Genomic DNA, 143,703 nt, shown 5'->3' on the forward strand with positions numbered 1-143,703 from the left:
AGATGACCTGGGGACCTGGCATTTGGAAGCAGACTTGAGTTGTGTCCCCATAGTCATCTCTCCTTGCCCCAGGCTGCCCAATCCCCAGGTCTGGAGCCTGCAGGGTCTGCTTCAGCTTGTCACTTAAATAAGTACAGAACACCAGCCTTGAGCCTCACAGTTTTATTTTCTCCTCATTCTCCATCCTTCCTTTCAGCACCATAAAGGAAAAAAACCACCTCTCTTTTCAAAATATTTTATCAGGTGTAAAGATTGTTTTTCTTCTAGGGAAGAATCGTCTGGATATATAGTTGATAATGTTTTTACCAAAACCTTAGGTGTCTTACCATATAAAACCCCTAATGTCCCATGAGGATACAATACAGAAAAAAATACAGAAATTAAAAAAGTTTTTTTCTTCTTTTTAAAACAGTATTTCTAAATCTCAGCAAGTTAATACAATAGTTAAAAAGCATCAAGGTTAATATTCATACCTAAAACTCAAGGTGGTTTTGGACAAATGAAAATGAATATTTCCTTCCTAAGCTGTTCCCACCTGCCTCATAGCTTCCCTTGAGATCTGGGTGACCCCTGTGCCCACCTCCTCCCTGGCCTTAGATGCCACAGAATCTGAGATCTTGGCAATGTTTTGTTTCTTTTTTTAAAAAATCGAAGTGGAAAAGCCTGGCTGTCACAAGCCCTGAGAGACCACAGGCACTCTGCCATGAAATGGCTGGCAGGTGGTCTGAGCTTCAGCACTGAGGGAGGTGTGAGGAGATCAGGGAGGCAGGATGTCCTTCCTCTGGATGTCAGGACCTAAGCAGACAGAGGCCACCTTGGGATGACAGAAAATGACTGAGGCACAGGGCGGTGTGACTTGCCTAAGGCCGCCCTGGGAGTTGGGAGGGAGAAAAGCATGTGGCCCTGACTCCACACTGCCCTCACCCTCAGGGACATAAACTGCTAGAGTCTGGTTTAGGGGTCTAGCCTTGGCTGGGCTGCTCTCCCTGTGTGCACAGCAGCTTAGGTCCTGGGGTTGGCCCTGCCCAGGCAAACCTTGCATGTGTATTTGGTTGCTCCCAAGAGTGGAGGACCTTCTACTCCATAAAGCCTCAGCAAGGCCCTGGGAGGTCAGGCCCTTGCAGGGTAGGGGCAGGGCAGAGAGCCCAGGCAGAACTGCCCTTGCATGAGCAGTTGCTTCCCGGCTCTGGGCTTGCAGGGATGGAACAGGAGGCCTGGGTAGGGGAAGTTCTTCCCAGACCAGGTGGTCAACCAGATCGAGTGTCACTGTGGATGGATGTCCCAGCGCCAAGCTGCCCAGGCTCTGCAGGAATCTTCCTCCCCAGCAGAGGGCCTGGCATCTGGCTGGCTGTTTGCCCCTTCTAGGCCTCTCTTGCTGCTCAGCGGGTGACAAGGCACAGCTTCAGTGCACCAGCACCAGGAAGTCCAGACAGCAGGGTCCTGGTGCTGCCCCCAGCCTTGCCAGGCAAAGCTGGCTACAAGATCAGGGAACTTCAAGACCAGTGGGAATTTTCAAAAACAGTCCCTCAGGTTGGAGCCTGGCACCTTGAAACAGAAGCCTTCCTGTGTGACTGGGGAACGGCCCCTGCTGTCTAAAGGCAGGTGGCAAGAGGCAGTGCTTCTGTGGGGCCTGAGCAGCTGCAGGCCTCCTCCCCAGGCCCAAGGCAGATGGGGGACAGTGGGTTGCTGGCCAGCTCTGCTGTACCAAGCCTGGGGTTGACCCTGGTTGCACAATGGCAGAGTGGCTTGTGTATGCCTGGATGCCAGCCAGTACAACTCCCTTTCCCCAAGCCAGCAGTGGCCTGACCACCCTAGCCTGCACACCAGTGAGGAACAGGTTGCTCTCCACACCTTGGCCTCCTGCCCCTCGATCCAGGGTGCCCCAGAGCCATGACATTGGCTGGGGGCACTGTAGTGGATGGGCCTGGGCCTGGGAGGTCAGAGCTGCAACCCCCCTGGGGGGCAGGCAGGCTTTTCCTGAGCTCAGCCGCATGTGGATAGGGAAAGTCCCCAGGGAAGGATTGGTCCCGAACCAGAGAGGTGTCTGGAGGGAAGCAAGGGGCTGCAGAAGAAAGAAGAGGACATGTTGGCTTTGATAGAAGAGAAGAAGCTACAAATCTGTCATTTTCAAAAGCAGGCCCCCACCCCTGTATGCTGTTGAGTCCCCTTTCTGTAAAAAAAAAAAAAAAAAAAAAAGTGATGCCCTCTTGGATTTCTACTTATGGCTCCATAACACAGATTGGAGACTCCTGGAGGAGGCACCTGGTGGCCGGAGCCAGCTGGACCCTGGTGTGTCTGGGCTGGGGAAGGGACCCTGTATTGGGAAGAGCAAAGTTCTACCTAGCAACGTGCAGACCCTTTAAAGTGAAGGGTGATTTTGTTTTTAACTTTTTATGTTTTCTTTTTAAAATGTAATCGCCCTTGAATGCAAGACCCTGGGAAAAGCCCTGGGCTGGCTAGTAAGGACACAGCCCTCATGTCCCTCAGCACAGTCGGCTGGTGGTGGAAGGCTGGTGGCCGTGCCCAGGAAGTGCTTCTTTGGCTGGTTCTGATTGTGTTTGGAGTTTGGCCTTGGGTGAGGCCTGAGCAGGGGGTCTGGGTGGCTACAGTGTGGCATGTGGCATGCGGGCAGCGTGCATGCGAGGGTGCAGGCATGCGAGACAACATGGGCAGCAGACAAAAGTAATGAACCCTGGACGAAGCTTGAGAAGAGATACAGAGAGTACATAACCCAGTCCTCCTACTAACCCTCGGCTCACAAACTAGGTTGTGCTGTAGATCTGTAGAAAATCATGTTTGGAAAGAATGGCACTGGTTAGGCAGCCAGGGGCTCCTGGGCTGGCCTAAGTCCTCTGTCCTTGGAGGGGCCCAGAGGCACAGAGCAGCGCTGCTTCCAGGCTCCCCAGGGACTGACAGGGGCTCCTTCCCTGTCCCCTACCCTCCTCCCCCCAGCACTGGGCACTCAATGGAGGGGACATGGCCCAGGGATGGGCTACGGCTCAAAGGGCTGACAGAGGCCCTGCTGCTCCAGATGCCGGCAAGTTAGCTGGTCTACGCCTCCTCCTCCCCTGCAGACACCATCAGCCGCATGGCCACCGGAAGGTGGTCCGTCAGGCCAGACAGTTGAGTGATAAAACTGAATTCTTCCACTTCCTGAGTTGGGGGGAGGGAGAGAGGAAGCATTCTGATTAGTCCCAAAGGACATCCTGCAAATGAGGGGCCTGGGGGCAGAAGATGGCAACCTCGGGGGTCCCCGAATGTGGCCTCCAGGCTGGGGTTGTGCAAATGGGGCCTAACGGTCTGAGGGAATCACAGCTCTCATTTTAAAAGAGCATGGACTGGGGGTGGGGTCCGAAGAGAGCCTCAGTGCTGTGGAGGGCTGCGGGGCCTGTCCCCAACTCACGGCCTTCCAGTCGGGGCACAGCCCCTCCTCGGCATGCAGCATGTAGTCGATGCGACGTCCATTGCCCTTTAGCAGGTCCTTCCGCCCTTTCTGACCAGACCCGGGACTCTTGCTAGTGGGGAAAGCCAGGTACTCCCTGCGGCCTTCCTCGCTCTCCAGGACCCTGTTGATGGACAGGAATCAAGGTGAGGTTCCCACACCTCCTCCTCCCCTGCAGACACCATCAGGAACTTGCAGGCCCTGTGTTCTCTTTCTAAAGTGAGAGAGGAGTAGGTCAGACCAAACTTCTGGCTCAAGTTCTGTCTTCTCTGTCGCTCCACAAAAGACACAGGCTGCAGGGAAGCCAAGACAGAGCCTGTTGAGTTTCTGGCTGAGTGGGGCCCTCTGGGATCTGTCACAGGCTGTCCTGTGCCCATCTCGAGCTGGCCAGTCCTTGCTGTCCCATCTGAACTCAGATGTTGATCTTGGAACTCTCCTGGCTGTAGTCAGGTTGGGCCCCTACTTGCTCTCCAGAAGGGTCTTCTGCTCCAAGTCAATACAGACCCTTTTGGGGAACGTGGTCTTTGCCACAAGCTTTAGGGACCTGTCTTTCCTGGAAGCCTCTGTTCCTCCCACTCCATGACTATTTCAGGTGGCAGGAAGCTGAGGGAGACAGGAGAGTACCAGGCCCCATCAGAAGACTCAACTTATATGGATCTGTCTCTAAGCAACAGTGCTATCCAGATTATGTCCCCAAACCAATGAGCCTCAATTTCCTCCTCTGTGAAGCAAGAATGGTTGCCGTGAATCCGAGATGCTTGGGGAAGCTCACTGCGTGCTTAAGGGAGGACAGGCAAGTGGGGTGGGACCCACTTGGTTCTGGGTCTTCTGATCCCTTCCTGGCATCTTTGCCCTAGAGAGCAGGGTGCCCGGCTCCTTCCTTGCAGCCTTTCCCCTGGAGCCTGAACATCCCTGGACAGGTGGCTTAGTATCACTCTGGGACTTCCTGTTGCAGAAGGCAGGCTCAGGCCAGGGGCCGGAGTAGGAGACACTGCTCAGGCTGCCAGATGGTTAATGCCTGGACACACTGAAAGGGTGCCTGGAAATGTTGGGCCAGCTAATGGGTTTCTACCAGGTTTTTATCAGCCTTAAGATAAATACGCTAATGACATTCAGAACATTGTTTCGGCTCAGAGATACAATCCATTACTGTCCTTTGCCTTTGATAATTAATTCCAGCATCAATGATCTGAGAGTTACTGATAGTCATTTTTTAATCATCATCTCATAAAAAGATAATTTTCTCAGCATAGGATGATGTTTCAAATTTAGTCTATAATCTAATTAATTGGCTCAAATTAGCTGCTAGGAGCCACCGCCATGGCTCTGTGCAGGCTCAGGCTGTGAATTATAAATCAGTTCTGCTGTTGGCCTCTCCGATGTCTCCATTATGGAAGCTTCACTGGGTTCAAAAACGAAGCTTGGCTGAGATGTGACTGTGTCTACTCGGGGGGTGACTGACTTGTGTTCTCTGCTCATGTTTTCATTTGCCTAATTCATGCTACAAACTGCTAGTTCCCTTCTTCAGACACCTTACCTAGCTGCTCTGCTATAGGGGTGGGCCTATGGCCAGGCCCTGGAAAGTGCTGGTTCCTTTTCCCATACCAGCAGGGTCCCAAGGCAGGCTGGGCCTGGGGCAGAATGAGTCCTTAAAACAGGAGGCCAGACTCTGGCTGCCGGTTTAGGAAACATCCCCTAGAGACCCCAGAGTCTTCACCCAGCTCTGAGCTTCTCAACAAGGCTAGTCCTGGAGTGTCAGGGCCTGAGGGCAGCAATAGGCTTCCAGCTTCTAGCTGAGACCCTGAGGCTGTCAACAGTAGGGGCAGATTCTCACAGAAGGAAACCCCTCACTGGCCTGAGCCAAGGCGGCTCTCCGGGCTCCTGCCAGCCTCATCTCCCTACCACCTAAGTCGGGACCTCAGGGTCTCATAGACCTGGGAGGTGGTTGGGATGGGGTCCCACCAGCAGCAGCGTGGATACTTACTTTTGCAGATTGTCAGGGGTGCACACATCCTCATCGTAGAGGCCATTTGTGTCCAGCAAGGTACCTGGAGACAATGTCAAGTGTAGTCACTGGTCAGTGCAGGCAGGGTTCAGTCAGGCCCAATGGGCTGGCCTCTGTGGGTTGCGGCAAACAGGGTGCGCCAGGACGGGGGCCTGTCCCCAGCAGGGGGGCCTTGTGGCAGGGTCCTAGTGATCGTTCCTTAGGAAACCTGGGACCCCAGCACCCAGCCAGCTCTGACCCCCAGCCCCGCTCACCAATGGCCCACGGCTTCTCTTCCCCAGGCCCCAGGCGGCAGGGGTCCTTGTAGCGTGTAAACAGGGAGTGCTGCTGCTCCAGCTTGTCATCTGTGCGGAGAGGAACAGGGAGGAAATGCTGTGGGGTTATCACCTGTTCTAGGGGGCCTGCTCTTCTTGGTTCCTGTCACTGATTCCTACCAGATGCTGCCAGGTCGCTGTCCTTTAGGTCACCTTTAGGCCACATTTTGTCACTGGTTTTCTGTGTCCTTGAGAACTACCCCATCCCCCACCCCATAACACTCACCTTAGACTTCAAGTTCCCTGTCTGAGGTCAGAGGTCATTGTCCCTCTTGGGCTCCAGGAGACAGTGACCTCAAGACCTTCCCAGATCCTCTTGTGGGGGGCTGGCTAATGCTGCCCCTGCCGGGACTCCTGGCCTCTTCACAGATCTGAGTGCCTGGCCCTGAGGGAGGAGTGGACTCCACAGGTTCAGAAAGGGAGGGACTTGCCTGGGGTTCCCATTTGTCCTGCCAACTCATAGAGCCAGAAAGGCCTTTCAGCGACCCCTGGGAGGGAAGACCACTGAGTGGGGTCTGGCTAGGTGGGATACACTCCCCCAAGAAGGCCTGTTGTTGTTGGGGATTGAACCCAGAGACACCACTGAGCTACATCTATAGAGCCCTTTTATTTTTTATTTTGAGACAAGTTCTCACTAAGTTGCTGAACTTGTTATCCTTCTGCCTTGCTGGGATTGCAGGCGTGAGCTTTTTGGTAGTGGGGATTGAACTCGGGGGCACTGAACCACATCCCCAACCATTTTTTTATACTTTATTTAGAGACAGGGTCTCACTGAGTTGTTTAGGACCTTGCTAAGTTGCTGAGGCTGGTTTTGAACTCATGATCCTCCTGTCTCAGCCTCCTTACAGGCATGTGCCACTGCACCCAGCTTGAAAGCCTCTTCTTTTGTGTGCTGGGTCTCCACTGTGGCTCAGGAAGATCTCAGGAGCACTCCAGTTTGGAGTTGGCTACAAGCATGTGACTAAGACAGGGGACCACAGGGACTGGGTGCTGGGGCAGGAGCTGCTGTACTGGGGATGACAGCCCCACTGCTCCACAAAGCACCCGTGGAAGATGGTCCCTTTCAGCAAGCTGGCGATTATGTGTTTTATGGTGGGACCCCACTCTCCCTGCTCAACCTGGAGCTCCCACTGTCATCAGGAGCTGGCTCCTTGGCCAAAAGAGATTTAAACAGCTATCATCTGCTGTCCCCAACTGAGGGCACCACCCTGTGCTCCCAGTGAGACCTTTGGGTTTCCTGCCTCACTGAGGACTAGGCTGGAGCTCAGACCGCATGTAATTACACCCATCCTCAATTTGCTTTGGGAGCTGTGGCTGGTACAGGGGTGACAATCAGTAAGGGTTCCAGGCCGAGGGAGGCTTAGAGCTGCTCAAATCTCTTGTTGGTCCTTATAAAATTAAAAAAATATATATCTACATATTTTTTTGGTTGTACTGGGGATTGAACCCAGGAGCACTCTACCACTGAACCACAGCCTGTTTTTAAATTTTTTTTATTTTGAGATAGTTCTAAGTTGCTGAAGGTCTTGCTAAGTTGCTGAGGCTGGCCTTGAACTTTCCGTCCTACCTCAGGATCCCAGGTTGCTGGGATTATAGGCATGTGCTACCATGGCTGGCAAAAATCAATTTTTTGTTTAAATCAATTATTTAGAATTTCACAGTTGATGAACTTGGAATCTTTTAGTTTAAAAGTTTAATGCATGATGCCCACTATTCAAATTCCAGCTCAACCACTTACTGGCTATGTGACCTTGAGCTAGTTATTTAACTTCTCTGAGTCCCGGCTTCCTTTTCTACACCAGGTGGAGAAATACAGCACCTTCCTCTTAGGGTTGTTAAGAACCTTAAATGAAATGGCAGTTAGAGCTGAGCCTGGTGGCTCATGCCTGTAATCCCAGTGACTCAGGAGGCTGAAGCAGGAGGATCCTAAATCCAAGGATCCTAAGTTCAAGGCCAGCCTCGGCAACTTACTAAGAAACTTAGTGAGATCCTAAGCAATTTAGAGAGATCCTGTTTCAAAATAAAAAATAAAAAGGACTGGGGATGTAGCTCAGTGGTAGAGTGCCCCTGGGCTTGATCCAACAGAGAAAAAGAGAGGGAGTGATGCGGGTGAGGGGGGAGGTGAGAAATAGAAATTAGAATCCCACCTGGTTCAAAGTAAGTGCTGAATGTGTGCTCTCATATTATTCACTAACTCTCCCTGAGTCCGAGTTTCAGAGGCCTTGAGCCTCCCTTGTCACAGGTTTGTTTTTAGGGCATTGCTTTTTCTCCTGCCAGCAGCCTCTGAGCTTTCGAGGTAGAGCGTGGGTTTCCTGTTCTAGGATTTCTTGGGGGCAGAGACATCATAGTCTTGCTAAATTTCCTGCCCACGCTCTCAGGAGGAGCAGGAAGTTCTCTGAGCTGCCTAACTCAAGTCTTTCTAGCTGTGACTGAAGCCCACACCCTGCGCTGCCCAGAGCAGCAGACCCAACTGGGGAGGGGGCCTCACCAGAGGAACAGTTGTCAAAGTTCAAATCTCCGCAGATGACGTCAAACGCCACCAGCTCCTCGGGGTTGGCTGCGCTGGACGAGGAGGTAGATTTTCGGAAATCAGCCAGCCAGTCCTGAAGCAGATCCAGCTGCTCACACCGGATGGCACTGTCCTCTGCAGGGCAGACAGACATCGGATGATGAAGCTTTTGCGGGGGGGGGGGGGGGGGGGGGCGGCCCAGCTAGGCCCCAGGCACCGATCCCACCCCCAGAAAACCATGGCCTGCAACCTACCTGGTGGGGCATGCAGGTGTGTGCAGGCGATGTACCCGACGATTCTTTGGTCCTGAGGTGTGCTTCCCACCTGCACCTGGGGGCCAGGGGAGGGGGGGGGCAAGGTGTCAGTGCACACCCACCAGTTATCATTGCTTAGGGTACAAAGGAACCCTCTAGGTCAAACCCTCTGGAGCCCTGTTTTGTGCCAGGCTCCTGGTACTCTGGGGTCCGGGTAAGGACATGACATGTCCTGCTTCTAGGAGCTTAAGGCCAGGTGTGGGAGAAAGATGCATAAAGAAAACATCCACCCATGGTGTCGCACTGCCCATGAGGATCTATGTAAGGCTTTATAGGGGCAAATACAGAATACACAGACAGGTTTCTCCCCAGTCCCTGCCATCTCCTGGTGGCCAGAGCACCCACCGACATGACCCTCAGTTCCTGTCCACTACATACATGTGGTGGCTCTGCCTCCCTCCCTCAGCCACATGCCAGACCTGATCCCATCTTTGTGCTTCTTCCCTCTGAACCTCAGGCCAGACACCCCTCCAGGCAGACCCAGCCTCAAAGCCTGCCCCACCCTCCACTCTGAGGGGCTATAGACCTTGCCACCCTCCCACAGTCCTCACTCTCTACCCCTGTGGCTGCGTGGCAAGATGCTTCATCTGCTTTATAGGCCATAGTTCCCTGAGGTCCCTCAGTCTTGGATGAGAGCTCTGGCCTGTGTGTCCATGGCTCTGAGTCAGTTCTGGCCTGTGTTCCTGGGCTCTGGGCCCAAGATCCTGGGCTGCTCCTTCCTGCACAGTGGCCTCTTCATGCCTTCACACTTCCACTCCACTTGGACCTCTGTCCTGGCCTCCTTGCTCACCTCCTTTATCAAGGACACAGCAAGTCTAAATGGGCTGGGGCAGAGGAGGCCATTCTGTCCACCCCTGCCCAATCTACACATGACCCTGGCAGGCTGTCTCCAAGTGTTGGCTTAATAAAACTGTACATCATAAAGATGACTCAAAATGGTCCCACCCCAGGTGGTAACCCTCAGCATAAGATGGGTCCCTGTGGTTGGGGCCAGCATGGGAGGGCCACAGAGAGATGCTTCCCGCCCCAAGTCTGAAGGCTCTTCAAGACCCTCTGAACATGCTACACCTGATGGAGGTCACTAGGGAAGAGTCCTTCACCCAGATATTCCCCAAGGACTGGTGTGGGTACCTGTCCCTGGAGGCCTCTTTTGATCCTCATCTTTCCAGCCACCTGCTCCAGGGGCCCAGTTGGCATCTGTCTCTCCTTTCACCGCTGAAGCTGGGTTGGTATCTTCTCTCCCATCTAGACTTTCTCATCAGCAAACCGCCCTACCTTTCTCCAGCTCCTCACCCATCTCCCAGCCTGATGCCCATCTTTCCTTCTCTGGCACCCATAGGATGAGTGTCTGGCTATTTGAAAATGGGCTCGACAGCTGTGTAAAACGTGGCTGTTTCTAAACTCATGTGCTCGCCCTTCACTTCTTGCCCATACACCAGATCCAAACCCCACAGCATCCCCTGCCCCGAGAATGACTCTGTGAAGTCACGTGTCTTCGATGCCTACTCTTGCAAAAGCACAGTGCGTTGTTAAACCACAGTGCTCCAACAGGGCACAGGATGGCACTGTCACCCCACATTCCTCGGGGAACACTCCATGAGCACTTAGCACTTCTCACCCCAGCTGCAAGGTTGACACTGAATGTCTGCTCTTCTTATAGATGGACACACTGAGGCCCAGAGAAATTAAGCCATGGGTCAGGAGGCTCAGATGGGAAGGTGGGTGTGGATAAGGCCTGGTGGCCCACACACTGCTCTTCACTGTTTTCTGAGCCTCTGGTACCTCTGCCCGCTTCTTTCCAGCCACCTATTGTTGGTCTTAATGTGCCAGCCTCTCCCTTGCTCAGCACTTAGTGACACTTGCCCTGTGCTGAGTCCTATGTAGGGACAGGGCATATGGGCAGAAAGGCATCTGACTCTGTCCTGTTGCCCTGAACCTGCCCAGAGGGAAGACACCAGCGCAACAGCAGGGCCACAACCGCCTGTCACACACCCTGCCTCTTCCTCTTAATCGGAGTGTGATCTTGCCAGGATCCACTTTATTATTTGCTGGGACTTATTGATTCCTGGCTTGTGTCCTCGGGAGCCACAGAGTCTTGTGTTTCTCTTGCAAAAACAAACAATCACACCGAGAGTCTGTGCCTTTTAGTTCTGGTGGGCAAAGACTGTCAACAGAAAAGGTGCCCAGAATTGGGCTCTGTCATACTGAGACAAGAGGAATTCCCATCCCTTCCTTCACAGGAAGCTGCATTTTCCTAAAAGATCTGAAGTTCCAGAGTAAACTGTGTGTGCAGGCCTGGAGGAGGGAAGTGACAGAGGAAGGGAACGTTGTCAGCACCCTTCCTGTGTCCCTACCCCTCTTTCCTAGCCCTTGCATGTGCCAGGCACAAGCTCCACTCTCTAGGGCAATGTGTGAGCCCTCAAGGCCACAATACAGCTGGGCACAGAGCTGAAGAGCACATGAAGGGAAGAGCCTGCTTGTGCCAGGCGTAGAGGCCCCTGGGGGAGTGGACAGAGCCCAGGCTTCGAGGAGAAACCCAGCGAAAAGGTGGACCTTCCCAAGGCAGTGGAACATGGCAAGGGGGGTCAGCTCTGGCAAGGGGGAGGAGGGGGCCCAGCTCCAGGAACTAGGCCAGACAGCTACAACCACACTGGGCCAACACAGGAATGGAGCCCGGGCCAAGGTGGTAGGGTTGGAGACATAGGGTGGTGCCAGGGATGTTGGAAAGCAAAATGAAGAGCCTAGAACAGACAGGGTGGGCCCAAGGAGTGGTCCAAATGGCTTTTGGATAGTGGAACTAGGAGAGGGCAGCTCGGGGCAGATGCTGAGTTTGGTTCAAGGATGAATGGGATGTGTCCTGGAGGCAGTCAGATGCGGGGCTGGGTCTCCAGAGGAACATCTGGGCTGAGACAAAGCTGAGGGTCATCAGCAAGGGCAGAAATGGAAGCCATGGAGTCACATTCCCTAGGGAAGGTACAGGTTTGGCTGCAGTTGTCCCGGCCTGCAACCTGGGCTGTCAGCAGCTGTGCAAAATGTGGCAGGCTCATGCTGCCAGATCTGCCATGGTGTCAAGAGAAGCTGCAACCTGGGTTTTATGTAAAATATCTTGATTTTTAAATATTTGTCAATTTTAAAAAAAAAGCTTTAATGACATGGACCAAATTAAACATATTTGTAGACCAGTTTGAGAGCCAGGAGGTAGAGAGAGACAAAAAGAACATTCAGCACAGAGCCATAAAGGAGGGGCTGTCCCAAGGAGACCATTGTTGACCTTGGTGGGAACAGTGGTCTGGGTACCAGACAAGGAGGGAAGTGAGGGGACATGTGGGTTGGCCTGCCAGAAGTTGGATGGTGGTGGAGAAGTGTCTCTGGCCTCAGAACCGTCAGTAATAGGGCAGAGTGTGAGGGCACACCCTCTTACTCCAAGTCTGACAATATATACCCTTCTTCCCCAGAAAGTCACTCTAGTTTCTGAGACAAAAATATACCAACAGAACAGAACACCAACGGACCATATGCCAGAATGGGAAGGCTGGATCTACTTGCCAGAGGAGTTTTCAGCATCTTTGACTGTGAATGAAGAGCCAGAGCCCCGACTCTGTCCTGGTGGAGCCGCACAAGAGACACTGAGCACCTGGAGGGGAGCCAGGGCTCTAAGGTGCCCGCCTGGCCCCATCAGACTCTGTGGAGACATCCGCCCTCACTCCTGCAGGTGACAGTTCACACACCAGCATTTTCCTGGATAGGCTGAGTGCGATGGTATTGAGATGGGAACTAAGAAGTAAGGGGACCCTACCTGCTCTGGGCCTCTGAGCCGTGCTCCTTCCTGCTGAGCGTTGATTTCTCACCTTAAAGGAGAGAACCAACACCCACAGCAGCTGCTGCCTCTGTTGGGGGCAAAAAGCCCTGTTCTACATCAGCTGGCCAAGTGATGCTTCAGAAAACTCTGGAAGCATCAAGAGTGACTTTTGGATAGAGAACAAAAAGTCAAAATTCTTTGCATCTCAGGCTCAGTGGAAGATAATGTTTAATGACCAAATTACCATGGTCTGAAAACTCCGATTGCATCCAAATTAGCAGAAATAATTATGATTCACTTTAATTAGTGACTATGGAAGCAAAGCCATGGGCTGGTGGGCAGAGAGCCTGGCCTGGCAGCTGCTGACAACCAGGAGGGAGGGCTATTCAAGCCAGTGAGGCTGGTGGTCTTGGTGAGCTGTACCCTTCATTTGCACTGGTCTCCGCCTCTTGTGAATGGAGCTGGGGCCTGTTTTCTCCTCTTCCTCCCCCATCGCTGCCATCATCACCATGGCCGTCATCACATGATCTACAGAGCGGCTCTGAATCCCTCCCAGGCCTCATCTGGATGGCTCACTCCCAGGCTGCCCCCATTTTACAGACAGGGAAATGGTGGCTCAGAGATCTGATGAATTGACTCAGATCACCCAGAGAGTTTTGCCTGGATTTTGTCCCTATGTTTGTATTTCTCTTGTCACTGCACTGGTGACAAGGTTCAGTCCTATGAAAGATCTTGTCTGCCTCCCATTCATCCCCCAGAAGAGATGGAGGGAGGATGCCCAGCTGCAGCCCACCTTCCCACGTGGCTCGGGCATGACTGGCATGTGGCCCTCAGGTTGGCCAAGGCCTCCTACCTTGAGAAACAGAGCTCCCTTAGAGGCCAGGGCATCGAAGCTGCGCCCGTTGGGGTAACAGTGATAGGCCACGTCCATGACTGGGTAGCGGCTGGCAAAGAGGAGGCCGCTGTTGAGACACTTGAAGCTGCAGCAGCCGCGGCAGCCGTAGACCCCGACGTCATACAGGATGTACTCAAAGTAGCCATGCAGCTGCTCTTTCAACTTGGCGGCTGCCCGCTTGTCAAACACCTCCTGCAGGCACAGGAAGTCCAGGTTGGCGGGGAAGAAGGCCGAGACCTCATGGTCAAAGGCCTCGTCTGGGTGCCGCCTCCTGCGGGCGGCTTTCTTCACCACCGAGGCCTTGTACAGGAGCTTGCTGTTGGCACCCGGCTCCCCGGCGCCACCGCCATCCGGCCCAGCTCGAGCCTTCACCAGGGACTCCCTGGAGGCCGAGGGGCTGCCCAGGCTCCCTGAATCCCCATCCCGCTGATTGTGGTTGGGCGTCTGGCCCCTTGGGCCTCCACCAGCCCCATTCCTGGCTTGGCTCCCAGTGGCAGGATCATCGCCTTCAGGTGGCCGGCCCCCCTCCTCGCCACCAATGCGCACAATGCAGGCGTCCTCAAGGTTGCCATCAGCTGGGTCCCCAGGGGCCGGGCCATTGGCAGCCTCGTCACCCGGGTGACGCCCGCCATCACCCTTGTATTCCACAGAGGCTGTCCTCTTAATGCTCCCAGGGACAGCCCGGGCCCCGCCATCGCCGCCCTGTGGTGACACAAGGCTGCTGAAGCTGGCCGCACTGATGGAGGTGTTGGTGGGGGAATCAATGTAGATTTTGATCTGGGGCCGGGCCGCCCCATTGCGGATTCTCTGCCCGATCTCTTTGGCCCGCGCTTGGGTGTTGAAAAGGTTGTTGAGCCTGGCCAGCGAGTCGGGGAGGAGGCAGAGGTTGGCGGTGGCGAAGCAGAAGCTTTTGCCAGCCCCTGTGCCCTTCCATTCACCAAGCAGGGCTGCCCCGCCAGCCGGGCTCTTGTCTTCCAGCCGTGAGTAGATGTAGGGCCGGCGGGCAGACTGCAGGGGAGACCAGAAGAGAAACCCGAGAAAGGCGAAGGGCAGAGCGGCCACCAGGAGGGCCAGGTAGACAGGCGTGAAGAGGGCGGTGCAGAGCAGCTGCAGGCAACACGGGTCGTCTGCCCGCTGGCGCTTCTCGTAGGTGGTGGGTATGAAGGAGGCCGCCAGCCGGTCCACCAGCCAGTAACATGGGAAGATGAGGGCCCAGGACACAGCGTGCAGGGCGGACAGACAGCTATTGGGAAAGGGGGTCGTGTACAAAACCATCGCAGCTCACTGGGCACCGCGGCCAGCCCAACTACATGGTGTCCGTGGCAGCTGTGGCACTTTCCTGGGCAGGGGTGGGCACGTTGGGGGCAGCTGGAGGAGGGGTCACCTCCTTGAGAGATTCGACTCTAGATGGCTAATGGCGAGTGCTGGCCAGCAGGTCATGGATCACCTCCGTGGGCCATGCTGGGTCATCGGAGCCTACGGAGAACCTGCAGAGACAGAAAGTGAGGAGGCTTTTATTGAACTTTAAGGAGCAGGACTGTTCTGGCGGGAGGACCAGGCTGGAGCCAGCAAGCTCCTAGGGGCATTTGGGGGTCAGGAGACCCAACTCACTCAGTTTGTCTACCTGTGTTTTGTCCTCCTGGAGTAAACAGCTTGGGCCTGACTGTCCCTAACTGTCTGGATCTTATGACCTAATTGCTTGAAAAATGGCCCCAGTTTTCAGATGGCACAGGTTTGTTGGTGCCAAGGGGATATGCTGGAGATCCTAGAGGATGCCTGGATGACACTGGCAGGAGCAGCATAAGTCCTTCTGAAGCTAGAGGCATTTTTAAACGGGTGGGAGGTGACCCTGGGTTAGAGAAGCTGCAAACATGACATGTCACTGAATTCAATTAGGTTAGGACACAGGGCAATGTGGCTGGCAGGGCCTGAGAGGACAGTGGCCCACCACAAACAACCCCACTCTGGCTGTGGCCCTGCCTGGGGACCCAGCCATAGGTCCTACTCCCTCTGGACCCCAGAAGGAACCCCTCAGCCCCCACCAGCACGGATCCTGGTATAGCCTATGCCTTATCAACTGCCAGAATGACAGTTACCCAGTTACAGGGACCCTACTGTCCCTGGGACTTCTGGAGAAGCTCCCTAGGATGTGTGGGTCTGGCCCAAGCTTTAGTTGTTCTCTTGCTGATTCTTCAAGATGCAACCCCAGAAAAGGCCTCAGCCACCTGAATATGTCCACCCTGGGTCCAGGTCCCAGACTGTACAGGAGCCACGGTGGGTCTCAGAGCAGGCCCAAGACTCCACCCAGGAGAGGTGACAGGTATGTTTGTGGTGCAGAGTCTGCATCAATAAAGACAGGAGTCCGCATGATTAAGAAGCCTCTGTGGGCCCAGGGTGTTCCTTCTGAGGGGAACTTGTGTGAGCGTGATCCAGATCAGCCAGGTGATAGTGCCTACTGTCCCCACCCAGCTTCTGCCCCAGTACTCTGGTGGGTCTGAGTCCACAGTTCACCCTCTCCTCCTCCTGAATCCTTGGTCACCCACGTCAGGGACCTGAGTATCATCTGGACTCCACCCTATCTCAGTTCCCATGTCCCATCTGTCCCTTCTGGAATCCCTGCATGGATCCAGGACTGTGTCACACTTCTCTGGCTTCATCAGCCTATACCCCCCACACAACGGCTGGAGGGACATCTCCTCAGCCATCTCCAGGCCTGCCCATCTCTATAACCCTGGTGCCCCTCTGGTCAAGCTTGCATCTCCCTCCCTCTGCCCTTTTCCTCAATTACCCTCTCAGCTTAGAAATCACCTTCCCTAAGTCATCTTGCCCAGGTGACTTAGGTACCGCCACTGGGGGCTCCTATTCCCTTCAAGAGTGGTTCAGTCTCTGCAGTTCTGTGTCACAAATGCTTTGGGACATGTCCACCTCCCCAGCAGACCAGAAGTTTCTGGAAAGAAGGGGCTGACAAGGGCCCAGGAGCCCCAGGCTGGCACAGGCAGGTGCTCCAGAGATGAGGTGAGTGAGTGGGGGTTGATTCTCGATGCTTCTGGCCAGAGGGGAGGCAGTCATTTTCCTGACAGCCCCATGGTATGAGGGGGTTGTCTATGTGGCATGTCAGTGGCCCAAGCATACCCACAAGGCCACCAACCCCAGGGCTGATGGTGCAGTGCAGATATCTAAAGATGAACCTAAGCTGGTGGCTCTGTCTGGTTCTGAAGAACACATTTCACAAGGGTTTTACATTCTTCAGGGGAAATCAGTGTGAAGGGAATGCTGGAAGTTCACAGTGCGGGTAAGTCCAGGCAGACCACAATGCAGAGCCAGCTCTGCACAGGGCCTCAGTAAAATCTGGGACCTGAGCTTGGGGTTCAGTGCTCAGAAGGGCTGGTGGGTGTCCAGAATCTTCCCACACCTGCCATCTGGCTTGGGAAACTCCAGTACGACTCATTCACTCTTTAATGTCCTAGTAATTCATGGCTGTGAGAGGGGTAGGCTCAGGCAATCAGCAGCCCTGGCCAGAGTGGGAACCGTGGAAGAAGACATGGAGCGGCCGATCTGGACCTCTGTCTCTGCTGCATCCATGGGGCCAGAAGCAGAACCTGTGGGTTCTATTCCTATGGGAGCAACAGCCGGTGGGATGGGATCTCCTAAGACTCTTCAGATACCAGTGATCCCTGCATCTGCCACCAAGATCCTAGGGGAGGGCCCAGGCCATACTCTTGGAGCCACCTAGGCATCACACCAAAGTCTAGGGGTACACCCACTCCCTAGTCACCTTCTGTTTTTCCTTTTCATTTCTTTCTTTTTTTTTTTTTTTTTGTACCAGAGATTGAACCCAGGGGCTCTTAACCACTGAGCGACATCCCCAGCCCTTTTTATTTTGAGACAAGCTTTCATTAACTTGCTCCAGGCCTCCCTAAGTTGCTGAGGCTGGCTTTGAACTTGCAATCCTCCTGCCTCAGCCTCCTGAGCCATTGAGATTATAGGCATGCACCGCTGTGCCCAGCTTTCTCTCCTTATTTCTGGCTTGAAGTCACCAGTCAACACCATCCTCACCTGAGCTCCTGGCTCACCTGGGCACTATCCTCCTGTCCCAGTGTGCCAAATCATATTCTCTCTCTCCCTTTGGTGGCCCCATTGTCTTGAGGAATAAAGTCCAATCTTCCAATCTCTGTCTGAGGCCCCCTGTGCCCCTGCACCCACCTGACCCTCCCTGCTGCCATCCCAGGTGCTTCACAGCTACCCGGAGGGCACCACAAAGGCCCCCTAACTGGCCTCCCTCCTGTGGTGCCCTGGACAGGAGGAGCCCACCTAGATGCTGCCTACCAGCCCTGCCCTGTGCAGGGCCCTGAATCTACACCCAGAAGCTGCTACTGCAGGAGAGGCAGAGGGGACTGCCACGGATGAGCTGGCTTCTAAAGCTCTGTGGTTAATTATTTCGTCTCGGGGAAATGAAAGGAGGGTAAACAAACAACACACATTAATTAGTCTGATCTATACTTTCCCCACGAAAGAGGCATGCTACAGTTAAACACGAGAGGCGCAACTTCTTAGAGAAAACTCGAGTCCTCAGAGGAGTGGCCATGGCAGGATGTGGCTTCCCCTGGCTGGTGCAGGACACAGGCAGGTCCTAACTGCATCCACGTGTCTCCTTTCTCTTGCCTGCTGCTTTGCAGCACTGGGCTGTGGTGGGTGGGCCAGGCCAAGGCTCTGTCTCTGGGTGAGGTGCTCCTTCCTTTCCTCCATGACCCAATTCTCTCTTCCTGGTCCTAGGGCTGGCAGTTTCACCCAGAGAAGTCACCATGGGCTCTAATGGTGCTGGAGACCCCTCGAAGTCCACATGTGCTGAGCTTCTGCAGTTCAACCTCTCAGACCCGATTGCTCTTTTAGGGTTCCTTTTGACAAATCCAACAGTCATCCCTGGATTTGTCCCCATTGCAAATCCTGGTGTGTGGCTTCTAGGGTTACCAGAAACCACACACCCTGTTCCACCACCATGGTCTCCAGAGCTAAGCTGGAGTCCTGGATACCTTCACATCCTAAAGGGATGCTGGCAGGCTCCATGGTTACTCTTGGGCCTGGGAGCAGGGTGTGGGCAGGACTCATGGACGTTGACTTCTCTGTTCTAGAAATGGAGACTAGATTCACTCCTCTCCCTGGGCTTTGCTGTTCAGTGCTCAGGAGTGACTGACCTGAATGAAATCCTAGCACTGGTCATGACATGGGGGCTGCAGCACCTACCTCTCAGGGCCACCATGAGTACTAGAAGAAGTCAATTGGTGCTGTGGTCAGCCCTGCTTCCTTCCCTTACCCCTCTCCTCCTGAGGATAGTCCTCATGTGCTCTGTTTTCTCCCTCTGCACTGTTCTGGGGACTAGCTTGAACCCAACCATGGGATTTTTATTTTTTTGGTGTTGGAGATTGAACCAGGAGCACTTAAATACTGAGCTACATCCCCGCCTTTTTTATTTTTTATTTTGAGACAGGGTCTCACTAAGTTGCTTAGGGCCTTGCTAAATTGCTGAGGCTGGCTTTGAACTTGTGATCCTCCTGTCTCAGCCTCTCAAATCTCTGGGATCACAGGAGTGTTCCGCCATGCCCAGTCCACCCATGGGACCTTTAGGACACTGACCCCAAATGCCTTCAGGCCTCAGAGATGCCATCTACATTGTGTGGGCCAAAGCCAAAGGCTTCACTAGCTTGCCTTCTCTCTGCAAGGAGGACTGGACTAGGCTGTGGAGCCAGGACAGGCTCCATGATTCACAGGTTGATCTAGGTATGATGGGAACTTTCCTAGGGATATTGGGAGCCCAGACAATCCTAAGTCCATCTGGGAGAGGAAGAAGGGACACAGCCTGTTTTTTTTTTTTTTTTTTTTTTTTCATTATTTCTGGGTTGGCATAGGGCACTGAGAGCAAGCAACTCCAAGATGTGGCTGCTCCTGCCAGTTAGTCTGTCAACACTGACACATCTGATTGTTAACCTATGACCTGAGGAGGGGCAGGCTGGCTCTTCAAAGGCCTGACCTAAGCCAAGACCCCTCACCCTAGACACCAGTGTGAGGACAAAGAGCCAGCTGATCTGCCCTCACCAGGGGAGGGCATCCTCAGGAATGGTCCTGCCTGAGCAGGCCATGGTGAGCAAGACTCCTGCTATTGGATATCAGATTACTCAGGACCCAGGACTGCCATCTCGCTCCTCAGATCCCTGAGAGGCAGACCTGGGAGGCATTCTGGTGACACAGGCCCTGTCTGCATAGCAGCTCTAAGGTTCCTGGGTAGAAGTTGAATTTAAACTTGAATTTCTTTTGCAATGGGAAAGTGAGCAAGCCATACCAGTTCTACTGGTCAAGGCAAGCCCTGGGGTCCCTCTGTGGAGGCTCATGCCATCTTTGAGGTATTCCTGAGTTCAGGAAACTTCTGGAAAGTTGATTTGAGGGCTAGGCTAGGACTTGTCCCTCCTTCACCTCCCTTTCCTTTGGCCCCCTGCCTGCTGGACCTCTCTTCCCAGCAGCAGGGCCATGAGTCCTCGAGCAAAGGGATCTCCTCTGAGTTCTCTTTGTGTCCATAGGCTCATGTCTAAACAGGGGCTGAGCCAAGCCCCAGGTTTTTGCAGGAAAGGCCCAGTGGCTGCTCCAATCCAATTACCTGAATGTGCCTGCATCCGCCAGCAGCACTGAGATGGAGCCAGCCCATTCTGCCTAGATGCCTGCCGTGGAGGAGTTGGCATGGCAACGTGAGCTCTGAGCTGCTGAAACTTGGAGTCAGCTTGTCACTCTGAGGACAGAAAGACTGAAGAGAGATGGATGCCTTTCCAAATGGGGAGGGGGGTGGACAAATCCAGACTAATCACTGAAAGCCAAACCCCAGACAGAATAGTCTGGTGTCCAGCATAAATACATGAGCTGCAGCAGTGACTCCCACAGACTCAGGTGCACCAGGTAAATGCCTATTCATTTTTCTAGATCAAAAGCCCCCACCACTCGGCTTATGCTTCCCTGCTTTTCTCTACTTCTCTGACTGTGGCAGACGTACTGCTCTGCTCCACTTTGGTGAGGGTTGGGGGTTAGTGAGCCAGGCCTGGCCAAACAGCACCACAGCCCTCTGACCCCAAGCTGGACAGTCACACAGCCAAGCAGGACCCTCTAAGATCTTCCTGGAATTCTAGCCAGACCCTCTGGAAAGAAGCTTGTATTTTCTCTGAGATGAAAGTACTAAGCTGAGAGCGGGAGGCTCTGGGGCCTTCCTTGAAAGTGAGTCCAATTCAGAGGAAAACAGACCTTTGGGCTAAGAGGAGAGAAGCCAAGTTCTGTTGACATATTTGAGCTCAAATCTCTCTGTGCCTGAAGCCATACAACCTGCAGACATTCTAATTAATGAGTCAGCAAATTTCCCTTTCTTTGCTTTCTTTTTTGTCACTTTGAGTTGGGTTTCTATCAGTTGCCACCAAAGGGATCTTGTTTCATATGTATTCTAAAATAATGCTTTTCAGCCCCTCCCCTGTGTACCTCCTGTCTCCTCTGGGCTGCCCATGGAGCCACCCTCCTGAGCCCTGAGGCCCTGCAGGACCTGTGTCCCTCATAGCATCAGGTATGCATGGTCAGGTCTTCCTGCTGGATATTGGGCAATATCCACATGTGTTAAGCATGGATATAACATCTCAGGCTAGGTGGAGACAAGCTCATGCAAGGAGGTGGAACAAAGACTTAGACTCTTTGCTTTTGCTTACAAATGTCGTAGGGTAGCTAAAAACAGGATCAAAGACTTGGCATCTCTGCCTCCATTTGCATCCTTCTCTTTCACTTTGAATCACCTTGGATTCCAGGAACAAGGTCTGATCATCATTGAAGCCACCCCCTCGTCAACAGCAACTTTCTTATGGGGGACAAGACCCCACCTAACCAATCCTGACATAAAGATGGACAGATAAAACCTGATCAAGATTCCCCTGCTTGGCCACTGGGGAAAACCCCCAGATTTGCAAACCCCAACCTTTGCCCTCATTCCCCTTCCCATAAAACCTCAAAGTCATTGTTAGTCCCTTGAAGACAGGACTAAGGATGTGGATCTTCTTGTCTTCCCAGTGTAGCTACACAGATTAAAGTTCCTTTCATGCTTTTCATCATTTCCTTTTTTGTTTAGTTTCTGGGGCAAGCAGCTGGACCCTATTTGTTGGATCCCCAGAGTCAGGCTTCTGGCCTAGAACTCTGGTAACAGAGGCAGACACTCGGTGCAGGGGAATACCTGTCTTGTCTCTATCATGATTGCTATTACTGCTACCTCGGGGGATTCCCTTGCTGCAAAGGCACTCAGGAGGGCTGGAGGTGTTGCTCAGTGGCTTAGCATTCACAAAGTCCTGGGCTCAACCCTCAGAACAGACCACACACACCAAAAAGAAAAAAAACCCCAAACCAACCAAACCAAACCACAAAATCTTTGTGATATAGCTAGAGGCTTCAAAGTTTTCTCATATGTCTGTTCAGTCTAATAAAGAAGCACTCTCCTCTCCCAGGTGAAGGCCAAGACAGTGTGGGAGGCGTCAGGGCCTGTCTCCTGGCAGGACCTGATCAGAGTGTTGTGGGCTGCCTGTGTGAGCCCAAGTTACAGGCCTCTGCAGAAGCCAGATGTAGGCAAAGGGGCCATAAAATTTTCAAAACGAAACTTTCCACAGGAGCTATTAATGCATCATGTGGTTTCTGAGAATAGGAACAGGCTGAGAGCAGCTCTGGGATGCTCCTTCCACCAGTCAACCTCTTCATTTTCATGTAAGAACTCAGAGAGCCCAGATGAGGCTGATCATGCATGATTGTAAAGCAAATATCAAGCCGGGTTGGTGGAGCATGAGCAACGGTACCCAAGCCAATCTGATGTTTAAAACAGCAGGACCCCAGGGCCAGGCCCTCCTGCTGCAGTGGCACAGACATTGCCCTGAACACAGGAGCTCCATCAGAGTGTGTATTGAAGATCGGCCTGCCCTACTCTCTTCTGTCTACCACCTCAGATTCATCTATTGGTGACCACAAAGGACACCACTAAGGAGAACGTTGGGGGGCAGCTGACACCTAAATCTATGCTCAAGTCAGCCCAAGCCACACCTTCCTTTATTCTCATGGACCTTTCTGTTGCAGATCTGTCTGCTGGAAAGCACAGGGCTCCTGCGAGTCCTGTGTCCTCATAGAGATTGAGCCAGGACAGTAGAGGAGGCTGGGATGAAGGCTTCCTCCATGATGAAGATGAGGTCTTGGATCTCCACCCTTCTCCACATGGGGCACGGATGGGCAGAGCTGGAGCAGGCTCGATGCAGATAACAGCTGAGCATCTATCTGGGCCTGGGCCTCTGAGCTCAAGTGTCCTATCCTGCCTGGGTGCTGGGGTCCGTGCCTGAGCTGGACATCACCAATGGCCACATGCCAGAACATCCTAGAATCCACTAGCAAGTCACATCAATGGCCTCAAGGGAGCTCTGTAGGGTCCTCTGTGTGAGAGTGGTTGTCCAGTCAGCTGGCTCCCAGCATGCGCCTAGCTGGTCAGTGCCATCTCCACTGCAGGGATGGAGAACAGAGGAGACTCACTTCTTTCAGGCCCTGCAGTTGGGGCTTCTGTCTCAGTGAAGTCCCTGCTTCCCTGACTCAGTTGCTGATGTCAATGGTTCATGAGATGAATAAGGCTCAGAACATACTTTAGAAGGAATGACAACATGCTTTCTATGGGAGGAGAATCTTAAACACAAATCCTTGCAAATGCTAGGATCCATGTTCAGATGCATTTCAAGCACACAGCTTCCTGCTGGAATGGGTCAGCTGCCTGGGCAGTGGGGAGGTATTTCAAGGAGAACACAGAGGAGACAACAAACCTTCCCCAAACAGAAGATATTTACAAAAATTCTTCTGAAGGGAATCATTTCACATTCAGCCTGAAGTTTTCTATTCAAAGAACATTTAACAAACTGAGTCCTAGAGGAGAATTTGTGCAGAGATTAAAAAGCAAATGAGTGAGAATGAGTAAATAAAACCAGGCACCAATGTGTCACCAACTCTCTCGACAACCCTGGGAAGCTGGGCCTGAAGGCCTGGCTTCCTGGACTGAGGCTGGGTCTCACTCCTCACTGTGAGTTGAAGCCCTAGACTGGGCACTTTTGGAGACTCCTAACCCCAAGCTGTACTCAGGCCTCCCTCTGCACATGGCACAATGGGAGCGGTAGGTTCCAACTGAACCCTGTTTCACTGACAGAGGATGCTCTGGTCTGGCTAGAGAAAGGCTGCTGGCTTGGGAGTGCTCTGACCAGCTTGTCCCACTGTCCAGTGCATCCAGAATATAAACTGGGAGGGATTTGGGAGCTGCTGGAGTCTGTTGCCCAGGGAGGTGGGACTTACAGCTTTATCTGATTAAGACTGTGAATTGGTCATTTGTCAAATACCAATGAGGAGATTATGAGGGTTTGGAGCCCCTCAAGTTCCTTTTAAGTACTGCCACTAAACTAGTCTCCCTCAACACCAGGGGTCTTCTGGGGCTCTGGATTCCAACTCATTCCTGTCCCTGGAGGTGGCAACCCTGTCTCCAACTGCTCTTGGCTATCAAATGTTGCACTTCTGAGAGGGAAGATTCCCACTTGGCTCTGCTTGTGGCAGCTGTGTATATCCAGACTGCTAGTGCAGACAGTGGCACATCTCCACTCAGGAGCAACTACTTAAAAAGATAGATAAGCTTGCTTTGCCTGGGTAAAGCCTGAGTAGACTTTCCTCTTTATCCACCTCTCCCTCCAATCTAGGCCAGGGCTTTTGCCTCGATTCCTCTGGCCCCTGTGACAGCTGGATACAGCAAGCACAAAGTAGGATTGTACTTTCTAGACAGCTTGTAGGGACAGAGTACTTAATAGCAGATATGAGACCTTCTGGAGGTCTCTCCCTCTGCCACGTTGACCTGCAGTGGTTTTTGTTTTTGGTACTGGGGATGGAATCCAGATGCACTCCACCACTGAGACATATTCCCTGTCCTTTTTGTGTTTTATTTTGAGATAGGCTGGCCTCAAACTTGCAATTTTCCTCTCTCAGCCTCCCTAGTTGCTGGGATTACAGGCATGCACCACTGCGCCCAGCCTGTATTTAAGATGGGGGCTGCTACATCAGCAGAGGCCTAGGGTGAGAAGACATGGAGTCGGACCCCTGCTAACTCTCATGTAGTGGAAGCAAGAGGAAGATCTTTGCTTATAACCACAGCATAACTCATCCTGTCCTGACCAATGAAGGGAGGCTTCTGGTTTGCTGTATAATCAGTCCAAGACTTGATGCCAAAAACAAGTCTTTTGACTGACAACCTTCCGTTTTCAGGAATACAACCAGATCTACCCTCCAGACCCCACTTTCTCCATCTTCATTTTGATGACAATAATGATGTTCCTCCTCCCTGAATTCAGATCAGGCAGGGGGCTCACCTCCTCAGTGTGAGGACAAAAATGTTCATTCCTGCTTTGTGTCTGGAGACCACGAGGCATTAGGGCCATTGGACCTTAATCTTTTAATTTAGTGGAAACTGCTTTTGCTCAAAGAGAGACAGCTACTTAGGTGACATATAGAAGGCAAACCCACAGAAATAGAGAAGCAAACCCATTGGAAAAATTTCCCTAAGTGTGGAGTTGGTCACAGGGGCTGAGCAGGGCCTACAGGAGATGGGCAGGAGGTCCTCTGAGGACACTGAGATGAAGCCAACAGCTTGTGCTCTATGTTGGAAAAAAGAGGTGGGGCATGGTCAGACACCACCAGCCCCACTGGCTGATGGGAGCACTCAGGGTTAGTGAGGGGCAGGGCTAGGGCGGCAGTTGTTAAAAAGGGAGGCTGGGGTCTCCTAGCAAGTCAGATGTGACTTCAGGGGGTTTACTGCTAGGGCTGAAGGGTTTCTGGCAACAGAAACTTTGCCTTCTTGGTGTGCATATTGAGGGTGCAAGTATCCTCCAGAGGGTATGAGGACAGGAAGGCGATGGGTGTTGGGTAAGGCAAGCAAAGAGAGGCAGGTCATGTGGAAGGACAGAGAGGGAGCAGAGTGGGCACCAGGCAAGACTCAGGAAGTCCTACCTGCCAGAACCACACCCTCAATGACAAGAGTGACCACCAGATCCCTGCCTGCAGGCGAGGAGGCACAGGGGAGGAATAGCTGTGGAACAGGGGCCTGAGAGGAGGACCCAACTCACTCATTCACAGTTGGTTTGTTTAACTTCAAGATGGCCTATGTGGACAGCACACAGGGTTTAGGGGCCACAGCAATGATGTCTTCATCAAACGCCAGCTAGCTCTCACCAAGGGCCTGAGGGAAAACTATAGCCCCTTTGGCCTGCCGCAAACAGACCATTTCTGTCTTGGGCACTGGTTGTTTCTGTGAAGGCCATTGCACAAGTTTGCAGTATGTACACCAGAAAGGTGGCCAGCCCCTGTTACCTACATCTGACACCTTCCGATCTATCAAGCTAGACATAGGACTAAGAGACAGGAGGCTCAAGCCCTGTTGACAATCTATCCCTCCAAGCAAAAGGAGCAGGGACTTGCGTGTTGCCCTGTGGCTTGTCTCTGCAGGACCAGGGACCTGACTACATGGCATCCTGGGGGTGGAAGGAGGTGCTCATCCACCTACCCTAACCTCCATTTCTGCCAGAAAGTGAGGGGTCTGTTTTTCTAACTCTGAGGCCAGACAAGGAATAACTACCTCCCACAGGCCCTCAATATTCAGGTAAGAGGAACCCTGCCACCTGACTGACAAGTGGTAGACCTGTGCCCTGTTGACTTCGCAGCCAGAATGGCTTCAGCAAACCCACTTATCTGAGGCTACCTGCAGCCACTCAGGACCTCACACTCATTTTCCCCCTCCCTTCCTTTCTTTTTCCCTGCTCAGGTAGGACAGAGTAAGAACTAGTCCTTGGCAAAGACGTGAAAGATTGGAAACAAACATTAGAGAGGCAGAAATGATGGATCCACCTCTAGGAGCCATCTGAGTAGATATACAGCACACACTTCAAAGAATGTGCTCTCCACACTGGGGTGTATTGACACTGCAAAGCCACCCCAGATGGGTATGGTTGGCACCATTGTACACATAAAGAACCTGATTCTCAGAGACATAAATTCCTGAGAGATACAACCAGATCATCTGTCTCCAATTTCCCCTGTTTCTCTACCTTTCCCACCGAGTCTAGACATAAATGATATGCAAACATATTCAAAATATATAAATGAGCACCTTCCAGCATCCCTCCCCCATTTCCAGGACAAGTTTTGGGGAAAAGTAATATAGTCTCCTAACCTATCCTCCACTCTTTCTGTTGCTACTGGAGATTGAAACCAGAGGTGTTTTGCCACTGAACTACATCCCCATTTATTTTTAATTTTGAGACAGGATCTAAATTGAGAGGCTGACCTTGAACTTGCAATCACCCTGCCTCAGCCTTCTGAGTTGCTGGGATTATATGTGTGTACCATCGCCCCTGGGAAGTATCTACTCTTGTTTCTGGAGAATGCCCAGTAGTTTTGAATTGTTTTTTGGGGGGATGGATTCAAGAGAATTAGTAAACTTTAAAACTTCTGATACATACTGCCAAACTGCTTTCTACCAAGGTTGTGCTATATTACTGATTGTTTAAGAATAGCTATTTCACAATACTCTTCCCAACTCTAGCATCAAAAATTTCTGTTATCTCTTTCTGATAGTTTATTGGGCAATGATGTCTGGTTACAACTTCCAGGATACATAATTCGTATCTCTTCACTCAGTCCTAATCTTAGGAACTAGGGAGTTGGCATTGTCTTTGCAGATGTGGGAGTGCAGACACACCCCCTTCTTGCAGACACCACACTTCACAGGTGGGCAGGCTTGACCCACATGGCTATAGAGCTGTGGATTTCAAAATTTTGACCAAGCTGCACATCTTTTCATAAACGAGTTCACATAGCACCTCTTTATATCAAAACATTAACAAGGAGATCATGAGGGGAGGCCTAGATTGACCTGGCCGGCCCTGGGAGGTTCCAGAAGCCCTCAGTCTTACCTGAGGAGGGGCCACTTGGACGTTGTCGTCTTTCCTTCTGAAGAGAGGACGTCTTGGCAGTCAGGACCTGAAAGGAGATGAACAGTTCAGAGAGGTGACCGGAACAATCTCCGGAACTCAACCAACAGCCACCGAGCAGCCCCGAACAGGTGAGCCAAGTACAAAGACCGAGGAGCTCCACCTGCGCTGGAGGCTCAGCCACACCCTCACTGTCGCCAGGGTGAGGGTGTGGGCCGGCTGTCCCCGCAGACCAAGTGCAGCCGGAGGGGGTTGGGGCGGAGGTTTGTGTGATAGGCGGGGAGTAGGGGGCTGTCAGGATGGAAGGGCCCTCCACGTGGACCAGCAGAGGGCAGGTGGAGGGGGGCGTAGGGAAGAGGCAGACTCTGGGTTTGATCTGATAGGTGAAGCCGGAACAATCAGAGCGCTCCCCAGGAGCTTTGTGTAATCAATCTCTGCCTCTCAAAGATACCGGGGCGGGCGGAGGGGGGGGGCGGGGAACTGAACCCAGGCCGGGGAAGGACGGTGGCCACCGGGACGGGGGTGGGTTGGGGAAGGAGCTGGCGTCTGGAGCAAGAACCAGATAAGGGGAAGGATAGAAAGGCCAGCTGAGGGAAGTTTCAGCAGGGACACTTTGTGAGCCCAGCGGGGTCTTCGGAGGTGACGGTTGGAAGGGCACTCGTGTGAACAGAGGCCTTTGGACACGATGCCACAAGATCCCCGAATCCCTTCCGCTGACCCAACACAGGGATCCTGGCATTACGCCGCAAGGACCTTGCCCTCGACACGTGGGCCCCAGTCCCTGCAGGCCCCGCCCCCGCCCTCAGCTCCGCCTCCGGCTTCAGGTGCTGGTCCCGCCCCCCGATCTCCGGCCAGTGCGGTTTTGCGACCCCGCCCCCTAGCCTCAGGGGCTGTCTGGGCTCTGTAGTCCCGCCTTCCAACTCCAGACCCCGCCCCCGACTCGCTGGTCAAATCTTTGGCTCGGGTCCGGCCTCTGGGCTCAGTTTCAAGTTCAGCTCTATTCAGCTCTGTCCTAGCGCTACCGGTGCTGCTCTCCTTGTGCCCTCCACTTCTCAAGCCAGTTCCACTGCTCTGCCCAAAGCCCTCTTACCGCCCACTCATCCCAGAAAGGCTACCGCACTTCTCAGGGCCCTTCCAGATCATACTGGGTCCTTCATGCAAAATTATTTTGTAAGTCACCCAAATGAGGTGTTTTAAAAGAATCCAAAATCTGTATCCCAATCCATTCTGTGTTTCCTAATCAAAGATATTGCAGAAGCAGTGGCAGGAGTGTCTCCTTCACCACATAGTTGGCTCCCTTCTGATTAGGAATCCTCAATGAAAAGGTTTGCGTTTCAGTGAGACCTGGTTCCAGAATAGTAGCTGAAGGTCCTGGGCAAGTGGGTAAACCTCTGAGTCTCCAGTATCCCCTCCCGTGGAACAATGGGGGCTAATACAGAATCTTGGATGACCATGGCCACCAAGCATCAACTGAAATTGAGATTTGGTGTTCCCAGATCAGAATGGGAAGAAGGAAGCCAGAGTCTATAGTTCCATAGCTACTCAAAGTGACCTGAATTTCCCCAGGGGCCCTAATTTCCATGTGGATATCTGGCTTTTCCTCTCTGAGTTAAATACAAGACAGTCACTCCTCTCCCACCCCATAGCCCAGAGAGTCCAGTCTGCCTAGAGTCACTTGGTGTTTTGCTGTCTTGACTTCCACAGGCGGCCCTATTTCCTGCCCCTGAGATGCCTGGCTCCTCAACCTCTGTAGACAGATGACCCGCATGCATTTCTGTCCCTCACTCTCTTGCTGGGCTGATCTGACTCTAGATTACAGGGCAGCAAGTCTTTGGAGTGGATATAAAGGAGGCAGTCCCCTCTGAGCCCCCGGGGCGGTCAGCCTCCACTACCCTCTTTCCAAGTGTGGAGGGGCTCACTCCTCATCTCTCAATAAGAAATTTGTCAGGCAGAATCTTTAGCCTCTGACAATTTTCTAACTGTCCCCCACTAGCTACACAACTCCCACCCTTCTGCCAAATTCTCCTGAAAATTTTCCTGTATTAAATGACAGGAACTGACTACTTAGGGAGGGGTTCCTGAAGGGAAATGGAATCTCCACAACCTTGACGTTATAGGCCCTTTCCTTTCCTGGGGGAGGGGGAAGAAAAGGCAGAAAGAAAGAAAAGAAAGAAAAAGAAAACTATGTCAGATCATTGATATTCTGAGCTAGACCTTGTTTTGAAATATGCTGTCTCCGTCCTTTCAACAAACTACAGCCTTTCTCCCTCTTTTAAAATAAGATCACATCAAGTCAAAGATTAGAAATGGGAAAAATCCAATCAGAGCTTCCCTCTGCCAGCTACACATCTCAGTATACTCCCAGCCGAAGAGAATCAACTCTGCCACAACCCTGCTCAGCATCATTCAGAACGCACCGGTAGGAAAAGGTGAAACAGAAGGACCTTTCATCCCCTGGTGAGCCCAGCCTGCAGTGCTGCTCTCCTGTGTCCGGAAGCTGGCTATGCCTGGGCTGAGTTGGGGCCTTTGGCTTAAATAGGCAGTGGGAGCAGGGGAGGGCGGGCCCTGGGGAGGGCATGGAAAGTGGGCCGTTTACCCAGCACAGCAGAGCAGTGTCTGAGAAGCCAGTAGTGGTCCCAAGCATGCGCCTGCCTGCCTGTCTATCCACCCAGAGGCCCCAAACCCACAGGCCCCTAGACCACAGTCCAGCACCTGGGGTGACTCCTGATGGATGTGCAGCTCCAAATGAGACCACATCCCTGTGTACACAGTGCTTAGGTTCCTGGATGCCTCTACCTTTTCTGGGTAAAAGAACTATGGAGTTAACGGACTTGCTTTCTCCCCAGAATCAGTAGCGGCCTCAGGTGCCTCTCCAAGTACCAGTTTCTACTTCCTTGAAATGAGGATAACATTGACTTTCATAGGTTCAGAAATAATGTTTGTAAAGGGACTTGGCACCTTTACAAACATTAAAGCTGATTTAATTATTCACCTGGTGATACTGGAGCAAAGTATCTTTGAGACTTAAACAGAAAGGTTTGGTAACCAGGCCTTCAGAGGAATGTCAGGATGAGACTTCATGCAGAGCTGAGACTTTTCAGCCTCATGCTACAGTTGAAGCTTGGGGTGAGAGTGGGGAGCAGCTTCTGGCCTTGGAGGAGAAATCATCCCTAAGCCCCCAAAACCAAGGCAAAAGAGAGGCCCGGCTGGACAGGTGCGCTCATGCAGCCTGTGCTTTTGGTTGAGACCTATAGTGGGGAGTGTGCAGAGTAACTGCTGGGGATGACCGGTGAGAGGAGCTGCCACCTTAAACCTCAAAGTTCTCCAAGGAAGGCTGTGGGAAGGTGAGTGCCTCACTTGGTTGGTTTAACTTGATCTTCCAGTGGAGTTGGATAGTACCTGCATCTCAGCGATCCCAGGTTAGAACATCAGCCAGTGGGGAATTAAGACAAAGCAGTAGTTAATTGTTGGTTCATGCTTATAAAATTTCTACCCTTAGAAGTACATGTAAATCCAGGTGTGGCGACACATGCCTGTAATCCCAGTGATTTGGGAGGCTTAGGCAGGAGGATTGCAAGTTCAAGGCCAGCTTCAGCAAGTTGGTGAGACCCTATCTCAAAATAAAATAAAAAAGGAGGGGTGCAGTGCTAGGGATGTGAATCAGTGGATAAGCATCCCTGGAATCATTCTTTGGTAGGGAAAAAAAGTGCATGTAAATCTAATAAATAATTGGAGTTATATGCAAGAATCTGTCTTTTAACAGGAAAAGTATGCATTTTTAGTTTGATTAACAAAATGTTAACTCCTCATTTCCTCCCCAAAAGGCAGCCAAACAGAGGACCAGAATCTCTAGAATTGGAATCAGCGGGAAATCAACTTTGCCATAAGTCTGATAAAGGAGAAGCCGATGTTATGGTTACAAGTAAACCCTGGTCATCTGCCAATCATTGATGAGCTTGGCACCCTTTCAGGTGTTTGGACTACAATGAAATCAAGGATTAGAAATGGGAAAAAGATGCACAAGAAAGAGCATGTACTTCAAAGCCCAGTCTGGGTTCAAATCCAGTTCTGAGTAACACTGGGCCTTGCTTTATCCTCTCCGATCCTTCCTTGGGGTTTTACAACCTTGCAGGGCTCTTGAGAGAACAAAAAGAGGTGGTGTTGGTGAAAACCCTTAGTAGATGTTCAGTGATAGTTGTCCATTTTGGAAGGAAAATTCTATAGGGAGCATGGGTGAGCAGGAGGAAGGCCAGGATAGTAGCTGAAACAGGGAGACAGCAGGGCCAAATAGTGAAAATAATCCCCAAGCATGGTGGCAGAGATCAGTAATCTCAGCAATTTGGGAGGCTGAGGCAGAAGGATCACAAGTTCAAAAGCCAGCCTCAGCAATTTAGTGAGGCCATAAGCAACTTAGTGAGACCCTGTCTCAAAATAAAAAATAAAATGGGCTGGGGATATGGCTTAGTAGGTAAGTGCCCCTGTATTTAAACCCTGGTACCCCCCCCCCAAAAAAAAAAAGTAGTGAAAATAAGAAATAAGGGTCACATATCTCATGGATAGCTAAGAAGGTAAAATGGTGTTATGAATTTAATATTTGTGCTCCTCCCCACTAAATTCCTATGTTGAAGCCCTAAACCCCAGCATAGCTCTCTCTTTCTCTTTCTCTGTGTGTGTGTGTGTGTGTGTGTGTGTGTGTGTGTGTACATTCCCCCTTTTTTAGTGTGACTGTATTTGGAGATAGAGCTTCTAAGGAAGTAATTAAAAAAGGTCATAAGGGGCTGGGGATGTGGCTCAAGCGGTAGCGCGCTCGCCTGGCATGCGTGCGGCCCGGGTTCGATCCTCAGCACCACATACCAACAAAGATGTTGTGTCCGCCGAGAACTAAAAAATAAATATTAAAAATTCTCCCCCTCTCTCTCTCTCTCCTCTCTCACTCTCTCTTTAAAAAAAAAAAAAGGTCATAAGGGTAGGGCCCTGATCTGATAAGATTAGAGTCCATAAGAAAGAAAATCAGAGAATTCTTATATGTACCCAAGAAAGGCCACATGAGGACTTATTGAGAAAGCCCATGTCTGCCACAAAGACAGCCCTCACCAGGTACAGAATCATCCAGAATCTTGATCTCAAATTTCTAGCCTCCAGGACTGTGAGAAAATAAATTTTAAGTCATTTAAGCTACCAAGTCTGTTACTTTGTTATGGCAGCTAGAGCAGACTAATACCAATGGGTGGGACCAAGGAGTAGTTGAATAGTATGAAAGAACACTAGGAATGAATTCAGAGATCTCCCAGTTCCAACAACTATGTGGATGATGGAGGTGCTCACTGGCCAGGGTTAGGGTGGGTGTTCATTGACATTTGCATGCATATGTCCAGGTGACAGTGGGAGGAACTCAGAGCTGAGGTCTGGGCTGGAGCACAATTTGGGGATTATTAAAATGTAGATGAATTATTAAATTCAGATGATTATTAAAATGTAGATTATTAAAATGTCTTGGGAGTGACAACATTTTGTCAGATCATTTCATTCTTTCTTCTTCAATGGGTCCATTCTAATTCTAATTTCTAGTTATATAAGACAGCTTTTGTCTTTATAGTTTTGTAAAAAGTCAGACATTCTCCTTTGCTTTTAAAAAGTATAATTGTGTACAATTAGCTTCCAATTTGTATATCACTCTGTTTTTCCCGCTTGTACCGACCATGTCTTATTTAGGAGCACAACTGAGGTAGGGTTAGACTCCACTTACATAGTTAGAACTGCACATTTTTTCCCCCCTGAGGCTTATTTTGTGGTCAGTATTTGTGACGTCAGCTCTCTTATTCTTATACAATTTCAGAAGAAATTTTCTCCCTTCACTTCAACCTGTTGGATGATTTACAACTCAAAATTTTAACCAGCACATGTTCATTTCTGAATTTTCTCAAAGTTGAACTTCAAAGGCCTCATGTTTGTTTGTTTGGTATTGGGTATTGAACTCAGAGACACTCAACCACTGAACCACATCCTCAGCCCTATTTTGCATTTTATTTAAAGATAGGGTCTCACTGAGTTGCTTAGTGCCTCACATTTGGTGAGGCTGGCTTTGAACTCTCGATCCTCCAGTCTCAGCCTCCTGAGCCACTGGGATTACAGGTATGTGACACCACACCGGTGTGCTCTTTAGTTCTAGGCTGAGGTGTTTTTCCATCTTTAGAAACTTGTCCTCTATTATTTCTTTTCCCAATATGTCCCTTGTGGTATGCCTCTTCCCATTCACCTCTCTCTCCTATGCTTATTTTAGGGCTGTGATTCCATTTCCCATTTTCCAAATCAGTTATTTGCTCTCTGATGTCTTACTTTATCTTTAATATCACTGATTCCTGTGTTCTGTTATTTCAGTTATGCCAATTACTCCCTCTAGGTGTTTCCCTATTCTTTTATGATTTGCACCAGGGAATTATACCCACTTTTGGTTTGGATCTATTCCTGTTAGTAATTATTTTTTTTGTCATTTTTCAATGTAGTTAGTTATTATCCAGTTCGTCCTAATTGTTCCTTAAACTTTTCAGATTACATCATTTAAAAGCCAAATTAAAGATGTTTGTTGAGTGCCTACTGTATGCAGATACTGCTGCTCATTAGTAATTGTGGTTATCTGCTTTCAAATTTCTAAGTTTGGTGCAAAATAATTCAGCTTCTTTAGGGCAGTTTCTGATTAATTCATTGACACTATCATGTTCCAAAAAATAATTAAACTATATTCTATGTACAATATGAACCTTTTATTCATAAGCAGTGAGAGACTTATTGCTAAGGGAAAATAAAGATAGAAAAAAAAAACAGAGGCAGCCAGGCAGAGCTGGAGATACCAAGAGAGCGAGGTGAGGGCCTCTTTATTCTGATGGTGGCCACAGGTGGCCACAGAGGGGATGTCTTATGACTGAGGCTTGTCCTATTGATTTTTGTTGGTGTTGAAATGACTCATTGTTTTACAGTCTGCTTAAATGGCGTACAGGGGCATGACTTGCTCTCCAGCACCCTCAGTGGGAAGTGCTTATTTCTTTTTCCCATTGGGGGTGGAATTGATAGGAACAGAGGTGAGACATACAGGTGATGGCAGGGGCTGACTGCATGTAAACAGTGCAACATTCTCTCCCAGCCCCGTCCTCTCAAAGTCCATATTGATTGAGCAACTAATCTGTGTGTTTCCTGAGCTCTGAATCAGAGCTCCTCCCTGTTTCAGGGGCAAGTGTGATGTGGTTGGGAGGAGGGTTTCTTGGGGCTCTCTGTTCCCACAGAACTCCAGAGTGGCCTCATTTCACACTTCTTGGGAGCCAGTTTCTCGAGTGACAGATTGATTGCTGTATGGGTGGTTACCAAAAAAGAATCTATTTTATTAGCTGTTTGTCTTGCAAAGTTAAATCATTAAGAAAAAAAAACTTATCAAAATGTCATTGTCTCGGGGTTTACACCGTGTCCTCCAGCTCCGAGGGAAGATCTCAGTCCCATAGGTAAAGAGCTGTCATGTCAGTCTGGGCTGAGCCCTTGAGTGATGAGTAGGTCAGGCAGGTGAGCTCAGTCCCCTGCTGCCCCAGCCTGGGCTCCCTCAAGGAGGGGAGCTGAGGGGGCAGCTGGGCATCAATGGACATCTCCAAACCTCATCCTGGTGCCCAAACTGTCTTCATCCTTCTTAATACCCTAGAGATTTGTGCGCAAGAAACCATGTCTAGGTAACTTTGTTTTCTCTATTTGAGGAGGAAATAGAAAACATCACACTTACTCATATTTTACATTAAGAACAAGGAAATATATTAAACAATTAAAAAGCATATGGCTTCCTGGGGCTGAAGATGTAACTCAGGGGTACAGTTGCATACATAAGTCCCTGGGTTTAATCCCCGGTATCGCAAACAAGAAATTTTTTTTAAAAAGTATTTGGTTTCCTATTGCGGCAGTTATAGAAGAGAAATGAGAAATTGGAAGCTGCTAAGGGAAGGCAGGGAGTGGAGTCTTGTCCCACACCATGCCTGGGTTTGGTGTCCGGCATGGGCTGGTGGCCTAACTTCCTCAGCATTGACCCTGACCTTGGCCGCTCCCTCACCCCCAATCTGTCCTGTTCAGAGTCAAGGCCCGATTGCTCCTAGTCCCTCTCCCCACTCTCCCCTAGGCATTACCTCCCCAGCTCCCTTATTTCGTGCTTGCAGTGGTGTGTGACCCTCATGCCTATGTCTGGAGCACCTTCCCTGGGAGGTCCACCTGGCACCTATCCTCCAAGGCTTGGTTCTAAAGCTGTCAACCCCCTTCTCAGTGGCCTACCCTCAGGCTTTGTACTGGCAGCCCAGAGCCCTGAGCACCAAGCACAGGCCCCAGGCCCCCAGGAGCACTTGGGAAACTGTGGTTGAGTTAATAAAAATGGCTTCTATCTGAGCTGGCATGTCAATCACCAAAAGGCTCAATTCCCTTTGTACACACCACGGGCACAGCAGGAGCCGTGAGAAACTGCTTCTAATGGTTTGAACTAGTGCATCAATTAGATTACCTTGTCATAAAGGAAGATATGCAAAAATAGAGCCTTGAAAGTTAAAAGACTCGTGTGAACTCACATGTGAGTACTTTCAGCACCTACAGCTTGCTGAGATCATCATCATCAGCAGTAGTTTGGGGGTACCCACTCTGTGCCATGCATGTGCTAAGAGCATAGCACACACATTTTCTTGTTTAAAGCCTGGGAGGTTGGATTGTACCGTCTTCATTCTCAGAGAAGAAAACTGAGGCTCAGGGCGGACTGTGGGGCTTAAGTGGTTTGTCTAGAATCTGCAGTGATAGAATGATTTGGCCTGGACTCTGGGTAAACTTATCCACAGCTCCTTTCTGGTTAGGATCTTGAGCCTATCGGTTGCCTCATGTGTAAGAAGCTTTTGCAGGCGAGGGAGGAACTCCACGGGGGTGGGAAGGCTTGTTAGCCACCAGCCTCTCCTCCTTCCTACCACCCTCATCTGTCCCAAAGGGATTTGAGGTGAATGCCATCGTTTGTCCTTAACCCTTGAGTGTGAACGAATTCATCAGCTGCTGTCTTGAGGCATCTATCTGATCAGAGAGCTGGTGTGTATGTGTGTGTGTGTGTGTGTGTGTGTGTGTGTGTGTGTGTACACGCACATGCGCGCGCGCGCACACACACACACACACACACACACACACACACACACACACACACGGTTGGTGTCAGAAGGTATAAACCCTTTAAGAACCTGGTAGTGCCATTGCTATGGATGAAGGGGTGGGAAGGGACACCCTGGCCAAGCCCTGGGTCTCTCACCAGGTCCCTCAGCCTGTCCTTCCATCCACTCTGTAAGCCTGAATGGCCTCCCAGCTAGAGCCTGTTCTTTGCTCCCAGAAGACACATGCCCTGAGTCCCCTCTCCTCTCCTGTTCTACTCTTTACCACCCTGTCCTTACCTGCTGGCACCTCTGAGTCCTTCCACATCCTCCATGATCCCTGCTCCCCCAGGAGGGCCTTTCCTTAGTCTGGATCGCCCTGCCTCGTCTGGTCAGCTCCTCCACACAACACTTGTCAGCCACAAGTCTCCTTCCCAGAGAAGCCTTCCTGATCTCCCCAGTTTAGCATCAGGGCCTCCTGCAATGAGTGCCCATTGTGCCCAGCCCCACCCAGAGGTGGGCTCTGGAAGGCCTGGGACCTGCATCCCAGTCAAGCCGTCCTTGTCACCTGTAGACAGCAAAGCTATGGGGGCAATGACCACAGGGAAGAATATGCCCCAAATGTGCCCCTCCCAAGGGAAGTGTTCAACCTGGTGTTGGGATGCTGGGCCCTCATGGGTGAGGGGACTGGCCTGGGGCAGGGGTGCTGAAACATGCCAGGGCTGTGGCCATGCAGGCCCCTGCTGAAGGATGCCTGTTCCCACGGAGGCACAGGGAGGGAAAAGGGGGTCAAGGACAGAACCTAGGGGCTCATCCATTTTTGGCTTGGTGAGGAAAGAAGAGCCAAAAAGAGCGCCAGGGAAGGGGGAAGATCGCAGGAAGGTGGCTAAAATGTAGCACTGTTTTTATTTAGTTCTCAGATAATCTAACTTTTTTTTCTTTTTCACTTAGAATAGCTAGAAAAGGAGGGCCCTGCATGGCAGTCCCTGGGATGAGAAAGCCATGTGTCAAGGCTGTGGCTGAATCCCTGGCTCTATTTTTACCCTCGCGACACTACCTCTTTGAGCCCTGACAAGGGATCCTGGCCCGAGGTGGCCTGAGCTGGCATCTCCAAGGCACATGTGGCCAGCCCTTGCCTCCTTCTCCAGAAACCACCTAAAAGCTGGCTATTCACTTCTTTTGACCAGAAATAAATGCATCAGACAAATGTTCTCAGGCAAATGGCTTTTGTTTCCTTTCTTCGGTTCAAAGTTGGGTCTTTGTTCACAGTAGTTACATTAAAATTGAACACTAATTAATGTCCTTAAAATAGAATCTCCATATTTCCAAGTTTAGAAAGAAAAACCACCTAGGAATGAAAAATATGTGGCCGTACATACCATCCCATTAGCCACAGAATCTTTTATGCGCCTCAGTGGGGAGTGCCTGTCAAGTGGGATTTGTGGCAGTGCACACCGTGGCCAAGGGTGTCTGTGGTTGCTTTTCATTCTGTCCCCCTCCAGGTCAAGGAAGCCTTTGACATCTGTGGCCAGGAGCTCTGGGGGTTCGCCAGCCTCTAATTACATTTCTTTTTTTAAATATTGATAAACAGTCCCTCTGTTGATTCAAATGTTTGAAAATATAGGGCCTGTAGCTGTTGGCTCTGAACAAAGAGCAAACCTCTCAGGCCTCCTCAGGGAGCTTCTCCCTGTGCCTCTGGGTTCTGGGACTCCAATTTAAATGCTGAAGCCAAAGAACTGTCCCTCTGGGGGAGGGGGAGGAGGAGGTCATTTCAGGATGCAAAATCAGGCCTGGCCAGGACACTTTCCCCAGATGGAGACTTCTGGCCTCTTCTACTACCAGGCTTCTGCTCTAGGTTCCAGGTAGTGGACAGAGGTGGAGACAGGAAGAGCTGCCATCTAACTCCCACTACACCCCTGCCTGATGCCTCAGGCACATCTGGTCACCTCTTTGTTTCATTTATGAACCAGGCCCTGTCCCCATAACCCTTGTATCTAAACAGAATAACATGGCTGCCCCACCCCCAATATTGACTGCCGCTTGGGATGGAGGGAATAGGGACTGGAGGGGCCCTTCTAGGCCCATGTTCCAGGAAACAGTGCCATCCATCCCATCTGGTGGACACCCACCTGCACAGAAGGACCTTCAGATCCCCCTAGACACACAAGAGGAGAAGCAACTAAAGGTGGTGGGTGGTGGTCAGCATCCCCAACTGACCATTTTCTGTGGATGACTCAGAGACCAATCAGCCACATCCTACCTGGACTGCCAGGTTGTCCTCTCCTCATCAATTGGCAGATCTGCCCAATGGCCAAGTATTGTCTTCTAGTAACCACACCCAGAGAGGAGCGACTGGTTACACATGAAGAGCATCAGTACCATATGGATAGACCCCAGATCCTGCTCCCCTTAGCCTCATACTCCTCAGGTGCCAGTGTGAGTGTCACCACACCTCCCCTCCCCACTCTATAACACAGCAGGGCAGCTCCTGATAGAGTTACCATCACACAGATGAGGGATCTGAAGTCCAGAGTGGTAAAGCCTGCAGCCCAGGATCACTTTGAAGGAGCTGAGATCTTAACTCCAACACTAGTGTTCTTTTCAATCCACCCTGCCACAGAGCCTTTTGGCTCTACTTCCTGCTTTTGGCAAATGTCCTCTAGAAGGAGCCACCTCAAATACATGCATCAAGGGAGACATGGTTCTGGTAAGGATCGAAGGCTCTGAGGAGGTGACAGCAGCCATGGTGCTTCTTGTCAAGTCTTGTGCAACTCTGTTGGGTTATCCCCCTTAGTTGGGAGGACCTTGTCAGCATGATTCATTGGATTATAATGTTTAAAGATAATTATGGATTAGTTTGGTGAATATCAGACCCTTCTGTTTTATCCCAGGAAATGGACTTAACCTGGTTATGGGGTAAATCAGATATAATCAGCTCTTAATTTAATATGGTGACTCTAAGTAACATTTATCAAGGTACTGAAGCTAATCTGTGGGTCAGACAACAGTGGTGGCAGCTTTAGACTCAGACAAGAAGACTCAACTTGCACTCTCTGACAGCCTTCTGAAAGTTAGGTGGAAGAGACGAACTTTTTCAGTAACACATGATACAGGAACACAGACTCAAATGTCCCAGACCCAGATGGGGGCATATGCACATTTGCAGATAGACCATATGCACTTACTGACTGTCCAAATGTACACCTGAAGCCTTTTTCTGCCATGGCCATGCCCCCCAAAACCTGAGAAAGATGCCTAGCTACCTGGAGCACTGCTTTGGTCAAAACCAAACCTAGGAGATCAGCAGTGTGTGGGCTGATCATCCCAGCCCCTTCTGTGCCTGAGGGTTGTTAACTGGGTACATGTACTTGGCGAACTTCTGGCTAGCTTTGAGTGGAGGGGATTTATCTTCTAAGTGATGACTGGGGGGTCACAGAGGCCAAATAACAACGAGATTACAGGGTAATTGTGGTTGCTCTGAACTGAACTTTTGTATCTTCAGAGCTCCAACAGGTACCACTCTGTGAGGTGCTGGGACTCAGAGCTGAGACCTCGAAAGCTCGGTTCAGTCCTGGGCTGCCATCACCAAGTGGCTGCTACCAGAAAGAAGACAAGAGGAGGAGGAGTGGAGTCTTTGGGTCTAGGGAAACTACTGGGATATGGTGTTGAGGGTGAAGGGGGAGGAGGTTCTGGGAGAGGTGTGGTTTGCAGAGCAGAGCTGGGTTGGAGAGGCCTGACCACGGCTCTCTGTCCCTGGCCTCTGCTCTCTCCCTAACTGCTACATTCTCTGAGCCTTGCTCTCTGCTATTGGCAGTGCTGGGTGCAGAACAGCAGGAGTGGTGACCCTTGCAACACTCCTGGACATTTCACAGACAGTGACACAGAAGCTCAGAGCCTTGAGAACCACCTGGGCCAATGGGTGTCAGAATTGGGACTGGGACTCTGATTTGTCACGCTCCAAAGCCTGGGTATCTTTTACAGCATGGTCCACCTAGGTGACACGGTAGCTGGGGGGGAGGGGTTACTCCTGAAGATGAGCAGGGGCATTTCAACATGTAGCTGACTCATCACGCGTGTTCCCAGAGTCAGTCACCACTGGGGGTTTTCCTAGCCAATACCTGAGCTTGGTCTGTGATGAACACGGGGTGGAATGCCCAGCAGAGAGGGGTTACACAAGGCCCGAGTTTGGGTGATTGGGACTGAAGTGGAGTTGGAAGTGATCAGGGTGTAGGAGGTAGCAGAGGCCTTGGGGTAAGTGAGATGCTACAGGGAGTGTGCCAGGGACACGCCCTGGGGACAGGGAGGCTGGGGGGCAGGCAGGTTGAGAGGATATGAAGGTACACCTGTGCAGAATGGTCAAGCAGCCTCCAGGACTCCGGGCTCCACTCTTCCAAAGGCCAGCTTCTTCTATCTGCCCTCCTGAATTTAGCCCTTGCCTGAAAGGCCATTGTCTGGGATCCCCACCCAGTAGGAGGTGCCAGGAACCACAGTCCTCATACCGCAGGCGAGGTGTTAAGGCAGTGTGCTGGCCAGGGCAGGGAGATGGCACGGCTGTGAGACAGGCTGCCAAGCCAGGAGTTCTAGAAGGTCTTCAGGATTGTATAAACAGTTTCCTAAGAACCTTTGGAATTCCAGCAAAGCCAGCGTACCAGAGCTGCTGAGAGTTTCCAGTCTGTCCTCACTCTCCTGGCTTTATGTCCAGCTCTCCTTCCTGACTGCCAGCCTGGCTGACCGGCAGTGAGCCAGGCCTACACCAGACACTTCCCTGCAGACTCACAGAGGTGGGAGCCACAGAGAGGCAAGGAGCTTCCCCAGACTCCACCCAGCCTCCCTCCAGGGACATGCTGCCCTCCAGGCCTCCCAGCAAGCTCTCCTGCACTCTCCAGGGCTGTCCACCAAGCCCACCCTTTGGCTTCTTGTTCCTCCAGCTCCTCTTATAATTGATAAGTCTACTTTCTAGAATGAGTTCCTGGTTCAGCATGCTGTAGTGGTTCTGCCTTCCCCAATAATGGGGATGGTGTGAGATATATAGTCCCAGAAGCGTCACCGGCCTGAGATTGGCTCTGTGACATGTACCTGGGTAATAGCGGGAGGACACATTCTAGGCCAGAGTCATGACACAGCCGGGCTTTTCATGCTGGCACCAGCTGGAGGAGTCCCGTGGAACAGGCCTCACTGGAGCAGGGGACACCTTTGCGCCAGTGGTGGAAGGAGCAGGGTGTCCTCTGGTGGTCTGAGTGGTAGTGACTGGTTGTATCCCCAGGCGGGTATTTTGACTAAGGGTTGTGGCGTTGGCTGGTCAGAGCCTTTCCTGACTGGATGCTGGCATCAGAGTTGGGAATGTAACTCCCAACTGGAGTGACATTCCTCTGGGAAGCCAGTGTGTGCTGAGCTAGGAGGCTTCTGGGAAGATGCTGAGAAGGGCGAGAAGGGCTTGTGGGATGGGCTCTGCTGGCTTGCTGGAGAGATTTTGTTCCTGTAATGATGATGAGCTAGTCATCAGAGCTCTGGAGTCTATAAAGTGGATTTGTAGAGGCTGCGTCAGGGCACAGCACACAAAGCACCATGCTCCCCGACCCCAGTGCCTTTGCTCCTACTGTAATGCTCTGTTCTCAGTTGTCCATGTGGCTCACTCCTTTATTCAGGTCCCTGATCAAAAGTCTCCTCCTTGGAATACCCTTTCCTGAACACCCTACACAAATAATTCCCTCTCTGTTGCTCTCTATCTCCTTCCCTGATCCATTTTTTTCTTCCCAAAACCCACTTAGTACATTATGCATCTCTCTGTTGTCTTTCTTCTTCCATTGGAACATCATGGAGATAGGGGTTCCGTCTGTTTCCTTCACTGTTGATGCATGGCACCCAGAACAGTGCCTGGCTCAGAGCAGAGACCAGTGCGAATCCACTGGAGGTCAGAACTGACCTCTGTGTAAAGAGCAGCAACCTGTCTGCTCTCCCTGTCTTCACTCAGCCTGGGGGTACTGAGACGGTGGCCCAGCCCAGCAAGCAGGCTGCTTCTTGGTGTCAGGAAGCCTGGTTTGATCAATTAAGTACCCAACATGAGTCCTCCACATCCAGGGCTTTTTCAGTTTTTTCTTCTAATCATTACTCCTGATCATGGGATCTGTAACTATTTTGGAAGTGGATTTACTGCGATTAAATTCTTTCCTTGCCTAATCCTTTATGGAAAACAAAAGTTTTAAATGAAGTGAATTAGAATGGATTTGCTGAGGTTTGGTTGCTTGTACATGGTTTTACCCAGTTCACTTCCCAGTCCAGGCCCCAAAAAAGACTCAGATGGGTCTCCCTGTACCAGAGGGGAGCAGATCCCCACTGTCCTCAGGGCCTGTGACTAAGGGGTGACCACAAACACAGGAGTCACAGGGCCAAGGCCCTGCAGGAGAGGAGCTCACAGTGCCCATGCACTTTGTCTGGCAGGGAATGCCAGGCTGCAGCGTGGCTGGGGTGCTGGACAGGACTACAGCCATGTTTCTGCCTTCCAGTAGAAACTGGGAGGGTGGGTCTGCAGGGGCTGGGACACAGGGAGGTTCTGGAAAGTAACTTTGATAAGCAGGAGGGAAAGGACATGTCAAGGTCCTTCTGTGCCCCTGCCCCCCCCCAACCTGGAGGCACTAGTCCCCAGAGGCTGTCACCTTTGCAGCCCAGCCCAGTACGGAACCTGGGGGTACAGCGATAGTCTAAAATGCTGCCGTGGGAAAGAAGCTTTGATCCAGAATAAAAATTAAAAGGTACTGGTGCCTGAAAGACCTACTCCAGTGACTTTTAATGCCATGTGGGGACCTTGTTCTTGGCAACCCAGTCACATGTGTCCAGACTTGCCGGCCCGAGGATCCTGCTGGGGTAGAAATTGGCTATTACCCAGTTATTTGGTAACTCTCAGAGAATGGGATTTTCCTCTTCTGCTGGTTGGATTTTTAACTTTGGGATTTGTCACTGGTGGAATTTGCCCTCTGGGACCTATAGGTTTGGGGGATTGCGGATGGAGACCTACTCCTGGGTGGAGACAGCAGAGTTTCTTCACCCAGAAAGGTGTTTTGGTGAGGGTAAGGGCTCACAGCCTTGGGTCTCATGGCTGCCGTCATGATCTGCTGGCCTGGATTACCCTGTTCACGGGACTCTGGTGGCTTCCTTGCCGGGTTTCATTAAGAGAGATGCACAGGACAATTTTGGCTGGCTGGGCATCATGAGCCTGACTGTACCCAGGTGAGAATGGTGACTTCTTGGGGTAAAATTTGCAGCCTGAAAGCCCTTCTCCTCTTCCGCAATGTGAGCTGTCATGGCAGAGGCTGTGGGAATGCCAGCTTAGCCCAGGATGGCACACCACAGGTGCTGCCCATGCACAGGGAACCCTTGCTTCATGACCCTCTTCACTGGGGACAGGTTGGAGGCTGATGTGGCCGCATGTCCCTAACTCAGCTGGGCTTCCCCAGGAGTGAACATTCAGAGTCAGTGCATGTCCTCAACCCAAGACTTAGTGACAACTAACACAGGTGGAGCCCCTTCTTCCTGCTGGACAGAGGGCCAAGCGGTTTAGCTCACTTAATCCTCAACCCTGCCCCTGTGGTAGGAGCCCTTAGCGTTCACTGCTTTTGTCCTCCGTCAGCACCACGCTGGGATTTGAACCCCTGGGGCCTGAAGCTAAGAGCGGATGCTCTCCCCCAGTCTGCCTGTCTTCTGGGGCCTGTTGGATGATTCATTTCTTATTCTACACCCAGAGACAACGAGGCATAAACCAGAATAAAAGGGGGCTATTATGATATCACTATTTGCCATTTATCTAAATTAGATAATAAATCATGGAACTACTTGAGACAATATACATGTCAACCTCCTGAACATTTAGTAATCTCTAGACACCATTTGATGGTGTCTATGGTATAATTAACACTTTCTTGGAGAAAGTATATTTCTGTGAAATGGAAAAGTGAATGAGAAAATAAACTCAGCCCAGGTCCTCATCCATGGGGCGGGGCCCTTGGTGGTGGCCAGTTGGGATGGATGGAGCTGGTGGGGGGATGCGCAATCGTTCCTAGCCCTCTCTAGGCCAGGGCTGTGCCCTGGGAAGGGGAAACCTGTTGTCTGCAGTAGCAGGCAACAAAGCTGAGTGATGCCGCTGAGCTCCAAATAACTCCCGGCCATTCATCAGGCTCAGCATAATTGGGCATCTGCCACTGGCATCTCCAGATGTTCGCCTTTATCAGACGTGGATGCGGTTCAGGGTTTTCATTCAGAGCCTCGTAAAAAGCCCTAGCTGGTTAGGGACATTTATTGTTCATTTCATTTGAGTTCCTTATCATGTGCAAAATGTTCGAGGCCCCATTAGGAGACACAAAAGATTCAGAAAACACAGTTTCAGGGGGGTGGAAGCTCACCGTAGCGTAGCGGAGACACAGCCACCGACATTTACAAACATTTGCTGAACACAATCAGCTGGATGGAATAAGAGTCGCTCTTAGCATCACATGGGGCAGGGGGGTGCCCGGTGGTGGAGGCCGAGCACTTAATGCTTGCCTGGGGGAATCTTCTAAAATTCCAGGCTGCTCGCTCAGGAATGTGGTCTTCAGATTACTACTCAGTAAGATGGGGGCCGGGTGGGGTCCAGAAATGGGGCAGAAGTATGACCAGGAGAATATTAAAAGGGATTCGCATCTCTTGAAATGAACATTTGAGGTCTCCGTCCAGGCACATTATAATTATTGCTTAACCATAAGTGTAGCTTGGCAAGATGCATTGATTTACATGTAGGTAGCTAAGGGTATTCAGGGAAAACCAAACACAGGCAATAAGAACTGTCCCCATCAATTTACAAAATTCACGTCTGAGGAAGCATCACGGAGGGCAGACAACCCTGCTCATGAGCATAAATTAAAGCTATTTTCTTTGGAAAAGGATAATTTAAATAATCAATAAACTCTCTTGAAAGACAGAGTATTTCTTTTTTGAAAGCGACTTCACTGACTCTCCTCCTTTTATCAATAAAGGCTTAGTGGAAGCTTATAACAATAGGTATGACAGTGAAATTATTAAAATAGAAATGTGAAATTGGAATCCATTCAGAAAAGAGAATATAAGTTTTCTAACCTCAATGGACAATCTCATGTCCATGACCACGCTCCAAATTTATCTTTGAGCTTCCTGGAATCCAAGGTAAAAGGGGAAACATAACCAATTACATAACTCCAACTACTAAGGTGGACAAAGTATACCAATTCATTGTTATTTAATTATTTGTGTATTCATAAAGAGAGGTAGGGCAGCTTTAGGGGAAATGGGGGAGATTTTAAAAATATTTAGAAAAGATCAATTTTGGAATTTTTGACAAGAGGAAAAGCCTGGGCAATGAGGAGAGACATGCCCACCAGGATCTGGGTGAAGCTGGATGGCCGCTCCTCATGGGTTTATGGCTGAAGGAATGGATTATTGCTGTGGGAGCCAGTCACGGCCTGACCTAGACCTAGGCAGTTGTCTGTGTCTAGCCTGCCCTCAGGCACCGGCTGTGCTCTATTTCTCTGGTCTTCTCAGGCAATGGCTGTGACATTTTGCACCTGAAGAACTCGACCATGGCTCTGTCTCTCCTAGGTTGAGAACTCCAGGAAGTGGGTATCTGCCTGGTCCTGGTCACACCTCAGTTAGTGTTGGATGATAAGAGCTCACAAACTAAGATCAGGAAAAATATCCACAAAATAACAAACATCATTTACAAGTGAGTGGGGGCATTTTAAAAGCTCTTGATGACCACAATAAAATCTGCCAGCCTTTTTACCATGGCGAGCACCTCAGTGGACCTGCTCAGTAGAGCCAGGTGGGTATGAAGTGTTGGGTCAGTGGGTATGAAGTGTTGGGTCAGTGGGCATGATTGTGACCTATGGTGGCCCTTCTGATGTGTTCTGGGCTCTGCTTAGGTGGCTGGGTTGGGACCCTTGTGGGTGGTGGCCAGGCTTTGATGAAGCAGTGGGGAGGACCGTCAGTGACAGTGCTGGCTTATCTCCCAGCAGGCTTTAAGGGTGGCATTCCTGCAGGCATGGGTAACAGGGAGGAGTAGGGGTTGGAAGGGAAAGGGGGCGGCGGGGGGGGGGGGAGAACTGGGATTGAGCTGGACCAGCTGGTCTGCCCACAGGACCGGAGGCCAGGCAGGGGGAGGTGATTGGGGATAATGATGAAAGAGGTCAAAGGGAGGCCTAGATCAGCAAGCCAGGTGGATAAAGCAAGCCCCATGCTTTACCTTGGTGTTTTATTCTTTCAAATGGAACTCCTGATGCCCTTCCTGTCTTGCCCTGGTGGCACGGAGGGAAAGTGGTATGATACTCTGGGGATCCCAGGACAATGGGTAGGGCCACCACAAAGTGCTGAGATCTAGGAGGAGGCCCCAGAAATGATACACACGAGGAATTCAGAAGTTTGGACCATCAAGAATCGGCCATCCCCTGAGCCAGAGGGGAGAGGCTGGGATGGGATGTTTTGAGACAGGGTGGCTGAGAGGACTAGAAAGAAGGACATGGGGGAAGCAGATGTACTTTGTGATCTGAAGAGTTTGAAAAGGAAGCAGGCAGCCAGAAATGTGGGACTGGACCAGGACAGCCACAGAGGCAGGAGGGTTGGTGCATTAGGAAGTCTGAGTGGCCAAAGGCATTTTCTGAGAAGAAAAACTAGCCAGAGATGGTGCCAAAGTGGAGGGCCTGAATCTAGAACCATCTAGAGATTGGAAAGGAGGAGGAGGAATGTGCAGTGTATGAGGCCAGGGAGACAGAGGCAGTTGTCGGGCCGAGCTGTGCCCAGTCAGATGAGCCTGGGACACTTCCTGGGAAAAGACTAGGAGGGGAGGGCATGATGTGCAGACAATAGGGAATGAGTGGCTGGAGAGAACTGTTGAGGTACACCCCTAGCAGCCCATTAGGAGCCCTGAGTGTACCCTGGCCCAATGACCAGGGCCAACATACATGGCCAGTTCCTTCGAGGAAGCTCACAGGCCAGCATGACAATCCCTGAGACCCATAAGTGACCAAACCACCTAACACCAAACATAGAAAAGGTCGGGATTTCTCCAGCCACATTTACCTCCCAAAATATCTGAGTCCAGGAGAAAGCAGAAGGCAGCTCTGAAGAGTCAAGATGGCTGCCACAGCACCCCCGACTCTAGCCAACACGCTCGCTTTGAAAGGAGAGGCCTCACTCACCGCCTGCCTGCTTTATTTAACTCAGAGTCATTGTTTGATTTTTTTTAAAAAAATCAAAACCAAGATAAAAACCACAAGGTAAGGGGCTCTGTCAATCTCAAATATGCAAAATCATCCGAGTAAGGAATTGGCCTGGCCAGGCTCCCAGCTCCCACTCAAACTGACATTCCATGATTCCCATATTTTTGTAAGGAGGATCCCTGAGTCATCCAGACATTGTAAAATAACATCCCATCTCTGCTGCTTTAGAAGGCAGAACCATGTAAGCGCTGAGTTTTATGTCAAGAAGTCATGCTTTTAAAAGTTCGGCTTTTGAAGAGGAGATGGATGCACATCTATTGAGCACCTATTACATACATACCATCTTAAACTTATTAACCTTCTAACAATCCTACAAGAACCATCACCTTTACAGTTCACAGGAAAGGAGACAGATTTGCAGAGAATTGAAGGAGAGTATCTCAGCTTATATTGATTTTTTTTTTTTTTTGGTCCAGAAATTGAACCCAGGGGTGCTTAACCATTGAACCACATCCCCAGTCCTTTTTTATATTTTATCTAGAGACAGGCTCTCGCTAAGTTGCTTAGGGCCTTGCTAAGTTGCTGAGGCTGGCTTTGAACTGGTGATTCTCCTGCCTCAGTCTCCCAAGTTGCTGGGATCACAGGCATGCACCACCGTGCCCAGCATCAGCTTACATTGCTAATGCTTTTCTCATTTCACCCTCGACTTCCGCTAGTCCCTGGTGCCTGTGAGAAATACCTGCTCTTTTTATTATTTGCTTATTTTGAGGCAGGATCCTACCATTTGCCCAGGCTGGCCCCAAACTGCTGGACTCAAGTGACCCTCCAACCTCAGCTTCCTGAGCAGCTGATTTACACGTATACGTGGCACTCTACCTGGCAGAATACCTGCTTTTTTATAACAGGTAAACAAGACCTTGCTGGATCCACAGGGCTTGAGTTTGGGTGATGCTCTCTGGAGTAGTGGGGATGGTGGTCACTGTCCCATCAGCTAACTGTGGGGCCCGCTGTTCCTTCCCTGGCCTCCACAGCTTTGGACATTCTGAGGGGTGCAGGGACTAGTCCTGCAAGATTCCCTATCATGAGGAAGGCGTGGGCTGACCTGGAAAGCAGTTTTGTCCCAGCATCCTCCAGGGGAAATGACTCCTGGGGGGACTTGATGGTAACAGGCTGTTTTTCATTCTTTAATCACTCAGAAAAACACATTCATTTCAGTTTATTCAAAACAGTGGAAAATCATTGAGGTTTTTCCTGTGTAAAGGTCAAACTATAAAAAGATAAGTGGACTCAGAGAACTCCAGGCTGGTCGCAGAACATGGCCGTGCATTAGGATGGATCCGAAGAAGGCTTTTATCCTCCTTTGGAAACAGCTCATAATAATCCCCTCTGTACTTTCCCCTATGTGTGTTAAATTCTTGTTTTGGGGTTCAAGGACCCAAAGCAAGTGACTTTTAATGGGTAGAGCACCATCTGTACAGACTGGAGCCCTGGCTCAGAATCCTCACCAGCTACGACACACCAAGTGTAAAACTCTGAGCGAGTATCCTCACCTCCTGAGCCGCCTTTTCCTCATTTGAAAATTGGGCACACTCCCCATCTTAGTGCTCTTCTGAAGGGCCCAGTGTGCCACCTGGCAAGGTCCAGGCAGGTGGACTCTGAACTTTCCCCACCTTCCCACCCTTGACTTTCCACCTCAGAGGCAGACAGATGAAGCCTGGCGTGGTCTGCCAGGAGGGCACTAGCAGCTGCACCCTGGAGTCCCTGCTCTGGCCCGCTTCCGCACCTTGACCACCTGACTACATTCCCATTCTCTGATAGGGCTCTGCTGTGCATGGACTTGGGTGACCTGTGAAGTCCTTGCTGCTGGGAGATAAACAAGTCACTGTGAGATCCCCATCACAAGGACATTTTAAAAGGGCACTTGGTAATTTAACTGCTTTTGTGAAGCTGAGCGAGTGATGGGAGGACAAGAGAGTATTTTGAAAACGCTTAAGAACTTGGATAGAATCTTTCAGAGTGTCTTTGGGAAGATAAGGAGTGGCTGTCCCCTCTACTTCAGCAAATCCAGGCTTCGCACATGCTCAGGTGTGTGAAGACACCTGTGGTGTGGGCCAGCCTGGTCTCTCCAACATGAGCCACCCGCTGGTGGGTAGAGGAGGGGGTTTGGGAGATGAAGTCAGACCTGATGCTGGGTCTGGCAGCCTGGTTTTCTGGCAGGGGAATCTCTGGGCCTGGGGGTCCTTCAAGCCCCACAGAGGGGAGCTGGACTTTGTTTTCTAATTTGTGCACAGGTAGGAACAGAAGGAATGGCATGTATAAAGACCTGTAGAGTAAAGCACTGGCTTTGGGCCTGGCCACCAGGGGAGGTATGTGGCATAATATGAGGGAAGCTGGTAGCAGATCCTGCAGACATCAAATCAAGTGACGTGTCTGATTTGTGATCTATAAAGGTCACATGGGTATCAAGAAGAAGGCTCAGAGTCAGCAGGTCCAGGTAGAAAGTTGCTTTGGTCACCCAGGGATGGAGTGGCAGCATGTAGATAACACATTTGGAGGAGTGATGGACTAATGACTGGTGTGATTTTGAAGGCCAGAGAGGACAGGCCTACCGGGAGGTCTCAGGCCTCTGGCCTGAGTAGTTGGGTGGATGGGGCAGCCTCACTCTGAGGTGGAAGGTGGTGTGCGTTTGGGTGTCAGAGGTGGGCAGATAGGTACCTGAGAGACATTCAGGTGGGGCCAGGCCATGAGAGCAGGGGACCTCCTAACATACAGAGTTAGGGAGAGGGTCAAGCCAGAGATTGAAAAGTGGCCAGCAGCTAGGCGCAGTGGCACACGCCTGTAATCCAGTGTCAGGAAGCTGAGGCAGGAGGAGTACAAGTTTGAGGCCAGCCTCAGCAACTTAGTGAGGTCCTAAACAACTTAGCAAGACCCTGTCTCAAAATAAAATACAAAAGGAGTTGGGATTGTGGCTCAGTGGTTGAGCGCCCCTGGGTTCAATTCTCAGTACAAAAGAGAAAAGAAAAGAAAAGAAAAAGTGGCCAGTAACTGAAATCTAGAGGGTGGATGAAATCCCACAGCAAGAGTGCAGAGACCTAAAGAGGGCCAGGAAGAAGCTCCTGAAATTCCTGACAATGAACCCTGTAGACAGCCCAAGGAGTGGGCAGCCAGGTTGTTAGGAGAGCAAGAAATAGAGGTCCTGAGACAGGAGCCTGAAAGGTCAGGCAGCAGGGAGGTCTTTGAGGTTGACTGGTCACTGAGTTAACCTGCAGTGGGTCAAATGTGATCCTGCCGGATCAGTTCAAGGCCCTAGCTGAGGTTTGAGCCAATTCTGCAACTTTGTAGATGGTCTGTTTTCTTGGACAGAAGGTTCAGAGAGGGCTTCCAGGGAGTTTCCAGAAGATCTGTCGGGAACTTTATCCTATGTCTTAAATTTTCTCCCTGTCGGGACCTCAGTAACCTGGAAAGGGTAACCATGACTGCTGTGTTTATATCATTTTAATCAAAAAATATAGTGGATGCTTATTTTATCAACATGAGATTTATCTTACTATCCTTTATGCTCTTCAAATGAAAAGATAGGTAACTTCACATATAATTTGTAGAGTTTTGGATCGCTTACCTTCAAACTTATTTTCTTCAACACTGGGGGGTGGGGTGGTCACTGAGGCCTGTCTTAGACCATTAAATATTTAATGTAACATGCTCAGCTTCACAACGTAAAAGAGAAAGGGCAGTTTTTGGCTTAGACACAAATGACTCTGCCCCCAAATGTGTCCAACAGCCTGATTTAGTATTAAATCTCTGAAGTGATTGATTATCCATTAGGGTAGCTGTTTAAAGAGTTCATTGCATCAGATTCAAACTGATAACATCTTCCCTGCAAGGCAGCGAGGTGAGACCTGGCAGAACCACAAGGAATCTGAATGGAGCTATGGATTCTGCCTCCTGGGGGACTCGGACCAGACTCTATTAAGGAAAGTAACAGGCTGCTGTGGCCACTGTGCCTGGTGACCATGCATGTGCCAGCCACTTCCTGCTGGACAGGTCAGGGAGAGCTCTTTGCAAGGAACAAACATTGTCACAGGGCATAGCTCAGAACCAGACCCTTTTCCTTGCTCTGTGCCTCCTAGGCCCCCTGAATTTTCCCTTGTCCTCAGCCAGTCCCTCTCATCTCCCCATCCCTGGGGCCTCAGACTCTGAGCTGACCTAGGCCCACATTGCACCCACCTTGCTTCCCTCCTCAGGTCATTGCAGCTGCCCCAAGGAGGGGTTGTCCCTAATCCTTCCTAAGCCTCTCATCCAGTCGACACAAGCAAACTTTACAAAGTCCAAGTCTAAGGCCATTATCATCTGCTCCTCACCTTGGCAGGTTTCCTATTAATAGCACCACCCAATTCGTCCCCTAATTCTGCCTCGGCCTTGTATGCTTAGCAAACAGTTTATCTTGGCAGACTCACCAGGAAGTGATAATACTGCAAAAGCCAGGCGGTTTATGGGGCTTTTATTTCTGAAGTTGTGTATGTAGGTAGGTGTGCCTCAGGTTGGTGTTCAACAGTTTTCAGGCTTAAGTAATCCTTGTTCATGCTAAAAGGAACAGTACTGGGGCTTCGGGCTCTGTCTGTGCGGTGTACCGAGCACAGGCAATGTGCCGTACATTCTAGGGGCAACTTGACTGGTCCTAGGGCCTTGTCCAAGCCCAAGTGGGAGGCCTGTCATTGCAGGACGCCAGTTCCCTCTGAGCTGTGTGTCTGGAAGGTGCTGGGCGCTATTTCACATCTATGTTCACTCGAAGTTAAGCCCCCTCCTGTGGTTGGTCTGTGGCCAATGCCTGGCAAATGGGGAGAGATAGTGAGGCCAGGTCGCTTGACTTCCACTTAGGGAAACTCTGAGGGGCTGTCTTGGCTCTGAGCTGGGTCTCTTTCTTCCTTTCCCCAACCCCTCCTTTTTCCCTTCCTTGCATTCACCAACAAACCTGCACTCAAGAATCCTAGTCTGTGGCCAGCCGCCAGGGCTCAGCTGACCAAGGCTGGGCTGACCCACCCTTTCCCCTTCCAGAGCCAATCTGGCAAAGCTGTGCTGGGGCTGCTCAGGTGTTTCCAGCTTCTCTGACCAGGTGGGACCAACTCAATTGTTCTAGTCTACTCTTTTGTTACATTCAAACCTCCCTAAGAGGCCGCCTGGGAGGCATTTGTTTGTTTTTTGACTTAGGAAAAACTATGGTTTTAGGCTTTGGTTTGTTTTGGTTTCGATTTGTTTTATGCTACAAACACCAACAACTGGGGAAGAGATCAGTCTTTCTTTGCTTTTGCTGCTCAGAAGCTTGGAGCCTAGGCCTTGGAGGACTGTATGGTGCTGGACAAAGACCCTGGCACCTTCTCAGTTTGCTGAGCTGCCTTCCTTGCTGTGGTTTCTGGCTTTTTTCCGCTTTATCACACAGTTGCTCTGAGCTTCTCAACCCCTGTGTGGAATGAGGTTGGGTATGAATGAGTAAACACACATGCAGCTGTGGAGGTGTGGTGTCACGCAGGCCTGTCCACCCATAACCAGCTCTGGACGTTTGCCAAGACATAACTTCTCTAAGCCATAGTTTATTCAGCCAAGGAGTGGGCCTGATGCATGCGCCACAGGATTACTTTGAAGATAAATATAATAAGCATATGCTTAGTGCCCCTTAAGTACTAAGTGCTCAAAATATGGCAGACATTCATAACAATTGTCTATAAAATCATGTTTCTCTCAAGAAACTGCCTTACCATGTGATCGGATTTGTCCCTTCTTCCTTCCTGTTGTGTTTTGGCTATCAGTCAAGATAACTTTGTGACCTGCTGAGTTTCCCTGTATTGTGACAGAAAGATGCCCACGCAGGGGTCTATAGCCTGCCACAGGCTTATGGGGCAACAGAAAGGGCACTGGGAATTTTTGCTGAGAGTTGATCTAGGCAGATGGATATGCAATCAAAATACCACTGAGAGAAATGAGCACTTACTTGGCTGGAGGAGACATAAACTCTTTATGTAAACTGAGCCTTCATAAGATGAGAAAAGGGTTGTGGATGAGAGATGGGTGATGAGTTATTTCACTTAAGACGATGCAAATCTATGCCTTTGAATACTTTAAATATAACCCTCTGTTATAAAAAGAATTGCATGAAATTTTTTAGAGCTGAGATCTTTCTAAGGGTGAGAGACTCACTTTCCTGATAGGGACATGTTCCCTGAAATGTAAGTGGGGAAGGCAAAGAACAACAGCCATATTAGCATCATTGCCGCAGTCTTGGCTGGGCACAGAATCACGAGCCAATCAAGCAGGAACAAAACTTTATTTTGAAAAAGCTGCTAACACTCTCAGCGCCAGCAAGTCAAAAACCGGTCCTCCCACGAGGGTGTCCGACCGGAACCGCGCGCCGACCGGAACCCCCGGGGTCCCCCCGGACTTCCCCCGGAATTTCCTCCTATTATCCTTCCCCAACCAATGGGAACTCTCCAAGAGTCTGGTAACATGAGTCCGTAACATGAGTCCGGTAGCAGGCCAAGGTGAACAGCGGGAGTCCAATTTGCATATGAATGTAAATCTTAACATAATCATCTCAGTGGCTAGCTGGCGTCACTTTACAACCAAAGGTGCCATACATTGTATATTTGCTTGTGGCTCCTAGCACATCATGTTCCCCTGCAGGCAGCTTAGGAGGATCCAGTGCATTCTGTGGTCTACACCAGCAGCCTGTATGTCACATGTTACCTTGAAAACCAGTTCAGAACCCATAGCAGAGCAGAGAAGCCCATTTCAAAGGGAGGTGGCTTGGAAAGGTCATTCTGCCCCTTGCTCTGCCCTCTCATACATGACAGAGGGGTGTGAACCATGGTCTTGAGATTGTCCATAGATAGATCTGAAACTGGATTTCCTTGTTTTTAAGGACAATGAAGAGTCCAGAGAGCAAGGACACCATCCCTATTCTGGGTCTAGAATGGTCCTGCTGGGTGCATCCTTTTGGGGAGGAAAGAGGGACAGTATGAGGACAGGATGTTGATGGGGGGGGGGGTTAAGGGTAGGAAGAAGGAGTATTAGGGAAGGATGGAGGGAGGGTGACCTAAGGTAAAAAATGGATCCAGAACAGGCTCCAGCATGATCTGCCTGTAGAAGTGGCCTCAGGAGGAGTGAGAAGAGCAAAGAAATGGGGTATAGCTAAAGGACAGAGCAAGTATCTGGCTTGCTGGCTTGGTCTTTTAGTATATATATTTTTTTCATACCAGGGATGGAGCCCAGGGGTTCTTAGCTGCTGAGTTATATACCCAGCCCGATTTTTTTTTTGAGACAGGGTCTTGCTAAGTTGCTTAAGGCTTCCCTAAGTTGCTGAGGCTGGCTTTGAACATGTGAATCCTCCTGCCTCAGCCTCTGGAGCCTCTGGGATTACAGGTGTGCATCACTATGCCTGGCTTTGGCCATTTAGTTTTGAAAAGATGAGGGATGCTGGGTCCCACCTCTCTGGGGATAGTTTAGAAGAGGTTTGAGGTGGGTCTGGAGGAAGCTCTCCAGAGCTGCTATGGGTCATTATGAAACAGGAAGAGGCTCAAGGTTGATGGCCCTTGAGCTGGGATCCTGCCACAGAGACTGGCCAAAGTTCTAGAGCACAGACTAAGCATATTAAACCTTCCTTTGGGGGATCAGCCAGAGCAAGAGGACCATCTATACTGGTCCAGGGATCTTCTGCTCCATCACCCACAGGCAGATGTGGGACCAATGTCCTCCTCAATCCATAGCCTGAAGGAGAGGGCAGAGTGGGGCCATACTTTCAGTCTCTTTCAGCATCTATTGACAGTTTTTTCCTAAAAACCTGTTACACATTTCCTTGCACATCTAGAGTTTCGATGAGTGAGAAAACCTACATATTTCACTTCCATCTTGAAAACAATAACTTTCTTCCTTTCTATGGAGGATCAAAGATAGCCACGGTCCCTCCCCCACCCAACAGAACACAGATGCCCCAGGGCCCAGCTTCCATTTTCTCCATGTAATGATGATAATGAGATAACAATCATAATGAAGCCTGATTCTTCAAATGAGTATAATGACAATAATGATAAAGGTAGCATTGGAGAGTGGGGCAGGGGTGGGTGGTGGGGGAGGAAGACTCCGGAGTAGACCGTCTGGGCCCATGTAGCATTTGGAGCCCCACCTCTCACTAACTGTGGGAAATTGGGAACTTTGTTCCCAGGAACCCTCATCTGTCAAACAGAGATCAAAGTAGCTACCATGCAGAGTACCTGGCATGGGTTAGTGTCCTGTCCTGCTATTGCTATTCTTATTACTGATATCATTACTATTGTTGTTATTTCTACTACTGATATCATTATTGTTATTACTGTTCTTAATATGGATATCATGACTGTAGGCACCAACACCTTTTCCTGTACATGTCACAATCCTATAAGGGAAAAGGCATAATTATTATTTTTCTACTTTGCAGATGAGGAAACTAAGGCTAAGAGAGGTAGAGGGACTTGGCCCAAAGACCCCCAGCCTGATGTAGAGCGTTAGCATGCCTTAGTAAGACCAAACACCTAGGTGACCCAGGATTAAAGGGATTCTTCTCCAGTATCGGACAGTCCTTCCATTGTCCCTGCGCAGCAGGGAGGGAGGTTCTACCGCCTCTCTTTAATGCATGGGGCAATAGGGCCAGGTGGGTTAAGTGGCTCCTAGGTGGCTCTGCCTTCTTCAGCTAAGCTGTTTTTGAGCCAGCTGATCAGAACCACTCTTCAAAATCACAATTTAACCATCCATTGTTATGTACATAGAAGCAACTGCCCTGTGGGCCACCCCACTTGGTGCTGTCACAGTGATTAATAAGGATATTCGGTCCTCACATGAAGCCTCTCAGCCAAGGCCTTAGAATGCTTTGCAAACATTAATTAAGCTTCATGGCAGTGACTCAGCTAGTGGGGACCCTGAGCCCACTTTATATATCTTCATATAATCACTCCCTTATCAAGTCACATCCTTCAGCCCAGCCAGGCCTGGTAGGTATTCCCCATCCCTGAAAGAATTTGGCCAAAATCACTTTTCAGAGGAAAGACTCGTCTCTTACCCTTCTAGACTTATAACCAACGCTCAGAGCCATTTCACATTTGAGTCAGGACAATGCCAACAGCCTAATGCCTGAACCCTACCTGTGCCTATCTGGAGGCAGATGTAGCTTCTGACCTGTGCCCACCAGCATCTGCCCACAGGGACCTCTGGAGTCAGGTCCATCCCTGCAACACATCTATATCTCACCCCCATCCTTCCTTCATCCACATCATCCCACATCACCAGCTCTGCCCTTGCCCATCTGCCACCTACTTGCTGTAGCTCTGACTGCCTGCAGAGACTGATAAGTCAGGGTAAAGAGCTTGGGCCTCCACCCAAAGATGGGGTAGCCACAAAAGGGACAGATTTGATCATAGGTGTGCTTTGGCATGACAGTACAGGATGGTATGAGTGTGGGATGAGGGATGGGGAGACCAGAGGCAATGGGGCCAGGAAGAGGCATGGCAATGAGCCAGGGGAGGAGAGAGGTGCTTCTAGTTCAGCTGTGGCAATGGAGGGGAGTGCAGGGAGGGTTTGAGTAATGTTTAGGAAGGAGACTGACAGGACTCAGTGACTACATGGAGGTAGGATGAGGGAGAGGGAGGAGCCCTGAACAGAGCTCACTACCTCCTGGCCCACTCTGCTAGGCATTTCTGCTCCCTGTGTCAGGAACTGGGCTTGGTAAACTCATGACCAACTTCGTAAAGTTTGTGCACCAGTACTCTCCCTGCTCTCCTGGGGAAGCCATGGCTAGTAAACAACCAAGTCCAAACCCTACTTCCTCAACTCCATCACCTCCTGGGCACATCCTTTCTGGCTTGGTCAGGGACTAGAGCCTGACACTCATACCTCAGTCTCCATTCCTGGGCCACTGACATTCCAGGGCACTACTGAATTGACTGGCATAGAGTCTGAGGGGGCGGGCATTTGTTTTCTTCCACACTTGATTGATGAAACTACAGTTGTGGGGGGAAGGGCCTGCCTCTATGTTAGGCTAAATATTGGCCCCCAAAAGATGTCCACACCCCAACCCCCAGAACCTATGAATATGTTACTTTATGCGGCAAAAGGAATATTGCAGATACGATTAAGTTAAGGATCTTCAGATGAGACTGGATTTTCTAGGTGGGTCCAGAGTAATCACAAATGTTCTTACAAGAGGAAGCAAGAACGCCAAAGATGGATAAGAGGAGATGAGAGAAGCCAAAGCCGAAGCAATGTACTTTGAAGATGGAAGAAGCAGCCATGAGCCAAGAAATACAAGAAGCTTCTAGAAATTAGAAAAAGGCTAAGAAATGGATTCTCCCTTAGAAATTCCAGAAGGAACACCAAACTTACTGACACTTTGATTTTAGGTCAATGAAACTGATTTTAGATTTCCGATCTCCAAAAATGCTAAGATAACAAATTCCTCAGTATCATTAAACTGTGGCAGAAATCCTCAATAGGTGTGGAATTTATTTTGGGTGAGAGAAGGGGTTTATTCTGATTTTGCAGAGGCTGTCACAGAATCAGAATCATCTCCCCTTGCCCAGAACTGGGGAAGTCAAAGATGTTGTGTCTGGTCCTCGTTTGAGCATGGGCTGGATCAGGGGATTGGGAAAGACAAGGGGATGGAAAGGGTGTGGGAAGCCGAGGCCACGAGAGGGCTCAGAGGAGAGAAATGACATTTGTTGCTGCTGCTGATTGAGGTCCCTGATCAGGAGAGAACTGGTGGCAAGGAAGTCCTCATCCTACTCAGGGGTCTGTTGGAGTTTGATGGTACTGAGGATTTGGGGAGGAAAGGGAGGGAATTTTTCCCCTTGATCATGGATTTGAGATAGCTGCAAATTGCTTCCTATGTAGTCTCCTTATTTTAACCTCCAGGGAAGAGTGGGGCATTTCTGCCTTCTGAGAGTACATCTGCTACAGAGGAGGAGGCTGAGGGGGCTGTCAGAGAGACTGGCTGGGCAGCACTGGCTGGGCAGTCCCCGCATTAGAGAGAGGGTTGAAGTGAAATCTCTGAGGTCCCTTTCAGCTTAAAAAGTCAGAGTAGGGGCTGGGGATGTGGCTCAAGCGGTAGCTTGCTCGCCTGGCATGCGTGCGGCCCGGGTTCGATCCTCAGCACCACATACAAAAACAAAAGATGTTATGTCCGCCGAGAACTGGAAGATAAGTATTAAAAAAAAAAATTCTCACTCTCCCTCTTTCTTTAAAAAAAAAAAAAGTCAGAGTATTCCTAGAAAGGATTATTTTTTTGAACTGGAGATTGAACCCAGGGTTGCTTAGCAATGGAGCCCCAGCCCCAGATGTTTTAAATTTTTTTTTTTTTTTTTTTTTTTTTTTAGATAGGGTCTTGCTAAGTTGCTGACTCTGGCTTTGAACTGACAATCCTCCTGTCTCAGCCTCTCCAGCCACTGGAATAACAGGTAATAGCCGCTACACCTGGCTAGAACTAATTTTCTTAACCATTGTGCATTTTTATGGCCCAGTCCTGGTTTATAGGATTTTAGTTAGAATCATTAACATTCACTTAGTCCTCAGAGAGGCTGTGCAGTCATTTTCAAAGTTATTAGCTCATTGATCTTCACAACCTCTGAGCAGGTACTGGTATTGCCTCAATTTACAGCTAAGGGAACAGGGGTTCAGAGATGTGAAGTTCAAGTTAGTATCAGAGCCAAGATACTTATTTCTGTCTTCCATGTTGCCTCCTTTCTGACACAAAAGATCATCCATTCATCCCTATTCTATGTCCTGGTTCAAGGAGGCTGAAGACTTTTCTTGGGATTCTGTAAGGAGTTACCAGCAAACTGGGTTGAGCCTTTCTTCCTGTCTCCTGCTCACTAGAACTCTGCTTTAGGTTTAGACAGGGGCCTTTGGGCTGCCCCATGGTTTGCCCACTAACAGGTGTTTCCTAAGCTTGGCACTGTGCTCTGAGCTTGGAGGAAAGACTGGCACAGGTGAAGCTATTCATGGAGGCTGACATGATGGCTCTGGAGCCCGCAGTGGATGAGATAAATAACAAGGAGAAGCTGGGATGCTGTTCCCAGGGGAGAGGAAAAGACTAAAGGCCTCCCTAGGTGGTGGGCAGTCCACACTGAAGTGGACATAGCCCAATGTGACTTGCTGTGAGTCACTACACCAAGGACTATGTATGGGTAGCTTCCTGACCCTCCTTGCACATGCCAGAGGAGCTGGTTTTTCATTTTCTGGGACTTGGTCTTCTCTCTAGCCCTTCTTTCTGCTTCATCAAGGAGAACAGCAGCAGGGTTCTCATTCTGAGTCCTCCAGGGTCTGGCTGTGGGGGATGATGGGTCAGCACATTCAGAAGCATGGCAGATTGAAGGCCAGGGCTGACTAGCCCTCCTGGTCCTGGCCATTGACTGTTGGGAAGTCAGTCTCTCCTAGTTCTCTCCTGATTCCAGGAGTACTGCCATGCCCTTACACCTTGTACATACACGACAGATTGCAATCATCCTAAAGATGTTCTCTTGGGGCTTTGAATCCTGAACCCTCCCGCTAGGGCATGAAGCCTTCCCTTCTGCCTGCTTCAATTGCCCCTCCATAATGGTTCTGGAATTAGCATCTCCAGAGACCTGTGTGATTCCTGGGAACAGTCTGAAGAGATTTGGTTCTATGTGCTGGAGGTATATGGCATTATGGTTAACAGTCAAGCCAAAAAGTCAAGCTGAGCTTGACTCTGCTGTGACCAGGTAAAGTAACTTCATTTATGAACTCCAACTCATTCATCCACAAAACAGAGATTATCACAGAAGCCACATCGTAACATGGTTGAGGGACAACAAGGAAAAACCCATATAGAATGTTTTAGCTCTGCCCAGCTGCCAGAATGCTCAATAGAGGCTGTGATGTTCCAAAATCTGTTGCCCTGGTGACTCTTCTATAGTAAACAAGAAGCACGTTCTTAAGGAAATGGTCTCTAATAAAAGGTGTAGAAGCTGCCTCCCAAGACGGTGTGGAGGAAAGGCCTGGGCCTCAGCTGATGGGATGGTGTTTGTGGGAAGGTGTTCATGGCTCCTACCACCACTTCTCAGACAGCGTGCTTATGAGGGCCAGACTCAGAACCTCTAGCTTCAGACCCTTGGTTATTAATTCTCAGCACATGAGAAATATGAAGTGAACTCTCTGAAGTGCCCTGCAGCCAAGGCTGGAACTGGTGAGGGAGGACTCCCCTATTCGAAAGGCTGCTGAGGGTGGGGTGGTGTGGGCAGAGCCCTGCCTGCCAAGTGGTTCTCCTCCAGCCTCCTGGTTCTAAGGTTCCACATGAAGCATCAGTGGCTGTGTTTAGCACAGGAGTGGGGGAAGCGACCCAGATTCTTCATCTACTGAAGGGAATTCTTGGCTCCTGGGATGTGGGAGCTTCTGGAAGCAACTCCATTGGATGACGTGAAGACAAGAGGAAGGGATATGGAGAACAAGCAGTGCCACTGAAAGAGAGAGAGAGGTACACTGCCCAGAAGGGGCAGCACCTGGGTTTCCCAGCATTCTGTGGTACAGAAGTCATCACATGTGTGTTTCCAAGGTTGATTATGTACGCTCGGCGCCCACTACACAGCTTGTCATGTGAAGGGTGCTAAGGGAGTGCTGAGTGAGTGGGTTTGGCCAGAAAGGAACACGGATCTCTGGTGCCAACCATGGGCCATATTTTCCCCAAAGAAAATAAACTTCAGACTTCAGATCAAACAAGGGTGAAAATATAATAGAAGCTCTAATTTATACATCTTATCTGTTGCAGTGTTAATAATCCTATTCTGTTTTTGCTAAGTGAATAGCATAGTTCTGAGTAACAATTCTCTTTTTTTTGTTATTTTATTTATATTTTTCTAAATAGGATCTTTACATGATCAGGCATGTGGTCAACACTTTGCTGACATAAACTAAGGTTTGATACAGAACCAGGTCACATGATGTCAGGCAGGAGGGCACCCCCAGGGGAATGAGTATTGATTTGATAACCTCATTTGATCTTTGACAAACCATTCATTATGTCATTATGGGGATTGGACAAGAAGAGCACGCAGAGTGGTGAGCTGGCTGACCCAGGTCGCAATGACAACCAGTTCCTGACCATGCCAAGAAGCTTCCGTGGATCTCCCACGGCAGGCTGAAGCTGACTCCTGCTGGGCTAGCCGCTCACCCCTACTGCTTGGCTCTTTGATGGAAGTCACCAGTGGTAACTAAGGAATATTTGAGAGAGAGACAGAAAGAGAGATGCTTCAAAAGACTGTGAAACAATGAAAAGCTCTTGACAATTGATTTAAAATCAATATGGTGAGGAAATAGCACCCAAAATAGAAATATCCCCAAGAGGCCAGGAGACAGATCAACATTCCTAGTTGCTGTTTTTTTGTCGCTGTTCTCATTTTCCAGCCCCAGCCATGTACACACATTTGAATCACTCATAAACACTCAGCCTCGGCCCTGGGAGGTTTGATAGCTTATCAATAATAAGAACAATAATAATTCCATTTAGGGACTACTTCTCACTTTATATTTCCTTGTTTAATCCTCCCATCCAATGCACCTCTGTTGATATGATTCTTCCCATTTTACAGATGAGGAGGCTCAGCCATTCCAGGTTTGCTTGGCAACCAAATTTTAAATCAGAGATTTAAGTTCAGGTCTGTCTGATTCCCAGTGTGGATGGCAGAAAAGGATAGATTGGCATTGGGGATAATGAATGCATTGAGTAAAAGAATATTTTTAAATAATTTATTTTTTTTTCAGCACTTGGGATTGAACCCAAGGGTCCTCTATTACTGACTTATATCCCAAACCCTTTTAATTTTTAAATTTTGAGATAGGGTCTTGCTAAGTTGCCCAGGCTAGCCTTGGATCTATGATCCTCCTGTCTCAACCTCTGAGTAGCTGGGATTACTACTTGGGATATAGCATGTCCAATAGAACTTTCTCTAATGATATTCTGTAACTCCACTGTCCAATATGGTAGCCACTAGCCACATATGGTTATTAGATATTTCAAATGTGGCTAAGAAACTGAATTTTTAATTACAGTTAAATATCTGCATGTTGCTAGTGGCTACCATACTGGACAGAGATCAACAGGCTGATCTGGGTCCGGGGCTATGTAACATCTTTCTTTCATTTGGGTCACAGGAGTAGGATGGGGAATTGAAAATGATTGGGGGGTGCTGATGCACTGTGAGCAGTCACCTCCAAATGTGGGAGCTGAGACATTAAATCAGAAAGGAAGGAGGGAGGGAGTGGGCAGGACAGAGGTGAGAGGAGGGGCTTGGAAAGCGGGGGCAGGTACAAGATGGGTTCACCTGAGGATCCAGTCCTTTGTTCCCTAGGCTGAAGACCCAGAAATGCAAAGGAAAGGCAAAGCCTTCAGAGAGGGAAGGGCTCAAAAACATATTAATCTCTTCTGCCCCAAAGGGAAGCACCTTTGGGTCCTTCTGGAAGGAGCCTTCAACTTCCTGTAAGCTTGTATCCACCTTTTACCACATCCATTTCTTTGTTTGCTTTGGAGCATCTGAGCAGCCTACGTCTCATGTCTCATCCTGGGAGCAGGGAAATAAACATCACCCTGGAGACAAACTCACTTGACTCCACTTATAGCGGCTAATGGCCCAAGATTTTCCAACTTGAAGGCCCTTTTGCTTCTGTGAGCATCACCCGAGAAGATTCGGCTGTGGAAACAAAGATATTAGGAAGCAGAGTGCAATAAACTGCTTATGATCAGAAAGACTAGGATGAAGCCTGTCCAGATATGTTGGAAGCAACACATAGAACAGAGGAGCCATGCAGGCTGCCTCAAATAGTTACTTGGCCTCTGGTTTGCAAATTGAATGCATCCCCCCCTCCTCTTGTTCTCACCCACCCTGAAGATTTGTGGGGAGCAGGTGCAGCAATAGAAGGGGCTTGGATGGCTTGCTCCAGAGGGAATTTCTTGCCTTGGTCTTTCAAAGGAAAGGGGCAAAGGGGTTATCTTTTTGTCTTTAGACTTCTTTGAATCTATCTGGAGGCCAAGAGGTGGATAACAGAACTGGTCACAAGGAGAAAAGGGCTTCCAAGGAAGTCAAGCTGGGAAGTGGACATCTAATTGCTTCTTTTCTGTGTCTGATTATGGAAGGAAAAGAAAGGGTAAGTTTGGGAGGTTTGCAAGGGCAATGCCTGAGGTACCCACATCATATAACCCTTCATCTGTACTTTGGTCTGGACTAGGGGCTGGAGAGGGTCACTTGGTTTCTGGCCTAGAGGAGACAGGCAGACCTGGATAACAATGGTCACACCACAGTGGTGTGTGAAGGGGATATGACTCATCTGGTTCTTGAGTCTGGCAACTATACTCACATCAAAAATTCCATCAGTCAGTAGACTTGGTGGTACATGCCTGTAATCCCAATGACTCAGGAGGCTGAGGAAGGAGAAACTTAAGTTCGAGGCCAGTCTCAGCAATTTAGCAAGGCCCTAAGTAACTTAGTGAGACCTTAACTCAATATGAAAAGTGAAAAGGGACAGGGCATATAGCTCTGTAGTAAAGTGCTTGAGTTTAATCCTAGTACAAAACAACAACAACAACAACATCACAAAACCCCCTAAAGACAATTCCACCTGTCAAAGACTATAGCCAGAGAGGGTAGCCTGGCAAACCAGGGGAACATCTCAGTGATGTAACCAAAGTTGGCTGCCTGTGGGGAGATGACAGCTCTCTGATGGCTGCACACCACTTGCCATAGACAGGTGAGGGTCTACTACACTGAAGGATTATGGATCTAGAGTTATTCCTTGCCCACCAGGTACCCTGCAGTGGGGAGCATGGAAATCCCAGAACTGCACTGCTGGTGGTCAGGGCTTCAGCTTCAGCCAAGGCTGTCAGTGTTCTTGCTGGATTCAGTGGGTTCCAGTCCAGGCAAACCACCTGCTAGACCCTGCAAAGCTCAGGGTAATTGGGGCTACCAGAGCTGATACCAGTCAGAGCTGCATGGGGGCTGCTTAGCACTCTGTGCTTGAGCAAGGTTGTTCTGAAAAACTTAGTGCACCTCTGTGCCCAGTGACTGGTGAACTCTAACTACCTTGGAAACTTTGGTGCTGGGTTGCATTTACTAACAAGAATCTGGGTAGGTTCAGGGGCACTGGGCCTTGATGTTCCTGCACTGATTACAGGAGAACTGTTGTTTTTGCTCTTGGCAAGTGCTTGGGGCACAAGTGATGGGCACCACAGTCTTTCCTTGCTGGCCTGAGGTGTGGCATGATCAGGTATAGCCCAGCTTGGAAGGAACAGGGCTGCATGGCCCAGGGATGGCACTGGCCTTCCTTATCCTTGTCAGCAATGAATCTCTGCAAAATCTTTGGGCTCTACCCTTCCCTATTCTTTTCTAATTGAAGGGATTTAGGACCAAGGCAGGAAACTGTCTTAGGACAGAGGAGTGAAGTCCAGGTCCGCAGTGAGAAGGGACATAAAGTTGAGGCCAGGCTTCCAGCATGAGTGTAGAGGAGGTGGTACCCAAGGTTAGCTTTGACCTGACAGCAGCAGGAGCTGCCCGTCTCTTCCCTCCAGCCCCTGCCACCAACATATATGCTCTGCTATGGTTGAATGTCTCCATCAAAACTCATGTGGAAATTTGATCCCCATTGGAAAGAATTAAGAGGGTAGAAAATTAATCTGTCCATGGTGTTTGGAGGTAGGACCTTTGGGAGGTATAATTAAGGTTAAGAGGTCATAATGATGGAGCCCTAATTCAATAGGACTGTGACTTTATAAGAAGAGGAGGAGACAGCTAAGCTAGGTGATCTGTCTTGTCATGAAATGTCCTGAGCTGCCATGGGACTCGGCAGAAAATCCCACCAGCAAGAAGGACCTTACCAGATGTGGCCATGGGATCTTGAACTTCCCAGCCTTCAGAACCATGAGCCAAATAAACCTTTATTTTTCATTAATTACTCAGCCTGTGCTATTTAGTTATAGCAACAGAAAAGGGACCTAGATATCTACCTACCTCTCCCTGCTGCTCCCCACTCAATCTCAGTCTCTCTTTCTCTCCAGTAATGCATAGGAATATTTTCCAGTAACAACAGGTCTTAGCAAAGCGTGCCACGGTGCCCCTCTGTGAGTATTTGGTGCAGATGTTTTCTGCTGCCTCCCCAGTCATGCTTTTTATCGACTGCAATGCCAGGGCCATGGATTATGATTCTGTGGTGAGAATCAATTTCATAGACGTCAATAAACTAAGAGGAGGATTAATTCAGACTCTGAGGCTGAGCATGACAGCTATTTTGGGTCAAGTCCACATTTCATTCCTGAATGGACTCTGGCTTACCCATCCTTCCCCAGTCTAGCTCCTCAGCTTTCATTCTGATTTCAGCACACTGTTTGGCCACGTGCCTACAAGAAGCCTTGGGCTAATTTCCAATCACAGGGGCTTTTTGCCCCCATGGCCTTACTGTTCACTATAAAAACAATATAGAAGACAATTTGGAAGCACATCATGCAGAATCATGCTCCTCTCATAGCAACAATTCTGTATGGTCTTCCCCTTCAATCTGGGCCCATATGTGCAATGGCAGGACCAGTACACTGTCTTTATGGTCTATTTATTCAATTAATGTTAGATGCATCTCCATGTGGCCTTTGAGTCTTCGAGAGCATCATTTCCAGTGGCTGCAGAATGTCGTGTCAAGTGGATAGACATGCATTATTTAATCATTTGCCTTCTGTGCACATTATTGCTGGAAGCCAGGTCATCTGACCTGATTTTGGCTCATAACGCACATTTGCCAGTCCCGGTGCAGGGAGGTACTAAAGTGGGGGCAGAAAGCAGATGCATTTATTCATGAAACATTTATTAACTGTCAGCTAAAGGCAAGACATCAAACCAGTGAGAGGATGGGGTTTGAGGGAGTAAGAGAATGTGGCCCTAGGTACCCAATTGCTTGAGAGTCTGACTGAGGCAAGGAGGAGCTGTCAGGGTTGCTGACTCCCAGGGAAGTTTATAATAGGCCTGGTTTTATGAAAATAAGTTCTCAGGTAATTGGGACTTATTTTTTAGACATTAGTTCATTCCCATTTATTTGTTACTGATGATAAAATAATAAAGTTTGTGGCTAAGTTACTTTAAAAATGAATAAGCAAAGATGCCAGGAACTGTTCCTATAATCACATCAATCACAGTTTAAAAAAAAAATCAGTGCCTTCTGATGTTTCTTGAGTGAGAGGGGAAGGTATGTGAAGTTGGAGCTGTCTTGCTGTGAATTATACCAAAAACCTGGAGATTTTTCCCACCTGTATTCTCAATCATGCTCCTGCATGGAACAGGAATAGGGAGCTTGAAAACCACTGTCTGATGTGAGAAGAATAACTGCTGTTTACAGAGCTCCTGCTGCAAGACAGACACTGTACCAGGCACTTTACTTAAGAAACATGATTTTTGTTTCAACAGTCTTTTATGGAGGTAATGTTTTCATTTTAAGAGGAGGTTGTGAATTAGAAAAGTTAAGTGACTTGCTAAAGGTTACTTAGCAACATCTCTTTTCCGAAGCCAGATAACTGCATAGGATTTCATGAAACCTTTTGCAAAGAATGGTCTCATGCACATTTGACTCTTAAAATAAAATGGTAACTGGATAGCAACCCAGACCTTGGAAAGTAAGAGAAATTATATGTAATAATTTTAGAAAGCTCTCAAAGTAATTTACTTTCCAATGAGAATATGTACTTAGAGCTGAAATTGATAAGAATATATGTTTCGAATTAGTACTTTAAGTTTATTTTTGCTCTTTTCAAAAGAGACTGTACTTTGTAGTTAGTTATAAAAGCCTTTAAATTAACATACCACATCAGTGGGCTAAAAACCTGATCTCATCCTCATTTTACTGGTAAATTAAAAACTTTAGGGTATTTACAGTCTTTCTGTTCTGCCCTGAGAAGTCAGGAGGCCAGCCCAGAAACCACTGACCCGCGCATCTCAGCAACAGGGTGGAGTCTGTCCCTTGAATTGGCAGCTGGATGTGTGCGTTGGGCAGAAGAAAACTTGAGTTCAGGGTGAACATTCCAAGTGGCAGGAGATTTTGGTCCCAGCTCTGAAAATTTGCCTTTGTTGCTTTTCTTGATTACTGCAATAACCTTAGTTCATATTCCCATAAGTCAGAGAGAGACATTGGTTTTATTTTTGGATGGCATAGAGTGGGCGATGATTTATTCTGATTCATTCGTGGGAACCTTCTTCTGCATCTGACTGGGGATGCCTAAGTGCTCTCATTACCACCCCTGGGGGCATCCCTGCCTCACACTCAACTCTATGCAGCACCCTCAGGTACTCAGAGGGCTATGAGCGCCGGCATGTCCACCATTCCTGTCCCACACTCCATGGGGTGATGTCCAGTCTACAAGCTGATGTATACCCCTGAAGTTCTACGATGAGTTTGGGGCCATAGATGAATTTGGGAGTCCTTCACATATAGAGAGGAGCTATGTCCCTGTAGAAGAATGGATGAGATCATCAGGGGCACAGGTAGAGAGGGAAAATGGGGGATCCCAATATGTCTTATCTTGGAACAATCACATTTGAGCTACCAGTGGAGGATGTGTGGATGGAAAAGGCCCAGTGGAGGCTGGGAAGCTGAGTGGAGAGAATGCAGTACCCTGGGGCAAAGAAACAGAGGGTTTCAGGCAGGGAGTAACTGAGGAGGCACCAAGAGGGCCGGCCAGGCTGTGCACTGTCTGGGACCCTCAGGGATTCCTTTCTGCTGCCCTTGTTTGTTATATTTTATCCATTCCCCATGAATATATTGTCTCAAAATTTTGGAAATTAGAAAACCCTGTTCTATGAGGATGAATCTTATTCCATCCTTTTTTAAAGTTTATTTTTAGTCAGAATATTATATGATCACTGAAGAACATTGGAAGAAAACGTGGAAACAAAAAATTTTAAATATCTAAATTTCAACCTTTCTAAACTCACCAGATGTGAAAATCTGGTATATTTTCTTTCAGTGGTTTAGGGTTTAAAAAATTGCAATTATAGTGTATATATAAATTTGTACTAAATTTAACATTTGTATCACAGGCATCATCTAGGGCGGTCTTTTAAAACATGGCAAACATCATTCAGATGGAAACCACGCTCAGTACCCACTTTTTAATTCAATCTTTATTAAATGACTTCTTTCTATTTTTATATGTTTTGGCTACTTGATGTCAGGTTCTGAGAGTAGTATGTAAATGTATGCCCACAACTGTCATTTGGCTAGCTTCTTGTATTTCTTGTAACAGATTTTGCCTCATGTATTTTGATGCTAAAGTACTGAGTGTACAAATGTTCAGAACAGTTATGCCTTCACAATTGCTCCTATGAATATAAAATTACCCTTTTTATCCTGTTCAACGCTGCTTATTGCCTTAAATTGTGCTTTGTCTGATATAGCCACTCACGCTTTTGCTTTTGATTGTGGTTACCTGGTAAAGCTTTGCCTAGCCTGGAGCCGTTTTATTTTAGGTAAGTCTCTTGTATTCATTCAATCTGGGAACCTTTGTCTTCTATCAAGGGAATGTTAAATGCTTACACTTATTGTCATAACTATTCTGGGTGGCCTCCTGCCATCATGTTTTATGTTTTCTGCATCTCCTTTCTTTTCTGACTTTTGAGCCATCTCTGATGATTTCCTCTTTTCTCTTCTGCAGTGATCTGGAAGGGAGACATCTTGTTTCTCACTCCACTGATCTGCTTTCTCTTGCCTCCAATGAATGTTTTTTTTTTTTTAAAGATTTAGTACATTTATTTCACAATTTTGGAACCAGAGATTGTCTGATGTGATAGGAGAAAGAAATTTAAATGTTCAATTAATCAGAAATATATTTGCCTTTACTGGCAAACAAAAAGAAATACATATAAATAAAACAATACTAAAATATTATATTTTCTCATGATTTACAGTAGAGGGGGTAGAGAGAGAAGAGGGGAGGGGAGGGGAGGGGAGGGGAGGGGGGATAGTAGAGAATAGGATAGACAGCAGAATACATCAGACACTAGAATGGCAATATGTAAATCAATGGAAGTGTAACTGATGTGATACAGCAATCTGTATACGGGGTAAAAATGGGAGTTCATAACCCACTTGAATCAAACTGTGAAATATGATATATCAAGAACTATGTAATGTTTTGAACGACCAACAATAAAAAAAGAAAAAAAGAAGAAAAAAAAATCCCTGTGGGTCTTGGATTTTGCCAGTCTTCAAAAGCATGTTCCAATGAATGTTTTAATTTGTCTCTGTGTTCGGTTTCTAAGCAGCTCTGCTTATCTCAGCCTGCCCTTCTCATCTCCTTTGGTGGAGGCGACATCCTCAACATCCTGGCAGAATGGTTTAAAGGCCTTCTGTTGATTTTTCTTTGTTTGCTAATTCCCGGAAGGGAATCCTGTGTGCCTGGAGCAGGAGAGTGGTAGGTCATTCCTGGGGGCTGCCTCAGTGCTTCCTGAGAGTGAAGGGACCATCTAGGCCCTAACCAGAGGGTGAATGTGTTTGTCAAGGCAGGAGGTGTCCTCATCACTACCTATGTATGGAAACTTCTCTGCTGGTCCTTCATTATGAAAGGTAGCTTGAGCATATCTGCTCCTAGCTGGCAGAGATGAGCCCTTTGCAGAGACAGGGTCCAAGGGCTGAAGGACCACAGTGAAGATGTAGGGAGCCTGAGAGGGCTCCGGTCCAGACAGGTGGTTCAAGGTATATCATCTCAGGTGTGCAATTTCCAGGTATCTTAAAAGATCCTTTTAAAGACTTGTAAATGGGCTTTCAGTGAGGGCTTTTTTCAGTACCTTCTTTTGTCTACTAAGGGTACAGCTCTAATATATTGTATATTAAAACTCTTTACAGTGCAATTAGCAACTTTAAATGGTTTGTTTAAACACTCTGGTGTATGTGTGTGTGTGCATATGGATAGATATGTACACATATATGTATATGTATTTTTAAATAAGATGGTTGTTCCTCTGATTCCCCTAACATAGAGGTGGCACTTCAGTGCCCACAGATGGGGTGAGGGTGTTGGGGCTGGCAAAGGCGGGGTGTGGGCTGGCTATGGGGGATAGCCTGCTCCAGAGTGAAGGCCCTTGTCTTCTAGGGGTCTGGGAAACAGGGATGGGACTTTCTTGCCATAGCAATCCTCCAAGGTTTTCCTAAGAGTGGCCTCAGAGACAAGTCAGAGATCAGAAGACTTTCTGGTGAGAAGTGGGTAGGATAGTACATGCAGTAGTTAGTGGTATGGTAGGGCCAGCCTGGCTTCTGGGGGGCAGTGAAGCCAAATATCACTTCAGGAGAGCTAGCCATTTCCACCAGACACCAGAGGCTGATGCCTCACAAATACTTCTGGGACCAGAACCTTGGCTGGGATCCTTTGAAATATTTCAGCCAGAATTAAGAGGTAGCATCACCAGGGTCTAGACAAGCAGGTGCCAAGGAAGCCTTAGGGCTTGGACAAAGCCAGGTCTTGTCCCTGGAGATCAAAGTCATCATTCTAACTTCTGTGCTGCTCCAGCCCACATGATCAAGATGACCACTGCCAAGCCCTCGGAGGACTAGATTAGGAAACAGGTCCAGAGATGTAGGCGATATGCCCACTCAACAGAACAATCCAAATTTCTTGCGGCGATATGCCCACTCAACAGAACAATCCAAATTTCTTGCAGCAAGTGCCAATGTGTTTCCCCTACACACATATAGTTTATATGTATGTTGATATAACTCTCTAAAGTAGGTGTTAACACCTGGACCCAATACACATAAGTGTGTGTGTGTCTTTGTGTCTGTGTGTGTGTGTTTGAATTCCCATCAGCAGAATTAGTCGCTCCTCTGTGCTCCCAACGCTCTCTGCCCATCCCTCCATTAGACTACTTCTTGCACAGTAATTATCTGTCTCTGTCCTCCTTTCAGGGCTGAGTATCTGCAGGCAGAAATGCAATTCTGTGCTTTGTACACGGTAGGTACACAATGGATTTTGTTAAATGAATGTTGATTCATTCTCCACTCACTATATATAGGCAACTATGTACTATAGTTCTTTTATGATGGAAATGCTGGTTACTCTGATTTGATCATTAAAAATTATAAACATGTATTAAATGATCATACTGTACTCCATAAATATGTAAATATTTAAGTCAATTAAAATAAATAAAAATAAGTAAATTTTTTAAAAATATTTTTATTAGTTGTTGATGAACCTTTATTTTATTTACTTATTTATATGTGGTGCTGAGAATCAAATCCAGTGTCTCACACATGCTAGGCAAGCACTCTACCACTCAGCCACAACCCCAGCCCCAAATAAGTAAATTTTAAAAAGTCAATTTAAAATTTTGTCCTTCTAAAGGTTAAGAATGGAAACACTGTATTCTTTTCAGCATACCATACTTTGGGAGGAAGCCTGGTTGTTTAGGTCACACTCTTCATGGTGCCCCTGGTGGCAGCATGTTCTAATTGCAGGCAAAGTGTCTCAAGAGCCTATCTCTTGCCTCCTTTGCCTTTAAGCTGCTACCCCAGGCTCCACAGCTGTGTCTGCTCAGATCTGATGTGAGATAAGATATGTAGTATTTTTAAGTTTCCAATTTGTCTCGCCTGTTGAGCTATATTATTCCAGAGGTATAAGGAAGCACTTAGAAGGCATCATCATGAGATGGCTGTGTTCATTTGCACATTTCCTATACTGTACTCCTCGTTCTGTTTTAGAATTAACTCCATGAGGACAGGGATTTATCTCTTCACTTCCATGTCTCAAATGCATGGCATAGGGCATATCACAGACTAGGAGCCAGGTTTGTCCACAGATATGAGCACTTGCTGAGCACCTACTGTGTACCAGGCCCTGTGCTGGAGGCTGATCCCTGGAGGCTGTTTCCTGTACAGGAACCTTTAAGAATTGGCATGTCAGAACATTGGGATCAGAACAGTCAGGCAAAGGGGGCCTGGCTGATGAAGTCACTCTGAAATTACCACACAGCCCTATTTTCTGACACTCAGCCATTCAAAACATCTGGCCTTTAATTATTTTTCTGATTTCCCAGCTTGGTTTTGTTCTTCAGAAGTGACTATTTGGCCCTGTCACATTTAGCCTGTGTAGACACATGTTAATTGTTACTAGGGTCAAAGGTCGAATGAGCCTTTATCATTCTAGTACCCAGGGTTTGTCATTTCTTATTAGTGACATGTTTCTAGACATAGGAACTTAGCCCTGGATAACTTGGCAAAATCTTTGTTTCCTTGCCCACCCTGTATTTATTCTAGAACTGTGGAGGGTGCCTGGAATCCTAGCATGACTTTTCAAAGAGAACACAATGAGACACCATGATCTCTTTCATCTTCTATCATCTTGCACATCAAAACTCCTCTTTTACTCATCAAGGGACTCTCTTATAGCTGTGAAAGTTACCTCCCCACTGCCTCGCATCCTCCACAGAACTGCAGGTGCCTCTTGGAAGAACTGCCGATCTCACCCTTTTCCCTTCCTGCCTTTGTTTTCCATTGTTATTAGAAGCGTAGCCATGGAGAGAAATCTGGTGCAGATTGTGACTGCAGTCTTTAGAAAAGATAGATTTTCCTTCAAACCAGCTTATGGAGGATGGGGTTTGGTTTCCAGCCCCTGCTGCCTATTGAGAAATAAACAGAATGAATTTAAGATGGCAAGACCAGAAAAATATTTTGTAAAACAAGCTCTCTGCATGGGAGGGGCCACTGACTGGGGGGTGGTGCATCTAGAAAAGGCATGGGATTTGTAATAACCTGGACTCAAGTTCTCACAGCAGCCACTCTGGGTGGCAGCCACTTGGGGGTGTCACTGGGGTATCACAAACCCATGACAAAACTACCTGTCTTCTAGAGCACAGGGAAAGGGCCAGAGGCCAGGAAGCAAATCTTTTGCCTTCTCCCTTGCAGAGAAGGCCTCTTCTAAGCTTTGTGCTTGGATTTGGGCACCGCAGCTGTTCTTGGCATCTGTGCTTCCTGGCAGCCTCTGCAACCTGCCACTTGACACAGGCAGCAGTCCTTGCAGCAGGCTGCCCATCCTTCTCCTGCCTGCAGCTTTGTGAAGACCAAATGAAAGAAAATGCCATGCAAATTCTTTGAAAAGTAAAGAGCCCTAGTAGGGATGCTGGACTGTGGCACCGTCTGGCCATGCCCTGCACAAGCTCCAGCTTAGTGAGCATGCTCGACACTGCAATAAAATGCCCACCTGCAGTGAGATGCCCCACACTGGTGATTTCAGGTTTCACATCCCTTTCTTTGCCAATGAACATGTTTGGTTCTCTAACACTTGTTAGTCTGACATTCAAGGCTTTCCAAACATCTATTTCCTGCAGAAACTCCTCTCCATTTCATTGCCTCCAGAACACACCATTGGCATTCCTGCCCCTGCTCATTTCCTCATGGCTTTTCCCTATCTTCTCTTCCCACTCTGTTCACCCCTGAGAGCTTTTCCATATTGTATCCACCCCAAAGACTAAGCAGAGGGCCAGGTGCGGTGGCTTACACCTGTAATCCTGAGGAGGCTGAGGCAAGAGGCTCATGAGTTTAAAGCCAGCCTCAGCAACTAACCACAATTATCTCTTTCTCCTTCAAATAGTTCCTGGGTTCTTGCTGACCTTCAACCACAGAGGCAGTGATGACAGTAGCTAAAAGTAATCTCTGCAGTCAGATTCTGGTGGGGTCCCAGTGTTACTGGGACCTTGAGCAAGTTTCTCAAAGCCATTACTTTCCTTGGCTATAAAACAGGGATAATAATGGTTATTTTTTATACATATAAAGTGCCAAGCACAATGCTTGACCCACTGTAACTACTCAATAAATGGTATTATCCCAAACATTTGCTTATACATTGACAACCCAGAGAAGTTAGTTTTGTTGCCCCAAGAGGCTCATAAAGCTTAAAGTACTTCCCTGAAGCCACGTATTTGGTGGTAAAAATGAGATTCAGATTCAGGACTGACTAGGCTCCATAGCTTTCCTACTGCCATGGCCAACCCACTTTAAACCAAGCTTCCTTTGGTTAATCCAGCTTTTGCTCTTTGGCCCATTCTGCACATGGACACTTCTACTCTCCCTTGCTATACCCTGGAGTTCTCCAGGGCAAAGATTCTCAAAATATTGCCACCCCAGCTATATATTCTTCAGCATTTGTTGAGTGAACAAAAAAGATTAGGAAAATATGCATGTCAAGACTGGACTATCTCCCCAAAACTTAGCACTGGCACTTGGTCCCTGGAAACCAGGGCCTCTCAACAGAACTGGAGTGAGCCCACCTCCAGGGTCCTCTCCACCTCCCACCCATCATATGTTGATTCAAGAAATCTGATGTATTGGTGTCCTGCTAAAGCACTTCCCACACTTCCTATGGAACTGAGTATTTTCTCTGTAATTTAACATGCTCTGTTAGCATAAATCTTCACTGAGTTTAACTTGTATTTCTTTGGTCCCAAAGTCAAACTTGTGGAAGGAGAGAAACAATGAGCAGTGAATGGACTCATGGCTGCCCTGGGAGGCAAAAGAACATGATTCTAGAGCTCCACTCTCCATGTTTGTCCTTTGTTTAAAAAATAAAGCTGTATGTAAAATGCTCTAAACACCAAGGTCAGTGTCAGAACTTCAGGAGAAATGAGATGGAGAATAGTACCCATTTTGCTGTTTGCCTCATCATTCCAGAAAAAGAACCCCACACGTGTAAACTGGATAGAGAAGAACATAAAAAAAATTGTGTAGTGTGTGCTCAAAGCTGCAGAAACCCTACATTTTGCTGTAGACACTCTTAGTTGGGTGAAACGCCTTTCAGCCCCTCAGGGATCAAGTGGGGATGGGGAATAAAGCAGCAGAATTATAGAAAAGGCTCTGGAGATTCTGAACAGAAAATTCTCTACTATAGAACAGAGAGTTCTTTATTAGGAGCACCCAAAGTTCCACTTAGTAATAGCTACCATTTGTTGAATGCCTACTATGTATCAGGTATTTTGTTTGCATTATCTAGTTTCCTCCTTACTGCAGTTTTTAAGAGAGTTGGTATGATTTCCATCATATATAGAAGAGGAAACTGAGAACCAGTGTTTTGACCAAAGCTAATGGGAATGGCAGAACAGCTTGACCTTCGGTATGTCTGACTCCTGTCCCCAGAGGATAACTGTGTCATTCCTCTGAGGAACCCTGGAGTCCAAGAGACTTAAGCTCTTGAGTCATCTGGTACAAATACCCTCTAATCATCCTCTTCCTCAACCCATTAGCAGAAGGCAAGACCTATGCATAATGCAGTTAGCTAATTTGTTTATTCATTGTATGCTTATGTGAATGGCTTGAAAGTTTTCCTCAGCATCAATATCTGCCAGAAAATAGAGGCCACATCACAATAACTCATGACTTATACTTAGCAAGTGTTTTCAATCATGTTTTAACTAGCAGTAAATTTTTTGTTTAATTTATTTGAAAATTGCCTGCTTGTTCTCCTTCCCATTGCCCTGTCTTTTAAGAGTCTATAAACTTATTTTATTAACAACAGTTAATATTATGTAAATGTTAACTGTGGGCCAGTTACTGTTCTAAGTAATTTAACTCATAACCTAGGACCTAGGTAGGCTGTTATCATCCTCATTTTATAGATGAGGAAATGAAAGTTTAAGGTCACACAGCCCAAATGGTAGAGCCAGGATTCAATCTCAGACCAATGGATTATAGAATCTACTTTGCTAAATGCATCAGTTTTTTAAGCAAAATTTCCTCCAAAATGGAAAAATTTAGGATAGCACTGTCCAGTAGAAGTATGAGATGTGGCTATAAAAGCAAGCCACATATACAATTATATTCATATGTGTATATGACTCTATGTATATGTATGTATGTGTGTGTGTGTGTGTGTGTGTGTATGGTGGTGTTGGGGATTGAACCAATAGCTATGCTAGGCAAGTACTCTACTACTGAGCTGCACCCAAACCTCATATAAACTTGAAACCACATTAAAGAAGTTAAAAAAAATGTGGAATTAATTTTAAAAATGAATTTTATTTAACTCAATATATACAAAATATTATTATTCAACCTGGTCACATTTCAAGTGCTCAATAGTCAACTAGCAGCTACCATATTAGACAACGGATAAAGATAGGCTTTCTACTTTTCCTATTTTATCATTTGTTTCTCTTTCAACTTTAAATCTGGCTGTTGCATTAGAATTGGATTTAAAAAAGGCTATGTTAATGGAAATGTGCCCTTTGGATAATTTGATGAACAGACCAGCAGTTTAGAATGGTAGAAAGAACATACGTTAGATATTATAAAACTTTGGTTCTAAGAGCCATCTTTGCAACTAACTAGGGTTGTGGCGGAGCAACCCTCAATTCCTTCAGCCTCCTTCATTACAATATAAGAGATGATGGTTTCTGATTCTTTTTTTTTAAATAATATTTATTTTTTAGTTTTCGGCGGACACAACATCTTTCTTTGTATGTGGTGCTGAGGATCGAACCCGGGCCGCACACATGCCAGGCAAGTGCGCTACCTCTTGAGCCATATCCCCAAGTTTATGATTCTTAAGATTCTTTTTTTAAAAACTCTGCTTATAGCAGAGTATAGTTTCCAAGGGTCTGCATCTTTTCCCTTCTCAATCTGCTCAATATTTCTATATGATAGGGCCTATGCCAAGTTGGGATTATATTTTCTGAGCCCACCTCTGTGCCTGGCACATCTAAGGCACAGGGATAACTGTTGAATTAATGTAATTCCAGTCCTCTTATAAGGGACCCATGATCTTCCCAGTTATTGTCAGAATAACTACAGCAGCCTTAGCAACTGCATGCATTTCTGCTTCCTTACTTATATTGGATGAAGTATTGATAATCTAAGTTTTATGAAGGGTTATATCCAGGATTAAATTTTTTTTCTGCTCCTGTTAGCAAAGAAGAGGTGCTCAGCCCTAGGCATGGCTGCCTAGAGACCCTCACAAATGGCCTCCCTCTTATTACATGCTGTTCTGATGCTGAGGAGAGTTAATTAATGACTCTAAATAAGAAAACAATCAAATCTGTCTCTGGTCATATGAGTCAGAGCAGACCCAGATGGGGAGCTGGGTCCTTGGCCTCCAAGTGCCCTAGGGAAATGCAATAGCTGTCTTTGAGCCTTGCGTCAGAGCTCTGCAAAGTCCCAGCCTGGAAGGAAAAGGAAATCACTCAAAATGAAGTGAAGATCCAGTTTGATGTGAGGCATTTTCTTAAGAGGCCAGGCTGCCTATCTGAGTATTGTACAGACCAAAGTCCAGGGAGAAGAGAAAGAACACTATTTTATTCCTCTTACCCCCATTGGATACCCAAACCTATAGTTACTAAATGGGGAATTCTCAAGCACAAGCCCCTGTGTATGTGGCAAGACTGGAGCAGTTGGAATTGCCATCCTAGGAGGACCAGAGGACACATGGCATGAAGTTCACCAAGCCCCAACCTGCCCACCTTCAGGAGTCTTGCAGCCATGTATGAAGGTAGAACATTGGCTGTGACAACATGACGACAGGAATGTGATCTTTCCGTGAGTTTTGCTGGGCCCACAGAAGTGAAAACTTCATTTGGGTGTCAGAAGCTTTGCTGTGAAAATCTGAGATTGGAAATAGGTGGAAGGAGTCTTCTAACAAAATCCAGGTGTCCTTAGCTTTGGAACAGGATGCTATAAAATAAAGATAAGACCTATTTCTTTGGTTCTACATGCACTCTTTGGCAAAAATAACAGCCTCCTCATGGAATTTTTTCCTCCTTACTTTCTTTTTTTTCCCCTCCTTACTTTCTTAAAAAGGAAAAAATAAAGACAGAAAGGAAAAAGAAAGGAAGGAAGGAAGGAAGACCAAAACCATTTTGTTGCCATCTGGGTTTGGCTTACTGTGAAATTTTTCCACTCTAGAAAGAAAATGCTGTGTTACTGGCCATGAGGGTCATAACATTGTCCTTTTTCTCTTCTTTGGTAACAACGTTCAGGTAACAAACCTTTTTATGAGGATAAGACGTAAAGAATGGCAATATCCTTGCTGAACTTGAAAGGACTCTGTGATTTATGTCTGAATCCTAGTTGGTTTCTAATTCCATTTCTCTAAAATTTGGTTAGAACCTTATATAAGACAGTCCAATATTTCAATTTTTCTTCCTTAATAGCAGCAGGGAGTAAATGTGGTAAGGAAGGGATTCCAGAGTTTAAGAGATTCTGGATGGAACCTAAACTCTGCCCTTCTGTGTGACCTTGGGTGGGCCCTTTTTCTCCAAAAGTTTTGTTTCCTCATCTTGAAAGTGGGAATAACACCACCACCTACCTCATAGAACTGTGAGGATTAAATACATTCTTGCATGTGAAGAGCCTGACTCAGAAAATGTTTCCTCTTATTATTAGCTTGTAATTCTTTAAATAGAGATTGCCGATGGGTTCATTCAAAGTGATGCGGTTAAAGCCTCTACAGCTGTTTCCTCCTATTCAGTTCTGTGATCAATTATAGGGAAATCCTCCCAAAGGCCATTGCCCCAGCTCTTGCTTCAGTTCCATGCCCTATAATCCCTTCTTCCCACTGGGCTGACTGAGGCCAGTGCTCCAGAACCTTGGACAGCTCCACTTCTTAGCAATTCTGTGATCTGCCTGTGGGAGAGGAGCAGGAGCAGGAAGAACCTGGGGAACTTCCCCAGAAAGGCTGCTTTAATGCCATAATTTAGGAATCCCAGGGGCTGCAGTCTCACTCCCAGCATGCATGCTGACATTTAGATGCATGCGGACACTGGCATGCATGTTCAAATTCTTCAACATGACCAGCCCTCCTGGAAATTTCTATGGGGCCTCTTCTCAGAAAGCCATAACTCCACCATAAGATTTACTGAACTGTAGAGTCCTTTTTTTCTTTCCTGTGAACTTCAAGAATTTTTTGAGCCCAAAAAGAACAGAAACACCACCCACATCTTCCTGTATCTGCTGATATTTAATTTGTTTTACAAGGATTAAACATTCTTGATTAACCTTAAATGAAAGTAATAATGTATGAGCATGAGGAAATGTTTTACAAGACAAAGATTCAGGGATGAATTAAAAGAAACATAAAATAATGTTACTGCCTGTAGGTGATGTTAAGCACCATTCTCTAATCAGGATAAGCAGGTGGTTCAATTTATGAGGTAATTTAGCTTTTCATTCTCCAATGCAGAACACAACACACTATATGCAGTCACCTTCCAAACAGGCGAGGAAGAAATTAAGTCCTATTTTTACTTTATGATACTGAGTCACGTAGTTCAATGCAAATCACATGGATGCCAAAGTAAGAACAATGCCAGGTATTTAAATACATCCTTTTCTTTGAGGAGCTCTAACGATTTTGTGACAGCATGAAATCCCTTCAGAGTGACTCTAGGAGAAGAGACACTTGTCACCAGGTGGGCATTTAGGACTAAGCATGTTTTATCCACCACCCCCCACTCCTATCATTATCTCTGGAAAAGCCAGTGTTTGCAAGCTTTCTGCATTTAGTAATAGCCTCCAAATGTATGCATTTTCTAGGCCATATCATATTGAAGAAAAGAATACTTGTCTTTGAAAAATATGTTATTGAATAATTTAATGAGGAAGAGAAGAGGATATAAGAGAAACAGGAAAAGATAGGAAGGGAACAGTAAAGATAGAAGAGAGACCAGGAAGATGTCTAAATCTTCCTGAACTTGATAAATGTTTTCCATGCATTGTCCTCATGAATGAATTTGATGCCCATCCTCAACTGAACAGAAACACAAAGGCCTTCAGGTCCTCTTTAAACATTCCCAAAGGAGTGAAGACACCAGCAGTTCCACTGCTTGAACTCTCTTGAAGGAACTGCAGACAAGAACACCAACTCAGGACTCCAAAGGTAGACAGGGAGCCCCCAAGTAGAAAGGTTTGTGGTTTGACTTAACAATGCCCACCCCTATTCTGCGATTCTACATAAGGCAGAGAATTGGTTGTCAAATTGTTCCTTGGTTTGACTTTCTCCCAGCAGAGGTCGCTGTGGATACTAGCAGTGGACATTTGTGGGGACTAGACCCCACAGGCTGGTATTCCCCTGCTGAGTACCTGCTCTTCCAGTGGTCACAGTCTAGCTTTTCATTCTATGGGAAGAAAACTTCTCAAAGACACAAAACATTTTTGCCATAAAAGTACCATGAAATTGGAGTCAATTGCTAGGGATGGGCAGGAATGGGAAGGTTGTGTTATCTTCCAAGGGTATTACCTTGTAATGGAATCTCTGTAATGGAAGCCCTGGTGTCCTCTCTGTCAATGTACCTGGCACTTCTGACACTTCACCCATAACTGACCAGCAACCCTAGCCCTGTATTCCTTCCAGACATGAAGGCCAAAGTGAAAAAATTTGCCTTGCCACACATCTTGCACCCACCTCATAAGGGACTCTGTTGATGAGCAACCCCCTGCAAAAATAAAACAAAACTTTACTTGGCAGCCCTGGGGAGTAGTGGAGCAGAACTCTGGTCCTCAGGGCAGCCCATCACAGCAGGATAAAATGAACGGCAGGGTACTGGTGAGGATGTAAGGGTCAGCCCTGAGGCTCTAAAAAGGCTAGAGAGAATTTCACATTCTTGTGAAGTCCCACTTACTGGACCATACCCAGGTTTGCAAGATAGTTCCAAGGAAGCCTGAAGCTGCCTCCACCCTGAAGGCATCCCCTCAGACACTAGGTCATTACTTGAGAGTTCAGAGGTTGACTAACCTGCACTTTGACATCCAAGCCTAACAGTAAGTGGCTCTTCTCTCTCCCCCACCTCACCTCCGCCCCTCTCTATTCCTCTCTCTCTTTCTTCTCTGCCAGGTTCAGTCTCACCATGACAAACACATGAACACAGCTCTGACCCACATTATCACCAATGCAAACTAATTCCCCCTCCTTCTCTCTCTCCCCCAGAACCAGATTTGGCCTAATATGGCTATGGTGGGGACAGTCAGAATACCTCTCCAGACTCTGACCCACTCATGTCCCCTGCACCCCATGTCTCTCTGTAAGGTGGAGCCCCTACATGTCCCTGTCCTCGTGCTCACAAGTCCTGGCCCTGTGCATACAGTATCTTGGGGTCCCGGCCGGCAGGGGGTCGCAGGGGTGGGAAAGAGAAGGGTGTAAGGCAAGTGCCTTGTCCCGGAGCAGCCGCCTCCTCCCTCGGGATTTTCCATCCCTGCTCGAGCGCGCTTTGTCTCTCTCCTGGCTCCTGGCACGTTTCCGCGGAAGCAACCAGCGCCGCGCCCGAGCCCTCCCCCTCCCCGCACTCAGCCGCGCCCCTCGCCCAACCAGTCGCGCACGCCTGCCAGTGCGGCCACGGCGGCTTTGTCCTCCCATGGATGCCTGGGCAGTGCGCGAAAGCCAGGCACCCAGGAGTGGCCGCTGGGCGCCCGGGAAGCAGATACCCTCCGCCGGATCTGGGGCGCGCCCCACGCGGAATGGAGCAGCTCTAGAGAATCCTCCGGCGCGGGGGACATCCGCCTGAAGCTCCGGGTTGCCTGAGAGGGGACCCGCCCCGTCCTGCCCCACACATGCCCATCTGGGGTTGGCTACCCGCCTGAGGTCCCCGGGGCGTGGCGGAGTAGGGAGGGTCGTCTTGATTCACTGAGCCCGGGACCTGGATCCAGGTGGAGAGGGCCTGGGAGGGAAGAGCCAGGTAGGGAGGGGTTCCTCAAATCCTCTTACTTCTCCCTATCCACCTCTCACACCCAGGCCACTCTGTCAGACCTTAGGAGCGGCCGGGCACGCAAGACCCTGAGCATCTGTCAATGCTCTCCTTTAAGGGCCACTTGGAGCAAGGTGGGGAGGGGTCTCTGGGCATTTCCCCCCTCACATCTCAACAACCTCCCTGCCTCCCCCATCAAAAGAAAAAACCCTAGGAGAGTAGAAATGGTAGGGGGGAAGAGTCCTTGGTCTATCCACATCCTCAATCTCCCTCTTCACAAAACCCTAGGCTGCAGGGGGAGGGCGTGGGAAGGGTCTCCCTTACAGCTTGCACCCCAGGAGGGTCTAAACTGAGGGGAGGAGTCCCGCGGTCTCATTCATCACAACCAACCCCTTTGTAACCTCGAGCTGCTGGGTTGCTGTGGGGAAGGATCCCCTGCCTCTGAACCTCTCATCCCAGAGCACTCCCACCCAGCCTCAATAATCCAAGCAGCCTCGACTTCAGGCACAGGGGGAGGGAGACTCCAAGCCTTCCACGCTCTCCCAGGAGAGATGGGGGGAGGGTCCCCAAGCCCTCGCTCCTCACACTTAAGAAACCCCTCCACCATGAAACAAAAACTAACCCAAGCTGCTGCGACCTTAGGCGCCCTGCCACGGGGTCAGTCAGCTGCTATCCAGGACGGAGGATCTTAAGAGCGGCGCTACACATCCCATCAACTCCCAAGGCCCCCCTCACGCATCAGTGCATCCCCCCTCCAATAAAACAAAAGCGCATCTTGCAGCACAAACCTCAGGCAGCAGGCAGGAGAGCGATTAGCGCGCGGAAGCGTACCCGGAGCCCACCGGCTCCTCACCGCTCCGGTTTCCCGGCCGCGGATCTCGCGGCGGCTGCGGCAGCTGCGGTGGCAGAGACCGCGGCTCTGGCGTCCGGAGCCTCCCTCGGACTCAGCACCTGGAGCGGCGAACAGCTCCGCGCCTCATTCCTCTGACCCCGCCTTCCCCGCGCCGCCGTAGCCAATGGCGGCAAAGGCCCCGCCTAGGAGGCTGCCCATTGGGGGGGGTCACTGTCCCCCGGTTCCTCTGGCCCCGCCCGTAGGTGCCTGGGTCCCTTGGTCAAGACCACATTCCCCAGAGACCGCCGGAGTTTTCGCTTGGCCTTCTGGAACTTGTAGTACCCTAATGACGCGGAATGGGCTTATACCGCGGGCAGGCAAACGGAGATGGACTGCATTTCCCAGACTGCATCGAAGAAACCGTGACGCGAAGGGGGGCGGGAGGACTGTTTCCATAGCAAAAATGGCCAGTGGGGGGATGCCTGGCGAAGAAATGGGGTCGGCCCCGCGACCCTCAAAAAATCGTGTGTGACCTCGGACAGCTTCTTAAGCTGTTTTATTATCTTTTTAAAAATTCTTACCTTAGGACCCTGGACCTCAGTTTTCCTATCTGGGAAGAGGGGCGAGGAGATGTTCATCGCCCACACTTGGCTGTCCTGGGGCAAACCGAGGACGAACCGCTTTGGTCCCTGACAGCAACGGCGAAGGAAGGAGGAGTCATTCCCATCGTTCTCTAAACTTTCTCTATCCTGTCATAAAGGAGCGCTTTACTTTTGGTCACATCCCTTGCCGGCCCACCAAGGCCTTCTCATCTTGTCTCCTTCCCATCCCGGGATATGGCAGCATCTCCTCCACTGCAACCTGACAGAGGGCGCTACTTTGGCTTAAAACTCTTCACAGGCCTCCCAATGTCTCCTGAATTAAGATCACATTCCCCAGAGTGACTGGAAAAGTCCTTCAAGATCTGGACTCCACCTTCTTGCAATACCGACTTCTTTGGAAACTGGGAAGCCTTGAACACCCATTTTCTGTCGCTCCCTTGGGCCCCTCCACCATGTCCTCAGCTAACTCCTCAACACCCTTCAGGCCCCAGCCTAGATACTGCCAGTTGGACTGTGCATTAGGTGCCCCACCCTGTGTTTGAGCAGCACCCTCTACTTCCCCTATTCTGTTTGCATGTTTACAATACCCATCTTCCTCATTAGATTGTGAGATTCCACAGAGCCATTTCTCTATTATTCATTTTTTACAGTCCAGTGCCTATAGCATCTGGCACTTAGTAGGTATTCAAATTAAATCTATACATGGATACTTGTTGAGTTGAAAATGAGTAGAAATTTAACTGAACTTCACTCACATACACCTCCAAAATCTTGATTTCCTAAGGTTGTGCATTTCCCATTGCTGGAGATGTTCAACATAAAGGATGCCACACCTTGAAGAAATATTTATGTTACCCATATAGTGAGTTTGGATTTTTTCTGAATGCTCTGGGGCCCTTCTAATCCTATGATGCTAGGGTTTATAGATCCATGCCTGTTATTCCTGTCAGTTCTTCCCTAAATGTCATCAGTTCTTCATGTTCCTCTATTTCTAGCTGTTGGCCCTACTCCTTTCTGTGCCTAAGTGCCCTACCTCCCACTCCCCTTCTGGGGAAGATCTTCTCCTTCTCCTAGGCTAGTGCTCTACCACTGAGCTACATCCCAATCCTGTTTAAAATTTTATTTGAGACAGTCTCACTAAGTTGACTGGGCTGTACTCAAACTTTTGATCCTTCTGTCTAAGTCTCCCAAGTAGCTGGAATTACAGGCATGTGCCATCACATCTGGCTTTGTGGGAAATCTTCTGCCCCTGTGAGTTATGAAGTAGACACAGCCTGAGATCTCTGCCCTTCTTTCAACCTTCTGCTCAGCATCATAGGGCACCAGTAAGATATCCCACCTTGCTAGGTATCATCTTTCCTGAATCCCCACTAACGGTTCTGATGTTGGCTAGATAGTCCAATTTAGTCTGCACATGCTTCATTTGTCATCCCTCCAGAAGTTTTGGGTGTATATCAACTGAGGCCTTCTGGGAAGAATGCCTTAATATATGAGTATAATTAATTCATGGCCAAAAAGGAAGTAACCAGGGAAACTTTTACCCTGAAAATAATTCAAACCAAAGATGCAGAGCCTAAGAGAAAACAATCTTGTTATCCTTGAATTGGTGACAGCCAGGAAGGGAAGGCTGAATGGGGAAATGAGTAAAATGGATGGCATTTAGGGAAGAACTGATAGGGCTTCTAAGAGGCATGGAAGAGGGCTTTGATCCTAGCTAAACCATCAAGGAAGGCAATTGGAGCTGGGTGAACAGATGGGACCTCATTACTGAAAATGAGAACACTGCAAGGAGCAGGGGAAATGGGGTATGTGCTGAAGCTTGGTGCCCAATTTTGTGAATGCAATACGAGCAGAGGCTGTTAGAAAAGTGGATAGTGGGAAGACAATGCCACAAGGTGGACATTGGCAGAGAATCTGCAAAATGCTACGAAAGAAGCCCACCTGGAGCCAGAGCCAAAGCCCTCTGGAGATTCAGAAGTACTGCTAGGGTTGGGGTGTAGCTCAGTGGTAGAGCACTTGCCTAGCAGGCATGAGTACTTGGGTTCAATCCTCAATATTCTAAAAAAAAAAAAAGTAGTGCAAGTTTTCAGGAAATTGTTACAAGTTGGAAAAGATCAAGGTCTCTTGATTCTCCCTGAACACAGGGACTAAAATAGCATCTTCTCAATCAAAAAGAGTCAGGAAGCCTGGGTTCTAATACTGATTTTGCCTCTGATTAGATATGTGACCCTGGCTTGGATCTGTTTCTTCCATTGTAAATGCAGTTAATTGGTGTTAGGGAGAAGCTAATAAGGGTAGAGGTGAGGAAATTCAAATGCATTTACTAGCTGTGTGACCTTGCACAAACTACCTTCTTGGATCTGCAGTTTGCTTATTTGAAAATGTTGTAAGGGATAAATGAGACACCCTATGTGAAGTACTTCATAAATATTAAGACTAATGTTTGTCTGTTTCCACATTTTCCATCTTGGATGAGTTGATATTAATTTGACTATGAATGGACTGTAGAAGATGATCTCCTAGGTAATCTGGGTTGGACTCCCTATTCCCTCTCCTAATACTTGTGTGACTTTGGTCAAGTTATTTAATCTTTAATCCTGTATGTCTACATTTTCTTTTTGAGAAATGGAAATAATGTGTACCTCAGAGTTGTGAGGATTAGATGAAATAAGGTGACTGACTATGAGAAAATGCTCCGTGTGTCTGTTTTGTCATTTTTAGGGGTAGTTTTAGACCACAGAACTGTAAAGGAATAAAATTCTAGATGCTTAAAGCTAACATTGCAGAGGATTCCAAGGGAACATTGTACCAGTTTTATACCTTCTTAGAGGGGTAAAAGGGTCTCAGCAATTGATATTGAATCTCAGATACTGAGGGTTTGGAACAATTTATCAGTGCTGTGTCCTAAAGAGTTTATATACTAAGATGATGACATAAACTTAATTTGAACATTTTAAAGGTCAGGTGCATTTCTAAAGGTCTAGGACTGTGTGGAGAATGGCCAGAGAAGAAAAGACTGGGATGTAGACTGGAAAGCTGTGGCAGTCATCCAGCAGGGTGTGGAAAAGTAGATCTGAGCTATCCTAAGGTGAATACTCAGGGGACTTTGTGAGTGATGAACTGAGAGCAGGGAGGAGAGTGGCCATAGCTGAGACCCAGGTTTCTGCCTTGGGTAACTAGATGGATGGAGGGTGGTGCTCTTCCCCTGAGATGTGAAATAGTGAAGGAGAAGTTTAGGCAGAAAGTAGAAGAGGTTAAAAAAAAAAAGAAAGAAAGTGGAAGAGGTGAATTTGAATTGCATATGGTATACTAGGTGAGATGCCCCAGCAGTTGGTTTCGAACTTATGAGACCTGATCTGGAGGTAGAGTCATAAATTATCGAATATCAGCCTATGGATCATAATTATAGATATGAGTTAATTCATTTAGTAGAGATGGTTGAAGAGAAGACCCCAATTCCTGGGGAAATATCAACATTTAATGAATAAGTGGAGAAAGAGGAGCCCAGAAAGACAGGTGGAAAGAACATCAGAGAAACAGGAAGAGAATATGGTACCAATGAGGCCAAAGAGAGGAAGTAGGGTGACATGGTGCAGCAAGGTCAGATAAGCCAAGATTTGAAACAAACAAACTAAATGAAGCAACAAAAAAGGTCACTGGTGACCTTGGAGAGGTGAGGTTCAGTGGTCTAGCAGAGGTGGAAATCTGAGTGAATGAGAGGAGTTGAGGACAACCCTTGGAAGTGGATTAATTTTGAAGAGGAGGACAGGTAAAAAAACAAAAAGGAGGTAGGGCCGAGGAACACATTTGTTTGGGTTGGGAGAGATTAGGTCATTAAAGGCCAATGGGGAGAAGTCAGAAGAGTGACAGTGAAGGATAAACAAGGAGGGATTGAAGGAGGGAGTGAAGTCTATGAGAGGGTGAAGGTGGTAGGGTTTAGAGTGAGCCTCAGGCAGGAGAACTCATTTTTCCTCTAAGATGGAAGGAAATGAGGGAAGGAGGAGTCAGGAAATTGAAGTTCATACCTTATGGCCATTCTTCTCTGATACTGAAAGCAAGAATTATGTGCTCAATGGGAGGAGGTCGAATAGGATGGGAAATTTTGATAAAGAAGAAAAGATTCAAGATGGTTACTGCAGAAAAGAGAAGGGAAAGCTAATAGTGACTCACAGAGGCTTCAGGGAAGTGGTGAGGGCCTGCAGAGGTTGGGGACCATGGGCTTGTAGTGCATCATTCTGTGTGGATGTGAGCTTTGTCCATCTCATCAGCCCTGAGATAGGTAAAGAGAAGGCTATTGGTGAGGATGATTCAAGGCTGGGTTTGCTGGACAAAGGAGACAAGGAAACAAGGGATTTGGAGATGCTGATAATCAGAGAAATAGAGGTAGTGGTCCACCAAGATGAAGGTGAAACCAGGATGGAGTGGACAGATGGAGGCAGTGAGTTTCTTGGTGGAGTAAAGGGACCGATGCGTTGAGTGGCAGGGAAGACCAGAGAAGGCAAGCATTGCTGGTCATAGGAGGAGAAGCTCTGGGCAGGGACAGGGAAAGGGTGGCTGGAGTAGACCAAGTAGGTTTAGGGATTGAAAGGTAAGTTTGTTAAATGGGTTACTGGCAAGGCTCCCACAAAGATGGCTGCTTTGACTGAGAGAAGAACCCTGGGATCTCCATTTCCAATGAATGGAAATTTAGATGATGGTAAGGACAATGGTTGGGCTATAGAGCCCTCTGACATGAGTGTCACAGAAACCGAGATATTGGGACACTAAGAGGAAGCCCTCTAGCCTGAGGTTTGAGGGGGTAAGGAGGAAGAGAAGCAGTAAGCTTTCTCAGACACTTTCACAGAACTATTGTGTCAACATCATCTACACATGCTCAGTTTTACACACATCTAAAAGGTAGAATGTCTAAGAATAAAATTAACCAAACCAAAAAGCAACTCCAGATTTCATGGTGAAGTTGTATCAACCAAGTTAAATTGTAGTGATTCCTATAATTTATATTTTGGTATAGTTTGTAGTTTTAAGTATGTGCGTATCAATAGAAAAATGTGTTTAAGAAACAAATTTGAATATTTTTTTTTGCAAATTTCATTTCTTAGCAACAATTTGTTTTCTCAGTTTAGAACATAAATTAGAGAACTTGTGTTGATTTTTTTTCCAAATGTAGAGCTCAGAGCTTAATTCATGCCTTTGAAATGCCATGAATTTGAAATGCAGCCATTTTCCTCTCTGCATCCTTGAAAGGGATTACAAGGATTTTATTAGTTTTTCAAATAATCTTGCCAGCACATTCAGACTTTCCACAAGGGTCTCCTATCAGTACTGCTAGATTGTAAGTGGTGCCACAGACGTGCTGTATGTGGAATGTTTAAGACAAGTCAAATGTACAGCCAACTTTAGGTTTCCCAAACAGCAGCTCAGTTTGTAATTATGGGACTTCGTATAGAATATGAAACAGACATGTAGTTTAAATTGAAAAAAAAATGATCTCTACAATGTCTAAAGAAAAAAGGACAAAATCAGTTAACCAATTGAGCAATCTCTGTCTTTTAAAATTTCTGTTATTTTAAGATTTTTTTTATGGTTGATATGTCTTTGTAATCTTGAAATAGGCCTTCTCTTCCAGCACCTTGAAAGGGGTACTAAGGAAATATTTTGTGAATCAATTTGTTAATGTTATGATGACATGTTCATAGTTTAAAATATCATGGTAAACTTTCATAAAATATAAAATGATTCTTTTAAACCTATGTCAGATCTTCTCATACTTCTGCTCAAATTTCTTTAGTTACTTCTCTGTGTCCTTGAGAATAAATAAGTCCTTATGATGACTGAGGGCCGTATGTTCTGACTCCCTTTGCCTCTCTGCTTATATTCTAGGCCTCCTGTGCTCCAGGACATTGACCATGTTGTTCTTTGATTACACCAAGTGTCCTCTGGCCTCACGACCTTTAAACTGGCTGTTCTCCCCGCTGTATTGCTTTCCCTAGATATATCATGGCCATCCCTCATAAAATGGTACCCTTTCCTCTCCTGGTGCTCTCTGTTTCCATTTCCTGCTTGATTTTTTTCATTAACACTTGTCAACATATAACATATGCATTCTGATTTTTTTTAACTTCTGTCCCTAACTTTCACTCCTCCAGTGACCCACTAGAATAAGCTCTTCATTTTGTTTACTGCTATACTCAGCATGTAGAACAGTACCTGGTACATAATAGGTATTCAGATAAACATGTTGAATGAATAAGAATAACAGCACATCATTCCAATATGTGACCCTAATTTCCACATTACTGTTCACATCTAGGACACATGTAAAATAACCTTTCATATTATGAAAATTATAGCTTAGATTTAATTGTTCTGTTTTTTATGTAACATGTAATAAGCATTTTTTCCTTGTTTGTATTCGTTTGTTCAGTTTCCTCATTCAGTCATTCATTCAACAAGTACTTGAGAAGATAGATGTTCTTGTTTTCCAGATAGTTCTGAGGCTACAATGGTGAATAGATATAAGACTTACCTTTAGGGAACAGAGACTCTTGGTAAATACCATTTGTAATGATGGCCTAATATTCCGCTGTTTGCCATACTATTCTCAACCTCTCCCTTATTTAAGACTTCTGGTCTAATTAATAATTATGTAATGAATATCTTCAATTTTGTAGCAATTACCCAAGCAGATATACTTATGGTTATTGAATTAGAAGATTAAAGATGGTTTTGATTTGATACCAACTGCCACTTTACTTTCAGAAAGGGTGGTACCTCTTTTATCTAATCAGCAGCATGAATGTTCTAGCTTTATCCCAGCCTCCCCAACATTGGATATTATTACATTTAGTTATGAAGAGGATAAAATCGTCCCTCCATTATCTTTGAATTTAACTGATGTCTCAGTAATAGTACACATTCTTATTTGTATTTTTGGTATCATTAGTTAGTGCAGTAGGTCCTCAGGTGGTTCGTTGAGGACCACTGTCTTACCTTGTAGATTGTGCTCCGTGTTTAGCACATAGTGAAGGCTTAACATAAGCATTTTAGAGTTGGAAGAGACTGCATTTTCAATGAATATTTCTAACATATGGTTTTCCAGCCTCTGTTTGCATGCCCATGCCAGTGGGGACCTCACCACTCATGGGACAGAATGTACAGTTTTTGCAGAGCTCTGCAGGTTTGATATTTGCCCCCTGTGAATTTCATATGGCCCCTGCTCTGCCCTCTGAAGCAGTAGGTCCCACTCCAGATATTATAGAATCTCCCCATATTAATTACTCATCTTGGCACACATGTAGCCAAACTAGAATATTCAACCCCTGGAGAAGTCTAGCAGGCTCAGAGGCCAGGACACTGTCCTACCCATCAGTCTCCATAGTGGTCAAGTCAGAAACCTCTTCTACTGGTTAACATGCAGCTTACAGGCAACTGAGAATCTAAGCTCTTTTTTTTTTAGTTGTTGATGGACATTTATTTATTTATTTATTTATGGGGCTGAGAATCAAACCCACATGATAGGTAAATGCTTTACCACTGAACTACAACCTCAGCCCTAAGCTCTTCTTTATACACCCCACAGACACTTCTGCAGTTGATCTTTTTAAACCTGAAAGCAAGACTTTGCTTTTCTTCCATCATTTTAACCTCTTAGAGAAGCTGCTCTGATCCCGTTTCTCCTGACCCTAAGGGGGATGATGAGTCATTCTGACAACAGGTGTTGGTGTGATGATGGAATGAGATACAGGGGGAATATTGGTCACTCTTTTTGGCTGTCTCACATCTAACTCGTCTTCCTGTGTTTGAGGAATTCTATGTATAATGAGATGAGGCCACCTTCCTTTGTAATAGGGTGTGGGCGCCAGCCTAAGACTCAGGCTTCTCCAGGCAGAAAACATCCCCCACCCTCTTCAATGATTTTGAATTGGAAGCAAATGACCACAAAAGAGAGGGACCTGCTTTGGGACTGGATGAGTACAATCTGGATTGCCAGTGACAGCAGGTTCACAGGTAGCATCCAGCATGGCCCCCATCTGTGGTATAGATGGTGGGGACAGTATGCCAGTTTCAGTGATTGTAATGATATCTTAGACCAGCACTGAGTTGGGATTTGGGCATTTTGCAAAGTCTAACTGACAGTTAAAGTTGACCACTGGCTCTAAGGCAGTGTGAGCAGAGTCCCACCAGCTTAGTGTGGGAATAGCAGGGCCCAGAGGGCCTGCTGGGCACACATAAGCAGATTGGCTGCTTGCCCTCTCCTACCCTTGGACCATTACCAACAGTCAGGGTCAGGACGTGGTGCTGAGTTTTATTATAAATCAAGTTGCCTGGTGATTTGCAGCTGTCCCTAGGTGTTCTCACTGGGGTGGAAGAGGAAACCTACCTGGATATACCTCCCAACTCTGGAATCCATCCTGTGCTGCCCTCAGGCTGTCCTTTATCCCCTAAACTATGGGCTCACCTCTCCTGTCTAGTTTAGTTGTACCTCCAGAGTCTTGCCTGCAGGCTGCCATTTGGATCCATTAACCCAAGCAGGACTGGCTCTACTGCTCTGGCTGGGAGAGTAATGGACCCTGGAAGCCTATGAGAGTGAGCATAGCCTTTCTGAGGTCTTCCTATCTTGAAACCCAGATCACCCCAAATCAACCCTGCTGGGATGTATTTGTGGGTGATGGCAAGATGGTGAGTACTCCTGTCTTAGGGCATACCCTGATCCAGTGAACATGGAGCACTGGTACTGGCCTCACTCCTACCTTGCCTAGTACCTTGGTGCTCCTTCAAAGAGGCCAAAGATCGTGATGTATCCAAATTCAGCTGGGGTTACATACTGGGGTAAGACCACAGTCATGTCAGAACCATGTAGCATCATCCAGAGGGATTCTTATAAGGAACTATAGGTTTTGTCCTTGCTGTAGCCACTGTCTTTTAAATTTTTTTTTCAATCTTTTTAGTTATACATGACAGTAGAGTGTATTTTGACATATCATACATACATGGAGTATAACTTCCCATTCTTGTGGTTGTATATGATGTGGAGTTACACTAGTCATGTATTCATATATGAACATAGGAAAGTTATGTCTGATTAATTCTACTGTCTTTCCCATTCACATGTACCTTCCTTTCCCTTCATTCCCTCCTGTCCATTTTGGTGAACCTTCATTCCCCACCTCCCAACCACCTATTATGAGTCAGCATCCACATATCAGAAAGAACATTCTGCCTTTGGTTTTTTGGGGGGATTTAACTACTTGTGTGTGTGTGTGTGTGTGTGTGTGTGTGTGTGTGTGTATGTGTGTGTGAAGTTAAGATTGCAACTACAGCAGGGTGCTTTAGCACATGCCTGTAATCCCAGAGACTTTGTAGGCTGAGGCAGGAGGATCACAAGTTAGAGGACAGCCTCAGTAACTTAGTGAGACCCTGTCTCAAAATAAAAACGAAAAAAGGGTTGGGGATATAGTGAAGTGGCAAAGCATCCCCAGGGTCAGTTCCCAGTAACCCCTGGGGGAAAAAAAAGAGATTGTAACTGCAAATTTTAATTTTCTTGACAAATATGATTATACATAATATTGTTTTGTTGCACACTAAAATAAGACTCACTATAAAAATAATATAAACTATAAGTTCTGAAGCCTCAGCTGAGCTAGACAGACTTTCAGTGTCTCTGAGTCAGGCGGTGCCTTAGCACTATCTATGATTCTCTTTACTTAATCTACACCATAGCTGTATGAACTCAGTACCATTATAATTTCCGTTTTACACACAAGGAAACTAGGGCCCAGAAAAGCTTAGGAGTTGCCTAAGGTCATATGCTGGTCCTCCATCCAGGGAGCTTAGAAAACTGCCCTTCCTATAACCCTTCCACTGTGGGCAGCTCTAGCTATTGAAATGTTTTCCCTCACATAGAACAAAATGATCTTCTCCCTAAGTCAGTCCCTGTTTCTGCTGCTCCCTGTAGTCAGTCCAGTGTGGCAGCTCCTGGTCTCACAGTCTTCCGGTTCAGTTCTGAACTCCATTCCTGTCTGGGGACATTTCAGCTTCTTCTTCTGGAAATATCTGAACCATTTTTTAAAAATATTTTTTAACATTTATTTTTCAGTTTTCGGTGGACATAACATCTTTATTTTATGTGGTGCTGAGGATCAAACCCAGCGCCCCCGCGCATGCCAGGCAAGCACATTACCGCTTGAGCCACATCTCCAGCCCATCTGAACCATTTTGTATCAGCAAAGTCCTTAGAAGAATCATGGTAGGTAGCTCTCCAGTACTCTAGGTACTTTGACTCCAAAGGGACTGGTGTCCTCTCTGTCCTACTCCTGGCAAGAGCATGGCAAGAAATCGTAGACCTGTCAACCAACTTTAGAAGGGGGTTGGTAGAAATTTCTCCTTCCCTAAGAAAATGGCATGAACACAGTCATTAAGACTAAGCTGGGGCTGGGGATGTGGCTCAAGGGTAGCGCGCTCGCCTGGCATGCGTGCGGCCCGGGTTCGATCCTCAGCACCACAACAAACAAAGATGTTGTGTCCGCCGAGAACTGAAAAATAAATATTAAAAATTCTCTCTCTCTCTCTCTCTCTCTCTCTCTCTCTCTCTCTCTCCTCTCTCACTCTCTCTTTAAAAAAAAAAAAGACTAAGCTGATGATTATATTGTTACATGGGAATTTTCTCTCTCCTGACTAGAATGTAGCAGCCTTCCTGAGGGAAGGAATCTTTGCTAATTTTCTTCACTGCTATATCCCCAGCACCTAGAATGGTATCTGGAACATTGTAAGTATTTCAATCTTGTTGAATTAATGGCACAGTTCTGAATCTGGTGCTATTTCCACAGGTTACCAAATTTTCTGGGGAAGAATGTGACCTCCCAAGTCTCTGGCTTTAAATTTCATTTCCCCCTACCTCACCAGTTCTAATTTTTTATTGTGGCCAAAGATCGTGATGTAGCTAATATAAGAAGGAATAAGAATATGACCATAACAATACATAAAATAAATAACCCTGTCTCAAAAGCAATTCCACTTGATCATGTAACACTCAGCATGATTTGGTTGAGCCTGATAAGGGGCCATCTGCAGAGGCGGTTCTATTTCTAGTATTCTGTCCTATGGAAAATCATTCTGTGACTTTCTGCTTTAAATTTTAAGCTTAAATTTAGGATGCAAAATTATTAGGAAATAGTGAAGGGAGAGGTATTTAGTCCTTACATTTTTTTTATCACTTCTATGCAAATAATATGTGTAATTTGTTGTTTTATTGAGAAAATATAGGTAAGCAAAATCATAAAAATAAAAATTGCTTATATTCCCACCACCCAGACAGTCACTGCTAACATTTTTCTGTTTATATAAAATATTGAAGTAGGTAATCTGGTGATTGATTTGTGCACATCCTTGGTATATTTTTCTGATGAGAAAGTAAATATGGGATATCCAGTTCTCAGGCCAGGTCTATGTGAACTAAGAGGGGGCCACAGGTTTGAGCCCAGCAGTGCACAGGTAGTAGAGATGGGGTCACCTTCAGTTCATAGCTCAGAATCTGACTTCAGAGGGTGACCTTAGCAGTGGCAGGAGGCCTGAATGGGTGTGAATGAGGAAAACAGCTCTGACCTGGCTGAATATCCCAGATTTGACACAAAGCAAATTTCATGAAATTTTCCTAGAAATGGGAGTGCCTTTTCCTGAGAATTAAAGACGAGGTAATCTTGGAAGATTCTGCCCCAAGATGACTCACAAATCGGGAGTCAAGCCAAGCTCTGGGGACAGTGAGCATGGTGAACACTAGGAGCGTTGTGTCTTCTACTTTGTCCTGTAGGTCACTTTTCTTCCCCTTGATTTCTGAGGGTGGCACCATGTTACTTTTGGTCAAGATTCACAGCAGGAAAAGGTGGGATCTGTGTGCAATGAACCAGAGACCATGCACTTGGATGTCGTTATCTTCAAGCTGCCTTGTATGGGATCCCTGAGAAATTGGGGGACATGGACCAAATGGCTCCTGTTTTTCTTTAAAGTTAATATAAGGTTTTCCTTCTTCTCCATGATATCTGTTTTAATATCAAAGATTCCCCCCACCCCCAAAAAAAGCTTTAAGTGAAATTGGTGTTCTAGGGTGCTCAGCACATAGGCACTTTGTGGAAACATTAGTTAGATAAATATACTCACCCACACTTTCAGGATACTCTTGCTTTTGTCCCATGGCAAGGGACCAAAGCACTGGTACACTGGATTCACTGGACTGGGAGGTAAAGAAATTAATTTCATTAGACACTACCTATAATTCAGGTAAGGTGCTGAGAAACTGATGTGACTCCATTTTTGAGAAACCAGCTTCTACCTCAAGGCCTGTCCTAAGGAAGGGGGCATGACCCTTGTTCAGGGAAAAACCCACAGAGCACTCCTAAGCACATACCCGCCCTGCTGAGTTGTTAGTCTGCAAATAACAGGAGAGATCTGTGGCGCCAGGTGTCCCTGACTCAGTTAGGCTAGGAGAGGACCCATAGCAACCCCCTAGCAACCACCAATCAGCATGAGACAAGGAAAATAACTGGGATGCCAGATGACCCCCCAGTAGTTTATGGTGGTTGATAACATGTTGGGAAACCATGTAGTTTAGCACGTACACCCCTTGTGGCCTAAACCAATCAGTTCAAAGGAATCCCCCTCTTGTACTCACCAGTTACCCCTACCCAACTTGTTCCTGCCAGTGAATGTGCTAATGTGTTAAGAGTTGTTGTTTGATTTTCCCACGGTATAGAATGATTTGTGGTGTGATGTTGTGACGCAGAGTATCCCCCCAAATCTATAAAATGTCACTGAACAAAGGACGGGGACTCACTCCCTGGGACAGCTGCGTTGGGAACGGTTGTGAGTCCAGGCTCCAGCTTGCAATAAAGACTCTTGTGTGATTGCATCGGATTTGGCTCCTGGGGGTCTATTGGGGTCCCACGAATCTGGCATTACAGTGCCAGGTGTTTTACCTATAGGGCCTCAGTTTAATCCTCATAACTCTGCAAGGATATTTATTTTATAAGCAAGAAATTAAAAAGTCAGATAAAGTAAGTAGAATTCTCAAAGTCTGGAGTAGGAAAAAAAAAAAAAAAAGACAAAATCGCTGGTGTCTATTGCCCTTTTCTCTCCATATACCATGTGGCCCCTAAGGCCAGTTTACCCAGAATTTTCTTGGATACTGCATGAGAAATGTGGCCTCCTGGAGGCATGAAAAAACAAACAACAACAACAACAACAAATCTTTCTACCTCCATCTTCCTCCATTGAAGGCTGGAGGGATCACAGGGCCTGCCTGTGGGTAGAGGAAGGCAGCACCTCTGGGAGTCTCCATCAAACATTCCTGAGTGAGCCAAACAGGGGGAAAAGAATGAACTATAGTGGATAACAGTGGGAGAGAGAAGGGGGAGCCCCATCTCTACCTCAGGCATGAGGCTGTCTGCACAGTCCAGAGCCCAAGGCAGGAGTCTCTGTCCTATTTGGAGCTGGGATGAGGACTGAGACATTCTTCTTGTCCTCAACATTGCAAGTCAGGAAAGCAGCATGGCCCTTGGAACCTTGGCCTCCAGCACTGCCTGGATGATGGAGTAAGCACAGCTCTACCCCAGCTGTGCATCTGGAGCTCCTAGGACATGCAGACCTCCACCAGCTTGAACCAGAAAAACACGGGTACAGAGCCCAGATCCACCCATACACAAAGCTTTGAAAGGTGTTAGGAAGGTGCAGTAACTCCTTGCTCTACTATAAAAGAGCCTACCCCATGCAAAGTCTGGTGAAGCTAGAGCCTCTCCTCCTCCTGCTGCCACCCTCTGCCTCTTCCTGGTGCTCATTGGGCCCCATTGTCCTTGGATCTTTTGTGCCATGGTTTTCTGAGTCCCCCAGAATAAGAGGTGGTTAGAGGTAGAGGCTGCTCAGTCCTCATTCCTGCCTATCCAGACTCATCTTTTTTGCCCATTTGTGGATAGATTCCCTCGGAGGATCCACAACTCATAAAAACTTCTTAAGATCTTTGTCCTCAACAATTAGAACTGTCTTGTCCCCTAGGCCCTTGATGAAGGTGCAGTATGTGGTTCTGCAGCCTGAAGTTTGCATGCCCCCTCTAGCCATGGCCTTTGTCTTAACCTCACACTCCAATTGACTCCTGGAGACTTTCCAACAATCCTTTCTTGCAGCTAAGCATGTGGGTCATGAGGAGTAATGCAGTTCCTTCCAAGCCAAACTGGACCCTTCCTGCTCATTGTATAAGGGACATGTGACTTGTTTGTTTTGTTTTGTTTTGTACCAAAACTGCATTCTCCAGGTTGCAGGGCCCTCAGATACACTAGACTTGGGATAAGCCTATGGGATGTCTGTTTGCAGTGCCACAACTATGCCCACCCCGGGCACCTCACACTCCCCACTCACGGGTCAGCTTTGGGAACTGAGCAGCAGCTGACTCCGATGGTCTTCACTGAGCTTCACCCTGCTCTTGCCCCACACATCTCAGGGCAATTGGCCACCCACACTGTTACTGCTGAGGCATGCTGGGATGTCCTTGAGGAAGAGACACCCTTTCCATGTTATTGCAGCATAAAAACCACTTGGGATAGTGGTTGGCATATTTAGCTTCTTTGATCTTTCAATCTTTGTTCTTAGTTCTGTTTGTGGCTCAAGTTCAAATTTCCCTGGTTTCACGCAACCATGAGTTGAGGGTCCTTGGGTAAGGAACCCCCACCATGGCTTTGTGGAACTCTCCTAAAACACAAATTACAAGGCTCAAGATTATTCACAGATGTCTGGGAGGGTGGTTGACATGATAATTCAGTGAGGGCATTGCAGTCCCAAAAGGGGATACTTGATCTTCCAGAGGGAGCCCATAAAGCCCATCCCCTCCTCCTCAGGTTAGCCACACAGCACCTTCAACTCTTGCTTCCCACACCCCTTCCCTAGTGCACAGAGCAGGGAGGTGTGTGTTGAGGGGGCATGGGACCTGAGCCCTGAAGAGCTGGATTCTGCAAGGCAATTATAAGAGATTGCAGAAAGTAAATATAGTGTGAGCTCACTGTATACAGACTTAGAGAAGGAGCTGAAGGTATGTTCCTGGGTGTTAACCAACAGAGGCCAGCTCTGGGACGGAATATACACATTCTTGGGTTCTCCTTTTGCTTATCTGCCTTTAAATTCTTCTGCCATGAACACACTTTACTCTCCTAATATAAAAAAGGAGAACTATGAACAAATCCTATCATTTGATATTTAAGTAATTCTGAACTTTTTTTGAGTATAAATTGTGCAAAGCAGGAATTATTAGCTGAAAATGACTTAAAATTATATAATACACACACACGAGCAGATCTCATCCCTAAATTCTAAAAAAAAAAAAAATTGCTCAGAGATTTTTTAAGGTAATTATAAAACTGCTGCAGTATTCAGCAGCACGATTCCTAGTAAAAAAAGGAAGTGACTGGAAATAATGGTTTCCAATCCAGTCAACTTTCCAATAAGTTATTAACTTGACCAAAACAGCCCATTGTAGAAACTTTTAAGCTTTTCTTCCTAAGCTCTGGCAGCACCAGTCACCTTTGTGCAGTGGGGTGGGAACTGAAGACAAGAATCTCACACCCTTGTTACCTTTGTGGGGCAGACCCAAGGCCGAGAACTGCAAGGTCCTGTGCTCACAGAAGCACTTGACTCTGACTCAGAGCAAGGTGGGGTTTCTACTTCAATGTTGAAAGCGTCAACTTCAGCCATTCAAATGGCTTTTCTATTTACTATCTTTTAAGTTCCCATAGATTATGATCTTTAAAAATAAAATTGGAAAAGTCTCTTTTACCTGCTAACCCCTGCTGTTCTCAGAGCTGCTGTCCAACCAGATCTACACCCTATACCCTTTTCTGCCTACCCCAACTTGGAATAATCCCTCCTTCCACACTTGTCCATGGGGCTTTGGGGCTGTCAGTCTCTACTGGGACAAAAGAGAATTAGCGCCACTGCAGAGAGAAGGTTTCCAAAGCAGCCAGAATCTTTGCCAGACCTTTTATTCACACCTGACTGGACTCTGATTCTATTCCCTGTGTTGGCTGTTTCCTGCTTGTCCAGCTCTCCCCAAATTGTCCAGCCTACCTGTCTCCAGTGATCTTAACTGTCTCTGTCTCCAGTAACCTTAATTTCCCCCCCTCCCCCTACTCCCCAGAGTGAATCAAATCAGCTGAAGCCATTCTCTCCTTTGCCTCTAGCAGGATCCACAAGGCATTTCCAAGACTAACCCTCCTCCTGGACTCTCCTGCCCACTCTCACTTGCCTCTTCCAAGATCCAGTTCAATAAATCAGTCCTCCTCCTCTGATTCTCTGATCCACCAATCCATCCCTTGTGTCCTGTTCCTTTCCTTCACCCTATATGCATAATTCTTTCCCATTCTGGAAAATCTTATCTTTTTCTTGTCTCCTCTTGAAACTCCCACATTGTCCTCGACAAACTTCTAGTAAAGAAACCACATTTTGCTTCCTTTTCCTCATCTTCTTTCATTTTTCCACCAAGGCTGGATCCTACCCAAACTAACTGCCTCTGGAAGATCTCCAACTACACTGTCTTCTCCTTCTTCCCTTCCTCCTCCTCCTCCTTCTTTCTCCTTTGCGCTGAGGATTAGACCCAGAGCCATGCACATCACCACTGAACTACACCCCCACTCCAACCAATGACTTCCTAAGTTCCTAAGTGTCAAATTATTAAATGACATCTTTTAAATCTTCACTTGAATGAACCTACGTCCCAGTATTTGACCAATTTCTATAATGCCTCCTTAAAACTGTTGTGATTTCATTGGCTTTTCTTGTCTCCTGAGGCTTTTCAGCATCAGGACCTTAAATTATCTGATCAATACTTAAGTATTGGTATGCCCCTGAGTTTTTCTTTGACTGTGCTGCTTAGCCTTCCTGCCCATCAACTCTCTCCGAAAAGCATTTATGTAAAATGTTTGGACTGTGGCCAGTGACTGTCCAATGGAGCTTTGCAGTCAGAAACCACTGGGTCTCTTTGATTTTCAAGAGAAAATCAAAGTGTTGACCCAAAGCAATATAATTCTTTCTTTCTTTCTTTCTCTCTCTCTCTCTCTCTCTCTCTCTCTCTCTTTCTTTCTTTCTTTCTTTCTTTCTTTCCAGGGATGAAGCCAGGGACACTCAACCACTGAGCCACATTCCAAGCCCTTTTTATTTTTTATTTTTGAGACAGGGTCTTGCCAAATTGATTAGGGCCTTGCTAAGTTGCTGAAGCTGGATTTGATCTTTGATCCTCCTGCTTCAGGCTTCAGAGCCTCTGGGATTATAGGCACGTGCCACCATGCCTGGCAGAGGAATTTGTTTCTAACAGTGGAAATTCAGGCATTGGGCCTGTGTAAACTGAATGCAAGTGGGTCTCATAGGTCTCACGTTTTCCTATATGAAGCCAGCCTCTTCCCTATTCCAAGATTCATTCAACTTGAAAGGCCTAAAACTGAGGCTTGTAGAGGCTATGTTCACTGGATTGTTCCATGTTATATTCCAGAGTCTTCCATGTCTCCACCTATCTGATTCATTTGTCTACAGTGCTCTATGGTATCCCATTGCATGGATACATTACCGTGTCTGTTCTCCTTCTGATGAACATGAAGATTGTTCCCAGTTTAAGAATATGTCCCACAGTGCTGCTACATGACTCTCATGCCTGCCTCCTGTGCACTCATGCAGGAATTTCTCTAAGTCTATGTCTATCTTGTTTACTAGTTAATACCAAGTTTGCTTTCCAAAGGTTATACCAGTGTGTGTTCCAACTAGTGAGCATCATAGTCTACAATACCATAAACAAAAGGAAAAGGCACAAGTCTCACCTGCTTCCATCCAGCCTCCCATTTTGTTTACTTTGCGCCCAGGTCACTTCTTGCTGCCCGAATACCCCACATAGATATTGGAAACCATGCAGACTCCAGTGCCTGGTTCCAGCCTTGCCTGAGCTCGGTGCTATAAGTCTTCCTGCTGGAGCCCTGCTAGGAAATGTCCCCATGCTCCACAATGTGGCTCTTTCCAACCTTTCCAGGACTGGAACTCTCTCCCTGAGGTGTACCTCCTACCAGGGCGAGCTATATAATTCGGGAGACCCAATGCCAGTGAAAGCATGGGGTCCATAGTTCCCAAAGCAGGAAAAAAAAAATGACCTGTTTTCTAGTCTCTTTCTCCACCTGTAATGGGTTCTTAAATTTGTTTTTTAATTTTACGCTTCCTCAGGCACAGGGTTATGCATAGCTTGAGTGCAGACCCTCTGCGTGAGCCCTGCCCCATCACGTGGCTCACATGCCCAGCCCTGCTGGGGTGGGTACAGTCACTGGGTGGTAGCTGTGGGCAGAAGAGGGAGGTGCAGAGATGGCAGGAGGAGGCAGGACTAGTGAATGGAGACTCCAAATCCCTGCACATTCTCTGTTGCCCCATCAGATTTCACCTCATACACAAATTCAAAGATAAAGTCATTAAAGGTTTCAAGATGACTACTGCACAGTGTTCTGAGTTTTCCAACTCAGGGCCCTGCAGCTTCACCAGATGCTGGCTCTGCCTATTACACCCCTCAAAACTGATGCCAAGGGTCCCTTGTCTTCCCTATCCTGGATTTGCCAAAGGACCACGTGTCAATGTGAGTCTTAGTGGTGCGGGTGCGTTGGTTTCTGCAGAAAGATCCCTAAACTGTCAAATGTGTGTCTATTTGGAGTTCCTACTTGTCCTTTTGTCTTTCAATGGCCTTAACCACTTAACCTAGTTCTTCTCCTGTTCCTCTTCATTTTTTGTTAAGTGTTATATCAGTATTTCTGTTTCCTACAATTACAGTACGACACTAAGGCTTCAGGTACAAAAATAACATTTAAAACTATTTTGTGGAGGGCTAGGGCTGTAGCTCAGTGGTAGAGCACCTTGCCTAGCAGGCATGAGACACTGGGCTCTATCCCCCGGCATAAGAAATATTAGTGAGGGGCTGGGGATGTGGCTCAAGTGGTAGCGCGCTCGCCTGGCATGCGTGCGGCCCGGGTTCGATCCTCAGCACCACATACAAACAAAGATGCTGTGTCCGCCGAAAACTAAAAAAAATAAATATTAAAGTTCTCTCTCTCTCTCTCTCTTTAAAACAAATATTAGTGATAATAATAAAATTATTCAATGGAAAAGTACAGAAACTGCTACTAAAGAATAAGCAAGTCAAACTGGCTAATCCAATGGGTGGCTCCTTGTCAAATCTAGTGAAATACAAAATCAACATGATAATCACTAAGGTCAGGTAATTTCGTCCAAACATGGGGGTGAATGCCTACTTTGGGGGGCTCAGGTAGGATAAATACAAGTCCCAGGCCACCTCAGCAACTTAGCCAGACCCTATCTCAAAAACAACAACAGTAAAAAGGATCAGGGATGTAGCTCAGTAGTAAAGATCTCCTAGGTACTGAAAAAAACAAGTCAGGAGATTTTGACTAACAAAATTATTCTGCCACCAATAGTCAGTGTAGAAGCTACTTTTGAAATGCTTTTGAACAATTTTGTTTTAAACACTGTAAAGCTGTTTTCTCATTGATTATTATTGAGAATAGGAAAATTAATTTTGTATTCTGCTCAATAGGAGTGAGGGCAAATTTTTCTTTAAAAAAATATATATATAGTAGATGGACACAATATCTTTATTTTTATTTATTTATTTTTATGTGGTGCTAAGGATAAAACCCAGGGCCCCACGAGGGCAAGGCAAGCGCTCTACCACTGAGCTACAACCTCAGCCCAAGGCAAACTCTTCTTAAAGTGAACTGAAATTGGATTTGAGTCAGGATAGAAAATTTGAAAAAAAATTATAGGATTTCCTGAGGTTGAGTAGCTAAAGACTTTGTAGAAGAGATCTCGTTTGTGTGTAAAAGTTCTTGCTGTTTTAAAATAAATACTTGCCAAAAAAAGGCCTCTCTAAGAATAAATTTAGTTTCAGCCTTGTTTTGTTTTTCTTTTTTTTTCTTCTTTTATATTTATTGGAGCTAACCCAACTCTTTTCTTTTGTTTTATTTTCTATTCCTCTCCACTGAAACTCACCAAAATATAGGTGGAGCACTCCCAATCCAAAAATCCAAAAATCCAAAATGCTCTGAAATTTAAAACTTTTCCAGTGCCAGCACAAGTGGAAAATTCCACACCATGAAACTTTGTTTCCTGCATGAAATTATTAAAAATGTTATGAATTACCTTCAGGCTATGGTATAAGATATATGTGAAACATAATTGAATTCCTTGTTTAAACTTGGATCACATTCCCAAGTTATCTTATTCCAAAATAAAAAAAAATAAAAATTTAAAAAATAAAAAGAAAGAAAGAAATTGAAATCTGAAATGTTTCTGGTTCCAAGTATTTTGAATACTGTACTGGGTTCTGCACAATTAGTAGTAGCAGAATTTGCTAGAAAAAAAAAAAAAGATTGTAAAAGAAACAACCTGGAACACCCACATTTCTGTTTATTCAAAGGGCAGCTCTGTGTTTTTACAGTCAAGTCATTAACCATTTCACCCAATTGCCCGGGGAGTCACATTCCTACTTTGTCTTACAGGAAACCAACACAGCAGTGGCTGAGTCTGCTTGGAGGTAGGGTGGCAGGAGGCAAGCCAGGAGGGGAAGTTACATTGCTGGGGTGCATGTTGTGCGATTCTTGTCTAACACACATTCTTATTTTAATCTTGTAACCGTGCCACTTGACAGATAGGGAAACTGAGGTTCAGAGAAGGGTGGGCACTCGGCCAAGGCCACAGAGTGGAAAGCCACAGATCCCTCTTACCATGCTGCCCCTCTGGAGAGGAACAGCAGGGAATTTGTGGTGCTGAGCCCTTGGTGGGGGAGGAAGCTAAGTGTTCTCTGAGCACAATGTGCTTCTAACTGGTTCTTCTTTCTCTGTTCTCCTTTCAGCCGTCCTTAATCACTCAAGGCCGTGTGGAGAGAATCAGCAGCTGTGTGGAGAGCCTTCTGCCAGCCCCAGAACTTTAGGGGAAGTTCAGTTTTTCTGATAGGGAAGATGAATGGTCCCGAAAGCACAAGCAGGCAAAGCTTCCCCACACAGTTTGACGTGAGCAGCGAGGGTTTTGCTGACAGACCCTGAGGCTAGGGAGAAGCGATCTACCCAGGATCCCACAGCGAATTATGGTGGAGTCCAGCTCCAGCACTGGGCTTCTCGCCGCCTTTGCACCAATCAGCACGTGCCATGCAGTCGCAGATGGCTAGAGATGACATTCAGGGGACTGGTGGGTGTTGGCATCTCAGCATCATCCTCATTTATTAGGAGCCTTGGAGCCACTTCTTCTTGGGAGTTGATTATGTTTCCAAAACTGAATTAACTCTTTGAAGTTTGAGATCTTGAATAGAAGCCTCATGTCTCACGCCAACTTTGCTATGGATGCTGCAGGACGGATAGGTGGAAACAGTTAACCGAAAGTTCCTTAGAGCAAGGCTTACTAACTCTATCTGCTGCAGAAGCTAAGAAAACTTCCTACAGTGCCATACCCAAGGAGTGCCGTGCCTAGGGAGGAGCCAGTGTGGGTTGCAAGGTGTACACTCCTCAGAGCATCAACACAGTCCCCTGACTCTAGTTGTCTTTATCACTGTGGCTCTTCCCCTTGAAGGCCACTCTCATCCATCTATCTGACTTGTTTTTCCCTGAACCTTCGGGGCCAGCAACCACTTTGAGACAAAAACACTGTGAGGCCAGGTGAGAGACGGCCAAATCTGAGTTCCCTTGTAGTCTCCCGGATGCCTGGACTCAGGCCCAGCTCAGCAGCTCTCAATGCCTTTCAGCTCAGTTCCTGGGGTCCCCAAGGGGTTTCCCAGCCTCAGCCTTGTCTTCCCCACAACCTTGTCTTGAGTTTGGAGTAGAACCTGCCCCCAGCTCATACATTCTCAGTGGTCCCTCCCCATCCAGCTCCTGAGTGGCCCTTGCTTTCTCACCGTTGGGTCCCTGCACCTTATTCTCTTCCCTAGAGCCACACACTCCTTCCTGTTGGCTCAAGTGGGGTCAGGAAAAGTCTTGCAGTTGATTACATGCAAACCTGACACTTGGGCAGGTGGTCATGGGGTTCCCCAGGAGTCGAGCCAAGGAAGTCCAACCCTGGTGTGCTTACCTACATCCTGTACATGGGGGACACCATCAAGAAGGCCAAAGTTTGGGAGAGTGACATGAAAGGAAGTGGTGAATGACAAGCAGAAACTGAAGGCCAGCTGGACAACTGAGAAGATGTGGCTCTCAAGCATTTCAGATGGGCACACGGGGGAGGGGCAGCCTCAGGGCCCATCCTTTGGACTGTGATGACCGTGCACCCTGAGCACTACCACACCTTTATTCTCCTCTCCTTCTCCCACCCAGCTCCCTGCTGAACCTGACTGCTTTCTGTGTCCTGCTAGCTATTTCCCCACATGCCCAGACTTTGCCCCCAGGAGTGCCAAGCACAGGTTGCCAGGTCTGTCTCAGATGTATTATCTGTCCCCAGGCTGGGGTAGGAGCTGCCCTGCTAAGACCAAAAGCAGGTCCTCCAGACTCTAGCAGAGGCCCCAGTGTGACCTGTGACTTTGTTAAAAAAACCCTCTTGGAGCTTAGCCAGCTTTGGCCATTCTCTGAACCTGGCTGGGACTCACACATTCAAGTCCCTATTTGGTTTTGGTCACGGTCTCAGTTCCCTCTGCACTATATCTAACCCTGCTCTGCTCTGCTCTGCCCTGAGCGCTCTCTCTCTCCCCTCAGGGATGTAATTTTCAAGTTCTTCCTAGGATTTTTTTCCATCAACCTGGCCATCCCTGTTCTTTCTTCATGGCCTCTCAGGACTAAAGCTGCAGAGATAAAATCCTGAGGACCATGAGAGTAGAACCTCGACCATGTTGTTTATCACTCTAGCCTCATTATCAGCATGTAATAGGTGCCCAATAAATAGCTCAACAGGGGCCTTGGCTCCCCTTAAGGAGGTGAATGGTCTCAGGGTCAGGGCCTTGATCCCTCTTCACCCCATATTGATCCGATGCACCCTTGTGTGGAATGCCAGGATCTCATTCAATGCCAGGTGTGTCTCAGGGCACCAAGGATGGGTCTGAGATATCAGAACCCTGCATCCTTCTCCATCTGACTCCCCAGTTTCCTTTTGTGTCCTTCTTGTATCCTTGTGTCCTTTTGTATCCTTGTTTATATCCCAGTGGCCACGAGAACTCTCCTGGGAAGATCATTCTGCTAATCATGTTCTGCTAAACCACAAGTGCATCGAATTGGGGAAACAATTGCCATGGCAACATGCCACACCTTGTGCAGGTTCTTCATTTGGGGAGTGGTCACTCAGTTGAGCTGCAAGGTGGTCATTCTGGGCACCTGGTTTCAATTAAAAATTCGTTAAGAGAATTTCCCTGGTAACCCAGCCAAGCGATGACTTGACACCTGGTACCTTCTTGGTGAAATATCTAGAAAGAGACTTTCCCACCACATGGGGACTCAGTTCAGTCAGAAATACCCAGAAATGTGGGTGGGATATGCTCCCAAACTCTGGGTCTTCAGAGACACCAGACCAATCTGGACAGCAGAACAAGGTCTGTGGTGTCCACAAAGGTCAGCAGGGTCCAATAATGACCTAGAAAGGAAAAGCAGAGAGTCTGTCATGAACACCCTCCAGCCCCATACTGCAGTGTAGCCCTTCTCAAAGTCAGGGTGAGCTTGCTGAGATAATGGACTCAAGTAAGTCCCAGAGAAGAGGGTGGCTGTCACTGGAAGAGTCTTCTTGCTTCTTGAGAACAATCTAAAATTCACTTACAGGTGATTTCTGCAAACCCGATTATTTTGTGGATGTCTACAAGAGAGTGTGACTTCAAGGAATATTGAGGACACTTGTCTATCAGGTGACTTCCTTTGTCATATAAGTAATAAACCCAACAGCTATATTCATTTTGCAGATGAACTTTTTTTATTTGCTCTAATTAGCTATACATGACAGCAGAATGCATTTTGATTCATTGCACACAAATGGAACATAACTTCATTTCTCTGGTTGTACACAATGCAGGGTCACACCATTTGTGCAATCATACACATACACAGGGTAATAATGTCTGTCTCATCCCACCATCATTTCCCCCCATACTCCCTCCCCTACACTTACTCCCATCTGCCCAATCCAAAGTTCCTCCATTCTTCCCTTGGCCCACCCACCCCCAATTATGGATCAGTATCCATTTATCAGAGAAAACTTTTGGCCTTCGATTTTTTTGAAATTTTTTTTAGTTGTTGATAGACCTTTATTTTATTTATTTATTTATTTATATGTGGTGCTGAGAATCAAACCCAGTGCCTCACACATGTCAGGCAGGCTCTCTACCACTGAGCCACAATTCCAGCCCTGGCCTTTGATTTTTGGGGATTGGTTTACTTCGCTTAGCATGATATTCTCCAACTCCATCCACTTACCTACAAATGCCACAATTTCATTATTATTTAAAGCTGAATAATATTCCATTGTTGCAGCTGAATTTTTGAGTTAAGCTTTCCTATCTAAGTCTAATGCTATCAAGGATAATACACAGGGGATGAGGGCAGATCATCCAGGAGCAGCAGTGTTGGCCTTGTTCACACTTCAGTTTACATAAATCTGTGGGAACCATCACCATGAAAGGTCCTCATGGTGCTTGAGCAACAGAAATTACCTCCACAACTTCTGGCCTGAGCTCCAGGTTTGGCTTAGCAATAAGATCAACCTCTGGATGCCTTAGCCAGAATAACAGTCTGACCACAGGACTATGGAGACTTTAATCAGGTCAGTGTGATAAAGGTTAGAGTCTGACTTCATCAGACATAGAGAGGCTTCCTGCATGGACTTCCTGCCTCTAAGATGTCACAGTACCCTGTAGATATGTAAGGACCATCTTGTCTGACAGCCTCAACCTGAAGGGTGAGCCCCAATGGTTCAGTTCATTCAGGAGTCAGCCCGGCTCAGCATCTCCCCTCTGCCTTGTCCAGTTCCTCAGCATATTGGGAGTCTTCCCAGCGTGAGTCACCACACACTCCACAAACAAGGAAGGAATGACAGTGGAGTTATTGCCCCATGGTTGGGTGCACTCCCTGATTCTGATGTGATCACAACTGGGCCGAGTGATAAACTAGTCCTTCCACTGCTCCTTGTAGAAGCTGCTTCATCACTGTCACGATCCTCAACAGAATAGATGATGCAGAAAGCACGGCCCTTGCCTCCCAGGAACCTGGAATACGTCGGAGAGGTGCATCTGAGTCACATGATGGGGGAGACTGAGATTGAGCTGTCAGATCCTATACACACCCCCAACCAGGAGAGCTGAGCATTGGCTGATCTTCACCAAGGGACAAGACTATTTTCCTCACTCCCATTTCTTCATTTGAAAAGCTTTATTTAGGCATAACTGATGTACAATACATTGCACTTATTTAAAGTCTACAATCTGATGTTTTGACCTATGTCTACCCCTGTAAAACCATCACCACAGTCAAGACAATAACCATAACTTCATCCTCCTTCATCCCTCCTGCCCCACCTGCTCTGCTCCCAGCCAACTGTTGGCTGGGATTAGTGATTAGCTTACATGTTCTAGAATTGTATGTACATGGAATTACATGGTTTGTGCACTATTTTTGGTCTGTCTTTTTTCATTTCACATTATTTTAAGGGTCATTCAGGCCATTGTTTGTGTAAACATTCTATTCTTTTTTATTTGCTAAGTAATATTTAGCATGATATTCTCAACTCCATCCATTTACCTACAAATGCCACAATTTGTTTATCTATTCATTTGTTAATAGACATTTAGGTTGCTTCCTCAGAAAACTTGGAATGGAAATACCATTTGACCCAGTTATCTCCCTCCTTAGTATATACTCAAAGACTTAACATCAGAATACCAAAGTGACGCAGCCACCCCAATGTTTATAGCAGCTCAATTCATAATAGCTAAGCTATGGAACCAACCTAGGTGCTCTTCAATAGATGAATGGATAAACAAGATGTGATACACACATAAAGAAGAATAAAATTATGGCATTTGCCAGTAAATGGATGGAACCAGAGACTATCATGCCATGTGAAATAAGCCAATATCTCAAAACCAAAGGCCAATTGTTCTCACTAATATGTGAATGCTAACACACAATAAAGTGGAGAGGGAAGAATAGAAGTTAATTGAATTAGACAAAAGGAACTGGAGGGAAAGGAGGGGGGATGGGAATAGGAAATACAAAAGAATGAGTCAGACATAACTTTTTTATGTTCATATATGAACACATGACCACTGTAACTCCACATCATGTACAACCACAAGAATGGGAAGTTATACTCCATGTATGTATGATATGTCCAAATAAATTCTACTGTCATGTATAACTAAAAATAATAAATAAAAAAATAGGTATTTGGGTTTTTTCTAGTTTAGGGACTATTGCAAATAGAACTGCTAAGAATATTCATGTACAAGTGTTGGTGTGAATATGTTTATTTCTTTGGTAAGTACCTAGGAATAAAATGGCTGGCTTATATGGCAGGCGTATGTTTAACTTTTAAGGAGATTGCCAAACTGTTTTCCAAGGTGGCTGAATCATTTTTATTCCCCACCAGATGTTTGCTTATTTGCTTGTGCCAGGGATTGAACCCAGGGATACTCTACCTCTGAGCTACATCCCCAGCCCTTTTAATTTTTCACTTTTTATGTGGTGTGACCCGGTCACACTAAGTCACTGAGGCTAGTATTGAACTTGAGATTCTCCTGACTCAGCTTCCTGAGTTGCTGGGATCACAGGCATGAACCACTGAGCCTGGCTTCTACCAGCTGTTTGTGAGAGTTGCAGTTGTTTATTGTTCCATAGCATTCTTGGTTGAAGTGTCTCTTTAAATATTTTTCTTGCAATAAGTTGGACTATTTGTCTTCTATGGTTGAGTTGCACACACATCTATATTTGCAAACTACAAATCCAGCAAAAAAGCTTATATTTTGAACATATCATTATATAAAATATAAATTATACACAACACACACACACACACACACACACACACACACATATATATATATATATATATATATATATATATAATACTTGAAATAGAAGCATCTTTGGCTATATAATTTGCAAAGACTTTCCCCCAGGCTGTGACTTACATTTTCAGTTTTGTAAATGAATATAAAAGTTTTAAATCTTGAAGATTTTCAAATCAATTGATGTATTAATGCCTATCATTTTAGTCTGTACTTTTGTGTACTATTTAGGAAATCTTTGCCAAATCCAAGGCCATAAAGAATTTCTTCTATGTTTTTCTCTAGCCATTTTATGGTTTCAGTTCTTACTTTTAGTTCCATGATCCATTTCGAGTTAATTTTGTATACCGTGTGAGGGAAGGGTCTAGTTCAGCCACTTTCTCTGAAGATTCCTGGTGCTCTGGGTGTATATTTGGTATTCTCCCCACACTACAACTCTATTCTCAACTCTTTATAAAGCCACCACCTGTTCCAGTCTCTGGCATCGCCCAAGCTCATCAGTCTCTTTGAGCTCATAAGCTCAAAGCAACTTGATGGAGACAAAGAGCCCTTCTCACCCCTTCCCAGATGCTTGGAGCACCATCTAGCATTGATCATGGTGCAAAGACCAGACAGCATTTCTCGGAGGCCATTTTACTCTTGATGGCTGTTTATTTCTGGTGACAATTGCCCTTCTTTTGGCTACTGAAGTGACTGGTCTGGAAATCCCCAATGTGAGAGAAAGCCAGCCAGATATCAACTAGCCCATTGTCCTGGCATAGGAAACCCATGCTCAAGGAAAGGAATCAGCCTCCCAGAGGGAGGGCAGTTATTGTCATCTTCATTTGGGAGTGAGAAAACTGGTTCCATGAGACTTGGTGATCTGCTTCAGGTCAGACAACTGGCTTATCACAAAGTGCCTGCTTCCTTAACCCCAGATCCACACTACCTGGTCCCTGGCTGTCACCATCTCAAAAGGACCTGGCTCAGACCTCCTACTCCCTGGCCAGCAGTTTTCATCCTGAAAATGCTACAAGTTGCATGTAGAATTTTCCTGCTCCCAAGACAAGTCTCAACTCCACATTCTTTCATGGTTTCAAAGAAAAGCAACTTTAATGGACAAGGGATTTTCAAGAGTCTATTTAAAGTCTGGGGTATAAATCAAAAAACCAGATTGGGAGGAGGCTGGTTTCTCCTGTTCAAATGGATTCTCTTTCTTTCTTTCTTTCCTTCCTTCTCTTTCTGCCCTTTGTTGGGCCTAGAAAGGAAGTGCTCCTGAAGGGATCAGGTGGCAGTTCACAGCATGGAGGCTGTGGCAGGAAGGAGGGGAGTGGCAGGAAGGAGGGGAGGGCTGTCCTGCCCTTCCCCCAGTCCTGCGTGCAGCAGGCCCTCCACAATGCCTCTCTGTCCCCATCAACACCAAATTTTTCAGTCTTTTCCTTGGCCCTTTCCTCAGGCCTCTGTCCACCCAGCCAGGCTGGTCACTCAGGGACATACACACACTTTATGCCTCCCCGCTCCACCCCTGTCCCTCAGCTTTACATGTATCAGTGTCCCTCCTCCTGGGGGAACAAGAACCAGCTTGGGTTCCATCTTGTATCTGCCGGACATGTCCACTTCCTACCCCAGCTCCCTAGGCTAGCTACCCTCATCCGTGCCAAGCCTGTCTTCAAGTCTCAGTCTTGCAGAACCTATTTCCCTGAGGCCTGAAGCTGGTAATTAGGCCTCATCCCATTTTCCTCCACATAGCTTTCCTGTGTGTCTTATCCCCCTCCTAGGGTTCCTCCTAGGTTCCTCCTAGGTTCCTCCCAGGCACAGCCGGCTCTGACCCTTCCTCATTCCATCATGTCTCCTCAGCATAGGCATCAGCAACGCAGCCCAAATCCTCATTGATTGCTTCCAGCTGATTTTCCCAAGTTCAGGTTTTGGCAGGAAGGTGGGAGGTTTTCCAGCTGCAGTTTATAGTTTTCCTCTGAGTTCTAGAAAGGAAACCAGCAATGGTGGCACATAGGTTTGGGGCTAAAGACTTGGGGCAGATAAGAGTTTGCACTCAACTCTGAAGGCCAGAGATGTAAGAATGTCCAGGGAAGAGAGGCTGTGGGCTCAGAGCCAGTCCTTGCACCACCCAAAAGCACCTCTGCCTACAGGAACTTCTCCACTGCTTCCCATACAGGGAGGGCCCACGACTGGTAAAATGACACAGCACATGCTCACATGCCCCACGTGCCAAGCTCTGGGGGAACGCACCCTATCCTCCAAGCTGTCCTGCTCAGGAAGGATCTGCTCTGGAAGCTTCTGCCCATCTGCTTAAACAAGATTTAAGAATTCTGAAACATACACACCTCGTACCATACAGGGCACTTCTACCAGGCTGAAGAACAGGCCAGGCACGGTCTCGAGTCTCAGGAAACTTGCTGCCCACCAGGCATATGAACATGCTCCAGCAAGATGCAAATCTCCGACAGTCACTAAACGAAAGAGATCTTTCCTGGGCAGGGGACATTTAGAATGAGGCTTCAGGAAGGGTATGGATTGGAAAAGTGAGGGTCTGGAAGAGGAATGGGTGTGCAAAGGCAGGGAGTTAGGACCCACATAGGGTGTGCTCAGATGACAGTGAGCAGCTAGAATGGCCTGGGTGTGAGTAAATTCAGAGAATATGAGGCTGCACCAGAAAATTGGGACCAATTTATAAACATCCTTGAAAGCCGGCTTAAGGCTTTATGGACATAACCTCTGAGTCAGATGAATAGACCTAGATTGGCTGCTTCACAGCTGGGGAAATGTGGGCAAGTTAGTTCATTTCTCAAAGCCTCAGTTGCCTCATTGTGAAACTGCTATGAAAAAAACAACTCACGGGGCAGCTGGGAGGAGGGAATGGACATATTGCTTGTGATGCTCACTGCCTGTGCCTGTACCCGGTATGTGCTCAGCTGATGCTTATTGCTCATGTTAGCCATTCTGACTCTGCAGACTTCCTGAAGTGATGGGCAGGGTCTGAGCCAAGGAGCAGCTGTCTCGGCACCTTAGAGAATGGACTGGCAGGGTTGGGTGGCATCAGGAAGAATTAGTGGAGGCTGTCACAGAGGCCCAGGGTGATTCTGGGCTTGGACACTGGATGAACTGGGATAAAGAGGAAAGCACTCAACTCTGCTTTCTCAAGGCCAGCAAGCCTTGAGACAGGGGAAGTGACAGTGGCAGAGTAGGGACCCCTAAGAAGGCCACACACTGATCTCAACCGATCCCAAGAACAAGTTCTGCCACATGCTGAGCCTCAGGGAGCCCAGCTTTGAGGGGGCCAGGGGAAGAGGGTGATGCTCAGAGGGGAGCGGTAGACAGGTAATGCTGGGGGCTGTGTCAGGAGACAGCTAGGTGGGCAGGACTAGTGGACAATTTTCTAATGCCATATGGAGCAGGAAACTAGGCCAGGTTCCATCTCTCACACAGAGTGTGATTCTGAATCTATCCTAATTTGTGCTATTTCTGTGATCTTTTTCTTTTATATTAATTTTTTATTATTGTGCTTCCCCCCTCCACTAATTGGCACTTACGTACCTTTTCTTTTTCTTTTTCCCTTTAACATTTACCCCAGAAACTACTATTTATCAAGGTTAAAATTTAACTTAATTGCTGGGCACGGTGGCACATACCTGAAATGCCAGTGGCTTGGGAGGCTGAGGCAGGAGGATCACAAGCTCAAAGCCAGCCTCAGGAACTTAGCAAGCAACTTTGTGGGACCCTGTCTCAAAATAAAAATAAAAAGGACTGGGGATGTGGCTCAGTGGTGAAGTGCCCCTGGGTTTAATCCCTGGTACCAAAACCAAACCAAAATCAAAAAAAGTTAATCACTTTATCTTTCTCTTTGATAATATAAAACTTTAAAACATTTTAGCTCTGTTGACCCTCTCCTGTCTTTTATGCTTATGTTATTTATGTACTTTAATTCTATCTTGTTTTGTAATCCGCAAGACCTTAGAATTACTATGATGCAGTCAATGTATGTATAGCCTTTCTCGGGTACTTACCACTCTCTCAACTCTTCCTGTGTTCCCGAATCTCAGGTCTTCTCTCTGGAATCACTTTTCTTCTGCCTAACGTGTGTCATTTAGAATATCCTGCTACGAGAGTTCCCTGGTTCTCTGTTCTCTTACTGTTTGTTGCTCTGAAAATGTGTATGGTATTCACTCACAGAAGATACCGTCACTGGATAAAGAATTCTGGGTTGTCAGGGCATCCCCCTCCTGTTGTGAGGTTGACAAATCAGTTGTTAGTCTAAGGTACGCTGACTTTTGCCTCTGGTTCTGTCTGTCTGTTTTTCTGTCTGTCTCTCTCTCTGTGTGTATTCTGCACTTTATCATGTATGTTTAAGCATGTATTTCTTTCTTTTCTTCTTTTTAAATAATGCTTAAAATTCCTTGGCATTCTTTACACCATGAATAGCCTCCCTTATAGACTCTGGAAGATTTTTAGCCAGTGTCTCTTCGTGTGCTGCCTCTCTCCGTTCCCTTTCCTTTCCTTCTAGAACACCTACTAGTCAGAGTCTGCTCTTTGCATGTCTCTTAATTTTTCTGCCATATTTTCTGACTTTCTGTCTCTCTGGGCAGTTTTCCATTGCTTTTTTTTTTTTTTTAAATCATCTGTCAGCTCACAAATTCTCTTACACTAAATCTAATCTTTTACCACGTTTAAAAATTTCAGTTCTGGTGTTTTTTATTTCTGGAGTTCTGGTGTTTTTTATTTCTGGAGTTCTGTTTGCGTCTTTTCTCAAATCTGCTAGGTCACTCTTTGTAGTTTCCTATTCTCTGCAAATATTTTCAAACCTGTCTTTTATTTCACTACACATAGTAAGTGATTGTTTCTACAATCAGTGCTCCAAAACACTGCAACCTGAGGTTGTTGCAGTTTGGTTATCTGCCATCTTTTGTCCCTGAGGGTGCATGTGCACTGTTTCTTCTGTGCTTGGTTCTTTTAGGCATTGCTCATGCCTAAATTTGAAAACTTATTGGTGGTCATTTGTTAAGGATCAGGATGAAGAAGCCTCCCCCCAGAGGCAATATATGTTATCTTTCTGCCATTGCCTGAGGATATTAGTGATTCAAGAATACTTTACATTCAGGACTAGAAGTTTCCCAACCACCCAAATGATGTGAAGCCAGGCTACTGATCTGTGCAGAGTCTGGCTTGTGGTTATGACTTCTCAGTGAAGTCTCCTCCACCCAACTTTTGCATTCTCATGGTGGGGAGGCCTTTCAAGGTGCCCACTCAATCTTGGAGGGTCTCCTGATAGATTCCCCATCTAGGACGGACCCTGAGTTTTGACATTTATTTATATAGTTCCACATAATCATTAAAACTAAATTTCTTATTACCTGTATCATCAAACATTCACTGGACCAAAATGATTCCAGTGTTCCTTACTTACCTAGGTGCTTGCCCCTCCTTGGATTTTTAAAAATATTTTTTAGTTGTCAATGGACTTTATTTATTTATATGTAGTGCTGAGAATCGAACCCAGTGCCTCACACATGCTAGGCAAGCGCTCTACCACTGAGCCACAATCCAGCCCCTCCCCTTGGATTTTGACATTTTTTCTTTCTTTCTTGCCAGTTCTTCAATACTTTTAAGAAGAGGGTTTTTTTTTTTTTTTAATGTTTCATCCAGCAACTATATTCCCTAAAACAGAACTTGGCAGATCTCACCTTGAATAAGTTACTTTACCTTTCTGCTCCTCAGCCTCATACTTACCTTATAGGGTGGTTGAGAGGATTAAATGAGAAAATAAAGGTAAAGGAAGTAACACAGTGCTCAGCACATTAGTTCTCTTCCCTCTTATGACCTGGTGGAGCCGGGTACTTGGGACAAATCAGGTGCTCCTTCATCTGAGGCCCAAGATCCAATTTATGGCAACATTTGGGGAATGGGGGCCAATGACCAGAGTTCATGTCCTTCAACAGCTGAGGTACCAGCTAAAATTTTGACCCCAGAAATGGAAGTCTGGTAACCCAACCAAGCTGGGCCAGAACAGAGGAGGCTCCTACCTATGGGGTCTAGTGATAGGAGCATGGCCCTGGGGGATTCTGGACCCATGAGTTCAACAGCATCCCAAGTAGAGCCCATCAGGCCCCTGAGGGTGGTTTGACGGCAGATGCTTCCTAGGCCAGGGGACCGAGTGTCCCTTTGAAATGTGAAGAGCTGGACAGAAGGAGGGAGCCCCTTGAGCAGTGCAGAATTTTCCAAGTCAATTCTGAGCCCTTCCCCATCCTCCTCTATTACAGTCCCCTGACACCAAAGGGTTTTAATGAATTTCCACCCTCATAAATACTGCTCTCTTGGGGATGCTGTTCTCTTCCCAGTGAGAGGTCCCCAAACTCAGGGTCAGATGACACAGCTGTCTCCTATCCTCTCAGCCCCATTGGTGTTAATTATAGAGCCTCCTGTCCTTGCCTGAGCCTAATATCACTTGTTTTTGTCCCCATGGCTTTTACACTAGTTCCCTAGAAGGTGAGATCTGATTGGACAGGTTAGACGGGTCCACTCTAACAGTGTGCTTGGCAGGGTCCCAGCCCAGACAGACCCTTCCAGATTTCATTCGTGTGGATGGGGTACAGGGATCAGGTTGGCAACCATTGCATGAGCTATTGAGCAGCCCGGGGCTGGAAGAATGCTAAATCAGTATAGAGCGAAGCCACTTTCTAATTGAACATAGCACTTCTACTGTTTTACCTCATGGTTAAAGCAGCTTTTTATTTATTTATTTATCTAGTTGTAGATGGACACAATACCTTTACTTTACTTATTTATTTTTATGTGGTGCTGAGGATCAAACCCAGTGCCCCACACAGAGTAGGCAAGTGCTCTGCTACTGAGATATAGCTGCAGCCCCCCTAAAGTAGCTTTTGAAACAAGGTCATCCAGGTTAAAGAAAGGAAAAGGTGCTTGCCCTTACAAAGTAGAAAATGAATACAAATGTGTACCAGATATATCAATTAAAGAGCCCTGAGTCCCTGGGCTTTTGAGAAAGCCTCCACCCTGAGGGGATTGCCCTGCATTCTAATTATCCTGTGGGGAATCTTCACAGGAAAACATTGTGAAGGGCTTTTAGCAGGAGCCATCTTAAAGAAATTCCCTGCAGAGGCCAAGGGAGGAGAATTAGGGGAGCATTAGGCTCAGGCACACATTTTGGGATTTAAGAGGCAAACATTACAGCATCATGTTCTAAAATCTGGAATTTCGGGGCTGGGGATGTGGCTCAAGCGGTAGCACGCTTGCCTGGCATGCGTGTGGCCCAGGTTCGATCCTCAGCACCACATACAAAGATGTTGCGTCTGCCGAAAACTAAAAAATAAATATTAAAATCTGGAATTTCTCTGGAATTCTTTGAGCTCCCAGAGCAAAACTTGGCCTTCATTGGAAGCACTTCTTATCTTACATCACAAAATGTTTGCTGAGATTTGCTCAGTTGTTTCTTTGGCCTGACCTGCCCTTCCTCCGTCTCTGTGCCAGGCAGACCTCTGTTGATTACACAGTGGTCCCTCCCAACAAAGCCTTCCCTGACCCTTGATGCTCTCAACAGAAAGACCAGCTCTTCAAAATCTGAGAGCTAGATGTGAATGACAAGGAGATAAAACTGGTTCTATTCCTGCCTTCCTCTAGTATACTTGTTCTAGAACATGCTTCCATAAGTTCACAAGAGCAATCTGAACTGTGTCTCTCAGGCATCCTAAAGGTTCTGGGTCCCTTGAGAGCAGACCTGATACCCTCACTTCCGATATCCCCAGGGTCCCTGGCTGAGCCTGGCCCTGTGGGTGTGGCAGTCATCAAGTGTCTGGTGGGCAGCTATGACAGAGCCCAAGCAGCAGGTACCCTAAGTATACCTGTGGGACGGAAGAAAGGTCTGAACTTCAGCAAGGAAGGTGCGGACAGGCTGAGTCTTGGTGACTTTCTTGAGCCAAAGTCTGTGGGCTCAAGAATGACTTTCTAGAACTTCACTCTGGGGCGAAACCTTGAGAGATTTTAAAGCAACATGACCTGAGAGGGCCCTTTCCCAGGCAAGGTGCAAAAGGAGTACCTTCTAAGGGAGTCTGGCCTTGAAGGAACCTTTTCAGGGGGAACCAGTTACTCAACCAGCTCCGGTGGGATTCAAGAACAACCCAGCTTACTGGCTGATTCTGCTCAAGGGAGAACAAGGTGAGCAAGCCCCATGTCTGGTTTTGCAAGGAGATTTTGCATAAGTGATCACCTGCCTGTGGTGTTAGGAAAGAGTCAGACCACTGTGGGACAGGGTTTCTGCTTTGCCCCTGCTCCCTGCAGTGCCTCTGGTTATGGCTGCTCCTCCTCGCAATGTGTAGCTATGGTGTAGGGACCTTGGGCCCTGGTACACCTGACTTTCTCTAGGCACCAACATAGAAGCTTGCATTTTGATCCTCAGATTGGTTCCCCCATATATGGCTTCTTCACTGTTTCCTGGCTGATCTAGGCACAGTGGGGGTTCTTAACCCCTGCAGGGCCTGGCTCCTGACAGAAGACCAGCCTGCCTAAGGCTGGAGCTTAATGGGAAGGCGAGGCATGGGCTGGGTGGGGAAGGATTACTCCTGAACAGTGCTTAGGCCAGAGACCTGCTCAGACCCCTAAACCCTGGGGAGGAGGAGGCCAGGATCCACCAGGCAGTCACTAAAGGCATCAGGAGCTCAAATGGCCCCTTCTTGGTGTTTCTCTCTGCATGTTGAGGACTCTCTGCAGAGCCTGCCTCCCATTCCTGCCCTCCAAACTGCTAGCTGCAGTCTCTGGTGCTGTTTTTGCCAGACCTGAGGAATGCAGATGACCCAATCAATCTCAGAACCTTCTGATGGGCCCTGGGGCAGGGGCCTCGCCCCTCTCTGGAAGGAGCCACACCCAGCCCTTCTCCCCTGCCAAGGATAGAGTTCCCCTGTGTGTTCCCCTGTATGGGGAGGAAGGGGGCACACCCCATACAGCCCCCATCCCCCTCAGCAGTGGCTGAACCCTCACCAGTGATCAGTCCTCCCTCTTCTCAGGAAAGCAGCTTGTCTCTCCCTGGAGGCTGGGCCTACTGCCCTTCTAGAGCTTCCCATGCTTACCTCCCATTCCTCGGAATCTCTTCTTCCCCAGCCCATGAGGACCCATCCCACGTTCTTGGACATGGAATCCACTGCGTAGTCTTGTGGATGCCCATATGCCTGGCTCGGCCAAGGCAAGGGTGAACACAGGCTGTCCCTGTTCTTGAGGAGCCCACAGTCTACTGGGACAGACAAACAGCCAATTGCACACTAGGACTGTGGAGGAGAGAATAAGAAACCAAGCACAGTGACCTGCCAGGGTCACGAAGGCTTCCCTGGAGAGGGCACAACTGAGCAGGGCCCTGAAGAGGAGAGGAGTTCTCTGGATGGATGAAGCCCAGCTATTGGGGCACATTCAGGGAGCCACAACTAATGTATGGATTGCCAGGAGAGAAAGGAGAGAACAAGCCAGAGAGGGGGGCCAGGTGGCTTAAAAACCCTGAAGACCGTCAAGCAGCACCTGTATTCTGAAGGCCGTGCAAGGAGACCCTTCCTCCTCCTCCTTCTCTGCCCTCTCCTCCTCTTTCTCTTCTTCTTTTTTAAACCTGGAATTGAATCCAAGGTCACTTAACCACTGAGCCACTTCTCCAGCTCTTTTTTTGTTTTTATTTTGAGCCGAGGTCTTGCTAAGTCCTTAGGGCGACCCTAATTTGCTAAGGCTTGTCTCCTGAACTTGAGTCCTCCTGCCTCAGCCTCCTGAGTGCTAGGATTACAGACAGGCATGCGCCACCATGCCAGGCTTTCTTCCTCTTCAAAATACCTTTAGTAAGTTACATAAAATACATATACTACAATATATATTAGTCACACTTAACATGTACAATCTGATGAATTTTTGACATGTATACCCATGAAACCACCCCCAACAACACAGTGAACACATCCATCCCCACCAAGTTTCCTCCTGGGGCTGGGGCTAGGACTGAGACTCAGTGGTAGCACACTTGCCTGGCATGTGTAAGGCATTGGGTTCGATTCCCAGCATCACATATAAATAAATAAAATAAAGGACATTGGCAACTAAAAATATATTTTAAAAAAGTTTCCTCCTGTCCCTTTCTGATCTCTCCTTCTCCCCACTTTCTCTAGCAACCACCCATCTGCTTCTCTGTCATTATAGATGAGTTTGCATTTTCATTTGCATTAAATAAATGGGATCATCCAGTATGTGCTGATTTTGTTTGTTATTCTTTCATTCAGCAGAATTATTTTGAGATTCATCCGTGCTCTTGTGTATATTAATAGTTAATTTATTTTCATTGCTAAATACTATTCCATTATGTGGACTATATAGCAACTTGTTTATCTTTTCACCTGTGGTGAATGTTGGGTTGTTTCCAGTTTGGGGCTGTTACAAATATGATTGCTATGAATGTTCATGCCCAGATGTCTGTGAATATAAGCTTTTATTTCTCTTGGGTAAATATGTAGAAGTGGAGTGCCTGGGTCATATGATACATATATATTTATCTTAAGAAACTGCTGAACTGTTTTCCAAAGTAGTTGTTCCATTTCTCCTTCTGTTAGCCGCATATGAGGTTCCCACCTGCTCTTTCTTGACTGGTTACAAATTGCAGGGGGAGCTTCAGAATTGAGTCTCCTTTGGCTCTGTCTGTCTGGTGACTCCATCCAAAGCCCCAAGATCTGCACTCCTTGGCCTTGGATATGGAGGCAGGATGTTGAAAAACCCTTTCTTAAGATGGTTTCAGAGATGCTGCATTCTCCCAGGAGGCTTGTTGGTACTGGGAACATCCCAGGGGATGAGGGCACCTGAGTAGAACCAGAGAAGATAATGAGCTGAGGGGATATCTAGCTCAGCCTGGAGGAGATCACCCTGGACCTGAGGGGGCCTTAATCCCATAAATCACAGCACAAACACCATGGAAACTACTTTTTGCACAAATAAATTAAGTATTGGAGCTGGTGTCAAGGATACCAGGAGTTGTGGGAGCAGCCATGGTCCCTGCCTCAGAGCACTGTTCCAGGGAGCTGGCTCCCAGTCAGACTGCCCAGGAAGGAGACACAGGACCAAGGACTCCAGAGCTGTGAGGATGTTCCCAAGTGGAAGGATACTGATCTAGGACCATTCCCTGCAGGAAGGAGCCATGGAACAGTATCCAAGACCAGGGGACAATGTCAATGTCTGTGTTTCTACAATCACTCCTGGGCCTTGCTTTTCTGGCTGCTGCTATTTGTAGTTCAGAATCCCTGATGTTAGGAGCTGATACACTCTGTAGGGTACGAGCCCCACCACCGTTTGGGATATGCTATTCATTCATTTGCTCATTCGTTCATTCATTCATTCACCTTCATCAGTGCCTCAGCAGAACCAGAGATGACTCAGGCAGGTTGGGATCTAATGGTGCAGCCCTCCTGGCCCTGCCGAGGACTTAGGCAGTACTCAACAGGAGGGACACTGACAGCTTCCTCACAGGGTGTGATTAGACAGGCCTTGGGTTGGAGCCATGATGGATTAGAGTGTGCACCGACAGCTGGGCAGGGAGGTCATTAGGAAGAGGTGAAGGAGGATCTGAGCAGAGCAGTGGGGGGCGGGGAGCTCAGGAAGGAACACTGTAGAGTGAGTGGGGAGAGGGGTCAGCACCAGCCCAGGGTTGCCAGCACTTTCCTCTCCTGGCTCTAGTAACACACTGCTGTGGCTGGTTCCCACCAAACACTGATTGCATAAATGGTAAATGGGTGGGGCACGGTTGGAGGGATATAGGGATAGCTGTTTGGTCTCAGAAGCAGAGCCTGAAACGATCTACTGGAGATGACAGTTGAGCCAAAGCACGTGCCTCACCCCCCACCCGTCCATCACTTGCTACCTGAGCAGCTATGCTTCACCAAGGGGAGGGTAAGGACCACAGGTGCCCTCCTGGGTCCAGCAGTAAGCTGCTGACTCATGTTTGACAGCCCTCAGCCTGGATTGGCCCCCAGAAGCTCAGTCATTTGTGAAACAAGGGGACTTCAATTCCTTTTTGCCCCAAATTCATTGGGCAGTGAAGGACTCTCTGGGGCCATAATTTTGAACTTCTGGCAATGAGAGGCTTCTGTTTCCTTTGGAGACCCCATCCTCAAGGGTAGGAGGGGAGGGGAGGTTAAAGGCCTCAGCCTACTCCATGATGAAGAGGAACTGGGTCGAAGCTGGGATCACTGGGCCTTTGCATCATGTGACTTTTTTCTGGTTGCACACAAGGAGTAGAGCCCTGGCCAGGCATGTTTCTGTCGTTTAGATTCACTCCCTGAAGGCTCACCCGCAGATGACCTCAGAATGATATTCACAGTTCCCAAAATTTGCCTTCAAAATAATGTGTGTGGGGGGGTGGTGGGCAGGGGCAGAAATGGGAGGGCCAGCACGGCTGCTGGGTTTGCTGGTGGGGAGAGAAGAACATTGGGACACACAGGGAAAGGCCCAGAGGCCTGGGTTCAAAGCACCGTGCCACTTGGACTAAGTGACCATGAGAGGGAGTCATTTGACCTCCCTGAGCTGACACTAGACCATGAGCACAGGAGCCTGCCAATCTGTGACTGGACCCCTCCTCTCCAGTCTGGACCCTGTGAGAGTCGAGACCCCAGTGTAGACCTTCTGCATCAGAGTTGAAAAGATGGATGTTCTCTCCTGCTTCTCTGGCTCAGGTGGCCACTTGTCAGCCCACTGACGCCAAGTGTTTACAGAGAGTGAATCTCAACCTGAGATCTAAAGTCAAAGCCCCTGACCTGAGGTCTAGACCAGATCTTGATGAGAATTTGGTTTGGTCGTGAACAATGTGATCATTTGGTCACTGACTTGACTCGTGAGCTGCTCAGGGATCTTTGGAACTACTTGGGGTTTCAGTGTCGGTGTTCAGAGCTGGGAGGACACCTGAAGTGTCCACTCGATTCATTGTGTGTTATAACATGAAACTTAGACCTGAAGAGAGAAGATGAACCACCAAGGCCCTGGCCAGAAATGACCAAGCTTGTCCACCTGGGCTCTGGGAGCTCCCAAGGACCTCCATGTTTGGACTTCGGGGTACACTTCTCAGAGATTACCAAGGACCACTGGCCTGGTCACTGTCACTGCCTTGGCCTGTTCTCTATGGCACCACCAGCAGGGCCCCCTGTCTGACCACTGAATTGCTGAGGAGAAAGCCTGTGAGTGAGGCCTTCCTGTCTGTCAGGCTATCAGCTACAGGGTTGGGGGGGAGCTGCTCAGGTGCCAGGGTCCCAGCCCAGACAGTGGAGGTAAAGAGTTCAAGGCCGGGGATGGGGATGGGGTGAGGCCTGGACTCTGAGCCAGTGCAGGAGATAAGGCTTGTGAGGAGCCAGGCAGATCCTGGCACAGAGCATGCAGCTGTCATTCTGTCAGGGCACTCCCCTGGGGCTTTGATAGTAAAGACTGGAGGGAGGCCTAGCAAGGAGGTGTCTGGGCGGAGGCCAGATGATCAAGGCTGAACATCCCTGGACCTAGGATATGACTTCTGCTAATGACCAAGGCAGAGCCAGAGGGATGACTCTTAAATCTCCTGGAGCTCTGCCAGGCGGTCCCCTTAGGGTGGTGGCCACCCTATCTCAGGAAAGAGGAGAGGAATGCGGAAGAACCAGGTAGGGTGTGCCCCAGGGAGGGAGGCTGTGATCTTGGTGCTGTATTTATCCAGAAAATGCTCCCCCAGGCTTGCTGGCCCTATCTAGAGCTGTAGATGTGGGATGCCCATCAGGGTGGCATCCCACCCTAAGACACAAATCACCCCCATGAAGTTCCTCCAGGCTTTATGTCCTTCATGCCTAGTCTGGGTCTTATATAGAGTAGAGATGCCTCTGGCTACTTGCCAAATAAACAACAGAAGGAGCAAGTCACCAGAGAGATGGGCCCCCAGTCCCCTAGGTCCCCCAACCCTGCCACACAGAAGGGTGTGGGAAAATGAGCAGGTTAAATGAGCCACTGACCCTGGCCTTCTTGAAGGTCATGGAGCAATTCCAGAATCAAACCTGGATCAGGCCAGGACTTCATTGAGGTGCTAGTTAAGGTTGTGGTGAATGGTAGAGACTTAAAAGTGGAAAGGGCCAAAGATGTGGGTCTAGGGTCTCTATGGATGGTGGCATGAAAGCTGAGGTCCGACTGTATGCAGCTTTCCTTGGGACTCTTGACAGCAGAAGCCAGTTTTACAGAATCTGATGGGGAGTCACTGGAGAGGCCATTTTAGGTACAGAGGCAGATATCTCCCATTTGGGGAGCCCCATACATTAAAAAGGCAGCACCTGTTTCCCAACAGAGGGAAGTTCCTGAGGTGCAACTGTGGGACTTTTGATATAGGCATTTGGAATGGGTAACTCCACCCTATCCTTTATTTCCATCCCTGTGGATAGCAGACACCATTCATTTTGAGGAAAATGGGGCTCCTGGCATAAGCCTGAGCTTGTCACCTGTTCCCTTGGAGGCCTCTGGGGGGCCCGCATGCTCCAAGCACCCCAGGAGACCTGTGTCTGGACCTGGAGATCTGGCCAGCCATGCACCACATGCCAAGGAATTGCATATTGAAAAGACACAGAAATTCAGCATTGTTAGCCACAGGGGAAATGCAAATGAAAACCACAAGGAGATCCACCATACTCCTATTAGAAAGGTTAAAAGAAATAGATAATACAAGTGTTGATTAGGATGTGAGGCAACAGGAACTCTCAGACCCAACTGGAAGAAATGCAAAATGGCACAGTCACCTTGGGAAACATTTCAGCATCTTCTTACAGTTAGGAATCTCCCAACAATCTCATTCCTAGATATTTCCCCAAGAGAAATGAAAATTTAGGTTTGTACAAAAAAAAAATGCATTGTACAAAAACAAATTGCATGTAACTGCTTATAAGAGCAGTTTTATTCATAATAGCCCTAACTTGAAACAACACAAAAGTCCTTCAGCTGGTGAATGGATGATAAAACTGGTATGTGCTCACAGAGGAACACTACTTGGCAAGAAGAAGGAATGGTCTAGAGACATGAGCAACCACAGAGGGGGATCTCAAATATGTTGAGCTAAGTTAAAGCAGCCAGATTCAAAAGGCTCCACACTTGTGATTCCCATTTACATTTTGAAAGAAGAAAAACAATAGGTACAGAAAACATATCCATGGGGCTGAAGGGTGGTGGTAGTGAGGAGACTGACTCCAAAGGGGTTTGAGGGAAGTTTCTGGAAAGATGGGAACATTTTCTATCTTGGTTATGCCAGAGATTACATAACTATATTTGTTTATCAAAATTCACAGAACTATATGCCACACAAGGTGGCCTCTACAGTACATACATAAAACTTCAACAAAGACTTAAAAACACAGCTGCTCTTTCTGAGAACTGACTATGTGCCAGGCACTGCACCAAGGGCTCAGAGTGTTTTTTTCTCATCCATTTGCCCGGTCCTTTGCTCAGCAGCAAGCTTTTGCAGAGTGATGGCCAGAGGCACCATGTCTGTTTTCCCTTCCCTACACCTTCAGGCTGTGCACTTCCCAGAGTCAGCTGGAGGAGTGGCCAGCACTCAATCCTGGGGGCCTAAGGATGAACTTGAAGGTTCTCTGTAGGTTCATCTCCGTGGAGTGATGAATTTCAGCCTTTGTCAGCCTCCTTGGGGAGTCCACCATCCAGAGAGGGTGGCCAAGGAGGAGCAGCAAGACAAATGAACTGGGAGGGGTTTGCTCCCTCCGTAAGGTGCTGTCCCCACACCAGATGGCAGGGTACATGTCTGGTGGCCAGACCATGCTGCTCATGGCTCTGTTCACAGCCTCTGGTCTATGTATTAGTTTTTCTTGCTACGTGGCCCTTCCTCTGCTTGGGAGAGCATCTGTTTCTGCCCAGATCAGACAAGAGTGGCCTTGGCTTCCCTGGTGAGAAAATTCAAAAGTGTGAAGTCCCAGGATAAACCCAGGGTGGGGTACACAAGCATGGGGAAAATGAACACACCACAGCTGCATGTGTCAACATGAACCCAATTCAAAAATACAAGAACAAGTGACAAGATGGACATATCTGATACCATGTAAGTATGTGGGGTTTTTTTTCCAGGTAAGTATGTTTTAAAAACACAAAATAGTACTCTATGTTGTTAGGGATACAAACTTATGTGTATGCTATGGTGTTGTAATATATAGAAACTTATTATGAATATTAAAAAAATTTAAAAACACAAACAAGAAAAATGCATAACTTCAGCTGGATTGGCTCTGGGAGGACACACCAAAAATATAAATACATATGTATATATAGGGCAAACCTGACACTTGTTAAATCTAAAATGTTTCACATTGTTTTCTGTACTTTGGGTCAAAATATTTCAAAAATTTAAAAGCAAGCCAATCTGAACCTTGAGAACACTATGCTCAGTGAAATAAGTCAGAAACAAAAGGACAAATATTAGATAATTCCACTCTTGGACAAAAAATAGGATGGGGGTTACCAGAGACTGAGGATGGGGGATGAGAGATAGTGTTTTCATGGGGACAGAGTTTCAGCTGGGGACCATGACAAAGTTCTAGGGACGGATGGTGGTGATAGCTGCACAAGGTGAATAACATAAGGCCACTGAATGGTTAAAATGGTAAGTTTTGTGTTCTGTATGTTTTACTACAAGAAAAATAAATAAAAACTACCCAGGATACACAAATCTATAGAGACAGAAAGTAGATTAATGGCCGCCTAGGGCTGGGGAGGATGCCAGGAACATGGCCAAGGGGGATAGGGTTTCTTTCTGGGGTAATGAAAATGTTCTGAAATTGATTGTGGTGATGGATGCATGGCTCTGTGACTACACTAAAAGCCATTGAGCTGAACACTTTCAATAGGTGAAATGTATGGCATGTGACTTGTACCTTGATAAAGCCATTTTTAAAAAAGATAAAAAGCTATAGGGGGAAGTCCTTCCTGTGATAGCCACTGGAATAGGAGTCTGTGGTCAGTCTGATCCAACCAGACTCTGACATGAGTGATCAGAAGCCCCAAAGCCTCCCTGACTCCTGCCACCCCAAGACCTGAGGAGAAGATTCTGCCAGCGGGGAGCCCAGGCTAGAGCCACTGCTGTATCTTGAAGGCTCTGGAGGAAAGCAGAGTCAGAGCCGTTGCAGAATGAGGTTAATGAGAATCGGCTCCAGGCTCCAGGGGTTTGAGCCTTAATTAATACCTGCCAGGCCCTAGATGATTGTGAAATCCCAGGTTCTGTAAATGTGCACAGCACTGGCCTCGTTAGCACCAGCCTATCACACAGGAGAAACAAGCCAGCCTGCTCAGCTCCCTGTAGGGGTAGGACCAGAGAGGCCAGGCCAGGCAGGAGCTGCCTCTCTGCTCCCCTGTTCTGCTCTGCAGGCCATTCCCAGGGTCTGAGTAGTCTAGACCAGTCGAGCTCCAGGGTAGTCATCATGAGTGCCAGTTACAGCCAGGCCCCTGGTTGTTGGGAACAGGAGCCCTGTACTTTAGTTTACTGAGGAGCATAATCAGGCAGACCTGCTACAGCAATTTTGGTGACAGTCCCTCCTAGCTTAAAGAAGGACTGCAAGTGATGGTGGCTGATCCTTTTTGTGTTAGATGTGCCTCCTTGAGTTAAGCCCAGCCAGAATCTGTGGGCCCGTGCATGGGGGACCAGCTCTGTTCCTGCCCAGTGTATGCTGGGGGTGTGGAGCCAGCTCCTTTGAGCCCTGGCCCTTCCTGCCTGTTGGCTCCTTCCTGCTGGAGGCTAGCACCCTCCCCCAGAGGAATGCTGGGTTCTCCCAAGGCTGAGGGTGTGGCCTCTCTCCCTCATTCTGACACTGCTCATCCTTTGGGCCATCCATTCAAAAGTGAGCACCTTACACTGGCCTCAGGGGCCCCTACTTATTCTGAGACATCTGGATACCATGAGGAGCCCTCCAACCCTAACAGAGACTTGCTGCCCTCTGATGCTATGGCCACAGACCATTTATAACCCCTGGGATAATTCTGTGGCCAGGGAGTGCAAGCCAGAGGCAGGATCTGCAGCTCTCGGAACCCTTAGCTCTGGAATGGTGATGCTTCAATTTAGGGACTCTGGAGGCCCATGAACTTGAGGGCCTATGACCCTAGGTGTACTCAGTCCAGGAGACCCATTGTCCCCAGTGTCACCAGGCATTGGGGAGCCTGTGACCCTGGGCCACCACTATGGTTATGAACATAGTTTTTTCCCACCAAAACTCATGATGAAATTTGGTCCCTGATGTAACAGTGTTGCAAGGTAATGTGGACACTGTCCTCATGAATGGATTAATGTCTTTCTCAAGAGTCTGGATTAGTTATGATGGGAATGGATTACTCTTCAGGAGAGTGAGATACAAAGGGGGACTGGCACCTCCCTTCATTCTCCCACACAGGTATTTCTCTTCCTCTGTGAGGCTGTCACAAGAGCTGAGCAGATGCAGGACCATGCTCTTGGACTCTGGAACTGTGAGTCAAAATAAATCTTTTTTATTTAGAAATCATTCAGCCTCAAGCATTTTGTTATAGCAACAGAAATCCCACTGCAGCAGTCAGCTTCTTGTATGTGATCTTTTCTATCCAGTCCCTCCAATGAGTACCAGGTGCATGCTTTGCTGATAAGACACAGCACAGTCTTCTTCACATTGGATCCTAATCCCAGGTTTCCCCAATTCCCTTAGGTATGTAGCATCCAAATGTATGTAACTTGTCACTCCTGACAGGCAGCTTTGAGGATCATGAACATCACTCTCCACCCAGCAGTCCCTCCCTCCCTCACTCCTGTCAACCTCAAACATAGCCAGCTAATTGTTATCTCTTTCCTTATCCAGGTCCTGTCAAGCTAGATGAGACAGACAAGAACTTGATTGCCACCTGCCAGAGATCTCCCTTAGGGCTGACAGAGGTCTTTCTCTAGTCCTTGCAGGGGAGCAGTATAGTGCTGTGATTGGACCCACAGGCGTGGGGCACAGGTTCCTGGGTTCAACCCTTCTTACCTGGGCAGGTTGCTTAACCTCTCTGTATATCAATTGTAGAATAAGGGCGATCATAACACTTCCCAATGTTGTTGTGAGGATCAAATGAGTTCGCGTGTGGAAAGTGCTTGTGTGGGCCTGGCATGCAGTATAACCTGAGGAAGGTCAGTGGACACTTGTACTGCTCTGGAATCTCCTCCAACATCCAGCCTCCGTGTCTAAGAATGTGTCCCATGAGGGTGGCCAGGCGTCTTGCTGATGCCCAGGTGACGCCTGTCCACAGCCTATCCCTGACCCCCTACTCCAGCAGAGGAAATGCTGTCTGCAATAGGTGGATGCTGAAACTCTGTCCCCAAAAGTTTGTGTGACATTCTCAGCAAGGGACCAAAAGTCCTACCTCCCACCCAACTGCCTGAGGCAAGGCTATGTGGCTACCTAGTGAGGGGTGCGGCCTCTCCCTAAGCAGACCATCCTGGGCAGCCCGGAGGAGGCCAGCTTCTATTTATAGTCACACTTCTCTGCCATAGGGCTCTTCTCTAATTTGGGAGGTCTTGTGTTTTCTTTATGTTCTCTTCGTGTGGATCACTGGAAAAACAAGTGAAAAGGAAAATCATGGGTGTTTGTGGTGAGGGAAAATTACCAGGGGGATGGCAGCCTTTGTGTTCCCCACCTCGAGGGCATGCCTGGGGTGTCCTGGGACATCAGAACAAGAAATGGGTGTGGTTACAGGGTGCTCGTGGGGCAAGCACTGCAGCACAGGGTCAACTTGGAGCTTGAATCCTGTCTTTGCCATTTGCTCTCTGGGCGCCGGGGGGCAGGTCTTACCTCCCCAGGCTTCACCGGCCCTGATGGAAATCACTGACAGGCTCAGCATCCTGGTGGGCCAGGATGCACAGTCCCCTTGGGAAGGACAAAGGACAGCTTAAAAACAAGAGTAGGAGAGTCTAAGGCCCAGTTCTTGCCTGCCATAGTGCCCAGGACCCATGTCTCTCATCTCTTAGGGCCCTGGGAACTTCCGCCCACCCCCACTTTCTATTCCACAGGGACTGCTGGCCTGGGAGGCAGGGCCCAGAGTGTCCAGGACAAGAGGAGCAAAGCAGTCATATCTGCAACAGGCTCTCCTATGGACCAGCAGGGGTTAATGTGGACACAGTGGGTCACCAAGTTGCATCCAAAGACCTTCCTGTACATGAGTCCATTTTAAGAAGGTGGCCTGGCGTGTCTCACTGCAGATCAGGGCCAAACTTATTTTAAACTGGGTAAAATACAGGCTCCGTGTTTCTGCAGTCTGTGGTTTGTGCACGTGATGAGGCTGTGGTGGGTGGGACCCTGGTGGGCCTGGCTCTTGACCTTCTGCTGACCTCTGTCTGTCAGCCTGCCTGCAGGGGTGCCATTCTCCACCCCAAAGATCTGGCTTGACTCCCCTCAGTCTGGGTAAGCAGGGCAAAGCAGATGCTAGGGGTTACACTGCCTGGAAGACATGGCTAGATCAAGGCCACCCAGCTCTGGTCAGTACCAGGTCCTCAGGCAGGGAGTGGAAGCATATTTTGAAATGGAAAAACTAGAAAGGGGGTGCAGATGGGCCGTGGAGTGGGGACTGGGATGGAGCAGAAGGTGGTATAGCCCAGTGACAACACAGGGGCCAGACCACCTTGATCAAAGCCCAGCTTGGCCCCGCTCCTCTGCTTAATGTGTAAAATGGGGACAGTGGCAGTAACATGTACCAAGTTGAGAGGGTTCAATGAGCTGAGGGTGAAACAGAACCTGCCTGGTACTTCGCAGCCCCTTGTGGCCCTGCCCTGCCCTGGCCCTGCTCTGTCCCTCTGTGGGTAGAAGATGAATGGGGATTACCCATGACCCCCACCTTAAAGGGCGGGGAAGGAAGAGTCTCTGCACTGGAGAGTGGCAGTGAGGCCAAGGCAGGCCGCCCGCTCTGCAGCTCTGCCTGGTTAGGCGGTCAGCCTGCCTGCAGGGGCACATGTGGGATTGGAGGACCTACTTCTCTGTCCACTTTCCTCTGCTCAGGAGGCGGCTCAGCCAAGTTCCCAGCTTCCCCCACCACGCTTACCCTCAGGTTCTTGTCATTACATCCCATCTGGTGCCCTGACATACTGGGTAGGACCCTCAGCTGCCCTCTGTCACTTTGGATTTTCCTTTCAACGCTCCTGCTGTGGCTGTACCTGCCACCCATGGAGCCACGTCCAATGCCCTGCACAGGAAACACTGCCCAGGACAGATGTGTCCGTCTGCACACCAGGGACTGTGCAGCCCAGTGCCGTTACCCCAGGACAAACTTGGATTCTAGTCCTGGCAGCTTTGCAGCCCAGATGGCTTACCTTGGACAAGTAACTGGGCTTCTCTGAGCCAGCATGGTCACTGGCCAGATAAAGATGATGATTCCTACCCAAAAGGTCATTTGAGGATCATGGGGGAATGATTGCAGGGACCCAGCAAGGGTCCCAGTGCACAGTAGGTGCTCAGCTCCTCCCACAGGCTTCAGTGACTCATTGGGGCCAAGGGGCCTTGGGACCAATATAGCGCACCCTCTGGTTTCACTTCCTTAATTTCACGCCAGTCCACCCCCTCACTGTCAACTCCACCACCTCTGCCCTGTGCAGCCCTCTCCAGACCTCTGACCTGGACTCTCCAGTCCATTCTCCACACTTAGAACTATAATGAGCTTTATTTATTTATTTTTTGTGGTGCTGGGATTAAACCCAAGGCCTCATGTATGCTAGACAAGCATGCTACCACTGAACCACATCCCTATAACAAACTTCAGAGCTCAGGAATTGGATCATGGCTCCCCCTTCCTGCCTACAACTATCTGTGGCTTTCCACTGCCCTCAGGGAAAGGTCCAGATTCTTGGACCTGGCCTGAAAAGCCAATCTGACCTGTTCCTGCTAGGTGCTCATATCACTCCCTAACCTTTCCAAGCATATTCCATTAAGAGGAATATGACTTGTCCCCTAGACATGGCTTCCAGCTTTCTACCTCCATACTTTCCTGGGCCCCAGGTATGGAATAGCTGGGCTTGACCTCTGCAAATCCCCTCTCCCTCTAACTCCCACTTCCATCTATTGGAAAAACTCTCAGGCAGGCTCCAGATTTGCCAGCCACAATTAGCATAATAAAACATCTCTCCTATTTTTATCCTCTTCCTACCTCAACACCAGAAGACGACATGGGGACAAAAGGTGGTGGTGGCCTCTTTCTGCCTGATCCAGCTCATCCCCCATTTGCCAGCTAGTGATCACCTCTTCAGGGATAAATGAGGGCAGGCAGAGAGGTGGGCAGGGAAGGAAGGGGCTGAGTACTGGAGCTGGAGTCTGACATCTGGCTTTCTCCATGGTAGATGTATAATTTCTGGATCTTTCTCAACTGGGCAGTTTCATGGGCTCCTTAAAGATGTCCCTTGTCCAGCTACCCAGTGGGAACCTTCCAGTGCACTTCTGTAGCATGGGCTTCACCTCCCTAGCAACTGCTTGCAACCCATCTCAGCCTCTTTCTGTCACTGTCACCTTACCAGAAAGGAGGTGCTCTTAGGCAAAAATGTCTTCATGATGACTCCAGTCTGGCTTTCTACTGCTGAGGGCGGGGAGCAAAGACACAGCCCACACTCTGCAAGCATCTGTAGTCTGAGAAGTTTGGACGTTGTTATAGTTTGGATCTTGAATGCCCCCCAAAGACACATGCATTGAAGGCTTGATCTGCAGCCTGTGCTGCAATTGGGAGGGGGAACCTTTCAGAGGTGTGGCCTACCTGGATGGGGTGGTGAAATTCTAATCCAAGCAACTTGGGAGGCTGAGACACGAAGATTGCTAACTCAAAGCCAATCTCAGCAACTTAATAAGAACCTTAGCAATTTGGTCAAATTCTGTCTCAAAAAGAAGACTGTGGTTGTAGCTCAGTGATAAAGCACCCTGGGGCTCAATCCCCCTTACCAAAAAAAAAAAAAAAAAAGAGGTGAGACCTAGTGGAAAGAATTTAGATCATTGGAGGTGTGCCCTTGAAGAGGGTATGAGACCCCAACCATTCCCTTTTTCTCCCTTTTGCTTCCTGCTTGCCATGAGGTGAGCAGTTTCCTTAACCCTGTGCTCCTGCTATGAGGTGCTATGCTGCCACAGGCCCAAAGGTAACAGGGCCATGCAATCATGGACATAAACCTCTGAAAGTATGAACCAAAGTAACCTTTCTTCCTAACAAGTTTTTCATTTCAGGTATTTTGACATAGTGACAGAAAACTTCCTAATACAGACATTCTCCTTCTAAGAACATGGGGAACCCCTGGAGGGTTCAAAGGAAGAGAGTGATAGATGATAGATGGCTACTGCTTCAGCCCAGGCAAAAGACATTGGTTGTTTTTCTTTAGATGGGGTCTTGGAGGACAAAGACTGACCAGGTTGACAGACTTGATGCTGGATTGGAGGTGAGGAGCAATGAAATGTGTCTGGTATTTTGGCTGCAGTAGCTGGGTGTACAGAGGTGTCAATCAGTGAGAAGGGGAATTGGGTTGTGGGATAATAAATCTAGGGTTCAGTCTTGGTCATGCAAACATTGAGATGCTTGTCAGAAGCCAGGTGGAGCTGTCCAGGAGGCATAGACATAAACTCAAGGCTTCCACTGGCCCAGATTGTGCAAATGAGAAAAGGTCCCTTCATTTTGGTGAATGTAGCTTCCCATCAGGGCCCACAGCATAGCCAGACCTCAGCCCTGGTAGTTCCCTTGGCTATTCACCCTTGTGCAATGAACAAACTATACAGCTATGCATGTAAATATGCTGATCTGGAGCTCAAGGGCACATTCAGGACTGGAGAAGAGTCAGTCACTTATAGGATACTTGTTTGAATGTTGTGTGGCATGGTAACCCCATTAGCCAAAGTGGGTTGGAAGGACCAAGGTGTGCCTAGGTGGGCTGAGAATCCTTCCTTTCCAGATGTTCCAGAACAACTCAGTCCTAGTATATGGGGACGAGCCCTAAGGTGCCCAAAGACTGAAGAAAGAAGCAAACAGATCCAGAATTGTACAGAATGCAATTTATGGTGTGGGGGGTGCTTACTGACAGAGACTTACTTACAGCATAGTCCTGAGAAGCAGCAAGACAAGTTCTCACAGTTTGGATCAGAAAGAGGGATGGATATATGGATATATGGATTAGGACAAAAGTGGCCTCATTCTAGCTGGAATGTACCTGGTCAAACTTAAGTTACTATGAAGGTCAGGAACATTCCTGGAGCCAGGGTCCAGTTATAAAGCTCCACATATCTTTCCAATGTTTTGTCTATTTATAGTTTGCTGGAAAACTATGCAGAAAAAAAAAAACTAAGATTACTCTGGGGTAATCATAATGGTTACAACTCAAGATGGCTGCAGTCGTATCAAACTGAATCCATAGACCAAGCCAAGATTTCCTTCTCTTCCTGCAGATGAAGCTCCCTGCTTTCCTATAGAGCTGAGTAGCTACAGGCTCCCTAATCTTGTCTTCTGAGGTGGGGTTGCACCAAGATGGGGAATGAGGAGGCCTCATGCTTTCTTTTTCTTCTCACTCTCCATCCTTAATGCAGGGATGATGATCTCTGCCACCACGCTGATGGTGCGGTGTCCCCAAGGGACACCACAGACAGGGTAAGCATTAGTGGGAGGAGGAACATTCAGAGTGCCATTTGGGACCTAAGAGAAAGAGCAGGAGGAGCCAACCAGGCCACAGAGACTGCAATGGCATGTAGCCAAGTGTTAGAGGGGTGACTGGCATCAGACTGCCTGTACTCAAATCCCAGAGTCACTTCTTACCAGCTGAGAACTTTGACCAGTCCATTGGTATCTGGAAGCCTCAGTTTATCCTGCCAAATGTGTTTGCTAACAGTATCTCCCTCCTAGGGCTGTCATGAGAAATGATCAGATCCTTCCACATGAAGCATTTAGCACAGAGCTTCAGATTGTAAGCATCCGGGGATGTTGGCTTATATGGTAGATTTTAGGGAAGTCCTTCCCAGTGGAATCCCAAAGCCCTCTGCTAGTTGCTGACCAAAGCCAACAGAGGAGGAAGTGGCCTCACTGAGCTGATAAAGCTTGGAGCTGCTTTCTGCCTCCCCAAATCAGGGTCCGCAAGGGGTTACATTCCAAGAGCTTCACCAAGGTCAAGCTGGAGTCATGGCAGCTGAACCTGGGATCCACCCTTTGCAAACACTTCCAGGAAGGTGATTTCACAACCCTGAAGGGTCTGCATCAGCCCTGCACAGCCCCCTCCTCCATGGGTTTTCCTGGGGTCATGCCCAGTCTTGATCTCACAGCTGAGCACTTTCTATCTTCAGAGAAAAAGAGAAGTAAAACCCACGTGGGGACCTTTGGTATGCCACCCTCAGATCTTATCACCCTGTATGGGGTCATGGTCCCTTTCGAAAATCTGATGAGTGCTCCAGACCCTCCTCCCAGGCATGGGGCAGGGAAAGGCTTTCCCCAAATAAATACACTCCCCACAAGTCAAACTTTGCAAGATCCCCTGTCTTTTAGGAAAGGTTCCTGATATAACTTGGTGGCTAATCTGGCAGGCTCTAGAGTTCAATTCCCTGAGTCCCACTGCTGCTGCTATGGTTTACTGGTTCTGAGACCTTAAACAAGTCATGGAATATCTTTAAAACCTCAGTTTTCCAATCTTAAAGATGGAAGCAAAGATGGCTGTGGTGGCTCACCCCTGTAATCCCAGTGACTTGGGAGGCTGAGGCAGGAGGATCTGCAAGTTCAAGGCCAGCCTGGGCAACTTAGCCAAGAACCTGCCTCAAAAAATAAAAAGGACTTGGGATGTAGTTCAGAGGTAGAGAATCCCTGGGTTCAATTCCAGGTGGCGGGTTGAGGAGCAGAAACAGTGTCTCTTACATAAGATTTTGAAAGGGTTCAATGTAGGGAAATCACTTGCTCCTGCTCCCCCTCCCCCACCCCTGCCTTTTTTTTTTTTTTTTTTTTTTTTTTTTGCACTGCAAATTCTTTATCTGAGGAAATTCCTTAGTCCAGGACAAACTAAGGTAGTTTGTCACCTAGTAAATGACACAGTCACCTGCATTTAATGTCACCCAGTACAGGTGGTCCATACATGGTCCATCACTGTTGGCTAATACTATGGGTCTTTTCCCCAGTTCTGTCTGAGAGCAGCAATGCCTGGAGATCACACCGTGTCCCCATCTGCTTTCACAGCTTCCTGGGAAACCCTTCAGCCCCTCCAGGCTTCTGCTTGTTCACTCACTAAACAAAAAAAAAAAAAAAATGAACTTGAAAGTTGCTGGGGATTCTTCCCACTAGAGCCTATGAGATGTATTCAGGGGCCTAGTACCTGGCCAGCAGAGTTGAAGGTAGATGGCACCACCTGTCCACTCTCCTGCTGGGCATGATTGTTCCAGTGACAGAGCCTGGGTCCCCAGGAGAGTTGGAAATTTCATTTGTACTTTGCTGGCATTTAATATCCACAGCTGGGACTTATTTGGCACACAGGAAATCTTAAGTTGGGGGTAGGAGGGTGGTCACAAGATAATTGATGTCCTCTTATCTTTTTTTAATCTTTTTTTTTTTTTTTTGTACAGGAGATTGAACTCAGGGGCACTTAACCACTGAGCCACATCCCCAATGCTCCACCCCTGCATTTCTTTTTTTTTTTTTTAAAGAGAGAGAGAGAGAGAGAGAATGAATTTTTTTTAATTTTTTTTTTTTTTTTTTTTTTTAGTTTTCGGCGGACACAACATCTTTATTTGTATGTGGTGCTGAGGATCGAACCCAGTCTGCACACATGCCAGGCAAGCATGCTACCGCTTGAGCCACATCCCCAGCCCCTACCCCTGCATTTCTTATGTTTTTATTTTGAAACAGGATCTTGCTAAGTTCTTAGGTCCTCACAAAGTTGCTAAGGCTGGCCTCAAACTCGCAATCCTCCTGCCTCAGCTTCCTGAATCACTAGGATTACAGGCCATGCCCGGCAATGTCCTTGTATTTTTATGAGGTTACAATTCAGCTCTGGTAATGAACATGCCAGGGAGAAATGGAGGTCATTCCCAGGAAGACTTTCCCTGGAATTGCTGCAAATACAAAGAGCCACTTCTCCTGGTGGAACAGGTGAATCTAGGTTTTAATCCTTCTTTACAGGACCCATCCAAACATTCAGATTTCCATTCAAGCTAGGCATCAGTAGCTAGCTTGAATGGACCCTCCCACAAGATTTTTGGGTCTGTAAATCCTTGAGGACATGAATCCTGCCATCCAAATCCCCTTGCCCGTGTGCCTCAGAGTCTGTGAGATGTATTTAGGGGCCTAGTACCTGGCCAGGCAGAGTTGGTCAGGCAGAGTGTGGCAAGGCATGCACAAGATGCTCAGTGATGATCTGTCATTCCCAGGCTCTTCACTGGCCCCTGCATAGTTGCCTGCAGCAGGTTCCATTAACAAAGAGGCCTGCTTTACTTAGGTCTCATGAAGCATGCCCAGGGAGGAGGTTGGGGACATGGACCCCTCTATTTGTGATGTCAGATATTATCTCAGATTATCCTGAGAGACAGTTACCCCTAAATATTTAAGTGTTCCAGAAGTAGTTAACCTTGGGGTGAAAAAATGAGGATAGCCCATACACTGGGAGAGAGAAAGACTTTTTTTTCTTTCTGGGGATGTTCGAGAGGTGACCAGGTTCTAACACGTGGAGAAAGGGTTATCAATTGCCTGGGTTTTCACATTGATCCTCAGAACCAGGCATAGCAGAACAGTTGGTTGCCCTTAATGGAGATGTTACAGGTTGGGAGTCAAAGTGCTCATATTGAGACAGGAAGGAGCTGGGAACTCATAACAGAGGCCCCATCAGGAATCTGCTGTTGGTTGGAAGGGACTGGTGGGAGTACTCACAGCAGAGTCCAGGCAGTACCTAAAAGAAAGCCATTTCTTGGACGGTGACTTTTAGAAGCCCTGACATCTGTCAATGAGCTTTGTTAGGAGTGATCTCTTGGCCCCAAGAAGAGAGAATCCCTCTGGAAGCCAGAAAGAGATCTCAGGGGTGGTTAGGGGAGCCAGCAAAACTTGGCTGATCTCAGGGTCACCGCAGCAGAGACAGCCTCTTGGCCAAAGTTGGTAGATGTATGTGGCACAAAGGCAAGCCCTGAGAAAGTCTCAGATATTTCTGGACAGTTCACTTGGACAGAGTGCTAACTCCAGCCTGATGCTGGCAGAAGTTCATGCCTCTGGAATCAGACACAGAAACATGAAAGCTAGATATTATGCCAGTTTTCAAAAATTTGGAGCAATAGGATTTTTTTAGTGAAGAAAAAAGTGTATTCCTCTTACTAAAAGGTGTTTTCAGGGGAGAACATTGTGTCCAACTTCTTCTTAAGAAAGACGTGGGAGGGATTCTTCTCTTCAAGCTTTAACATCTAAGGTGGAAACATGCAGGTTTAGATTGATTTGTCACAAGTTATTTGTTTATGAAAGAAAAGTGTTTAGTGCACCTCTCAACTCTGGGGGGCACCTACGGGCTCACTCTGGTCGCTGAGAGGGTGGCGAGGGGCTGCTCCCGCTTCTGATGACAGGGTTCCATTGCTTTCATCCTGGATTTGTTGTAACTTGAATCCACCAGGTGTGCCTCTACAGGACAGGGACTAGCTGGACCTGGTCCACTTGCTGTGGGCTCTGCAATGCCCATTCAGGGGCCTGACATCAGTAGATGTCCCATTAATGCTTCCAGAATTTCATTGAATTGATCCGCAGCCTGTGCAATGAAACACTTAGGTCACAGGCATCCTCGGTTCTACTTGTGAAAGCTCTCCCTCCTCCCCTGGTGACCTTAGAAAGTGAGGCCTGTGGGAGATAGCATGTGTCACTCTAGTCCCTGGACCCTATTGTGTAGCCAGCTTCATTGATTCCAGGGCTGTCTCGGTCTGTTGACTCATGCAGAGACCCACAGCCACCTGCGTCCAAACTGGCTCTCCTGCTTCCTTCCCTTTGACTCCTTCCTTCCACTCATACTGGGGCACATGGGCCATTCCCACTTCCCTCATTGTGGTCTTCTGCATTTTATTAGGGGATGCACCCATCCTCCATGCCAGGCAGGGACTTTCCACTCCTTCCCAGCTATGAAGATGGACCTTGACACATCAATGCCCATCAGCAGGTCTCATCCATCTGGCCTCAGTGATTAGCTAAGGAGTGGACCAGATTCAATCAGGGTCAATCAGACCAGAAGGTACTTTTGATGAACCCCTGGAAAGGGGTTTTCTAGATCATCTAAAGAAGCCACCTAAAAAAAGACCTTCTGAGTCTTCTGGATGGTCAGAGTTTGACCAGGGCTTGGAGCACTTTTGCTGTGTTGAGATGACCAGGCTGAAGAAGACCACAGCCATGGGCAGGCAGGAGAGGAACTTCCAGAGCAGTGGACACAGTGCCTTACCTGAACCTTGGCTGGACCTTCAGCCCCCACTGGACTCTTCAATGATATGAACCAACCCACTCTCTGTTGTTTGTGCTTGTTCGAGTTGGGTGTTCTGTGAGCTGCAGCAGAGAGTGTGCAGTATGAACTCAGTAAAGAGGAGCTTTTTATAGGATCAGGATTGAGGCAGCCTGGGTCCAGGGGACGGAGGACAAGGCAGCAGTCTGATGGCCCACCCAGGCACCAACAGCCTTGAACTTCCAATCCTGAATCCCTGGGATGGGACTCCAAGTGAATGTCCTCAAGGCAGACAGAGGACAGCAGGTCTGGTGAGGAGAGGGGTGGTGCCCAGGGTCCTCACTCCCAGCCTTGTCTGGGGGTCCCCTTAATTTAACTCCACCTGCCTGGGGAGTGCAGAGTGCCGTCCACTTAAAGAAATCAGAGCAGCTGCCACTTTGAAGCAGGAAAGATATGTGTAGGTGGGTGGGGTGGAGGCGGGTAATTATGCAGGAAAAATCATTTTCTTGATGATATTCTTCTGGAAATACGTGTGGAGCAGAGAGAGCAGCAGGAGGGACGATGGGAAGGGAGAATGTATTAGCAGAGATGGTGCCTCCCAGAGGCGCACAGAGGTACAGGGTGCAGTGCTTTTCCTATTTATCTGACCATGGCATCCTTTTCTGGGAGCTTCTGGGACTCCACAGGATACCCCTGGAGGAAATCTTTAAAGTGGGACTTCATCCCTGCATTAACTAAAGGACTTATTGGCAATGGTTGAGAGTCCCTCTCGTGTGTGTGTGTGTGTGTGTGTGTGTGTGTGTGTGTGTTTATATGACATGCCCACTCTTCCTACCCATGACCAGTGGGGCTGGGCGCTACTGTCTTTTCATGCCTGGACCATTTATGCTCTGGGGAAAGGAAGAGAACTTACATGTAGCAGGGGAGGGGGCTGTAATGAGCCACACAGAGAGCTGGGAACTCTACATACCATCTTTTTACCCCCTTAGGGGGCTGCCCACAGATCCAGCGTGCCCTGCGTGCTCTCAGTGGCAGAGGGACGCCCCGAACTCTGAGAAGCAGCTCTGAGGTTGTGAACATTGGATGCAGATAATTATCCAGCTGAGAGTAATCTGAACATTTCTTAGGGCTATTTCTGCATAATTATAAATATTTGAGGATATTAAGCTCCCAGGTTACGCATTGAGGGTATTATTTGAGCAATGGTTGGCTGCAGAGCTGGAAACACAAACATCTTTTCATTCTTCCCTCCTGGTGCACTTAGAATTCTTCATGGGATTCAAAAGAAAAAAAAAAAAAGTTTCAGTTGAGGAAATAACAACAACCTGGAAGCAAAGTCCGTTGCTAATATTTCTTAAATAGCTTTAAATCAAAAAGGAGGAATGTGACCACTTTAGTTCATTGTGGTAGGTTTGTGATGCATTTTCTCTACGGGTTAGGAAAGCAATTACCACCAAGCAACCTACTCATGATTCCATTGTGATAAAATGTTCCCTCTAATGGGGTCGATATGGCAAGCAGTGAGTTTTTACAGCACTCAAAGCTTCCGGAAGGAAGCGTTCTCACGTGTGGGGTTCCTTGGCATGCACTGAGAGTCATGACTGGCTCTAAGCACCTGTCCTGGTGCAGGGGATTCTTAATAGAAAACAGGACCTTCCAACTAAGCAGAGGCCAGAAGCTGGGTTCTGCCATCCTGGCTCTGCCTGGTGGCCCATGTGATGCTCTGAGGCCTGTCCAGTCTCCCATCCTTGGTCACCCCAATCTGTCATAACATATCTTCCTCACGCACTCCCCCCCTTTTGCCTTACTCCAGCTTTGGAAAACAGAGCCCATCTGCGGTAGGCACACTCTCAGCCTATCCTTCCATCTGCTTCGAAGCTGTGTTTCACACCCGGTTCTCCCACAGAGGCCTCTGGTCACAACCCCGAGGATTTGTTGTTGTTGCTGCTGTTCCCTAATTTTCAGCTGCGATCCTGTGGCCAACCCTCTGCCTCCCTCTAGGACCCCTGAACCCCATCTGTCCTTCCCTCACCAATAGCATTGCCATCTAAGGCCATGGCCTGGCAGGAGCTGCTGTCCCTATCCAACTGGCTAGCCCAGTGAGAATCCTGGCCCGCAGTCCGAGACCCCCCGCCCCAAACCTTGACCTCCCGTTGCTAGTGTCACAGTGAAACTCCGGTGAAGATTAATTAACGCACAGAATCAGAACTTTCTTTCCCACAGAGGATGGCACTGGCTTGGCGCGTCCTCCTAGACCTTCAGGAGAGCAGGTTTGGGGTGGGGGTAGCCGGAGGTGAAAGTTTCCAGGAACAAACGATCCAACATTGGTTTGGAAGCCTGTCTCAAAGGTGGAACCAAGCAGGGACCCATCGTACTCCCCACACGACGCGTCTGCCACCCGCGCCAGACCCCTCTCCCGCTCACTGTTCTTTTGTAGGGTACAAGGAGAGGATCTGGGAGCAAGGCGACAAACCCAGGTGGACCAGGCGAACCTGCAGATCCCTTATCCCAGAGGCCGGCCGCCAGGTTCAGGCAGTCTGGTCCGGGCAGCGTGGGCCCCGGGCGCCCCCTGGAGGCTGTGCGGGTTGCAGGCGCACAGCATAGACCCAGGAAGGCGCTCGCTTTAAGAACTTCCTGCCCTTAAACAGGAAAAATACCCTTAAAAAAATGGGCAAGGACCAGATGCATCAGCTCCTTTAAATCTCAAAACAATGCTACTAGGGAGGGGCAGATTGTTCCATCCTACAGATAAATAAAGGGAGAAACAGAGAGGCTAAGTGACTTGCTCCAGGGCACACAGTAAGTGGCAGAGCCAGTATCTCACCTAGCAGCTAGTCTCCTAGGTTTGGCCTTACTTACTATATGGGACTAATTCTTATCATATGAAAAGAGAGAGGGGGAGGGAGTAAATTAAAATAATCCATTCAACACACCTGGGAATCCAGGTTGAGTACATTCTGCTCATGGGCCAAGCAGGACCCCAGGTGTCCTTGCATTTGTTCCCTTCCCAGGTCTGGAGCTTGCTGAAGGTACCTGACTTTGAAGCAAGCTGCCCTTCTGTGAGTCCCCCATCTGCTGGCCTGGGGCAGATGGGCCAGGCCCTAGCTGGAATCTGCATGGCCTCCTTTCCCCCAGAGGCAGAAGCAGGGCAAGGTCAGAAGGAAGACACCCCAGAGAGGTAAACCTGATTCTTCCCTGCTACCTGCTTTCTTCTTGCTATGGCGAAAGTCATTCCTCTGCTTAGACCTCAACACACCCTTTTGAGACTAGATAAATCACTCTAAAAATGGCTTATGTTTGTGATGGTGGTGAAATACTCTGTTGCTTAGAGCCAACAGGTTCCTGTGGATTCTCGGTCCAGCTTGACTCCTTTGAGTCCTGCTTAGGTCACTTGAAGCAAGGGCAACCTCCTTTTCAAGATCAGCCCAAACTGGGCAGGACCTGGAACAGGAGGAAACTGAGAATGAGGGCCGTCTGGGGCCATTGGGTCA

The 143,703-nt window shown here is 47.7% G+C and overlaps 1 protein-coding gene across 2 annotated transcripts; it reads right to left on the reverse strand.

Annotated features, from left to right (window-relative positions):
- Positions 1–201: 201 nt before the first annotated feature.
- On the reverse strand, positions 202–83,314 carry SMPD3 (sphingomyelin phosphodiesterase 3). 2 transcript variants are annotated; one of them, XM_081275493.1, is made up of 9 exons: positions 83,168–83,314; positions 27,306–27,372; positions 13,237–14,765; positions 8,525–8,600; positions 8,250–8,405; positions 5,702–5,791; positions 5,427–5,490; positions 3,404–3,566; positions 202–3,153 (listed from the first exon to the last, which is right to left on the reverse strand). In XM_081275493.1, the coding sequence occupies exons 3-9, from the start codon at positions 14,551–14,553 to the stop codon at positions 3,052–3,054; spliced, it is 1,968 nt and encodes a 655-aa protein (XP_081131619.1). In that variant the 5' UTR covers positions 14,554–14,765; positions 27,306–27,372; positions 83,168–83,314; the 3' UTR covers positions 202–3,051. The 2 variants fall into 2 exon arrangements, with proteins under 2 accessions (XP_081131619.1, XP_081131620.1); XM_081275494.1 differs by lacking the exon at positions 83,168–83,314 and adding an exon at positions 29,741–29,821.
- Between the last annotated feature and the right edge of the window lie 60,389 nt (positions 83,315–143,703).

The sequence above is a fragment of the Spermophilus citellus genome, assembly GCF_964194105.1.
Source record: "Spermophilus citellus genome assembly, chromosome: 18".
Taxonomy (NCBI): Eukaryota; Metazoa; Chordata; class Mammalia; order Rodentia; family Sciuridae; genus Spermophilus; species Spermophilus citellus.

Coding starts and splice junctions, on each gene's coding strand:
- SMPD3 (XM_081275493.1), bottom strand. CDS start 14,553: ATGGTTTTGTACACGACCCCCTTTCCCAATAGCTGTCTGTCCGCCCTG. Junction 8,601..13,236: donor AGGGAGCTCTGTTTCTCAAG/GTAGGAGGCCTT, acceptor CCTGGCCCCCAG/GTGCAGGTGGGAAGCACACC. Junction 5,491..5,701: donor AGAGAAGCCGTGGGCCATTG/GTGAGCGGGGCT, acceptor CATTGTCTCCAG/GTACCTTGCTGGACACAAAT.